The sequence below is a fragment of the Electrophorus electricus genome, chromosome 1 (genome assembly GCF_041902795.1).
Source record: "Electrophorus electricus isolate QZ-2024a chromosome 1, ASM4190279v1, whole genome shotgun sequence".
NCBI classification, from domain to species: Eukaryota; Metazoa; Chordata; class Actinopteri; order Gymnotiformes; family Gymnotidae; genus Electrophorus; species Electrophorus electricus.
In genome coordinates, this window is record NC_137497.1 from 30339334 (window position 1) to 30480924 (window position 141591).

Consider the following 141591-nt stretch of genomic DNA (forward strand, 5'->3'; position numbering starts at 1 on the left):
AGGACTTATTGAGGATTCGCCACAGAGACCCGGACATGTAGTATGGTCTCAGCATGGTGCCCTCATTACGCTCCAGATCCTCCACTAGAGGAGACAAAAACATTACAGTGGAAGTGAAAACAATGTAGTCCTGTTGATTGGAATATATAGTAGCTTAAGACTGAAATGTGAGCTAATAATGTTTTTTTTAATTCTACTCTCTCTGAAGTAAAGGGACTGGACCATGCAAGCTTTCAACTGTGTGTGCCCAGTGTCATGAACTGGTGGAATGAGTAGGTGTGTGTGTGTGTGTGTGTGTGTGTGTGTGTGTGTGTAGCTTACAGAAGCAGAGAAAAAGGGTGTCCACACACATGCTGTACACACTGAAGAAGCCCTGAGCGACCAAGTAAGCTCTCGCCATCACCGTCTAAAAAAACAGCAGTAGTAGATTTACACGCTGGGCCGTCAGTACTATAACAGGCACTGCTCTACAGAATAAATGTGTAAATCCTGGTTATTTACAAAGTGACTTTACAATTGCTGTCATTAAACCCTTTGGTATCTAAAGAAAGAACCATTTATTCAGTGTACTGAATATGCTGATGTTTTGATCTCACACAGAAGCAAGTGTCAGCACTTGAGTTTGTTCTGAGGTTATCCGACAGTGGAGGCAATACATACGATAACGGGCAACCAGTAGTAATGCAGCAGCTGAATCTGGAAATTGTCATCTGGCAGCCTGATCCTCCCAGAGAAGAAGAAGAAAGCCAGCAGACCTTACAGGGAATGTAGAAAACCCCCAGAGTCACCTTTCAAAGTGTGTTGTACCTTTTAAATGTGATGAAGTGTAGTATGGGTAACATACACATGACTTCACACTGTATTTCTCACCCACGAATCTGACCACCAGCACCATGCTGAAAAACAGCAGTGTGTCTGTAACACATTCCAACACCACCACCCTGTGGACAGAGGGGCATGGTCAAGGACAGTGTGCTAAACTTGAGCTAGAACAATGAAACACATAAAAATGACTGATCAAAGTAGCCCTTTCTTGGCACTCATATTAAAAATATGTATACAAATTATTTTCACATAAGTATGTACTATTAAATTCCTCCATTTAATATTTTTTATATCAAAATATAATTAGTCAAAATATAACTAGTCAAAATATAATTAGAGATGTCTTGAATTAGCATTATGTCTACTCAAACTGTATTTAGAGATATCTTGAATTAGCATTATGTCAAATCACTTGAACCACTCTTCATGAAAAACATCAAATATAAAAGAAAAATGCTCAGTTCTGTCCAGACCCAACAAGTGCCTCACATATTCATTACTTAAAAATCCAGTGGACAAGCAAAAAAATTAAAATGCCAAATCTGAAGTGCCAAAATGTGCCTCTTACCTGCTGTCACATACTGTCAGTATGTAATAGCACCAGAAATCTTGTATACTGTTTGCTTAAGATGCTTGGTAACTGAGGACATGCTATTCTCTTCTGCACATGCCAAGTAACTTATTGGTGTGGTAGTTAAGTAATTTAAAAATGTTTTAGCTTCAAACATGTAATGGAAAGTCTGCGCAGGCCTTTGACATGTTACACAGAGAAATGACAATGATTAATTTGGGAAAATATCAGGAAATATAATTAATATATTACAAAATATAGTCATTTCTATATCCTGAAGTGTGTGGTATCATCTAATTGAATCTAATGTGAAGTCCCTTGTAGCCAAACTAACATATTTGGACACAGCAAATTCAACACTAAGTGCCCTGATTCTTCAATACTTTTAGTTTTTTTATTATTATTATTTTTTTACATGTTTCAGTTAAAGACATGTTTCAGTGAAAGAAAAAAAAATAATGTAGAGAGCAACTACGTCAGAACTACATCTCAAGAATTCGAAGCTGTCTACACAAAGTCCTACTCAAATGCTTTACAGTGTTGCCAAATATACACTGCTTTGATTTTCACTGATATATTGAACATCAGTGACCAATGACATTTACTGTGGGACCAAAATCAGACTTTGTACTGTGTCATTTTATGTATGTTGTCCATAATCAGTATTTAATTTTGTTTTGGTGTCAGTTATGGCCAGAGAAATCCAAAACCCAGTTCCTTTCACTGACATCTGCAGAATACCTCTGTGTGTAAGTCTGGTGAAGAGATGTTGAAATGAGGTGTGGTGTGATCCAGATAGTAAATGGAGAATCTAGAAAAGCACAATAGTTGGTTAGGTAGCACATTTTAGCACATTTGGATTCTGTTCATTTTAGGTGAACTGATCAGAAGGGAAACACCTTTATGCTGGGTAAAATTTTAAAATTGTGTTACATGCTGGAAATTAAAGTTCACATCCATATCCAAGTTGTAAATACAATTCACAAGCTGAAGCTAACTATATCTTAGTGCACAGTACAACTAGCCACAGTGATATTAACTATTTGAATTCTTTCAAAACAGATGAATATATGGCTTTCTTCTTATAATTCAGTTTCTACCTTATTGTCATTTAAATTAGCCATTGATATTGCTGACAATTTGTTTTTTTTGCAGCATTGTAATTGTTTTATATATATAATGACTATCCATTACAGACCATAAGGTTCCTTTTTTTTGTAAGAAGATACAATTAACCACTGGTAGAGACTGAGGATCAAACTTGTCCAAACAGGATTGTAATATAAGCATTCACATGGGGTTTTGTCACAATGTCCTTCACCATAGTATTTTTGCATTTTTCTTATTGCTGTTTTATGTTACATTAATAAATTATACATATAGTTACATTTCTACTGTGAATCTCTTTAAAGGGGGGAATGCCCATTGTAATCTCTCATTTGTTTGGCCTAGGCCAAAAACTATTTTTCTGTTGGTTTTACTCTCATTTAACATTTTCAGCATTGGAAACAAAATGACTTTGTTGCATTTGGTGTTGATATCATTATGGTAGGCTTTAGTGGATGTACTAGTGTATATGTTAACAATTAGATGCACACCACCAGCTGTCCTAAATCTTTGTGTTAAATATTTTACAGTGATACAAATGACCTAGATCCCTTCTAAAGTTCCAGTTATTACTGGCAACTATACCTTTGTCTTTAATTGCAAACCTGTCTTAATTGATTGGTATTAATCCTTATGAGAGAAAATCCAACCAGAAATGAAATATATTGGTTTAAAGTGAAAGTAATGAATGATGTACTGTACATTTTTAGTGCTGAGAACCAGTCTGTATAAACCATTTGAACTGGACATTTTTTCAAGGCATTGTCTTCTGTAAAAATTGCATTGTGTGAAAATCAAAATTACTCTAAGCCTGTTCAGAATGGTGCTTGTATTGGTCATAACGGGCCATGTGGATAAGCTTATGACTTCATACGTGTGAAAAAAGAAAGGAAAATAGATTTCTGGGATTTTATATTCTTATTGTTTTTTTATCAACTGTTGTATCACATCATAAATGTATTCTATATGTTGTAAACGTTCACATATTTCATATATAAAATAGTATTCAGTTAATAAAGTAAGAAAATTTGCAATTAGCTCAGTCATTCTTACTAGTTTGTATACTCTCTATTATACGCAGAAATAAAAAAATAATATCGTAGCATACCATGGAATGTGATCTTTTATGCATAATCAGGAGTTGGCAAAGAACTAAAACTTCTCATATACCCCACATTTAGGCACAAGCGTACTCCTACTCAATGTTTGCCAGAACATCCAGTGTGTGTCTGCTGTTTGGTCAAAACCAAATCAGTCCTGAAAGAGGCCCCGTCAGCTGTCTTCTGAACATTACAGCAGCGATCAGAATGCTGAGCAGTTTTACAGTAACAAAGAAAAAAATACTAACATAAATGCTTGTTTGGTTTATTTATGAAAAGTTTGGAAAAGGATGTGGTCGAAAGCTGTTTTTTTTAAGGCTCTTTAGGACTTATTGAGGATTCGCCACAGAGACCCGGACATGTAGTATGGTCTCAGCATGGTGCCCTCATTACGCTCCAGATCCTCCACTAGAGGAGACAAAAACATTACAGTGGAAGTGAAAACAATGTAGTCCTGTTGATTGGAATATATAGTAGCTTAAGACTGAAATGTGAGCTAATAATGTTTTTTTTAATTCTACTCTCTCTGAAGTAAAGGGACTGGACCATGCAAGCTTTCAACTGTGTGTGCCCAGTGTCATGAACTGGTGGAATGAGTAGGTGTGTGTGTGTGTGTGTGTGTGTGTGTGTGTGTGTGTAGCTTACAGAAGCAGAGAAAAAGGGTGTCCACACACATGCTGTACACACTGAAGAAGCCCTGAGCGACCAAGTAAGCTCCCGCCATCACCGTCTAAAAAAACAGCAGTAGTAGATTTACACGCTGGGCCGTCAGTACTATAACAGGCACTGCTCTACAGAATAAATGTGTAAATCCTGGTTATTTACAAAGTGACTTTACAATTGCTGTCATTAAACCCTTTGGTATCTAAAGAAAGAACCATTTATTCAGTGTACTGAATATGCTGATGTTTTGATCTCACACAGAAGCAAGTGTCAGCACTTGAGTTTGTTCTGAGGTTATCCGACAGTGGAGGCAATACATACGATAACGGGCAACCAGTAGTAATGCAGCAGCTGAATCTGGAAATTGTCATCTGGCAGCCTGATCCTCCCAGAGAAGAAGAAGAAAGCCAGCAGACCTTACAGGGAATGTAGAAAACCCCCAGAGTCACCTTTCAAAGTGTGTTGTACCTTTTAAATGTGATGAAGTGTAGTATGGGTAACATACACATGACTTCACACTGTATTTCTCACCCACGAATCTGACCACCAGCACCATGCTGAAAAACAGCAGTGTGTCTGTAACACATTCCAACACCACCACCCTGTGGACAGAGGGGCATGGTCAAGGACAGTGTGCTAAACTTGAGCTAGAACAATGAAACACATAAAAATGACTGATCAAAGTAGCCCTTTCTTGGCACTCATATTAAAAATATGTATACAAATTATTTTCACATAAGTATGTACTATTAAATTCCTCCATTTAATATTTTTTATATCAAAATATAATTAGTCAAAATATAACTAGTCAAAATATAATTAGAGATGTCTTGAATTAGCATTATGTCTACTCAAACTGTATTTAGAGATATCTTGAATTAGCATTATGTCAAATCACTTGAACCACTCTTCATGAAAAACATCAAATATAAAAGAAAAATGCTCAGTTCTGTCCAGACCCAACAAGTGCCTCACATATTCATTACTTAAAAATCCAGTGGACAAGCAAAAAAATTAAAATGCCAAATCTGAAGTGCCAAAATGTGCCTCTTACCTGCTGTCACATACTGTCAGTATGTAATAGCACCAGAAATCTTGTATACTGTTTGCTTAAGATGCTTGGTAACTGAGGACATGCTATTCTCTTCTGCACATGCCAAGTAACTTATTGGTGTGGTAGTTAAGTAATTTAAAAATGTTTTAGCTTCAAACATGTAATGGAAAGTCTGCGCAGGCCTTTGACATGTTACACAGAGAAATGACAATGATTAATTTGGGAAAATATCAGGAAATATAATTAATATATTACAAAATATAGTCATTTCTATATCCTGAAGTGTGTGGTATCATCTAATTGAATCTAATGTGAAGTCCCTTGTAGCCAAACTAACATATTTGGACACAGCAAATTCAACACTAAGTGCCCTGATTCTTCAATACTTTTAGTTTTTTTATTATTATTATTTTTTTACATGTTTCAGTTAAAGACATGTTTCAGTGAAAGAAAAAAAAATAATGTAGAGAGCAACTACGTCAGAACTACATCTCAAGAATTCGAAGCTGTCTACACAAAGTCCTACTCAAATGCTTTACAGTGTTGCCAAATATACACTGCTTTGATTTTCACTGATATATTGAACATCAGTGACCAATGACATTTACTGTGGGACCAAAATCAGACTTTGTACTGTGTCATTTTATGTATGTTGTCCATAATCAGTATTTAATTTTGTTTTGGTGTCAGTTATGGCCAGAGAAATCCAAAACCCAGTTCCTTTCACTGACATCTGCAGAATACCTCTGTGTGTAAGTCTGGTGAAGAGATGTTGAAATGAGGTGTGGTGTGATCCAGATAGTAAATGGAGAATCTAGAAAAGCACAATAGTTGGTTAGGTAGCACATTTTAGCACATTTGGATTCTGTTCATTTTAGGTGAACTGATCAGAAGGGAAACACCTTTATGCTGGGTAAAATTTTAAAATTGTGTTACATGCTGGAAATTAAAGTTCACATCCATATCCAAGTTGTAAATACAATTCACAAGCTGAAGCTAACTATATCTTAGTGCACAGTACAACTAGCCACAGTGATATTAACTATTTGAATTCTTTCAAAACAGATGAATATATGGCTTTCTTCTTATAATTCAGTTTCTACCTTATTGTCATTTAAATTAGCCATTGATATTGCTGACAATTTGTTTTTTTTGCAGCATTGTAATTGTTTTATATATATAATGACTATCCATTACAGACCATAAGGTTCCTTTTTTTTGTAAGAAGATACAATTAACCACTGGTAGAGACTGAGGATCAAACTTGTCCAAACAGGATTGTAATATAAGCATTCACATGGGGTTTTGTCACAATGTCCTTCACCATAGTATTTTTGCATTTTTCTTATTGCTGTTTTATGTTACATTAATAAATTATACATATAGTTACATTTCTACTGTGAATCTCTTTAAAGGGGGGAATGCCCATTGTAATCTCTCATTTGTTTGGCCTAGGCCAAAAACTATTTTTCTGTTGGTTTTACTCTCATTTAACATTTTCAGCATTGGAAACAAAATGACTTTGTTGCATTTGGTGTTGATATCATTATGGTAGGCTTTAGTGGATGTACTAGTGTATATGTTAACAATTAGATGCACACCACCAGCTGTCCTAAATCTTTGTGTTAAATATTTTACAGTGATACAAATGACCTAGATCCCTTCTAAAGTTCCAGTTATTACTGGCAACTATACCTTTGTCTTTAATTGCAAACCTGTCTTAATTGATTGGTATTAATCCTTATGAGAGAAAATCCAACCAGAAATGAAATATATTGGTTTAAAGTGAAAGTAATGAATGATGTACTGTACATTTTTAGTGCTGAGAACCAGTCTGTATAAACCATTTGAACTGGACATTTTTTCAAGGCATTGTCTTCTGTAAAAATTGCATTGTGTGAAAATCAAAATTACTCTAAGCCTGTTCAGAATGGTGCTTGTATTGGTCATAACGGGCCATGTGGATAAGCTTATGACTTCATACGTGTGAAAAAAGAAAGGAAAATAGATTTCTGGGATTTTATATTCTTATTGTTTTTTTATCAACTGTTGTATCACATCATAAATGTATTCTATATGTTGTAAACGTTCACATATTTCATATATAAAATAGTATTCAGTTAATAAAGTAAGAAAATTTGCAATTAGCTCAGTCATTCTTACTAGTTTGTATACTCTCTATTATACGCAGAAATAAAAAAATAATATCGTAGCATACCATGGAATGTGATCTTTTATGCATAATCAGGAGTTGGCAAAGAACTAAAACTTCTCATATACCCCACATTTAGGCACAAGCGTACTCCTACTCAATGTTTGCCAGAACATCCAGTGTGTGTCTGCTGTTTGGTCAAAACCAAATCAGTCCTGAAAGAGGCCCCGTCAGCTGTCTTCTGAACATTACAGCAGCGATCAGAATGCTGAGCAGTTTTACAGTAACAAAGAAAAAAATACTAACATAAATGCTTGTTTGGTTTATTTATGAAAAGTTTGGAAAAGGATGTGGTCGAAAGCTGTTTTTTTTAAGGCTCTTTAGGACTTATTGAGGATTCGCCACAGAGACCCGGACATGTAGTATGGTCTCAGCATGGTGCCCTCATTACGCTCCAGATCCTCCACTAGAGGAGACAAAAACATTACAGTGGAAGTGAAAACAATGTAGTCCTGTTGATTGGAATATATAGTAGCTTAAGACTGAAATGTGAGCTAATAATGTTTTTTTTAATTCTACTCTCTCTGAAGTAAAGGGACTGGACCATGCAAGCTTTCAACTGTGTGTGCCCAGTGTCATGAACTGGTGGAATGAGTAGGTGTGTGTGTGTGTGTGTGTGTGTGTGTGTGTGTGTGTAGCTTACAGAAGCAGAGAAAAAGGGTGTCCACACACATGCTGTACACACTGAAGAAGCCCTGAGCGACCAAGTAAGCTCCCGCCATCACCGTCTAAAAAAACAGCAGTAGTAGATTTACACGCTGGGCCGTCAGTACTATAACAGGCACTGCTCTACAGAATAAATGTGTAAATCCTGGTTATTTACAAAGTGACTTTACAATTGCTGTCATTAAACCCTTTGGTATCTAAAGAAAGAACCATTTATTCAGTGTACTGAATATGCTGATGTTTTGATCTCACACAGAAGCAAGTGTCAGCACTTGAGTTTGTTCTGAGGTTATCCGACAGTGGAGGCAATACATACGATAACGGGCAACCAGTAGTAATGCAGCAGCTGAATCTGGAAATTGTCATCTGGCAGCCTGATCCTCCCAGAGAAGAAGAAGAAAGCCAGCAGACCTTACAGGGAATGTAGAAAACCCCCAGAGTCACCTTTCAAAGTGTGTTGTACCTTTTAAATGTGATGAAGTGTAGTATGGGTAACATACACATGACTTCACACTGTATTTCTCACCCACGAATCTGACCACCAGCACCATGCTGAAAAACAGCAGTGTGTCTGTAACACATTCCAACACCACCACCCTGTGGACAGAGGGGCATGGTCAAGGACAGTGTGCTAAACTTGAGCTAGAACAATGAAACACATAAAAATGACTGATCAAAGTAGCCCTTTCTTGGCACTCATATTAAAAATATGTATACAAATTATTTTCACATAAGTATGTACTATTAAATTCCTCCATTTAATATTTTTTATATCAAAATATAATTAGTCAAAATATAACTAGTCAAAATATAATTAGAGATGTCTTGAATTAGCATTATGTCTACTCAAACTGTATTTAGAGATATCTTGAATTAGCATTATGTCAAATCACTTGAACCACTCTTCATGAAAAACATCAAATATAAAAGAAAAATGCTCAGTTCTGTCCAGACCCAACAAGTGCCTCACATATTCATTACTTAAAAATCCAGTGGACAAGCAAAAAAATTAAAATGCCAAATCTGAAGTGCCAAAATGTGCCTCTTACCTGCTGTCACATACTGTCAGTATGCAATAGCACCAGAAATCTTGTATACTGTTTGCTTAAGATGCTTGGTAACTGAGGACATGCTATTCTCTTCTGCACATGCCAAGTAACTTATTGGTGTGGTAGTTAAGTAATTTAAAAATGTTTTAGCTTCAAACATGTAATGGAAAGTCTGCGCAGGCCTTTGACATGTTACACAGAGAAATGACAATGATTAATTTGGGAAAATATCAGGAAATATAATTAATATATTACAAAATATAGTCATTTCTATATCCTGAAGTGTGTGGTATCATCTAATTGAATCTAATGTGAAGTCCCTTGTAGCCAAACTAACATATTTGGACACAGCAAATTCAACACTAAGTGCCCTGATTCTTCAATACTTTTAGTTTTTTTATTATTATTATTTTTTTACATGTTTCAGTTAAAGACATGTTTCAGTGAAAGAAAAAAAAATAATGTAGAGAGCAACTACGTCAGAACTACATCTCAAGAATTCGAAGCTGTCTACACAAAGTCCTACTCAAATGCTTTACAGTGTTGCCAAATATACACTGCTTTGATTTTCACTGATATATTGAACATCAGTGACCAATGACATTTACTGTGGGACCAAAATCAGACTTTGTACTGTGTCATTTTATGTATGTTGTCCATAATCAGTATTTAATTTTGTTTTGGTGTCAGTTATGGCCAGAGAAATCCAAAACCCAGTTCCTTTCACTGACATCTGCAGAATACCTCTGTGTGTAAGTCTGGTGAAGAGATGTTGAAATGAGGTGTGGTGTGATCCAGATAGTAAATGGAGAATCTAGAAAAGCACAATAGTTGGTTAGGTAGCACATTTTAGCACATTTGGATTCTGTTCATTTTAGGTGAACTGATCAGAAGGGAAACACCTTTATGCTGGGTAAAATTTTAAAATTGTGTTACATGCTGGAAATTAAAGTTCACATCCATATCCAAGTTGTAAATACAATTCACAAGCTGAAGCTAACTATATCTTAGTGCACAGTACAACTAGCCACAGTGATATTAACTATTTGAATTCTTTCAAAACAGATGAATATATGGCTTTCTTCTTATAATTCAGTTTCTACCTTATTGTCATTTAAATTAGCCATTGATATTGCTGACAATTTGTTTTTTTTGCAGCATTGTAATTGTTTTATATATATAATGACTATCCATTACAGACCATAAGGTTCCTTTTTTTTGTAAGAAGATACAATTAACCACTGGTAGAGACTGAGGATCAAACTTGTCCAAACAGGATTGTAATATAAGCATTCACATGGGGTTTTGTCACAATGTCCTTCACCATAGTATTTTTGCATTTTTCTTATTGCTGTTTTATGTTACATTAATAAATTATACATATAGTTACATTTCTACTGTGAATCTCTTTAAAGGGGGGAATGCCCATTGTAATCTCTCATTTGTTTGGCCTAGGCCAAAAACTATTTTTCTGTTGGTTTTACTCTCATTTAACATTTTCAGCATTGGAAACAAAATGACTTTGTTGCATTTGGTGTTGATATCATTATGGTAGGCTTTAGTGGATGTACTAGTGTATATGTTAACAATTAGATGCACACCACCAGCTGTCCTAAATCTTTGTGTTAAATATTTTACAGTGATACAAATGACCTAGATCCCTTCTAAAGTTCCAGTTATTACTGGCAACTATACCTTTGTCTTTAATTGCAAACCTGTCTTAATTGATTGGTATTAATCCTTATGAGAGAAAATCCAACCAGAAATGAAATATATTGGTTTAAAGTGAAAGTAATGAATGATGTACTGTACATTTTTAGTGCTGAGAACCAGTCTGTATAAACCATTTGAACTGGACATTTTTTCAAGGCATTGTCTTCTGTAAAAATTGCATTGTGTGAAAATCAAAATTACTCTAAGCCTGTTCAGAATGGTGCTTGTATTGGTCATAACGGGCCATGTGGATAAGCTTATGACTTCATACGTGTGAAAAAAGAAAGGAAAATAGATTTCTGGGATTTTATATTCTTATTGTTTTTTTATCAACTGTTGTATCACATCATAAATGTATTCTATATGTTGTAAACGTTCACATATTTCATATATAAAATAGTATTCAGTTAATAAAGTAAGAAAATTTGCAATTAGCTCAGTCATTCTTACTAGTTTGTATACTCTCTATTATACGCAGAAATAAAAAAATAATATCGTAGCATACCATGGAATGTGATCTTTTATGCATAATCAGGAGTTGGCAAAGAACTAAAACTTCTCATATACCCCACATTTAGGCACAAGCGTACTCCTACTCAATGTTTGCCAGAACATCCAGTGTGTGTCTGCTGTTTGGTCAAAACCAAATCAGTCCTGAAAGAGGCCCCGTCAGCTGTCTTCTGAACATTACAGCAGCGATCAGAATGCTGAGCAGTTTTACAGTAACAAAGAAAAAAATACTAACATAAATGCTTGTTTGGTTTATTTATGAAAAGTTTGGAAAAGGATGTGGTCGAAAGCTGTTTTTTTTAAGGCTCTTTAGGACTTATTGAGGATTCGCCACAGAGACCCGGACATGTAGTATGGTCTCAGCATGGTGCCCTCATTACGCTCCAGATCCTCCACTAGAGGAGACAAAAACATTACAGTGGAAGTGAAAACAATGTAGTCCTGTTGATTGGAATATATAGTAGCTTAAGACTGAAATGTGAGCTAATAATGTTTTTTATAATTCTACTCTCTCTGAAGTAAAGGGACTGGACCATGCAAGCTTTCAACTGTGTGTGCCCAGTGTCATGAACTGGTGGAATGAGTGTGTGTGTGTGTGTGTGTGTGTGTGTGTGTGTGTGTGTGTGTGTGTGTGTGTGTAGCTTACAGAAGCAGAGAAAAAGGCTGTCCACACACATGCTGTACACACTGAAGAAGCCCTGAGCGATCAAGTAAGCTCCCGCCATCACCGTCTAAAAAACAGCAGTAGTAGATATACACAGTACTATAACAGGCACTGCTCTACAGAATAAATGTGTAAATCCTGGTTATTTACAAAGTGACTTTACAGTTGCTGTCATTAAACCCATTTATACAGTGTACTGAATATGCTGATGTTTTGATCTCACACAGAAGCAAGTGTCAGCACTTGAGTTTGTTCTGAGGTTATCCGACAGTGGAGGCAATACATACGATAACGGGCAACCAGTAGTAATGCAGCAGCTGAATCTGGAAATTGTCATCTGGCAGCCTGATTCTCCCAGAGAAGAAGAAGAAAGCCAGCAGACCTTACAGGGAATGTAGAAAACCCCCAGAGTTACCTTTTAAAGTGTGTTGTACCTTTTAAATGTGATGAAGTGTAGTATGGGTAACATACACATGACTTCACACTGTATTTCTCACCCACTAATCCGACCACCAGCACCTTGCCGGAAAACAGCAGTGTGTCTGTAACACAGTCCAACACCACCACCCTGTGGACAGAGGGACATGGTCAAGGACAGCGTGCTAAACTTGAGCTAGAACAATTGGTACTCATATTAAAAATATGTATACAAATTATTTTCACATGAGTATGTACTGATAAATTCCTCCATTTAATATTTTTGCCTTCAAAACAAGGAAATGGAAGTAATTTGTTCCACAACAGCAACATTAAATAATTCATATTCACACACAACCCCATACGTTCAATAATATGTACGAAACATCTCCTCTGTCTGAGGACTTACCGGTTAATATTTCTCCTCAAGAGCATATAAGCATTCTTGCCAGACACATGGAAATTGTTTCCATGTATAGCAATCTGTATATTATCAACCACAAACAGCATGTTGAGTCAGATTGTACACTCAGTAAATTTCACTAGTCATATGGACACAATTACATACTTTGATGCTATTACCACAAAGTGAAAAAAACCCATATCATACTAATATACACCATACAGTTTTTCATTTAGTTTTTATCTAATACTCATACTAACGCTAGACAACCGATCACTGAAGACACATAAAAACAGTTATTTCAGCATCGATCATTTTTTTGTGTGCAGCTGGATATGAGACACACCATGATATAGGTGTTTCTGTGGAAGAACTTGAGGAATTTATCCAGGAACCAAAAGCAGCATTTGAGGGACATCATCACAAACTGACAACAGAAATTCCGGCAGTCTGTGGAGTAGACAATTGTGTCACACTACAGTTACAGACAGGAGAAAGCAGGACTAAGGTCATGAAGGTTTTATATATATTGTTACCTCTGAACCTATAGTCAAGATATTCCAGAAACATCCGAGGGACCTGGAATATGGTAAGGATGACAGCACCCAATGCTAAAGAGCCGACATGACACCTTGAAAAAAAAGCAGTTTAGTAGACTTTAGAGGTGGGGAGCAGTTAGGACTCTGTACTAGGTTAGTAGTCACCAAACCAAGGGAATGTACTTTCGGGTGTGGCTGATATCAAAGCAATCGGAGCGGAGCAGGGATGAAACACGAGTGCTATGTACCCTAGTGTCCGGATGAAGGCTTGTAAGAGAGGGTACGGGGGAATGTCTGCTGGTTTACTGAAGGCCCAGTAGAAGGATGCGAAGGTACCGGCTAGTGTACACTGGCCCAGGGCGATCATGAAGTTCACGCACCAGAGGAAAGCCAGCAACTTATAGATCTGCAGGTAGGGTGCGATCCTTGAGAACAAGTCCGTGTCATCGTATTTAAAAAACACACAGCGCACAGATGGACAATCAGGATGGAGAGAAGCACTGAATTCCTGAAAAGAAACAAGAAGAAGACAACAACAACAGTATAAATAAAAGGAAAGAGATGTGAAATGAATCATTACCACATAAGGCTATTAGAACATGTCAGTAATCTGAATGCGTCTAAAATAAGTCATTGTGACGTATGAATATCATATGAAAATCATATACATTCACCATATTATGTCTGTATGAAGCTGCAAATAGCAATATGTGAATGTTATACTATATATTTGAAAGGGAACAATATTACAGCTTGGATATATAGTGTGTGGGTGTATGTAGGCGACTGACCTTGGGAATGCAAATCTCAGAGCCTGTGATAGAACTACAGTTGGCTATGGAGGAGTTGAGAGCAGCGACATGGTATACAGGAGCACCTGATGTGGCCAAATACCTGAGGGCAGTAATGGTCAAGGACACAGCCTAACACACACACTCTACACACAAAATACTGACACAAGCACATTTTCAACAACAAACTACCAATACAATCCAAGCTACAGCACTAATTCAGTGGCGAGGACAGATATACAGTTACTGCCTTGATTTGTTAGCAGGAAGTGAAGGTAGGTGAGAAGAGGAAGTGGCAGAGGATACAGGCTAGTGATTCCCCAGTAGGCCATGCTTATCACCACCAGCAGGAACGTCACCAAGGGGTAAGCCAGTGTGGTCGTCACACAACTCACCGCCCTACACACAGCACAGAGCACAAAAGGCCTCGTGTAGCCTTAAGAGCACAAGAGAGCCTTTATACAGGCTGCCCCCGCGAAGTGGCTTTATATGAGTAATAATGTAGGAATGCCGAGACTGCACTGATTTGAAGAAAAATGTTAATGGGTTTCTTGTATCCAAGGTGATTTTCTGTTTATAAACAACAGCAACAACAACAAAAACAAGAAGGACATAGCAGATGGTTGACATTTGTTTAAAGAAATGCTGGCAATGGATATATTTACTACCGCCTATGTGTCTCAAGGCCTAAAAAGCTCTACCTGTTGGACTCTTTGATCAGTGCCAATGCAACAGATATTCTCCTCCCCCGATGTGTCAGGAAGAGTAAAATTACGAATTCCAAAAGACACAGGCTCACCACTGCCACATAAACACAAACACACAAAAATCATTCACATACAGCAACAGTATAAACCAAAGCCAGGCGTCCATTCTTAGAAAAATTCCTTTCTTTACAACATGTTTGTTTCTACTTTATATACTGTCAATACATGTCTTGTGAGAAAATCTGATAGCCCTTACAGAAGAACAGCCAAGTCTCTTTCACTTGAAGGTAGACAGAGAATTCTGAATTATAAGTAATGTCACCGAGGGTGAGTTTGGAGTGTCTGTAGTGGTTATATTCCCGGTAACAGTAGTAGATACCTGAGAAAGACAGAGTAGACAGCTTACATCCTCATTCACTAATCTAACCCCCTGCAATTTGTCTTTAAAATTAAGGGTCCCATGCAGAGTTCATACACTATAGGGCAGCAAATCAGTGCCAGTCATAGAACCATCCACAGTAATTTGGTATTTTCCTTGTTTCAGTGCAGCAGGAGACCATTCATGAAGGGCTTAATTATTACCCAGTGAGCTGGTCGCTAATGGCAGGTATGTTAAAACATGTATTGTACAGGCTTACCATACGCTCCAGCTACGAGCACTCCCACGATGAGAGCCAACAGTAGCACGAACATTAGATATCTCATAAGCAGGAGGAACATGAGGCTAACAACCATAGCAACCACCAGAGCTCTGAGAGAGAGAGAGAGAGAGAGAGAGAGAGAGAGAGAGAGAGAGAGAGAGAGAGAGAGAAAAATATTTACTTAAAATGCATACAGAAAGTTTCAAATTTGTTGTGTATTACTCATCTTAAAATTGATTTAACTATTTTTCCTCATCAATCTAGATAAAATACTCCTCAACAAGAAAACAAACATTGGTTTTTATAATGTTTTGTACATTTATTTAAAATAAAAGTCTGAAATACTGCATTAACATACATATTGAGGTCTGTTGTTAAGACACTTTTTATTGAGCTCTGTTGAATCCTACTTCTATCAATGGTCCCTGTAATTTTTTTTTAACTTCATTAGGGTTCACCTGTGCTTCACTGAATTGACTGAACATAATCAGGGAAGGCAGAAATCTGTCTGTTTATGGACTCACAGTTCATAGTGTCTGAGTGAAAGCCAAGCCATGAAGTTCAGAGAATTGTGTCAAGAATTGTGTCAAGACACAGATCAGGGGAAGGTTACAAGAAATATTCTGCAGCTTGGAAACTGCCCAAGATCACAGTAGCTTCCATCATTCTCCAATAGAAGAAGTTTGAAACCACAAACAGTCTCCCTAGATCTCGCTGGCCAGTATTATATGTAGTATTGTATTGCATATAGTATTGTATTCTATGCAGATTGATGAAGGAAAAATACTGAAATCTTTCTGTATATATATATATATACACACACACACACACACACACACACACACACACAGAGACACACACACACACACACACACACACACACTATACAATGTCTGGGTGTGATACAATCTTGTATAAAACTAACTTACATTAATATCCAATACCATGATGTAGCAAAATCCTCAAAAATCCGTAACCCCACTGACTTAAAGTTGAATCCTGAAACAAGAGAGCTGCAAGCAAAAAATACTGGTCAGCAAAAGCAGCTTATAGATCAACACCAACCATCCATGCATATGTGTGTGTGAGTGTGTGTGAAGGATTACTCCATAGCACTCTTTATGTGCTTGACTGTTTCATCTACGGAAGCGAATCCAGGGAGAGAGAAGTCTGGAGGAACGTCCTGTAGTTCAAAGCTAGGCAGGCATTTCCCTAGTGCTGAGGGGAGAGAGACACAGAGAAACAGAAAAATAATATGACTGTAAAAATGAAACCTACTGACTTATGATGGCGGTAAATGCACAGTCCTGGTGGTTTGGTTATGTTTTAGTGCATAGCATAGTCAAACTGTTACAAAACAGGATGGACAAATAGACAGGTAGTTGTAAAGGTAATCCTGCTGTCTGTACCTGGTTTACTTGGGGTGTAGAAATACGGACAAAGCTCTTGATTGAGGATGTCTTGAACACTCTGTAGTAGAAATGCATGTGAAAATCTCATTAACATACTGAATCCTATGTATGTGTGATTGGCTTAACCAATGAATTAATTCCATCTACTTGGAACAAAGGGTTGCATATTGCAAAGACTTCTGATATGACAGATTCTGTTCTGTCAAGAGGGTGGTGAGGATTTATTTGCCAGCGATAAAGTTGGTTACATTGCTCATTTGCAGTGTGAGGTTTTACCATTGTGGTTTGGGCAAGGTCAAGTCTAGGATCACAATACTGCTGCTGAAAGAAGTCTTTAGGTAGGGCATCTGGGGCATACGCCTCTGCGGGCAACTTCCAGAACTCCGAAGGGCATTTTTTAACACAGACCTGCAAGCCAATGCACAAACACACAGAGTGAAGGAGATCTTATTTGAGCAGCTAAACACAGTGTTGCTTTTCATATTTATATCTACACTTCATTGTTCATTGCATGATACAGAAAAAGGCTCCTAAGCCAAGCAACAAAAAGATACCCAAGCCCCCAGACTTACAAACTTGCATTCACATACTACATAATAAACTGTTTTGTAATAAATGAGTCTCATGTGCAGATTTCTAATAGGCTACATTCAAACGTGTTCAGCCTCTGTACAATTTCAACAGGAAATCTTTGTGGAAATCTCACTTGAGTGGTTGGACACTGGAGACCCTCTAGAGTGGCATCCATTTCTGTGGTTGCTCTGACACACTTCAGAACGTCAAAGTAGAGGACATTTGGTTTGTCACTGAAACACAAGAGGATGCTGGAAACAAATGCAGCTTGACACATGAATATTAGCCAATTAAAGAAACAATTTTTATTCAGTTTTTTGAGCATGTGTATCAGGCTTCAGTGGTGTAGTCACACCATTACTCCCCTAAATGTTCTTTCTTCTAGGGTGAGTATGATTGGGGTAAACAATAAACTCCGTAGTGTTGTGACACTCCTAGACCTGAGTTTGGACCCTTTGTTTTAGAGGCAATCATTAAACATGTGTGATTTGATTGGGTCCACTTGTTGCTGTGAATTGCCAATCATGAAAATATTTAACCTAAAATCTAATCCATCTTGCACTGTTGCTCTTTAATGTATCCACATGATTTGAACCTGCACAGCTCCACTGTAATGCTAGTTCTACTCATTTGAGAGAATATTGACAGTGTTCCTTACATACTGAGTGTGCTGTTTTGGTATTCCTGTGAAGACATAAATACTAATCCAGTATGTGAGGGACTTACAAATTGACTCCAGATCCACAGAACATCCCAGTGGAATTCCGGGGCAACAGGACATGACGAGGGTCTCCATACAACAAAGCTGTGTTAGAACCTCTGTTAGAAGGATATCTCACAAGCCATACATGTGTAAAAGACCTTTCTTATAAGCCCAGAATAATCATTTTTCCATGAAAGTGTAGTTGGAAATGTTTCTTACCCAGGATGCCAATAAGCATATAGCTGACAATGGCAGCCACAAAAGCCATACAGCAGATAATGTCTGTACAACTCCTGAAGAAAAACAAGAAGTATTGCTACACACTTGTATCATTTCAATTATGTAATAAAGTTATTTAGCTAAGTCAAATGACTTTCAAATAAGTTTTAGTAGATCTATGGCCTTCATATATTTCTTGTATAGAGCTAATAACAGACATTCTGTGATCCATGATGTGTGTGCTTTAAATAGTTTACTAAAGTCAACTGATATGAAGGAGTAAATGGGAGGAACATTGAGAGATTTAAGGACTCACCTCTTGCTAACTGGTCCCCTGAAAAAAGGCTCATATGGGAAAGGTTCCCCTGAGAACATAGAATATAATAAGTTTAAACCTATGAAAAACATACATTCAGTCAGGTGTGTCTGAACTTTTGACTGGTACTCTATATTTTGTCTAACACATTTTATATACAGTTACATATTTTTATGACACCTTCTGTACACATATGCTTTTGATCTGATACATAGTTACAGATCGTACACTACATGAATGTTTTTAATATGAAATAGACCTAGCAAGTATGTAAGAGCTATTATAATTTTAACATGAAATGTACATGATAGTTTTGTACAATGTTTATTTGTTAACCATTGCATTTGGCGTATGGGATTCTCATAAAATCTTTGGCATATGGATGGATATATCTGAAAAAACAAACAAACAAACAAAAAAAAAACACCTCACCATTATAATCCGGTTTCCTGACCATCGTACTCTTCCTCCTTGCACTTTCGATCACACAGAGTCCGCAATGTGTAATGTTACAGTAAAAAATATTCTTACATATGATACTCTGTTCTTATGACGCACACATTCCAGGTTATGGACACATTGTGACATGTGAAGTCACAGCACGTTCTCATTCTCAGCTCATCAACAAAGGCATCTTGGTCGCGAGCACCTGCCTTCCATGCTGTGCGATGCTCACACTCTGCTTGCTATGTCCTGCGTCGGATATTTAGGCCTATACGCTTAAACTGTCCAAGGTTACTGTGCTTTTAACGTACTAAAAAAAGCTAAACAAATAATAAAATCATCTTTACATAATAATGTAACCTTAGGCTTGTCACCAAGATATAACCTGAGGCTAAATGACACGCACCCCGTCCTCTCCCAAAACTACGTCTATGCGACTGACAAATAATTTTTTGACAATTCTGAAAAAAACTTTAAAGTCTGTAATGTATGCCAGAATAAATGAATGCTCCCAACTCCAATTTTTATCAGGAAGGACATGGACCCTGATTGATTGTTTATTTGAGATAAATAAAAGTCTGCAGTCAGTCTGCGCTTAAAAGAAGACTCTCCCGCCCCCAATCGAGTAACACTTTTAGTACATTTTACCGTCATTCATCGTCGAATCACAGGACGATCGCCGTGTGATTCGTCTGTTCCTCTGTCACTCAGAGCTGATCCATTTCTACGTGTGTTATTGATGAATTTGTGTGTCAATCTGTGTGAAACTAAACAATAAACAATCATGAAATCATTACGGCGTTCCCTTCACGTCGGATACATTTCCAAAAATGTTGTAAAACAAGTTTACAGCTGCTGAAGTTGCAGCAGTTTTGGAAAATAGCGGCGAAGGTAACGGAGCTTTAGAGCCTGAGGGTTTGATTCCTTTGATGAAGAAGAATACAAAAATAAAAGATATCGATGGCTAAATTTATATGATTTTACAATGTTGCTAATGAAACAACAGTGGATTAAGATAGCTACTATATATACTGCTTCTGTGAAAAATTAATGAAATTGATTTCTGATACACTTAGCACAGTAAAAATAATACAGTAAAGTACAGTGGGAAAACAAATCACACACACGCACACACACACACACACACACACACACACACACATATATATATATATATATATGTATATATATATATATAATTATTGTCAAAGGTTTGTTTTTAAGCATGACAACAAAGAACGTAATGCTTTCTGAAATTAACTTAAATTTCTTCTTTCATTCCAACAGATGAGAGGTTATTTTAGTCTTTGACTGAAGATAAGGCACATGCACTACACAAATTTTACTTCCTCAGCTCTAGTATATTTGTAGAGAAAGACAAAGAGAGAGTGTGTGTTTGTGTGTATGCATGTGTGTATCTGTCTCACATCTGTGGCCCTTTCATGCTCGGCAATCGGGCCTTCTACCAGAGGTCTGGAAGTTTTAGCTTTGCTGCTCCCAGGTTTGCACTCTTGTGGACTGAGATTGACAATGTCATTCTTGAGATCTGTTGAAGCTACTCCTCGAGCTTAGGAGTCACTGCCCCCAGGTTCCCCTATCACCACTGGGACAACCTTGATGCTAACCCTCCACATTCTCTCTTCTTTCAGTCCCTGGTATTTTTGCAATTTCTCATATTGCTTCCTTTAGATGTTTCTATCACCACTACTGTTTTCTCTATCTTGTCCACTGTCTCAAGCATGACTACTGCAACAGCATATACCAGTTTCTTGGTTCCAGTTACACTGGTTACTGGTAATGTGCATATTGCAGCTTCATATCTGTTAGCACACTGTCTGATGACAACCAGTGACATCACTCGTCAACTTTCTGGAATTTCCAGAGCGACATTTTTTGTTTTTTTCCTTCAATTTACTACATTTTCCTTCAATTTACTACATTCCCCTTACAGGGAATGTAGAAAACCCCCAGAGTTACCTTTTAAAGTGTGTTGTACCTTTTAAATGTGATGAAGTGTAGTATGGGTAACATACACATGACTTCACACTGTATTTCTCACCCACTAATCCGACCACCAGCACCTTGCCGGAAAACAGCAGTGTGTCTGTAACACAGTCCAACACCACCACCCTGTGGACAGAGGGACATGGTCAAGGACAGCGTGCTAAACTTGAGCTAGAACAATTGGTACTCATATTAAAAATATGTATACAAATTATTTTCACATGAGTATGTACTGATAAATTCCTCCATTTAATATTTTTGCCTTCAAAACAAGGAAATGGAAGTAATTTGTTCCACAACAGCAACAGCAAATCATTCATATTCACACACAACCCCATACGTTCAATAATATGTACGAAACATCTCCTCTGTCTGAGGACTTACCGGTTAATATTTCTCCTCAAGAGCATATAAGCATTCTTGCCAGACACATGGAAATTGTTTCCATGTATAGCAATCTGTATATTATCAACCACAAACAGCATGTTGAGTCAGATTGTACACTCAGTAAATTTCACTAGTCATATGGACACAATTACATACTTTGATGCTATTACCACAAAGTGAAAAAAAAACATATCATACTAATATACACCATACAGTTTTTCATTTAGTTTTTATCTAATACTCATACTAACGCTAGACAACCGATCACTGAAGACACATAAAAACAGTTATTTCAGCATCGATCATTTTTTTGTGTGCAGCTGGATATGAGACACACCATGATATAGGTGTTTCTGTGGAAGAACTTGAGGAATTTATCCAGGAACCAAAAGCAGCATTTGAGGGACATCATCACAAACTGACAACAGAAATTCCGGCAGTCTGTGGAGTAGACAATTGTTTCACACTACAGTTACAGACAGGAGAAAGCAGGACTAAGGTCATGAAGGTTTTATATATATTGTTACCTCTGAACCTATGGTCAAGATATTCCAGAAACATCCGAGGGACCTGGAATATGGTAAGGATGACAGCACCCAATGCTAAAGAGCCGACATGACACCTTGAAAAAAAGCAGTTTAGTAGACTTTAGAGGTGGGGAGCAGTTAGGACTCTGTACTAGGTTAGTAGTCACCAAACCAAGGGAATGTACTTTCGGGTGTGGCTGATATCAAAGCAATCGGAGCGGAGCAGGGATGAAACACGAGTGCTATGTACCCTAGTGTCCGGATGAAGGCTTGTAAGAGAGGGTACGGGGGAATGTCTGCTGGTTTACTGAAGGCCCAGTAGAAGGATGCGAAGGTACCGGCTAGTGTACACTGGCCCAGGGCGATGATGAAGTTCACGCACCAGAGGAAAGCCAGCAAATTGTAGATCTGCAGGTAGGGTGCGATCCTTGAGAACAAGTCCGTGTCATCGTATTTAAAAAACACACAGCGCACAGATGGACAATCAGGATGGAGAGAAGCACTGAATTCCTGAAAAGAAACAAGAAGAAGACAACAACAACAGTATAAATAAAAGGAAAGAGATGTGAAATGAATCATTACCAGGCTATTGGAACATGTCAGTAATCTGAATGCGTCTAAAATAAGTCATTGTGAACTATGAATATCATATGAATATCATATACATTCACCATATTATGTCTGTATGAAGCTGCAAATAGCGATATGTGAATGTTATACTATATATTTGAAAGGGAACAATATTACAGCTTGGATATATCGTGTGTGGGTGTGTGTAGGCGACTGACCTTGGGAATGCAAATCTCTGAGCCTGTGATAGAACTACAGTTGGCTATGGAGGAGTTGAGAGCAGGGACATGGTATACAGGAGCACCTGAAGTGGCCAAATACCTGAGGGCAGTAATGGTCAAGGACACAGCCTAACACACACTCTACACACACAAACACACACACACACACACACACACACACACACACACACACACACACACCCTCAAGCAAACAATATCCTGTAACAAATTGCATACACATGTACTTTAATAACAATATCAATGACTGCTGATTGACAACAAAATACTGACACAAACACATTTTCAAACACAAACTACCAATACAATCCAAGCTACAGCACTAATTCAGTGGCGAGGACAGATACACAGCTACTGCCTTGTTTTGTTATCAGGAAGTGAAGGTAGGTGAGAAGAGGAAGTGACAGAGGATACAGGCTAGTGATTCCCCAGTAGGACACGCATATCACCACCAGCAGGAACGTCACCAAGGGGTAAGCCAGTGTGGTCGTCACACAACTCACCGCCCTACACACAGCACAGAGCACAAAAGGCCTCATGTAGCCTTAAGAGCACAAGAGAGCCTTTATACAGGCTGCCCCCGCGACGTGGCTTTATATGAGTAATAATGTAGGAATGCCGAGACTGCACTGATTTGAAGAAAAATGTTAATGGGTTTCTTGTATCCAAGGTGATTTTCTGTTTATAAACAACAGCAACAACAACAAAAACAAGAAGGACATAGCAGATGGTTGACATTTGTTTAAAGAAATGCTGGCAATGGATATATTTACTACCGCCTATGTGTCTCAAGGCCTAAAAAGCTCTACCTGTTGGACTCTTCGATCAGTGCCACTGCAACAGATATTCTCCTCCCCCGATGTGTCAGGAAGAGTAAAATTACGAATTCCAAAAGACACAGGCTCACCACTGCCACATAAACACAAACACACAAAAATCATTCACATACAGCAACAGTATAAACCAAAGCCATGCATCCATTCTTAGAAAAATTCCTTTCTTTACAACATGTTTGTTTCTACTTTATATACTGTCAATACATGTCTGAAAGCCCTTACAGAAAATCTGATAGCCCTTACAGAAGAACAGCCAAGTCTCTTTCACTTGAAGGTAGACAGAGAATTCTGAATTATAATAATGTCACCGAGGGTGAGTTTGGAGCATCTGTAGTGGTCATATTCCCGGTAACAGTAGTAGATACCTGAGAAAGACAGAGTAGACAGCTTACATCCTCATTCACTAATCTAACCCCCTGCAATTTTTCTTTAAAATTAAGAGTCCCATGCAAAGTTCATACACTATAGGGCAGCAAATCAGTGCCAGTCATAGAACCATCCACAGTAATTTGGTATTTTCCTTGTTTCAGTGCAGCAGGAGGTAATTCATGAAGGGCTTAATAATTACCCAGTGAGGCAGGTATGTTAAAACATGTATTGTAGAGGGGCGATATACGCGCCGGTAGTTTTATCGATGCTGTAGTCTAGTTGGTATTTATACCCCTTTCACCAAAGTGGCCGGTGTTCACTCCCCACCTTTGGTTGTTTACTTTTTCAACTGTTTCACACACAGGCCCACCATGGTTAGAGCATGATTGCTCAGCCAGTAAGCTGTTGGTGCCATCACCTGTCTGACCAAGGTGTGAGCCCATGTTACAGTTGTGGTGCATAGCATAGTCAAAATGTTACAGAACAGACATGTAGCTGTGGAGGTAATCCTGCTGTCTGTACCTGGTTTACTTGGGGTCTAGAAATATGGACAAAGGTCTTGATTGAGAAAGTCTTGAACACTCTGTAGTAGAAATGCATGTGAAAATCTCATTAACATACTGAATGCTATATATGTGTGATTGGCTTAGCCAATGAATTAATTCCATCTACTTGGAACAAAGGGTTGCATATTGCAAAGACTTCTGATACGACAGATTCTGTTCTGTCAAGAGGGTGGTGAGGATTTATTTGCCAGCGATAAAGTTGGTTACATTGCTCATTTGCAGTGTGAGGTTTTACCAATGTGGTTTGGGCAAGGTCAAGTCTAGGATCACAATACTGCTGCTGAAAGAAGTCTTTAGGTAGGGCATCTGGGGCATACGCCTCTGGGGGCAAGTTCCAAAACTCCGAAGGGCATTTTTTAACACAGACCTGCAAGCCAATGCACAAACACACAGAGTGAAGGAGATCTTATTTGAGCAGCTAAACACAGTGTTGCTTTTCATATTTATATCTACACTTCATTGTTCATTGCATGATACAGCAAAAGGCTCCTAAACCATGCAGGAAAAAGAGACCCAAGTCCCCAGACTTACAAACTTGCATTCACATACTACATAATAAACTGTTTTGTAATAAATGAGTCTCATGTGCAGATTTCTAATAGGCTACAGACAAACGTGTTCAGTCTTTATACAATTTCAATAGGAAATCTTTGTGGAAATCTCACTTGAGTGGTTGGACACTGGAGACCCTCTAGAGTGCCGTCCATTTCAGTGGTTGCTCTGGTGCACTTCAGAACGTCAAAGTAGAGGACATTTGGTTTGTCACTGAAACACAAGAGGATGCTGGAAACAAATGCAGCTTAAAACATGAATATTAGCCAATTATATAAACTATTTTTATTCAGTTTTTTGAGCATGTGTATCAGGCTTCAGTGCTGTAGAGTCACACCACTACCCGGCTAAGTGTTCTTAAGTGAATATTGACAGTGTTCCTTACATACTGGGTGTGCTGTTTTGGTATTCCTATGAAGATATAAATACTAATCCAGTATGTGAGGGACTTACAAATTGACTCCAGATCCACAGAACATCCCAGTGGAATTCCGGGCCAACAGGACATGACGAGGGTCTCCAAGCAACCAAGCTGTGTCAGAAGAATATCTCACAAACCATACATGGGTGAAAGACCTTTCTTATAAGCCCAGAATAATCATTTTTCCATTAAAGTGTAGTTGGAAATGTTTCTTACCCAGGGAGCCAATACGCATATAGCTGACAATGGCAGCCACAAAAGTCATACAGCAGATAATGTCTGTACAACTCCTGAAGAAAAACAAGAAGTATTGCTACACACTTGTATCATTTCAATTATGTAATAAAGTTATTTATCTAAGTCAAATGAGTTTCAAATAAGTCTTAGTAGATCTATGGCCTTCATATATTTCTTGTATAGAGCTAATAACAGACATTCTGTGATCCATGATGTGTGTGCTTTAAATAGTTTACTAAAGTCAACTGATATGAAGGAGTAAATGGGAGGAACATTGAGAGATTTAAGGACTCACCTCTTGCTAACTGGTCCCCTGAAAAAAGGCTCATATGGGAGAGGTTCCCCTGAGAACATAGAATTGAAGAATATATATATATATATATATATATATATATATATATATATATATATATATATATATATATATATATATATATATATATAATCTTCGGCATATGGGTGGGTATATCTGAAAAAAAAAAAAAAAAAACCTCAGCTACACAGAGTCCACAAAGTATTATGGAAAAATTTTAGATTAAAAATATTCTTACATATGATACTCTATTCTTATGACACACACAATCCAGGTTATTGACACATTGTGACGTGTGAAGTCTGCTGTGTTTACTGATCTGTCAACACGTTTTCATTATCAGCTCATCAGCAAAGGCAGCTTGGTCACAAGCACCTACTTTCCATGCTGTGGGATGCTCACACTCTGCTTGCTATATCCTGTGTCGGATATTTAGGCCTATATGATTAAACTGTCCAAGGTTACTGTGCTTTTATTGTACTAAAAAATGCTAAATATATAATAAAATAATCTTTGCATAATTAATATGTTGCTTTGAAATTAAACATTAAGCTATATTCTATGGGTAGTACACCTAAAATGTAACAAGTAACAAAGACATCATAGATGGTGATTTTATTTGTTAGTCAGTCAGTCTTGGACTAATCATCTCTATTGTGTGTCATTTGGGGACACCTCTTGCAGATCTACTGCAGTCAGAATATTTTTGTGAAAGCGATCATGAAACATCAGTTTTTAAAAAAGAGTAAATAGCCGATTTTTCTATTCCAGTCCTCTATATCTGAGTTGCATTGATATTTATTTGTTTGTATGTTTATTTGGATAAGTTATTTGGTGTCTTGGTTGGTCATCTGTGATATATCCTGTTTCCCCATAATCAGGAAGTGGCCACTTAACAGTCATATAAAGAACAGGTCTGAGCAGCCAGACAATTACAAAATAGTATCATTTCAGTGATTGATAGGCTCTGAGGAAGGAAAATCATCATAGTATCTACAGACCAGGATGGGAACAATGTCACACTTTTGGTCTACATGCTACATGATAGTATTTCTCCTAATGGTTGTCCCAACAGAATGTGCAGGTGAGCTTCTTTTAACATTTCACCGCTATTTTGTAGACTTTTGCCCACATCACTGCTAGCTATTTGACAGCAGGACACCCAACAGGTAAATGTTGCATGGAACGTTTTTGTATTTTAAAATTAAACTACTTTTGTTTTTGTGCATTTACTGCCACAGTGAGATTTCTGGACCTGTGTATTACCGCTTTGCCTTCTTCTTTTTCAGCTCCGTTTCATCTCTTTAGGGAGAAACGTAAATGCAGAACACACCATAATGAGAAATGTTTAAGTCTTATTTTAGCTAGTAAACAATTGACAGAACATTTTCTTTTCTATTCTGAATGCCCATACCAGCTTTAGTAACATTTTAAACCTTAATTAGCTTAACCCCCTGGTGTTTTATGTTTCTTGTCTAAATGCAATGCAACATTGAATAAATATATGAAATATGTTTCACAAAACAGCAACACATTACAGTGGTACTATGGTCCATAGTTTATAAGAATAATGTACATTTTTGTGGTACTATGGTCCATAGTTTATAAGAATAATGTAAATTTTTTGTGTCTACCTTTTAGTGTAGAAGAGGACATATCGATAAGACTAAAAGCAGTATAGGTTTCTCCTACATAAATGAGCGAGAGTGCACTCATGAATAGGAATACAAAATGTTAGAGAAGAGGAAAAGCTGCATAAAATAAAGATGGAAGATTGAACCTACTTTGTAAAGTTCAGTTATTTTTTGTAATTGCCCGAACTTCTGTTTTCTAAGGTTTCCATCCTTATAACATGACTTCCTGCTTCTTCTCACATCCTGTTAGCTGTGACCCAGAAGCCATGTGAGGAAGCTTCAACTGAAATTTATGGCGTGAGAGGACAAGAAATATTATTTCCTTGCCTGACTGCAGACCATGAACTGGCCTCTCTCAAATTTACTCTTCTCAAACTTGCAGAGGGCAATGAAACAAAAAAGCTGGTTTATCACACCAACAATCTCATAACAGAGGACCAAAGATGGTCTTTTGATAGTGGCTCAGCCAGACTGACATTTATTTTGCACAATGGGAGCATCTCAGATGGTGGTTGGTATAAATGTGAAGTCCACAGGGGTCAGGAATGCCTTAAAGTCACAAGAATGTTAGTGAAGATAAGAGGTAAGATGCCTCACACTGGGTTATAGATTATTTCCAAATATATCACTGTCTCTCTACCAAAGTAATGACAAGAGACCGATCTGCAGATAATTTGTGGGTTACTAATGTAGATTCATATAATTGTTTGTTTTCAAAAATGAAGATTAATATTTGTATGTGCTTTCTTTGTTGTTTGCATGACTCATCCTCACTTAAATGCACCTGCTGCCTCTATCTCCTCTCTCCTGTACTTAGAGTGTGAAACTTTGGAAAAACTTGAAGCAGTGCTGAATTCAGTAGTTACATTCACATGCCCCAGATCCACTCCACAACTGGGACATACCCAGGTCACCTGGGAGGTTGTTCAGGGAGACAACTCATGGTCTATACAGCGCTGCCCCTCTTCATGCACGTTAGCAGGCGATAACAGAACAAACCCAAGACATCTGTGTGAGAGAGTGAGAACAGTGCAGGATCCTGTAACAGGAAGACAATCACTGATCATTAGGCCTGTGGAGGTGACAGATTCTTCTTGGTATCGGTGTAAAGTGGAGGCCATGCAGTACTGTGCTGAAGTTAGAATTATTGTCAAAGGTTTGTTTTTAAGCACGACCACAAAGAATCTAATGCTTTCTGAAATTAACTTCAATTTCTTTTTTTCTTTCCAACTGAATAAATTCTTTTGTGCTGTTCCATTTCTCTGTTCCTTCAGATGAGAGGTTATTTCAGCCTATGACTGAAGGTAAGGCACATGCACTACACAATTTTTCATCAGAGAGAGAGAGAGGGAGAGAGAGAGCGAGAGAGAGAGAGAGAGAGAGAGAGAGAGAGAGAGAGAGAGAGAGAGAGAGTGAGGTTTGGAAGTTTTAGTTTTGCTGCTCCCAGGGTTGCACTCTTGTGGACTGATATTGACAATGTCATTCTTGAGATCTGTTGAAGCTACTCCTCGAGCTTAGGAGTCACTGCCCCAGGTTCCCCTATCACCACTGGAACAACCTTGATGCTTACCCTCCACATTCTCTCTTCTTTCAGTCCCTGGTATTTTTGCAACTTCTCATATTGCTTCCTTTAGATGTTTCTATCACCACTGCTGTTTTCTCTATCTTGTCCACTGTCTCAAGCATGACTACTGCAACAGCATATACCAGTTTCTTGGTTCCAGTTACACTGGTTGCTGGTATTGTGCATATTGCTGCATTCATATCTGTTAGCACACTGTCTGATGGCAGCTTGCCATGTTGCGGTAGCCTGAAGCAGTGGCTGAGCCGGCCTGATGACTAAACAGTCAGATAGAATTACATTTTTGGGGGGGTTGTCTGAAATTAAGGTAAAAAATGTAATCCTAATATTTGATTAAATGTCCTTTTTGTAGCCATCAGCAAGCGTCTGGCAGAATTCTGGTTGAATATTTGACCAGAGTTCATTTGTTGGTTTCCTAGCATGGACCTGACCTTTAAGCAGAGTCTACACATTTTCGATAGGGTTGCAGTTTGGGTCTTTTTCCAGACCTTGCCAAATTCGCTTCACTTTACAGTTACGTGTACCTATGTACAATTGATTGAACTTGAATGTTGGACTCTGCAGTTGTTCAGGAATGGCTCCAAAATGAATTTCTGAGATGCATCTATGATCATCTTCCTCAGAAATGCACTGAGATCATTGGACTTTCTCTTAGTACTGTGTGTTGGACAATTCAATGAGTGCTCTCTCTCTCTCTCTCTCTCTCTCTCTCTCTCTCTCTCTCTCTCTCTCTCTCTCTCTCTCTCTCTCTCTCTCTATATATATATATATATATATATATATATATATATATATATATTTTATTTTATTTTTTTTTTATTTTATTTTTTTTTATATATGTGTGTGTGTGTGTGTGTGTGTGTATGTGTGGTATAAAAATTGTTCAGCATTCTTCAGTTCTTCAGCCATAATATGTCAGTTCAGTTTAACAAATATTAAAGAAACAACCATTAGAGCAAGTATGTCAGAAGTTAGGTACCTTTATCAGTCTGCCAGTAGTTTGCTACCGTTAGCAGTCTGCCACAGGAAATGAGAAACTGCCTGAGAAAGCTACTGAGCCAGGACCCTCAGCTTTTCAAAGAATTAATGGTGTGTGATCATCTGACTCTCTTAAAATATGTTCAAAACTTGAGTAAAATCCTTAGCTGCTGTCTCTGTCTTCTCCATCCTCTTTGCAGGGTGTGAAGTCTTTGGCCCTTTCAGTGCAGTGGTGAATTCAGCAGTGACATTTTCTTGCCCTTCCCAGTCCTTACACCCTGGAGCCAAACAGGTCACCTGGAGAACCATTCAAGGACAGGAAACCTTTCCTACAACCCACTGCCCCTCACTGTGCAACTCCAGCTCAGCCCAGAGACCCCTTTGTGAGAGGGCAAGAGTATTGAAGAATGGATCCTTGACCATTAGTCCTGTGGACTTCCAAGACGCTCTGTGGTATTGGTGTGCGGGGAACGCCTCCGCATGTTCTAGATTTAAACTGAATGTCACAGGTTTGTGTCTGAGAAACTTAAGACCCTGAAAAGCTTTGACTTATTTAGCAGAAATGATGTCACAGCTCTGTTACACAGGCTTTATCACCCTTCTTGTTCAGCATAATGTGCAGTTTCGGTGGCTTTTGATTTCTCACTTAGAACAAAAGTTATGTGTGACGTCTTAGTATAACGTGGCATTGTTGAGTGTTGAGTGTTGCTTTATTAGCGTATTATTTAATTTTATTTTCTAAGGACAGCAATATTTGACCTTTTTGACTTTTGCTCTTGCAGAAAAACATTTTACAAGTTTGACCAAGATTATTTCGGTGTCCAATAAAGGTAAGGCTTATTTTGGGACTTTATGTTTTTGATTACATCTTGGGCCAGATTGTGTTTTGACAATGATTTAATGGGGCTGAGCAAAATAGTTAAATGATACATATTTATATTAAACCTGTCCAGAAGACCTTCAGAATGTTTTGTGTTATTTCTTATATTTATTATACCTTTGACTTACCACTGCTACTGTGGGAATGTTGGAGGCATTAATGTGCACTAATTTTAAATATATAGTACCAACTATACTGCGGCACAGTTATGCAATTAAAGCACAGCTTGCTTTTGCCTGAAGTTTCCAAAACATTTGCAGAATTGATCATTCTACAATTTGTCTCTAAACCACAGAACAGTGTCTTGTCTAAAATGTATATGCCTCACTATGAAACCAGGCATGCAATCAGTGCCTGACTAAGTAGCTGACAAAATAGCGGCTTGGTGGTTGGCATGTTTGCCTTTCAGTGCTATAGGGTCTTGGGTTTGTTCCCACAGTCCAAAAACATGGAGGTTAGGTTGATTGGATATTCTAAATTGTCCTGTGTGAATGTGTGCATGCATGTCCAGTGATGGTTGGTGTGCTATCCTGGTCTTAACCTCCTGCAAAGTTCCCCAGGGCGCTGTGGATTTTGATAGGCTGTGTGCAAATAGCAAAGATGCTGCTGCTGCTGCTTCTCATTGGTGTATGAGTGTTTGCAAAAGCTGATATCTGTCTGTAAAGTGTCCTTGAGTCTGAGAAAGGTGTTATATAAAGGATAATTGATTCTGCTTTTGAGTATTGGTTTTAGTCATGGTTTCTTTCTTGTATTCCAGCAGTTTTCTTTTCCATTTTGAGTGAGCGGACCCTGAAACTTAAAATGAATTAGTATCTGTTGTATACTAAATCTGTTGTTCTCATGCTTCTAGTCACAAGCAAGTCACAGACAACGCAATACCTGTCAGAAACAGCAGGGAGCAGCAGAGAGGAGACCGTGGATGTCAGCTCCAATGTAACTGTGGTCGTGACTGCTTCAACAGTCTCTGTGCTCATCATAATGGCCCTACTGTTAGCAGTGGGCTTCAGTTTGAAAAAACACAAGAGGAAAGGTGTAAGCAAAAGTAGGTTCAAGTATGCACATGTTTATTGTTCACTATGGCTATGAATGTATTATCTGGTTCGTACCAGCTTACAATTGGAAATATTTGAAATCAAAGCACAGTGGCCAAATAGCAATGTAAGATAAACTTACCAGCCACTTCAATAGAAACACCTGTAGATGTGTAGTTAGTCTATAGCTGTTCTCTTACCATATTTGTGTCTAGCCCTTCGTTGGTGGTCAGGTTTTGATCACAGGACTGTTGTTGGCTGAATATATTTGGGTGGTAGACCAACCGCACTGCTGTGCCTGCTATGCTTGGACCAGCTCAATAGCAGCAACCTTACCACTACCAAATTGGTGTACTGAGAACGGGCCACAAGTATTCAGAAGGATCCACCATCCAAATAATATAAGGTGGCTCTGTGATCAGAAACTGACCAATAATGAATGAGGTAGTGGTCCAATTTATTAGTGACCAAACATCACAAAACAGAAACCAAAATTAAAAATGCAGATGTGGTCATACTGTATTAACGATTAATAATGCTAATGGCAAAGCAACTCTTTCCCCACAGTTGAACTCGAGAATCAGTTTGCAGCATATGAAGATATTGTTGCGAATGGTGAGTGTATTTGCATGACTTTGCCCTTCATGAATATGCCATGACTATGAATACACTTCTCCATTAATGGTAAAGAAACGTGTTCACAAAACCAGAGTTGCTAAACTCTCTAAACTTATTACATGTATTAAAGTATTTTTCTTTACAGCACTGTTTTGTTACTGCAATGTTAATGGAAAATCAAGCTTTTTCTCTCCTTGTTTGCAGATAATTTCGTATATTCATATATAAACGAACCTGCAAAAATGTGCACCTGTAAGTCTCTGCTGTGCTGAAAAGTTATTTGTGATCTGTAGATAAACTGGATTTGTGAGTAGGGCAATAACCTTTTCCTTCCAAAGCAATTTAATCATTATCTATAATACAATGATATCTATTAATAAGTTAAGTACTGCTAGTGTGTGAACTTAGTAAACACTGTGCTTGACATGCAGATCAAGAGCAATTCTGATTTTCTGGTAACTACATTGGGTATAACATAAATATGTTAAGATGTGGTTTATTTTGCTAAACAATCAAAACCACTTCATTTGACTGAGTTCAGCTCTAACTAATTACATTCTTCTCTTAACAGTTACTTAAGGACCAGTGAGGAATGACACAGGGACAGATGGACATACCAGTCCACTCACCATGGCGTGAGCATGTCTGTGGAGTTTAAGTCCTGGTTTTTTGATGCAATGTGATCATCCTTCTCACTTAGCTTCTTTATATGATCAAAAACCTTGACAGTAATATGACTCTATAAATCGCTTTTAAAATAACAGTACAATTACTTGACAATACTTGTATTATGCATTACTCTTTTAAATATTGAAGATGAATGTTCGGTATGTGTTTTATTTTAAAAGAAAAAAACATTTTGATTTTATTTTTAATTTTATTTTCTGCAGTCTGCATTGTGTACATGTTATATATCTCCAGCAGCAAAATATAAACATAATTTGTACTTTTGCAATAATCACATGCAGAAAAAATATCTCTAAACATTGTTGTATCGACAGCTTGGAAACGGAACAAACAAGTCATTTTTTTAAACTAGTGATTCATGTAAATTCAGGTTTGTCATTATAATTATATATATATATATATATATATATATATATATATATATATATATATATATACAAGCATACACTATAATGCAGGGGTTGTCTCAAACACAAAGCAAAAGAAAAACATACAAAATGAAATAAATACAACAAACAGCTAAACAGAACTGCAGGTACATTTGTAACGTTTCTGAGCTTGAGGGCGAACACAATACAATACAATACAGTACAATCGCCTCGCAAAGGAAGTCAGAGTCCGACATGGGAGATAAAGTCATGACTAATGACAGTAGGGGTGGAATGACGAGGAGTGCGTTTAATAACAAACGGAAAACACAAAACAGATGAGAATAACGGTGGGCCGGACAACATAAATTAAACAAACCAAACGGGGGGGGGGGAGTGAATCAAACATCACATAAAGACGGGAGAAAAGCAAGGGGTTTAAATAGGAAGACTAATTGGACAAATTAGAAACAGCTGGAAATAACAGAACCCAAACGAGAACGGGAAAACTAGTTTCCATGGAGACAGGGGACGCTCAGGGAGACGTTAGATGAACAACTGGCTACATATAACTGCCGAAGAGGCGGGTAGGGTATCTAGGCATACCTGCAAACAGTGTTGTTTTTAACCAGTAGATTTATGTATGTTAACCAGACACTAGGCCTTATATCCAGATGACATCTTAAACTATTCAGCCTTTTTGCATAAAGACCAATTCCATGGAATCACAGGTTACCTAGTCTCAACTGATTTTTTTTTTACCACAAGTAAAAAAAACCAACCAACCAAACAAACAAACAAAAAACACTTTCACTGAGTCAGCCCCCTTTATCACTTAATAAGCACCCTGAACTTCGTTCCTTAGGTACTTATTAATTACAACTACCTATATGACAACAGGACATATCTTGACACAACCTTGAATGTGCTGTAAATGTAGCACACCCACTTCCCCTCTTCAGAAGGTGCACTTCAGTTCCTCAGTCCTTTGACTGGTGTAGGCTAGAAGCCCAGGTGCTGCAAGATGCTTTGGTGTGTCCATCTGTCCTAAAATAACAATCAGTCTGTACTACTGATCACCTGTAATACTTGTTACAAAGAGAAACAGACGGAACGAGGTGGTGGAGGAATCGATATCTGGTGTTGGGTGGGATAAATATCAGGATCACGTGTTGCATCTGCTTTGAAGGTCAAGGCTGGTTGAAAGAAGAATGGAGGTAGAATGTGGTGGACTGGAGTCTGTGGAGGTGGAGAAGGTGGAGGCCAAAGTCAGTGACCAGGAAGTCGGTCATGCACCGCAGTGGGTTCCGATTGGCCGTAGACTCATCTCTGGGCTCTTGGGGCTGAACGTGGTGCTGCTCGGCGCTGCCCTGGTGGCTGAGGAGGCATTTACCCCTCTGTGGCTCCAGCAGCAGGAGCCTGAGGTGTTCGTAATGGTTCTGATGGGGCTCAGTTTGGTGTGGATGGTCTGGTATCTGCTGTGGGGTCAAAAACAGCCTGGCCCCCCACCTCACACTGACCATCATGCAGGGAGTGCTACTATCAAGGGTAACCAGCAATGTTTCTCTGCATCTTTCTAGAAGAGCCTTTGTTTCTGTTTACTGCAGACTAGCTTCTTTGTAAAATAATTGCAAATTTGATGTAGCTTTGAAAGAGTAACTACATTTTGTCAATCCTCTTCAATCTTAAACCAGTATTCCAGCGGTGAATGTAGATAACATTGTATTCTATTACCTGTGTGCATATGTATATGTGTGTGTGTGTGTGTGTGTGTGTGTGTGTGTGTGTGTGTGTGTGTGTGTGTGTGTGTGTGTGTGTGTGTGTGTGTGTGTGTGTGTGCCAGCGGTGTTGATGCTATTTGCAGTACTCAGTCTTTTGCTGTGTGTGTTTTCGATGGGCTACTACCTGTTGCTGCGAGAGTGCCAGCCACTTTCTAAAGTCGTCTCACCCTTTATGCAGGCTCCATTCTTCATCCTGCAGGTAATGCAGTTACCTACAATCTAACCACAATCATAACTTAGTGCAAACAAACAAACAAACAAAAAACCCCACAATCTAACCACAATCATAACTTAGTGCAAACAAACAAACAAACAAACAAACAAAAACACAATCTAACCACAATCATAAACTAGTACAAACAAACAAACAAAGAAACAAAAACCCACAATATAAGCACAATCATAACCTGATGCAAACAAACAAACAATCAAACAAATTAAAAAACCCACAATATAACCACAATCATAACCTAGCGCAAAAAACACGGCACAACCAAATCAGAATCTAATCTCATATCACCTCACACTAGGGCATTTCTCTCATCACTCTCTGAAAGAAGTGAGCTTTCTCAAGAAACTACACCCACTTCCTGTCCTCAAAGGAAGTAGGCTCTAGGATCTACTACAAGGGCCAGTGAGTGTCATTACTGGTATGCTCTTTCCCTGTCCCTCAGACCTATCTACTATGGGCTCACTCCAAAGACTGCATTCACAAACACAAGGTTCTTACCAGGTACGTGTCTCGTTTTGTCCACACTTTCTGTAGTTAAAATAAATGATTTATTTTCAAACAACGCGCATGTGTATGTGTACACATTTGAGTATGCGCGCGTGTGTGTGTGTGTGTGTGTGTGTGTGTGTGTGTGTGTGTGTGTGTGTGTGTGTGTGTGTGTGTGTGTTTCTCTGGCTAGGTGTGGGTTGATGGTGACTCTGTGTGCAGATGGACTGCTGTGGTTGTGTGCAGTAACAGCTGATTCTATCCACATGGTGATAGAGCTGGAGTGGCAGGGAGAAGACTGCAGCAACATTACTCTCTCCCTGCCTGCACCAGGTTGGGCTCTCCCTGCAGAATGGGGCTGGAACATCCAGATTGGATGACTTTGAACTTTCAGCTAATGGTGGAAGTTGATATTGCCATTATCTGACATCTGGGTTACAGTTTGTCTGTAATAGTAAGGGCACCAGTTCCACAGTGCAGTAAAATGGCTTCTGCTTCGAAAGTAGGTTAATAATGTCACCTGTTGACTGAGGCTTTAAATGATAAGTTATGTAATTATTATGTAATTAACACTGAACCAAGCTGTGATGCTTTCTATACGGATAGGCATGCGAGCGCATCAAGAATGAAATGTACCCAAAACAGTATTGTATTGTAATGCATTTACTTGTTTTTAGGTGGGTGGAATGGCCTTGGTTGCTGTTGCTATGGTGATACTTTGTGTGCAAGTTTCCAGAAAGGCTACGAGATCCTGTACCCCTTTAACATGGAGTTCACTTTACTGGCTGCCTGCATGCTCTATGTCATGTGGAAAAACGTGGGGCGTCACACGAGCAGCGTCCATACCGAACATGTCCAGGAGACCCTGTTACGTTCGGTATGGCGTGAGGGGGTTCAGTACAGCTCACTTGTGGGTCTGCTAGTGTTGCTGAGTGGGGTGACTATGTTCGTGCTCTACCACATGTGGATAGACCAGAAGGCCAAGCGCCTCCAAGCTTTGATGCTGTTCTACAGCTTCCACCTGGGCCTGCTCCCCATCATGGCTCTGAGTTCGCTGATCGGCACACTGGTGCAGAAGCAGAAAGGGAAGGAACGGGGCAGACACCTGGGGGTTTCTGACCAGCGCAAGGGGCAGACAGGGGAGCAGAGGCCGGCATCGAGGTTGGAAGAGCATGGAGGGAGCAAAAACCCCACGCAGAGCCTGGATGTGACACTACTACTGGGCACCGCCATTGGCCAACTTGGACTGTCGTATCTCACCCTCGTAGCCTCCCTGGCACTGGGGCCCAGTGGCATTCTGGGAAGCCTGGACTTGTCGTACTCACTGCTCAGCCTGGTGGAGCTGGTGTTGCAGAATGTTTTCATCGTCAAGGCACTGCACCTCCACACACAGCTACATATAAAGCCCCACAGGCTCGTGCATTCAGATGGATATCTGCGCACACACTCCAGCCTAAAGGCAAAAGAAGACCAAGAGGAAAACTTGGTCAGTTTCTTTTTATAGCGGCTACATTCAAATGTTTTCATACAGCAGGCCTCTTATTGTACAGTGTGGCTAAGGCATCAGTGTCCACCTTCTGTTGTACAGCAGGCTGAGAAGAAAGTGGATGAGGCACAGAAGCACGAGTTAGAGGGCAAAAATGACACATCAATGACCCCTACAGGCAGAGGAAAGTACAGTACCAATCACTTGAAAAGAAGAGTGACTAAAGAGATCTGCGCTTTTCTCATCTTGTCCAATATCACGGTGAGTGGAAGAGGGCCTTGAAAATCACGATGTTTTCTTCTAATAATTTTGGTCTCCACCTCTGCTCCAAGATCTTGCTGAGTTTTGTTCCAGCACACTTGATCAACCTTGAACCTGATCTACACCTATCAGGACAACATGACTCGTGGAGCAGACTAGAGACCTCTGCTCGCTTTGCCTGTAAATGTGCATCAGTATTCTGAGAGTGCATCTAACTCTGAGCAGCGCTGTGTGTGTGTTTCTTGTGAAGCAGCTGTGGGTGATCTCTGCGTTCGGTGCCCACCCCGAGCTCAAGAGCGGCATGGGGAAGCAGTTCTTCGGGTACTCGGTGTGGTTTGTGCTGGTGAACCTGAGCCAGCCCCTCACTGTGTTCTACAGGATGCACTCTGTAGGAGCATTGATGGAGCTGCTCATCTCGGCGTGAGCCACTCACAAACGTTCCCACACACCACAAATCTATTATTCAACACTCATATACCAGATCAGCTATTCAACACACGCCCACACACACGCTCTCACTTAGTTAGCCAACGCTTGTTGTCTACAGACCATCTCAACAATGGTGTGACTTATATTTATTTTTTATAGTGCCTTAAATTTGATATTACAGTAGCAAACTTTACTCTTTTTCCTGAATCTTTAATAACATTTAAATATGAATGGATCGCTAGCTTTTGCTTTCAAGTTGCATACGTATGCTGCAGTGGAGCAGAGGTTCTGTTATGCCCTGGTTCCAGCTTTTACTGCCCACCTGATCCAGCTTAGTCACCAAAACAGAAACCTCTGCAGTACAGTGGGCCCCCAGGCGTATGCAGCGCGCAGGCCACTGTAGCAGCCTGAGCTGTAGTACTGTCTTTTGTCCAGGAGGTGAAGCTGTGCTGATTATATTTCTAGTTGTACAATGAGTTTGCAGGAAGAATGGGCAGTTCATTAGATAAACTATTAAAGAATGTATAAGGTCATTGTTTCCGGATATTTAATGCGTATTTAATTTAAACATTTCAAAATAAAGCATTGTAATGTGTCCAGACTTTGTGCACTAATAGCAAATGTGTATTTAGTTTATAATATACTGATAACATTTCAGCATTCTATCCGTATTCAGCAACAAAGGATGGGTCTTCTGGCTGATTGAGGCTTGATGTATAAAATAAAAATGTTAATCTTATACAGATATGTATATAAGCCTGGGATATACATATAAAAGATAAAACCATTTTTACATCACTAATTTGCAATTACCTCATTTTCAGTTACATTTTCAAGTTTCTATGAGGGAGCGAGGTTAAATCTACAAGCAATTTGGTGATACTTTTCTTAAACAAACGAACAGGGATTTAGTTCAGAATGAATGCAATTTCTGTGTTAAAAGGACATGGAGACAAGCACTGACCTGCACAGGAATCTGAGTGGTGTTTACTGTATGAGTAGTCCCCCTTTTAGGTGCCAGGTTGTGAAATGTGTGGGTATGTGTGTGCACTTAAAACTGTACAGAGGGAATCTTATTTAGTGTACTGAAATATGTATTGAACAATAACTATTTATTCAGACAGATTTGACAGTCGTCAGTGTTGGTAATTTACTCCGGCGTCGCAGAACACAGATGAAGTTTGACTGACATCACTCCAAAAGCATTTTAAATGGAGTAAAGGAAAATCAAAAGACATGGTGGTTGTGCTCTTTATCCCTCACCTTCCTCTCTCTGCTTGAACAGGAAGTTGGACACAAACATGGAGGAAGTGGGATTTTGCTTGTTATGTCTTTGTAGTATGTCCTCCTCTTCAGAAAAATTCCCCAGTGGTATCAAAAGTGGGGACTTCTGTTTACACAAATCAAGTAGCCTCACTAAAATGACAGACAGTTTAGTGGATTTCTCCCAGCAGGTTCTCTTTAATAGTGCATTTCTGCTAATGTGCACAATTCTTTTTTTTTTTTTTTTTAACAAACACCCACAAACAACATTGCTTTGAATTGTCCTCTCTTATGGTACATGCATACACCCACCATTCCAACATACAGTATACCATTTTGATCAAGAATACAGGGCACCTCTTTTATTAGGTATTTTGGACCACGGTCAACACTAAACTACAATGAAATGCACAGAATTTTTCCTACTACAATCACAAAGCACACAGCATTAGTGAGCTTGTACAGTTATGTATAACTGCTGAAAATGCACAAATGAACACACATGCACACACCCACATCAAAACTACAACACTGGTATATGGATCTTCTTCTAGCTGTCTGTCAAAGATTTTGAGATGCTGTTTGTTAAACCTGCCACCAGATTATTGAAACACTAGTGATTATGTGGTGTTAATCTGGTGGCATGAGAGGTAGCAGCACACAAGAACTTTAATGGTTTCACAAATCTGGCCATTATCTGGTATGGCAGTTCATGTTACCACTCCCATCAAAGCCATGCTACGTTAATGCAAACTGTGTCGTATTCTCAGAAAGCTTGGACCAGACTTGAAGAAAGCTCAGAATGGTCAGCTCACATCCTTTCCAAAGGAAACATCTGTTTCTGCTTCCTCCCTTCAACAGTCAAACGCCCGCATCACGAGCACTGTGATCAGAGGGACCAGTAACAATGTGACGAGCCTTTTCTACAGTGGCATGGAGATCCTCTATGCTTTCCTGGAACGTCTTTGATCAGTGAGGTTTTCTTATGTCTAAAGAACGCAACAACATCCAATGTTCAGGGAATTATGTGAAGTAGACTTTATGAACTCTTTGACTTAACCCTTGAATACATCAGTTTTCAATACATTATCACCATATATATCTGTTACATTCAGGTTTATCATATTCTTATCTGTGTACTTTGCTGACCAATTCACTTGGCATTATCCACCAAGCTGTCACCTTGTCTTAGTTCTAATTTATGGGTAATCTGAACCCAGTTTTTATCTCGGTGTACAGTTTCTAATAGTAAATCCATGTACTTTCTTTAGGCATAAAAAAAGAATGAAGATATCATTACACATCAGTATCACGATAACAGTAATGGTTAAAGAATAGTACAGTCATACAAAATACATGCATACAGCCAAAAACAAAAACAAAAAAAAACAAAAAAAATACAGCATTTTTGGGGGGGAGGGGGTTGACACCAAACAAACAAAATGGCTTCCTGATGCACATTTTGGAGGTCAAAGATTACAGCTTACAGACACTTCACAAGAGCAGCTCTACCAGCACAGGAAGAAAGGATATGGATGAGCTCCATGCAGAGAGGTGGTGTGGGAAAATCTTAGGATCTGAGAAAACCTGGCTGCTGGGAGAAGTGCCGGGTGATTTTACTCATCCAAGCGGCCGTCCAGGATGCTCTCGAAGGAGAAGGGCACAAACTTGAAGCCCTGGCCTGTGTAGAACTTGTTCTGGAACTCCACCCTGGGTGGCAGACAAAAGACAGAGGCCACTTTGGAACACAGTCATCTGTAGCGGTTATTGCACAGGACTTCCACATTTGTTCTGAAAAGCAGTTAGGTTTGCGCTGAATAATACAAAACTGAGAGACGGATACACGCTAGCTAGGAGTCGTAACTGCATTCTGCCTCCCTCTCTGCATAGTCTGAGCTAAATGCAGTTCTAAAAAGCATTCTCAGATCATTATATACAAATATTCAATAAAGAGCAGTGTGTGGTCGGTTTGTTCTTCTGGTGCAACACTCTGATTTCCTTATTTAGAAATGAAGTTCATGGTACTGTTGTCCAGCTTTTACAAGCAGCATAATGTACACTGAAACGGGATGGTGCGTGCTAATAAAACACTACTTACACACACACCATTACACATACATGAATGCACAAATGCATGCCTCTAACCCTTAGAACAGCTCTGTATGGTATTTTTAAACCCTTTGAAGGGTAGGAGAACAGCACCTACAGATCACCTAAAGACTAGACATTTGGCTTAGTGCTGCAGCAAATCCAAAGCGAAGAAAGATGCAAGAAGTGTAGGAGAGGGGGAGAAAAGGAGGTGCACTCCATATTCCCACTCTTAGTGGAATGATGTTAATGTCCACTGTCCTGTGTGTTCCCCTTTCGCTATGTGAGTTTCACTGTTAGCCTTTCCTGTAACACTGAGGTGGACTCTCTTTTTTCCAGTGTGAATGTTTCTAGTTTTTCCACAGGCATTCTCTTAATTGTTCGGTTCATGGCAAGTTCATGACCTGCGATGTGGGTCATGGAATGTGGTGTGACTGTTCTTCTGCTTGAGATAGAAAACATTCGGTCATACTTTGCGGGAAACCTCCAATCAGCTACTACCGAGAGAGTCTTTATATTCATGGAATGATTTTGGTTGTAGTACATGGATTACAGTATAACAGAAGGGCTAATGAAAGCAACTTCGTTCCTGGCAGGTGCACCCCAGTAAACACTGGGAATGAGATCATCACAAATTCCTCTGAAGTTGATGCACTGTCACCCACCAACTCTCACGTTAATTTCAGAAGCCATAGCAATTTATCATCAAGCCTGTCTTAGAAAGTGAACTGGGTTGTCTTAATTTTGGTGAGTTTGACAACCATTGCACTCTCACACCATTAGAGCACAGCATAACGTATTTTTAAAGGATGTAGGTGTGTGTGAATGTGAGAGAGAGAGAGAGACTTACCAGTGCAATCGCAGAGCATGTAAGAATGCTGAAAGCCCCTCCATGACAAGCAGGATGCACACTGTTAGTGTAGCAAAGATGGGGAAAATGATAGATAGGCCGAAGAATCCGGCACCACTCCGAGATGCCAGACCCAGGTGCATAACCATTCCCCATAGCACCTCAGACAGCTCTGTGTGTGAGAGAGAGAGCAAGCAAGAAAGCAAGCAAGCTTGATTGTTTAAGAAACGAAGCAAAGACAACTTGTAGAGGAAACGCTAATATTTTCAAAAGCACACTTTCAAAAAGTGGTAGGGACAAAATCAGCCATGCCAGGTAGTGGTGGGGAAGTGTCCCCAGCGTAAATCTCGCCTGTGCCCACAAGCAGTTAACAGCGTGACACCACAAGCAGTAAAGAAGTGAAAGCTTAGACATACGCACCACTCAGGGGCTTGTTGTTCTAGACTCTACTCATACATGAGCTGTTATAACAGGACAAGTGAATCTGAAGAAACTACAAGCAGGACTATATTGCTTAAATCTTTCTCCTGTATGCCATTTGTTGAGCTTTTTCAACAAATGCCATCACTCCTTCCTCAGATTAGTTTAGCCACCTTGGATTTGTTTGCTCAACCATTGCTAACATTACAAAAAAAATGTGCCTTAATTTTTAAGGCCCACAGATATAATAAGTAGATTAAAAACAGAAGAACAGCAGTAAGTCGTAACATTAATTCTAGGTACGGGTGGAACATGGTATTGGTTGATACTCGAGAGCAGTATTGGTATTGGATCAGTCACAAAATGAATGGTATGGGTGCAACTCTAGGCTGTGAATGTGGAGTACTCACGTGCATGGGCCAGACTCAGGGCCCAGAGTCGCAGGTAGGAGGCAGTGTTGGAGATGCAGCCCAGACAGTACTCAATTGTGTGGATGGCCTGGTGAACTGCTACGTCTCCAAAGTTAAACTACAGGCACAGAAGGCGCAAGCATCGATCAATCTGTCTACACTTAAATATACACACACACACACGAACACACGCACACTTACACGTACAGAATCCAATTTATGGCTCTAGATTTTGTAATCAGTGGTAGTTCATTGTGTATTCTATGCAGACACATTTAACTTATTTTAGCTGTGTATTGTGTGTATTGTCAGATTTTCGCCATGTTGATGTATGACTCAAGAAGTTGTAGATAACCACAATCATCAATACTGAAGACTGAAAGGATCTTAAAGGTAGAAGAGAGCCATTTTGTTCCTCAGGATAATTTTATATCAGTAAGATTTACTCTGATATTCTGAATAGTTTATGTAAAAGATTAGGCTGATAAAACAACATTTTTGCCTAAAACATTTTTGCTCATGTTTATGGAGTATCACTAATTCTGGAGGATATTGTATGGTCTATTACAATGACTACCAACAATTACAAAATCCAGGACTGTACTTTGGATTTCAAGATCCAGAATGGAAGACCTCTGTTACAGGTTTTCTTTACTGGTGTATTATAGACCATATGCCATCTTTTACCAAGCATATTTTGTCAATCACCCTTTACTCTGTTCAGCAATGGTCCATGTCTGAGAACCAGATGACTCTTGACCCATTCTCAACAGCAGCATTCACATGATGGCATAGCAGTTGGTGTTGTGCAGACAGAAGTTTATAAAGCACCGCACCATTGCTGGCACTTTACGCATGACACCGTCATGACAGGGTTGACATATCCAGTCAGTAGTGGTCCTATACACCAACCAGCTGTTCATGGCAACAGATGGAATATGTAGGTCTTTAACTGGACTTTAGGGACTTGGGCGGGGGAGAAAGCAACACTAGCATATAATAATCAGAGTTTTTGGACACGCAACAACTTATTCCACATTATCAAACCCCCATTTATCCTCCCTGCATTATAAGAATAATAAAAAAAACAGAATAATGATCTTTTCTTTCATGAAGCGATAAACATGCAGTTCCTGAAAGTGCTATTTTCCATCATGATATCCTCTCATTGAGTCTGCTACAGTGAGTCATTTCTGCTGAAAACAATGGTGCGGTGGTGGACAGACTAACCCTTTTTCCCAACCTTCATCTGACCTGTGTAGCCCTCTTTCGAACAAAACAATCTCCCCTTTCTAATTCTGATGACCCATCTGGGTACCTTCTTCTCAAAGGAGATTTGACATCTTACGCACAGAGATAAAGTGCACATTTTTCCTATAATCATCTGTGAACGTACGACTTGTGACGCATCCCCAGGCAGAAAGCCATTTCCCTCTTCCCACCTGACTGTCTTTGTTCAGGACGCCTGTATGACTTCATCAGCCTCAGGAAAAACTGCGCTAACGCGCTCATTGTTTTCAGACCACTGAGGGAACAGTAACGTGTGTGCTAGTGGAATTACTTTATGACCCGAACCTGAACTAAACTCTCACAGTGCAAGGCCTTCTACAATGGGTTCCAAGAGTTATTTTGCTTTATTTCTTTAAAAAAAAAAAAAAAAAAAAAAAAAAAAATATATATATATCATGTTTGTTCACTACAAGACAGATTTGTTAAAATGTGGTTATTTATGCACATGGAATCTCAACTGCGTAAGGGTGACAAGCATAGAAATTTGCTTTTACTGTCATATATAAATTGTACACATTTTACTGTCTAATAACTTGTTGGTATTCTAGTTATTCTGATCTTAAGATGAAATCAAGGAAAATATCCATTACACTTATTTCGGGTTGACCTCTGGTACAAGTAGATCAAATGCATGTGTATGAAGGACGCATAAAAGACACGCACACACGCACACTCACATACACACATGCACACATCTCTTACCGGTTCTTCGTCTGAGTGCTTGAACAGAAACAGAAAGTGGAGTTAGTCATGTGGTTTATGTAGAATGTAGAACATGGACTTAGAACATGGATCAAGATGAAACCGTTATGAGGAACAATCACTCATAACTGTGGTAAACAAGGCAAGCCATACATTATACAAAACCAACAGCAAACAACTTCAGAAGATCACACATATACTAACACTCTAATGTACTAACAGCTACTATTTCCTCTTTCACATCTTCCTGAGGCTAGCTTTTGTCAGCAGAACACGAGCAGCATCTGTGGTGCTCAGAGCTAATGGTGAAAATATTTTTCCACACTCCAGTAGCTGGAATGCATGGAGTTGGTGAAGTTCCCCACTAGGGAAGAACAAATCCCTTCGTTTACATTTTTCAAATGGCGGAAAACTCCTCCTTCTAATCTTCTCCTCTCCCATCCCTAATTCTTCTCATCCATCCCTCCTCTCTGCCTTTCTCCAAGCAGCTATATGGCCAGAAGGGAACACAACGCAGCATATTTATATGGCCAAGTTTGATAAGAGTAGTAATATACATCACAGTATGAGATCTTACTCTGGCATATCTCTTGTTATCACTTTAACTCTACAGTACAGGAGGGAGTCTTGGGCTCACATGAGGGTGAAGACTTCCTTTACTTAAACTCTAATCTGTTTGTGCACACATGACAAATGTACAGGACACATTAAAATGTCTGCATGAAAAATCACAGGAAAAAGTCAATTATGATTGTTCCTCACATAACCAGGGTCCATCTAAACCTAAAGTTTGTATGAAATAAATATGGATTAAATGAAATAAAATCCAAAACATTAGGTGTGTGGAGTAAAATAATCCCAAATCTCATTGCACATAATGCATCAACAAATGTCTCCCCCCCCCCCAATCTCTCTCTCTCTTGCACATTATCTGCTTCACAAGAAACGTCATTACCATATTGCCGCCTCCTCAGTAACAGCTGCAGCCACTAGCTCCACCTACCTCGTCTCCATCCTCGGAATGCTGGGATAGCTGGTCATGCTCGATGATCTCAGCTTCATCCTCGGTGGGCCCGTTCCCAACCCGGACGCCCCCGAACTTCTGCGTGCCCTGTTGAGTGAGTCCGGTGGGTGAGCTGGTGCCTGCCTGCTCTAAAGATTCTAGTTTCTCAGCAGGGGTTTCCTCCCTCATCTGGGACTAAATACAAAACCCAACAAAGTCTGAATGGTTCACAGCATGCCACAGGCTCTTCGTGGTGGGTGCGTGGGTGTGCCTGTGTGCGCACAGCATGGCTTCTTGGGGCACCTACCAAACACTTGGTGAATTTATTTTATGTGTTATTTCATTTATCTGTGTAGCATGTTTTATAAGACTCAGTCAGTATTAATAGTTGGATTGTGCTTCTTTTATTTCATTTTCCCCTCTTTTTTATGAGTTATGAGCACCGAACAAAGAATAACCGCTGCAAAGATCCTGACCGGATAAAATGAACCAAGTCGGAGAGTTTTCACGTAAACTGCACATTTTATACACATGATGCTGACATTGGTTCAGCACTGCCAATGTAAGATTATGCCACTTCAGCTTGCTGTTTAATTAGAAAGGTCTTTGAGGATTAGCCACAGATATGACTACAGCTTTTTATCATCCTTGCCACACTTACACCATTGTAGTACTGAGGAAATTAAACCCTCTTTAAAACCACCATGCACTCAATGCACTTATCCATTAAGTCAACCTACTTATTTGCTCTAGCGGATCTCAAGAAACAATACGCACACTCTGTGAAGAGTGGATAGGAAACTGGAATGAAGAAAAATCTACTGTGTGATTTAAAACTAAACAGCTCGGTAGGTGCCCCATTGCCAAAACCAGTACTAGCCCTTTTACTGAGGAACAGTATAAACAGTATAAAGCTTTTCATGTATCTAATCTATTGTACGCGATATGTATGCAATAATGTAGGAGAGTCCAAAACCAGCCCTGGTGTAGGGCCCCACAGCTCTTAACAGTTCAGAGGTTTCTCTTCACCAACATGAGCAGTTCAGCTCTGGACAGCCCAATCATCAGATGAGTTAGAGTGGAGAAAACCGGCACACGCTCCGGCTGGATTTGGACGCCTCAATGACAATGGCACAACCGAGTTCCATAAAAATAGAACACGGTCTTTTCGCTTTGCAAAAACCTGTGGCATACTCTAAGTGGCATGTGAAAGTCAAAATGGCACCAACGCAAAGTTTACAGTTCGCAACAGAACAAATCCGGTTCTCCTAAACCGAACCTAGAGGACCAACTAAACATACTCAAGATATATGTTTAATCAATTTGATTAAAATTCACAGCATCAAAATGATTTCCCCAAGATGAGCAGGAAACAAAATGCTGCAATAATAATAATAACAAAGCCTGGTAAGAAAAAATAAGGTCTCTGGTGCAGGATTGGGAGAAATGGACAGAAGAAGAGAAAGCAAGGGAGAAAGTCAGCTCAGGTAGTATGGGAACATACCAGGTGCTTCTTCCAGAGGTACTGGCGACGAAGCACCATGGTCTTAACCACCAGCATACAGGGCACACAGGCCAATGCGATTACAACCAATAGAGACTGGATCCCCACCTGCAGGGAGAGAGACAAGTCATCTCAGTGTGCTCATTAAAGGTGTAAACATGAGCACATGTCAAAATCAGAATAATGCACAAGTTTTCCAGAGTAAGTTTATAGTTCTAAGGGAGATATCAATATTTTGCCGGTTTGAAATGAATATCCTTTATATAGCGTTGAAAGACTCCAACAACATATTGACCTCTTGCAATCTCTTAAGTGTGTCCAGGTGCTTAGATCAGCTACAAATGTTCTGGCAGCACAACTGTAACTATTGCAGGGTCATGCCTTTAGAGCAGTGGTCACCAACCACTCGATCGCAACGGACAGGCTGATCTCCCACATCTCCCGTGTCCCATCTCATCAGCCATATGAGTAATATGACGGTTGTAGTTATCACATTTACCATAGCTCTTTCCCTCTGCAGCATGCTTATTAGCTAGCTGGTAAAGCAAGTTTATTACAACTAGAGGATGTTTTGCCTCTTTCTCCCCTTGGCTTAGAAAAAAAAAAAAAAAAAAAACAGTTGAGGAGAGGCTATCAAAAAAGAGAGAGTAGAAGGTACAACTTTTCACCTGGAGCAGGAGAATGAGGTTTATTTATTGCGGTTAAGGACTATGTGCATGAAAGCCTCTGTCAGCAGTGTAGCTTTGCCCAGAAGACGTAGCTTAACTCAACAACGCATCTGGCGTTCAAGGACACCTATCTTCCGAGAAGTTAAATTCGATCAAAAAAAAAAAAAAAAAAAAGGGTGAGAGATGAAAGCTTCGCTAATGGGCACAAAAATAAGTTTTACCAGATCACTAGAAAATGGAGAAAAATATACTGAATCTTATTTGTGTGTTAGCCACCCAAAGCATGCACACACACTAAAACGTTCACAGATGCAGAAGAGGTGATGGCAACTGTACCAGCTGTATGATTTACATAAATGAAGACTATTGGGACATGGACAGTTTATTTTAATGTAGCCTAAGTCTACCATTTAAGATGGTAAATCTTTAATTTGTTCAGATTTCAAAAGGTAATCTTCTAAAAAAAGGTTGGTGGCCACTGCTTAAGAGATAATATAATGTGTTCTCATATGATACATGTAAAGAAGTTTACACTTGTTGGGGGGGTCAGTATGTTGTTTGGTTGTGTGAATGTATTTTTTACTTGTCCTCTGTATAAAGGTTTGTTGGTCGGATCGCTGTAGTTAAAGAGAAACATGTTGATGAAGGCGATGAGGATGCTGGGAGCATCTTTGGAAGTGGCTGCATCATAGGCTGTCCACTTATAGAAGACCAGCAGGATGAGATAACCAAAGAGGCTGCTCATGAACACGATCTCAGGGATGAACCCCAGGAAGATGTTCAGGGGCTTCTTAAAGTATCTGAGGACACCCAGATTGAGGAACATACTCAGGAGCTGAAGAACTCTAGCACGTTCTTAAAGCAAGAGCTATAGACAATTCCTATAGACAAATAAATCAGAACTTCTGTTTTCTACATTTATATCACTTATATTGTGTACAATTTATTTTTAGGTTTTATATTGTGACTTGAGAGGGAACATTGAATTGAGCTGTGCATCTGTGTGGTGTTCAAGTGGCTTTAGGTCACCAGGAGTCAAGCAGTATCTATCGTTATCGTTATGATGAAATAAGGTAAACACAGTCCAATACCCAAGAGGAAGCCAGAAAGACTTTATAATAGATTTAGCTCATAATAGGCCATACTGAACTTACAGTACTATCTAGTACCAATAGCCATGTGTCTAAATTCTGACAAGGGACGGAAGTGGAGACATCTCCAAAGTTAGTCTATCTGTCATAGCTGCATTCTTTTTGCATTAGTAGGACAACTAGCTGACTCTATACTATATTATTGAGTTCCTTCAAGGGCAAATGGGTTATACAAAGGGATAGGGGGATACCTAGTGGCAAATAAAACAGAATTAAAGTGAGTTAGGAAACTTTGTGGAAGACAGAGAAAAGAAGGATAGCCTCCTGTAGGTTATAAGAATGATGCACCATCAGCAGCTAGTCAGTATTCACTCTCGAGACCAACATCCTTTATTGCTCAGATTGGTTTACAATAAAGTTCATTTTGAATATTTGTTGTTTTGCCTATCCTCCGATCTACGTGGGAGACAGAAGAGTCTTCCATGACAAATCCCAATTACATTTGGATTTCAAGCAGATTTTAAAATGACAATGAATATAACCTCTTAACTGAGAAAACATGGTCACTCAATGATTATCATTTTAAAAAGTAGTGCATTGGCAATTATACGAATGAAGTAACATACACACATACACTTGTACTCACAGATGATTGAAGAGTGAGAGAATGATTCCAAACAGCATGTGAATCACACCCAGAATCACTGACATCTTCATTTTAAAGGAGTTCAGGAAGGTCAGCTTGTTTGTGGCAATGTTCCAGATCTAACCGATAGGACAAAATCTGATAAGTTCAAAGTCCTTTCCTTATGTGGGTTGGATGTGTGTATGTGTGTGTCTTACTGGGTCGATGCCCAGAGGATATGGTCCGCCAAATACTCCAGGAACAACAGGGTCAAGCTGCAGAACTGCATTTTCATTGAGAGTCTCAAACCTATTCACACACAGACATAGACACAGACACAGACATTACTCTTATGGATAGACTGAAGCACCTTCTACCTTTCAGTTTTTTTAATTACTTTAAAGTGAAGGTGGCACACTAATTACTTCATAGAAATTACAAAGCTCGTCTTTTAGCATAATGCCCGCAATCACCATCACACACGTCCACTCTACCATACTCATGCCTGTCATGCCTTGTTTAGCGACAGCCCACAAAATGTAGACCTCAAGCTAAATCAGATCTCATATGACCCTCAAAACAGCCACTCACTGAGGCCTACATTGCCCAGGCCTGACGGACTGATTATCAGGTTAATAGATTATGAACTGCCTTAACATTGGCCAAGATGAAGCAGCCATCCATGAGCCTAAGCTTACCGATATACTCTTTGACTAGCTGAAATACTTACGACCAGTTGCCTCCTTTGGCACCAAACATAGGCTTGACGCTCCAGCCTGAGCCGAACATGTTGAGGGATTTAGAGAAGCAGTCGTTGTAGATCAGGCCAGTGTAGACGGAAAAGATTCCCATAAGTAGGATTATATATCGGCCTGCGAACACCATGTTAAACATCTGCATCAGCAGTCCAAGACAGAGATGGAGACATAGAAAGAGACAAAGAACCAACTGTTAGAGGAAACTTATTTTAGCCTCTCAAAAACTGCTTTTTAGTAGAACCAGAGAAGCACTTTTACAGTCCAAGTGTGGCTTATATTCAGTGACATATTAAGATAGTTACTTTAGCTTAACATGTTATGTGGTTTTACAATATAACTATGCCAATTATCCATGCAAAGACAAATAAATGATAATAATCATAATAATAATGCGTTATGAGCTCAGACCTCATTGTCGCTCTTCTGAGCAAGCAGACGGCTCTCTCTGATGACGAGGTAGAGGGCAGCACAGGTCATCAGCACGCCATGACCCATGTCCCCGAACATCACGGCAAACAGGAAGGGGAACGTAATAATGGTGTAGGGCGCTGCAGGAAGCCGGGACAAAAAGACAACAAAACAGAAGAACTGAGGAAAATGCAGCAAGAGATCATGGAAAAGACAAAAACTTTTCAGGTTTATGTTTTTAGACAGAGTCACCTAGAATATCATTGAAGCTGTACTTCAATGTTACAAAGTCCAACTGGAAAAAAAGGTAACTAGCTGAGAGTGTCTGACCAACATTTCACTTAGTGTAGTTTTAATGCAAGCGTGACATTAATGTTTCCATGATACCTGGGTTGATCTCTCTGTAGGTACCGATTCCATAAGCATCCACAATGTTCTGGAAGCCAGAGGTAAATTTGTTCGTCTTGTTGTAGGTGGGCGGAGTCTGTTTGGTCTGCATTCTGTTCAAGATAGAGGGAACCGTGGAGCCACTCCTTTCCTGCAATTAAAGCAAACAATTAAAACAGACAATGCCAACAAGGTCTGTACCTAGTGCTTCAATCATTTAGGAATCTTTCATTCTTTTGCTGGGTGTATTTACATTAAAATGGTTACATTTATGTTATAATCATCATCTTTAGCCAAAAACAAAGTTCCCCATTCATGTCCTCATTGTTTACCATAGGCTGACAAATCACATGATTGGCTGAAATAAGTGCAGAAGAACCATAAGCGATTGGTTGAAATCAGCCATAGAACAGCAGTGAAAGTGATTGGCTGCCTCACCGTGCCTCTTCGTAGCGCAAACTGGATGGAGTCCAGGTCAGAGACGGGGCACCACACTTCAGCAATCAAACATTTCTGGGTGACATCAATGTTGCAGAGGTTCAATGTGTGGTAAATTGCCTTCATCTTCCTCACTTTGATGAACCATACGCGCATGGTTTTGGCGGCAGCCTGAAGGACCCTCTGTCGGTGGTCCTCTGTTTGGTTCAGCACCTGCATTATAAAACATGGAAGTGGCAAAAAATCCAATAATGCAACAGCATGAATGCAGTATCTTGAATGGGAGCGCAATCCTGTTACCTAGCTCTCCAATCGAGTAATATAAGCAGAGTTCTAAAACTATTGTACAACTGTTTGCTATTGGATTTTGGATCGGTTTCCTGCCATTTAAAAAATGTCAATTTTAGAGGACAAAATAAAAAAAGTAATGTGCATCTTGTGCTAGCATAAGCCATACTCCACTGCAGTGGATGTGGGACTGCCATTTTTAACATTTAATCATTTAGCATTGAAGACTGTGCCCAATCCTCCCTCCATCTGAAAGAAGGTAATACTCTACCATTCTAGCTTGGTTGAAGTTACACTATATTTTTAAACAAAGGACCTCAGGGGACAGAAATCATATTCATGCATATCATATATATGCATCATATACCAAAACAGAAGACCACACTACATGGACTACATCTGATTTATAGATTACTGCATAACAGGCCATCTGTTAGGTTTCAAAAAGCAAGATGAAATCACATACTGTATGCAAATGTGCAGATGTATGCAAGACTTCGATGATGCGGTTCATTAAAACAGTTAGGACTAGGGCATGACACAGGCATACCATCTGCAGGTCGTCTATGCGCGTGTTGACCCCAGCAGCCATTTCCTTCCGCTCCTGTGGGGTCTCAGGGCAGGGGTAGAGAGACGCACGGAATCTGGGACACAGAGTCGTGGTTAAGACAGGTGAACAATGGTAAGGAACTGAGGAATGTGTTGAAATTGTAATGACTATGGGAGATTCAGTATAAATAAGATCTGGAAAGCTGCTCCTAGTTCTAAGATCTTATATCATAAATATAAAACATTATGGGTGAATTTCAGTGTCTCCTTCAATCCTACAGAATCTGAACCCTATGATCTAAATTTACATTATGATTCTAGGTTGATTAAGAAAAGTTGAGTAAAACCCAGCCAAAACCTTTTCATGTATGATATGGGAAGCCCAAGTCTGATCTCTGGCCATTGTAACAGTGTATCCCTGATATTTTATTTTTATAGCATTTTTTAAATAGTAGCTTAGGGATCCCTGCATACCCTTACATAAAATATATACGGCAAGGCAAAATGAATGTCAACAGAAGCAAAATGTTATTTTGGCTTCCCTGGTTAAAGATCCCCTACCCTTCACAGATCTTCTTCACTCTGTTCTTCAACTGGTCTCCTTGGAAAAAGATGATGAACACTGACTTGTGTACCTGATCACCCTGCAAGGATCAAAAAGCAAGCATAACCTTTACATCAGATTATACAACTATTACATTTCAACACAAGTGATAACCAGGTTTGTCCAAAACAGATAGTGCTATATAAATCTATATATAATCAGTGAATGAAGTAATGTTTTACACGCAACCTTGACATATTAAGATATAGACAGTATAAATGAATGGAAAGGTAGCACTCACTGTTGTGGGGTCCTCGAGGGGGTCCTCAATCTCAGCCTGTCGTAGAAACACATTGCCACGGCAAACTCTCCACAGCATGCGCTCAAAGGTGGGGATCCGCTCGCGGTTTATCACCCCAGCAACAAACCTGCAGAGCCAATCACTGCTGGCTGAACTCTCTCTATCAGTCAAACTACTATTGGTTGACTACGAGAATTGGACAGCTGGGAGGGATGAGACTGCGACAGTGGCCCCTGATCAAACGACTCACCCAAGCCGCAGTGGTGTCCCTCTCCCAGCCTCACTGGGGTCCAGCAGAGAGGAAGACTCCTCCAGCAGGTTGGGATCCTCCATCTGGTAATGATAAACACTAACTTCGCAACTGCATATCACGATCAGTGTCAATAAATCACGTTGCTAGAAACCTACAAAATCATGCCTGCGAAACATGTTGCTGGACACCAGTAGCATCCTACTGTCATGGGTTCTCACACTATTGCACATAGCAAAAATAGAAGACAAAGGACACAAATACTCCTTTGTTCCTTGTTTTAGATGCAAACTTTAGATGCTGAAAGATCTAACTGTACTCTATACAAACACTCCAAGTTTGCCGATCCCCACTGGCAGGAATGTGTCAAGACTAAGCTTGTGTGCTTAGGTTCAACCTCAGGGTGTTGTGAATTGTATAAAGTACTAACTATATTCAGAAAAGGGGAAAAAGTGGTTGTTTTGGGGCCCTTTGATCGGAGAGGAAGATCTGACCTCATCAAAGAACTGCTGGGTACGTCTCAGAATGTGCTTAAGCTCAGTCAGTTCAAGAAAGTTCTTCTTCAGGGCCTCCTGGTTGGTGTTGATCTCCTTGAGCTCATTCTCCAGCTTCTCAAATGTTGCCTAGAAATCCCAAATGAAGTCCCAAATAAAAATGCAGCACGAGTCTAAACCACAGTACGTGTGTAATGATACAGTGAACATACCTCAAGGTCAATCATGTCTCGTGGAAAAGGAACCTCTGGATTCTCACCGGTGTCCACCGTAGGGATGTTTGCTTTTTTAATCTCCTTCTCCACAAACCCTGTGGAATACAGCAGCAGTATGATGTGTGACTTCTTGAAGGACACACGCTACATTTCTTAAAAACATACAAAAACAGGACATAAATGAAGGGGATCAACTTTGTTTCTTTGCCAAAAACCTACAAGTAGCGTTTTACTTAGAGCAAGAGTGAAATTGGCTAATATTTAGGTTTTAGTTTGATATTATGTTAGAAACGTGAAAACTCAAGGAGCCCTTGATCTCAAAATATCTATACACAGTGAGCCTTATGGAACAATTTCTTTTGGATGTATTCAGTAAAATGGTTGGGTTTGTGACTCACTTAGCTTTCTATCCATCTCTTCACATCGCCTCACTTCATTCACAAACTTCCTCTGGAAAACGTTTACATCAGGATTGAGCTGCACATCACACAGACAATGATACATGGTTACATTTCAGCATACTGTTGGAGAACACAGTGTGACAGGACTCCAAATAAACTGATTAAACTGTGTAAAACAAGACTGATATTTTGCTACCACAGTAATACCCAAGAAGGAAGAAGGGTAGAGAAGAAGAGACAGATACACAGATAGATCCCATTTCATAAAGAACATTACCACAGAACAGTAATGAAAATCTTCAGCCACATGATCTACTCACATCTCTAAACTGCACCATACCCAGTTCTCCCAGTTCACTGACACAGCAGTATGCTGCTTCTGACTGCAGGAACAGCTGGGCCAGAGTCATCTCCTCACTACGGAACAGCTCTCCCATGATGCCCGGTTGCGCACGCGTTTATCCAGCACAACGAAAGACTTAAACAGAATATTAAAAATGCATGTTTTAAGCTCAGTGCGGCCAAATTACAGAATGCAACGTCAACATGTGGATTCATTCATTTAATACACTTCAAGTAACCCTCAAGCCCCCACATATATGTTAAAATCATTCCTTGTTAGCGGTTAAATATCAGGCAGATCAGTCATATAACCTGTCCTCGGCACAGCGTCTAAACCCGTTGGGGGGTACATAATTGTTCTACTGACAAAAGTCGAGAACAATCTATCAAGACGGCACTGTTTACTGGGCTCTCACAAGGTTTCCCGTGCTTTCATGAGGAGGAAATAAATTAACCTTGATCTCTAGTGAAACCTTATGCTCCCTTACTATCGGATTTACTTTGCCTCGCTCTCCGAGTATATGAGCAACGGCGCTGGGTTACGGACTTGACCAGTGAAATTGTTACTGCTCTGTCTCCTTACTTTCTCACTGGCAGCAGAAACTTAAGCCTGGTGGAGCCGTAATGTATATCGGATTTCCAAATAAAAACTGACCAAACGGTACACGAACCCTACATCCTAATGACTCAGTGGCGTAGCTAGGAAAAGCCGCTTAATTTAACGAGCCTAGAAAAAATGGACGTGCCCCATGTACACCAATCGCCCCAATAGCCTACAACTCAAACATCAAACCGTCGTTATGCACAAGGGTTTCAATGTTTAGCTACCAGCCTAGCATGTGATCTACTCAAAAGATGTAGCCTGCAGCTACAAAACATTTAGCATCCAAACAATAACAGCAACCGGTATGTCAGCGTTAAATAATCGGGTCAGCACAGCTCCCGTTATCGGATATCACTCAAAGAGAACAACACTGCCACTCGTACAGATAGCTACCTATATAGAGAAGGAGTGGGTTGAATGCTCGCGTATGTAGTGTTACACAGAGAGAGGGTAGCAGTTATAAAAATTATCCTTTAATTTTCTCTTGAAATATTCCTGTAGTTTACTTGGCTGACCACACATCGAACCGTATGCTATCTATTGCAGTATTTAATTTAGTGCCTAGAATAAGTTAGATATCGTAGGCCGGTCTATCATAGTAATGATTTATTTTGCCAAAAATAATAATTAAAACACCCCCTTCCAAAGTAATGCCACTTTATACTGTAGTTTCTATATGCGTGGTACATGAACCTTTCCTCATTCAATTTTCATTGGAAACTCAATCCCCTCTATCAATCATCCACCTCCCCATGATCACTGGTTAAAATCTATTGTTTAATTGGTGAATAAACAGAAATGGAGAGAATATGTAAGATAGGGTCCCTGTGTAAAAGATAGGGATACAATGTAAGAGATAGGGGCACTTGAGGCTGTGATCCAATAAGATGTAGACTCCAACAGATTCCAGGAATAACAATATTGACCTCAGTCTAAACCTAGGAACACACAAACATACTCTACTGCACCCTCAAACTCCCAGACCTCTGGTATGAAATACTATGTATACACACTATATGTAGTATAGTAGGTTATAATGGTGTACAATAGCAAAGGCAAAATTAAATAATTACACGAAATGACGAAAACACGACAAGCAGACCGACAGCTACAAGATCTATCAGTGGTTGCTTTCTGTCCTAATTCAGGGCTGTACAGCAAGCTCGAGCATAGGCTCGGTGCAGCAGCATCCCTCATCTCTGCTGCATCACCCTTTAAGCTTCAAGGACGCCATTACGAAGCTTCCGCATCAAGCCGCAGCTATGGTGACTGCGCACGGGATGAGACTGTGAAAATGAATGATGAGTGAAGGTCAGTACGACATGCGGTATCATTTATGCACATATTTATCTGATAATTCCATTGTTTTATGTCGAGGCATTATTCATATTTAAGCGAAAAAACAAACAAACAAAAAAAAACACTTCACGAAAAATAGCATTTTTAAAAACGACGAACTGGATACCAAACAGATAAGAACGTTATGCAGGTACTGCAAACCGTGACGAGGTTTGTCAAGACCAAAAAGAAAAAAAAGAGACTGACCACCTAGTTACTTTAATCATTTGTTTATGCAGATCCAATTACGGTTCAGGTGTCATGACGTTGCAGTCCTCTCTGACAGGGGTGAATGCTCAAGCGTTTTATCACAACCTCCACGGACGTATTTGTAGCTAACCTAGGCTACCAACGCACGGCTGACAGCTTACATCATACGCCAAGATAGCTTGACAGGCACTGATCACACGTTTATGCGTATTTCCTGAGTCAAAAGATGTTAAATTTTTAAGTCACAATGCAAAATTTAAATATGCCTACCCTGTCGGACGGCTTGTCTCACGGAGCACTACTGATGCGCTCAGCTGTCCTCCTCTCCTTACCCGGGTGGGTGGCTGTGACGTCATTAAGTCGGCGAGTATTCGGCACGTGATAAGATTATTCCAGGCAGCCTCCGGAACCCCGTGAGGCAAAGTCTGCCATGCATTGCATGCAACGCGCTTGCCTAAAGTTGTTCATATCTCTTTAAATTCTGGGGTTATGTTCGCCTGTTTGCCTAAAAAGATGCGCAGACATCTTACCTGAACATAGCCTGCTGGAACCCTTGATTTATGGATAGTCTAACAAAAAAAGAGACAGACGGAAATTAGTAATTGCAATAAATGGTGCTGAAATTTCTAAAACCTCAGGGTGTAGTTTAAACGTTATCCTGAAATTCTATATACGTTGCGAAAGATATACGTCAACAAATAAAAGTGCCCACTTAGGAAAAATATTAATAGCACTGCTCAACAGGCTGTAAAAGCGTTCTTTGCACTGGCGCAGTATCTATCCTGACCCTACCACGTAAGGTGTACTGAGGTTTGAAACAATTCAGTGGTGACCGCGGAGTTAATGTTAAACTCCAATTCAGGTGCAATTCAGTTTACTTAATGTTAAACTACAAGTGGACGAACTTGAAGTGCAAAAGTGCACAAGAGTCATATTGCAATGCTTAGCTTAGCTACAGAAATCTTAGAAAATGTAGCGGTTTTTAAAAATAGAGTCAATACATGTAGCCACAGGCAACTTCCTGAGGATTACATTGCTCCAGTACAGTAGGTGGTGTGACAGCATAAGTGCACGTCAGTAGCTGTGTAAGTCAGTATGAAGACATAGCACTTGCAGTGAGGCTGATGGTCTGAGTTTGTTATGCTGAGAACCGGGAGCCTTGCGGAAAGATTTGACCCCAGTGAGACATTGTGTCTGTTTTGGACACCGCACAGAATCGATTTCTTCAGAATGTTCTGTGCTGTTTCTTTAAGACCATTGGTACTAGTGAAAGTCTTGTACTCCAATTGCCACTTCTTTTACCATTTCATAAGAAACCCATAGAGATCATTCCAGTGTTCGGTAGCCTCATGAGTTGTAGGTGAAATAAGGCATTAATAATTCATATACTGTGGTGATTCGCAGGGTTAAGAAGTATAAAAAAGGACTGCTTTATCTGTGCAAGTATTTGGAAACATGACATTTTCTCAAAGTAACTCCAAACTCTCATAGGTGATATGCTTGTACTCAGCTGTACTAAGGGCTCCGTTGTACATGTGGAACATGTGAACTGTATTTGTATATAAACTGTATTTTGAATGAGAAAATTAGTATTATCTTAGTTTTCTTGATAATCTGTACTTTTATATTGCTGACTGTAGTAAATCTAGGTACAACCACTGTGATAAAAGGCAAAACTCATTCATAGGCCAGTAAACAGTACAATGTTGAGCTGTAAAGCTTGTAAAGAGAATAAATTATTCTTGTGACTCACATGATGTAACAATAATGGCACAAGGAGGCGTTCTAAAAGATGACCTTTATCACCATGGACATTTGTTTGTACACTAACAATTTTCACATGCTGTTTCAAATCATGGCACACCTCAGAATTGCTAGGATAACTCTCTTGAAGCCTGTCTAGTGGAATGTATTTGACCATGTTATGCCAAGTAGAAAGATCGTGTCCCAAATGTCAGTCTGTTCATAGATTGTGATGTTTTTTGCATTATATCTCTCTCCCCCCGTCTGTCATTGCGACATTAAAAAAAAAGCATACTTTGTGTGTGACTGGCTCAACTGTGCACTGAGCAAATGTCAGAGGCACAAAGGTCAAAGGAGTTGCACAAATGGAAGTTCCAGTTGGGACTGAGCGGTGAGACCTCGGCTTCTGTGCAGGGGACCAGGGGTAGACTGCAGTGGGTCGGAGCACAGCGGCAAGGTGAGATGCTGGGGAGAAAAATGTGACACAGGCCCTGTAATTAGCTGAGTGTATATTTAGCGTCGGTTATGACTCAGGGTATATATTTCTCTCTTTCTTTCCCTCTTTCTCCCTCTCTCCTACTCTCCTTGCTGAACTGCTTCTCACAGCCTCCCCACGCACACATACAAGCGAAATTAAATGGGCTAGAGGCTGCTGTTTGGAAAGCTGGTGATGATATCTGTTGCGTTCACAGCTCACTCTAGAGGTAAGTGAAATGCCAGCTGCTTGGTAAAAATGGTCACTGAGCAGAAATAAACTGCAAACTTCACCGTTTGTCTGACTATCAGTTCGTTGTGACAAGCAACACATTTTATACTGGAAACACTGGGTAGTACTAATGGAATTGTCTTCATGAACTGTTTTTCAGATTCATATCCACTAATGAAACTAAATAGTTCAAGCACACAAAGACATACTCACACACACTGCTCTCAAACACTCAGCTGTCAGCTTCCGAATCCTCTCTCTGTAGCTGTTCTCTCATTGTGTACTATGGAAAAAGTCATGGGAAGGAAGGACTTCTGGGATTTCATAAACTCTGGCGCTCTGGATCCACATTCCAGCCCCGGTTGTGTCTGCGCCTGCCTAGCACTGCTGCTCCGTCCACATCCTCGTGTTAAGTATTCCAAAAATCCCTATATAAGGCTTCCCCCGTACCACTGGGTGGAGTAGTGCGCGCGCGCGCACACACACACACACGAGGGGGAGAGATAGAAATAGGCAGAGAGCTAGAACAAGAGAGAGAGAGACAGAGAGGAGGGGTGCCAGAGAGCGAAAGTGGGAGGGGGAAAAAGGAAAAGCTGGCCAGTAGCTGATTTGTCAGGAGGGTTTCCCAAAGTGTGCTGCCATTCGTGTCTCAGTGCTCATACTGCACAGAGCTTCCACAGGCGCCTGCCCCCCCTGACCTGGCCCGCATCCAGCCTAGTCCACGCTCCGAGCTGAGAGAGAAAGAGACAGAGCCAGAGAGCAGGCGTGCATGGTGCATTTCTGACTGGGCAGAGAGCGAAAGTGGTTGACCGACAGCAGCGAACGGCAAGGTGAACCACAGGGTTAGGGTCAGCTCCGCCACTCTCCTGGCTTCATCCCCGTACCTGCAGCCTAAAGCTCTGTAGACATGGAGGTGCTGGAAATCGCCAGCCTGCAACCCGATGCTCCTGAGCAGCGCAAGTCCCTCACTGAGATCTCTGACGACGAGGTCAACCTTCCTCCCTCGGACGACGAGGAGGAGGCCGGTGTGGACATCAAAGTCGAGAGGGACATGGAGAAAGACCAGGCAGAGGAGGATGCTAAGGGTGACGGGCAGATGAACGGCGTGATGGTGCTGACACTGCTGGATAAAATCATTGGGGCGGTAGACCAGATCCGCCAGACGCAGGCCGGACTGGAGGCTCGGCAGCAGGAGATGGAGCGCTCGGTGTCGGGCATCCAGGGCGAGCTCACCAAGCTGTCCAAGAGTCACACCACCACGGCCAACTCTGTGAACAAGATGCTGGAGAAGGTGAGGAAGGTGAGCGTGAACGTGAAGACGGTGCGAAGCAACCTGGAGAAGCAGGGCAGTCAGATCAAACGCCTGGAGAGCAACGAGAACGAACTCCTCAAGCGCAAGAACTTCAAAGTCATGATCTACCAGGTAGACTGTGCGTGCTTGCGTGTGTGTGTGTATGAGTGCATGCATGAGTGAGTGCATGCGTGTGTGTGTGGATGCGTGTGCATATTTCATTTTGGGTGTGGCTTTGCATGAAGGTATAAAAGAAGGAATGTGATTTAACTGAATAAAAACTTTAAAGAACCTTTTTATGCAATCACATCAGAACTTCCCTCCTTTGTCTGATTGTGTTTTGTATTAGGCTATTACACGGTGTTGGCAGTGTTTACCGATTAGCTAGTGACCATAACAATGAGATTTTTACAAAAAAATTTCCCCTTGCAAGAATTTCTGGAGAATATAAGAATATTTCTTGAAATATATTGAAATGTTTGTATTGTAAATCCTCAGAGGGAGGGATGTGCTACCGAGATGTGCCTCTGAGTCTCCTGCTGTTGATCAATCCTTGCACCACACCCTGGTTCAGGAAAAACCTCAAATACACCCTTTCAGTGAACAAAGTATTCCTTTACTCACCTCACACGCACAGTGCTCGCATGCAGAGATCAGCTCAGGCAGTTGTGCAGTTGTTAAATAGGAACACTCCAACCCAATGGTCTCCTTAGTAAGAGAAGAGGGTGATGCTACCAAATAGGGTCTAATGCGTTTGAACCGCTTTTCATTTTCACACAAAGTTAGTTTCTTATGGGATTAGAAAATAGCAAGGCTGACATGAAAGGGGGAGAGGTGGTATGGGGGAATAAACAAGAAAGAAATACATAGTTGGGAAAAAGGACAAAAGGAGAAGTATACAGACAGAAAGAAGATAAATATAGATAGAGAGAGAGAGAGAGAGGAGTTTGCATTTGTGTGGTAGCTGGATGTTTTTTGCCTAGGCTGTGCCTCTGTAGTTAAGGCTTTTCTGAGTTCTGAGTCTGGATGCCGTAATGTGTAATAGCTTGCAGCTTTGCAGTGGTGCAAGAATATTCAGAGTTTCCACATACTGAGTCAGATGGGCTAGAGGAGTCCACTTATTACACACACTCACACACACACGCACACACACATTCATGCAAGTATGCAAACGCACATATGCACATGCACACACACACACACACACACAAATGCAAGTACGCACATACATACGTACAAACACACACACAGACACACATAAGAGAACTTTTCTACTCAACACACACATACACAAATGCACGTACACAAGCACACACACACACACAAACAAAAATACAAAACATGCTGTGGAATGGAGTGGAGAAAGCAGTTTTCTAGAATTAGAATGAATAGAGCAGATGCTAATTTTTCACGCAACACTGGTGAGGGGATTGGCATAGGACTTCCATTGGCTACCACTTTTAACAACAGCCTGTCTATAGACTGTCTTTAGCTAATATAGACATAGACATAAGCTTTAAATGCATGGCAGATATGATCATTTAGATAAGCAGAGAGGATATTCTGAAGAGAACAGGAACTAAACTGCTGGCAAAATCAAGGGATGCACTCCGATCTTTCCCCATCACAAATGTTTCTAATTTGACAGCAGTATTGCTGTTACTTTTAGACAAGTAAAATGTCTGCTGGCTGTATAAGAGCTGTTACTGTTGCATTTAACAGCAGTGTCCCCTTAACACCGTACTATGTACGTTATGGATACAGACGCAGCTCCCTCACTGATTTCTCGCCCTCGATGGTAAAAATTAACAATTCAATCCTGTCCATCAAATAGCAGCACATCTGTTCATACACTGGATAACTCATTCTGATTCTTATTTACAGTGATAAAACATCATAGAAGCCATGTGTAGGCACAGGAACTGGCAATGAGAGTATGACTACCCAGCAGAGAAAGACAGAGTGCTCCAGTGAGCTATAGATCAATATTAGTCATGACAGTTGAAGGGGGAGGGATAGAATGGAAAAGGTGTAACATCGCTTCATTTAAGGCAGGCAAAACCCAGATTGAGGGACATACATCTGCCAACGCAAAGTTTCTGACACAATTTTGCAAGCATTTTTTTTCCCCTCTGTGTTCTCCAAGGATAATTTCCTGTCTCTCCGACATTTCTCTCTCCTGTCTGTGTGTGTGCGTGTCTGTGCGTGTCTGTGTGTGTCTGTGTGTTTGTGTGCATGCACATATGTGAGAGATGCGTACATATGTGAGAGAGACTCCTACTTTGTGATAAAACCGTCGAGCGGTTAGGATTTTGAAGCTGCTGCAGGCCCATATAGACAAGTTTCTCCTCTCATGTTTTTGCTCTCCTCCCCTCTCCTTCCTGAATCCACACACCAGAAACACATAAACTGAGGTCACTCTCCTCCAGTTATTATCAGTCAACCGTAAAGCTGCCCTCCAGTATACTTCAGGGACAACGTTGCACAATTTTAGTCAAACAGATTGTGGGTAAATGGGTGCGTGTGCACCCTGACTTGTTTTGGGGTTTTTAGGTTATTATTACATGTGGGGAGGAGATGGGGAGAGAGAGAGAGAGAGAGAGAGAGAGAGAGAGAGAGAGAGAGAGAGAGAGAGAGAGAGAGAATTAGGGTGTGGCCTCTTAATGAAGCGCATATTTACCAGGTTGATTTATCCCACAGGCATCCTATCTCCTCCACTCCCCTCCCTCACTACCATTCTCCCTCTGTTCTTCATTCCACTCCTACAAATCTTTTCCAGTTCCGCCTCCCCCTAAGTTCTCCCTCGTCTCTCTCTTCCACTCTCTCTCCCTCTCATTTTCTCTCTCTTTCTCTGTCTCTCTCTCGTGCCCTATTTCTCTCTCTCTCTATCGCTCTCTCTCCTACTATGCATTATCTAGCCGCTCCAGTATCTCAAATTCATAAATTCAATATTTATTTATACAGCGCTTTCTACAACAGATGTTGTCACAAAGCAGCTTCACAAATGTTCACATCCAAGCCCTCAGTGAGCATGCCAAGGACAGCAAGTATCTGACTTGTTCCCTTTTCACTCATCTATACCCACACATTGCCACAAATCCATTTCCACTTCATAGTCCACCCCTGTCTTTATGCATGATCCTACTACTACTACCGTACTACTACAGTACTTATTTCTCTTCCCAAGTGTGATTATGGACTAATCCTCCCCTCCAAACATAGTCTGACTCAGTACAGTGCAAAACAAATGTTGCTGAAATCTGGTTCAGCTGTTTATATCTGTACTATCCCATGATATTCCACTGCTGGATCAGTTGAGGCCCATTCCTAGTTGTAGATCTATTTGCAAGCAATTCAGACTCATCTTCATTTTTCTAAATCAGTCATGGCAAGCTAACTTTGAGACTCTGCTTCATTTAAAGATTCAAACTTTTCAGTTTATCTGCAGAGAAACGGCTTAAGATCCAGTCAGAGAAATTTGTCACGGGTCTCTGTTGTCAAATACCCAGTCTGTAATATATTCGAGAAATTTCTTATGTAAGCTGTCTGCTGTTAGATGATAATTAGTGGATTTTATCTGTCCTTTTCAAACCAAACAGCCTTATATGGCAAAGTTACAAAAATACCTCAGTTATATACGTCATTTAGACTAGTTTGTCTTGCATCTATTTGGCATGCATTTGAAGGGCAAGAGCCCTCTCTCTGCTGCCAGGAGAGAGACTGCAGGAGAGAAAGACAGACAGAGAGAGAGAGAGAGAGAGAGAGAGAGAGAGACTGAGAGAAAGACAAAAGTCTATCCTCAAACTACATCATGTGATTAGTAGGAAGCGTGCAACGTGAAATAAAATGAGGTGTCGGACATCTGCGGCCAAAAATGCTCAGTTACTACATGTACACGCTTATGAGAGGCAGGAGAGAGGGTGCCTGGAATGGCTATAAATAGATGCCATTGCATACTTGTTTGATTGTTAGGGGAAGAGGGCTAGGCGTCCTGTTTTCCTGTGTGGCTTATTCTCGGCGGTTGATCCAGGGATCTCCCCGATTAGCTGAGCCTGAAAGTCCATGAAACAGCCGAGCTCAGGGAAACCTCTCTGCTGTGTTAAACTTGGCCTATGGGCCTCTCTACAGCTTTATTCGCGCTTGGCACCGGCCTCTCTGGGGTTATTTTTCCATCCCAGGTCATGTATTTCCTCCCAGTTCTTTGCAGTTAATCTTCACTCCTGACCGAAACATGGAGATAGCCCAGAGGTCTCTGGCCTACTCCTGCTACATTCTCGTTCTCTCTCTCTCTCTCTCTCTCTCTCTCTCTCTCTCTCTCTCTCTCTCTCCCTCTCCCTCTCTCTCTCGCTCTTTCTCTCTCTCAGTTGTTGCATGTCTTTGATGATTTATCATAGAAATTTCTCCAATGTTTATAGTTTCCCTTTCATGTTCACGTTTGCTTTCACCAACTTTAACATGGCAAAGACCCTTAAGCTAAAGGTGTGCTCTTTCACAAAGCTGCAAGAGAGCTTCTCAGATAGCATTTTACATTCTTTTTAAATACTACCTTAGTAGCAATTCCCCTTTTCCCTCTAATTCCCTTTCTATTGAGTGGAGGTTACATGACTACATGTACAATTCTATGGTGTTCCATGAACTTTGGACCAATTGGCAAGAAATTGAAATGTAGCTCTAGAATGTCTTACCCAATCAAATATAATTAAAACCCAATTAAAGGTCTCATACCATGTCCATGAGCAAATCTGGAATCTGTGTCATTGCCTCTACCTTTTGATGTCCATAGTGTGAGCTAGATGTCCAGCATAAGCAGGCGAACAAGTAGACAACTGTAAAAAATTAAAATTTCTCTCTCTAGGAAGGATAAATGAGCATGAAATGGATAGTCACTAAATTTTACTCCTTGATCCTCCTTGCACTGACATACTTAACACTTTCTTTATTTCTGTTAAAAAGACACGAGTTCTCCAGTATGACAATATAACCATCGAGAGATACATCTACCTATAGATTTCATAATTCCAGGATTTTTCAATGTAAAGAATTTTTAATGAAACGTTTTCATGTATTGGACTAAAGTCCAGTCGCGTAGACCTATCGACAGTGGGTGTATCCTGAGGGCAAGCTGGCGTTCCACACAGGGATAAATCTCTCCGTAAACACAGCCCTCTCTCCTCTCCCATTGTTATTGGAAAGAGTAACTCAGCTTTGCCATGGCAACAGCGACTGTGGTTGGAGGCCGAGTTCTAGAAATCCTGGGGCAGGACAGGTCGAAGCCACAGCACTTTGGCACCATTATGGGTTCCGGTAGAGTAATTCTTTTGTAACATAATGAGCACAAGACACTGGATAATGACAGCTTTATGTAGGATAGCTGAACAACCTTAGGACAAGTATCGGATCAGCTGATCAGCAGATCTAGTGCTCCCCAGAGAAAGAGAAAGACGTGCTTTATTGTTCTAAAGAACATGATGACATGGATTCATATTGCAATGAAAATATGTAAGTGTCCCTGTTGTGTGCGATTTTGACATAGAAGTATTTGGAAATCCCCCTGTTTAAACAGAGCTAGGGGTGTTTTTCAGACCCAAGGTAAGTGCATACTTTCTTACTATGGCATGCTGAGCCATGCCAGATCAGATACAGAAAGGAAAAGATGAATCGCTTCATTCAGTAGTAGTTAAGGATAGATTCTACAAAATGCTTAGCAGTAGTTATGGTCACTGTGGCTACCTCTGTTGTCCCGTTACTATGGTTTCTGGTATTTGTGGATGGTGACACGATGGTGAGGTTTTGTTGAGGTTGATGAGAACACCTCTAAGCCTCCAAGGCTCTGAATCACAGCAGCAACCATTTGATTAATCAAACTCTCCTGCAGGGAGAGCCTACATACCATACCTTTATACAATAATTACACCCACTCTGACACGCTACCCTGTTTAAGACTGTCTCCCCTATGTGCTATCTCTTGACTTTCTTATTCTGTCTGCTCATGTAGCCAGCCTCTTTTTTTTTTTACCTGTTGTCTATGTCACTCATGTTTAACTGAGCAAAAATCTTTCTGGATGACAGCCCATCTTAAATGATGACTAATAGTCATTTCCCTCCAGAGAAAAATAGCTGTTTTGAAAGAGCTCATTCTTCTGTTTAACACCATGGTGTCACCACTCCCTCTCTTTCTGGCCTTCTGGCATTTTGCTTTTTGTGTTTTACATGCTTTAAAAATCCATTTGGACCCATGCTTTCAATGGGATGTCATTATGCTAAATTATGAATTCATATTAACTAATTAATTTTTATTATTATATGGAATAATTAGAGTAAATAGATTAGGTAGATTCATTCATAATGAATAAATATATCGATAGTGGTCATATTTATACTAAGTGGCATTAGTAGAAAAGAACTGTTTGTGAGTGGGTTTGTTATTCTGCTGTATGTGGACACTGAATATCTGAAGCCCAAACCCAGTTTATGTCTCTCTTTTTCTCATGCTCTTTCCTGCATGACTCATATTTTCTTTTCCCAGCTCAGTTGTGCTGCATAATCAGTGAGAAGGATTCCCTGCCACATCGTATATGAATTGCTATATAGTCGGGAAACCCCACCACTATAACTCACTGTGTTTCCTCTCCTCTGGCTGTGAGGTCATCTCGAGGGTGGGGCCCTGAGGTGGGGCCAGAATACACTATGAAGGGGGAGGGATTCCCCCATTGCCGTGACAGCATGGCTGGTTGCAGTCAAAAAGATGTAAAAGAACTCTTCATATGTGGCTAAAGAGAGGGGCCTCTGTTAGTCAGTGGAAACCTTCCACTGTCCACACACACACACACACACACACACACAGGCACATGTACACACACTCATCTACACTTCCCTACATTCTACGTGCAAAGTAGAGAAATAGGGTCAATTATTTAAAATTAAATTCACATTTTTCATATTTATTTACGAGGCACACTCATGTTTTGAACAAACTGCATGTGTGTAACAAAATGCTCATAGACTTTGAAGTGTTCAGCTTATTTCCCTGTATTGCTGCACGTGGCACAGTTATTCTTACCCTAACAAATAGCCAAGTGACAAAGAAAGGGAGTATAGTGAGGTAAATAAAAGAGAGGATGGTTCTGCTGAGTGTTAGCTGATCTCAGTATATGATTGCACACACTCGTGCACACAGAGAAAGAAGCAGTCACACCTTCTGAAAGTGACAGAACCAAACAAGACCCCCATATCTTACTGGCACAATTACTCACACTACAAACTTATATATAGTATGAACTCAAATTCAGCCAAACGCATATATTCTTCCTGCTCATATAGTCACTAATCATGTCAACTATCTCTCTCTCTCTCTCTCTCTCTCTCTCTCTCTCTCTCTCTCTCTCTCTCTCTCTCTCTCTCTCTCTCTCTCTCTCTCTGTGTGTGTGTGTGTGTGTGTGTGTGTGTGTGTGTGTGTGTGTATGCATTCTGACTCATGGCTCATGGAAAAGTAAAGTTGTCTGCTCTGTTTATATCACAGCTACTCTGGACTCTCCAAGCAATCTGGTGTGTGTGTGTGTGTGTGTGTGTGTGTGTGTGTGTGTGTGTGTGTGTGTGTGTGTGAATGTGTGTGTGAGGGGTGGGGGTGGGGGTGGGGGTGTGTGTCTAAGTACGTGCGTGCATGCACATATATTTTCACATGTAAGTATGTAAGTTGAGTCAGGTCAAGAAGAGAGCATTTTAAGGCAAGGGTAAGTGTGAATTGCTGATTGCCTTCGCTAGTCTGACTGTGTAAGGGTTTCAGGTACAGCACTGTGGAGCATATCCAGGAGTTCCTGCATGCTGATAAAGCCCTTATCAAAAAGGCCACAAGAGTGTTATATTCAACTAGTTTCAAATATTCCAGTTCATTTTATCATGAAGCACACACCATTAAACATACTCACATTTGACCACTCTCATACTCATTTGATATCTGCGAAACATTCCTAATATATAAATCTTTCATCACCATCCACTATCGACTATGCCAAGATGAACTGTCAAAGGAATGCAGCAATCTGGGCTTTGTGATACATTACAAAACTACATCACAAAACTACATAAAGTATCAATACTTGTTTTGGCGTGTGTATGCACAAATGAAATCTTTTCCAGCTGTCAGACTAAGTGTAAAGAGTGGCATGGCCTTCTATGGTAAGACACATGCAGAACTTCGGTCTGTTTTGGGAGAGAAGTGCTATGCTTGAATCAGTCGCATTATAGGCTGAGGAGAACAAGACCTTAAGAGTTTCCTTTCTTTAGGAAACTGAGCCTTCCCCCTACACACAAACACACACATGCACATACATCCACACCAACACAGATTTCTCAGGGCCAAGTGTGTTTCTCTTCCTGTCTGAAGAGCAGAACAATACTTTAATGAGAAGGGCGGGACTTCTAGCTGGGCAAGGTGATTGCCTGGCTTCCTGTTACATGTTTCCATGTTCCTGTCCTTCCATTCCAGATGTTCTGAAAGAATGCTGTTTATGTAGAAACAGTTCTCACTGACCTCACGCTGTTTATTATACCATGAGGTTAGACCTATGGAAATTATTGAAAAACAGGCAGGCAGTTCAGTGCTTTCTAATGACATGCATTTATCTGCAGAACCACATACCAGTACCTTGCATTACAATTATTTGTTTGGTATTTGCCTATTAAATGTTGATTCTTTGTGACCTCACACTGTCTCACAGGAGAGAAAACATTTAGTAGAATTTCATTTTTGAATGCGGGAGTACATGCAGAAGCAAGTGTGCTGAGTGAAGGCTGAGATCATCAGAAATGTTATCATATTTCAAACAGACACATTCCCCCCTCCCTCCAAATACACACACAAGCTTACACAGGCTCCTAAGAACAGTGTCTCTGATGATGAGGTCTGATTTTGAGTCTTTTTTTGGCGATGGGAGGGAAACACATGAATTTCCACTCATGTAAAATCTCCACAAAGGCTGTGCGGTTTAGTCTCATGAGGCCCTCTAAGACACACATCCCTTTCATCTCCTCTTTTCTAACACAGCAGTGGGCCATAATGAAAGACTATATCCACACGCTCTTGCTGCTATGGCGACGCTTTGTTTGCGAAGCGGAGGGGTTTTGGTGCATCACGCCGGTGGAAAAAGACGCCTCCTTCAGCAGCGGGCCGGAACCTTGTCCTATGCACAGGAACCCAGGGCTTCCGTGAATGGAATGCGGAGAATGAGAGAAGGGAGATAGCTTGGGGTGGGTCGGAGGTGCGATGGGAACGGGCTGGGAAAGAATGAAGGAAAGGTCAGCAAAGGAGAGGAGCTGCTCTCTGTGTGTGTGTGTGTGTGGGGGGGTGTATTTGTGTGGTTGGTTGGGTGTGGATAGAGGCTTTTATCTTACATAAGTTCAGAAAACATGGACTTCTTCTCTGATATGAAACCCCTGTATGATGTCAACCTTAGTCTAGCCTTAATCATAGTCCTCAGTGGGCACATCTGTACTTCTCACACCTTGTCTCAAGTAATCAATAAGATTTAATTCAGCAACATACAAATTATAAGTAGCAGTCTAGCAGATTAAATTAATTACCCATTAATCGTCCCCAGTCTCTGGCTTTTGTACACTTTGCATAAGTGTGTGCGGTTGCATTTGTTAATGTGTGCCTGAGCATATATGTGTAACTGTGTGTGCGATGTGTAACTGTGTGTGCGTGTCTCAATGTGGCTGTGTGTGTTTGTGTGTGTACATAAGAGTCACATGTAGTGCAGATCTTGAACAATGGGTCCATTAAGTGGAATAACTAAAGACAGGACATGGGTTGGTTTTGGCAGAGCTGGCTCATGGGGAGATCTGTTACATGCTTTTGGCAAAGGACAATAATGAATTTTCCTGATGGAAATCCATCAAAGTGATGGATTGGTGGAAAAGTGGAAAAAAAGAGAAAGAGTGCAGGGCGATAAGGCATAGTTGATATAGAGCATTATGACATCCTAGCAGTTAAAAGAGTTCCTCCTGATAAATTCCCGCTGACATGCACACCCCCGGCCCCCCAACCCAATGCACTGGGTATCCATACCTGACTTCATTTGTTTAGACTTGACTTAGCAGCTCTGCTCTGGGATATTTCAGTGGCAAAAAGCTTCAGTGTTAAAAGCTTCAAGCATCTGCTATGTCCATAAATCCAGTAAACAATTTGGAGCAGTGTTTATGAGTATGAACAAATGGAGTATAAGAAATTGTACACATAGAGCCCATCTGACCTGCCCGTGTCTGTATGTGTGTTCATTTTTTGATGCTATGAGGATTTTATTAGTCTATAATTCTGTTTTTTACATTTCAGAACACAAAAGAGTTAGAAGTACTCCTATTCCTGTTTAACTGAGCTAAGGTCAGATTTAGATGTAAGCATCTCAAAATGTTTTGCAGTAATACATATATTAATGGAAAACTCTTTAAAGATAGTAATAGAAGTATCTGTAGGTGTGTCTGTGTGTGTGTGTGTGAGAGAGGGAAAGACAGAGAGAGAGGTGGGTGGTGGGTGCACTGTGACAGGTCTTTCCATCCTCCTCCAGCTCAAAGCGTGGTCTGCATCGACATTCATACAAGAATGTGTGGCCAAGTATGTGTGTGGCAATAGTCTCCGGTTTGTGTACTAGCCATTAAAGGGTCCACAGATTCCACTTATAAATCTCTCTTTGTCTCTATGCAGGATGAAGTAAAACTTCCCTCCAAACTATCAGTGTCCAAGTCCCTGAAAGCGGCCCAACCAGGAGAGGGCGAGAGCGAGCTAGAGCTCAAACAGGCCGCCGACGAGGCAGGAGAGGATGGAGGAGAGAAGGCCCATCTGGACCTGTCCTCGGACGAGGAAGCGGTTGAGATCGAGGAAACCATCGAAGAGACTAGGGCAGAACGCATCAAGCGGAGCAGCCTGCAACGGGTCCAGAACATCAAAACGGTCTTCTCCAAGGAAAAGATGGAAAAGACCAAGCAAAAGACGAAGGAGAACCTAGAGAAAACCAGGCTGAGGACCAAAGAGAACCTGGAGAAGACACGTATGAAGACCAAAGAAAACCTGGAAAAGACCAAGCAAAAGACCAAAGAGAACCTAGAGAAGACCAAGCTGAAGACACGGGAGAACCTGGAGAAGACACGGCAAAACATTGAGAAGAAAATGGGCAAGCTCAGCAGCCGCATGTCTGTCAACCCTGAACGGAAAGAGAAGCTGAAGAGCTCGCAGAAGAAGGTGGTGAAGTCCTTCACGCCCGACCACACCATTTACGCTCGGTCCAAAACGGCTGTGTACAAGGTGCCACCGTTCACCTTCCACGTGAAGAAGATCCGTGAAGGAGAGGTGGAGATCCAGGGCACAGAGATGATTGAAGTAGGTGGGGAGATGGAGGAGGTAGACAATGAAGTGGTGGAGGGAGAAGAAGAGGAGGAAGAGGAGATGGAGATGGGGGGAGGAGATATGGGAGAAGTGGAAGAGACAGGGGAGATGCTGGAGAGAGTGGGGGATGCAGAATTGGTGCTCGTGGAACAGGATGAGGACAGAGACAGTGACTAGTTTGTGTTGTGGGTTTGCATGTTGGTGTGTGGGTGTGTTTGTGAGTTAGGCCCATAAGTCTGGAGGATATTTTACACTGCAGGTGCTGGAGATTGCTGGGGAAGTGTGTGTGTGTGTGTGTGTGTGTGTGCGCGTGCATGCGTGTGCATGTGTGCAAGCATGCATGCACATGCGTTTGCATTTCATGATGAAAAACTTTGAAAATAAAGTCTCTTTATAATGTAATGGTCATCAAAAGTTAAAAGTTGACCTACTTTAAGTAAAGTGACCTACTCTAAGTAGAGTAAGTATAAGTCAACTGATTACTCAAAGAATCAGGAGACCTAACCAATGAAACAGCAGCCAGAGGTGATGTGGATCATTACTGTCATTTAGTAAAGATGAGTTAGATGGAAGGATTAAGAGAATTGTGGGAAAGTAACAGATAAAAGAAGGACTGTTGTTTCTGGTGAAGTAGAACATCTTACTTTTTCTTTCTTTTCTTTAATGTACTACTATCACATTTATTTAGAGCTCATCAATAAGATTGAAAACCAGAAACACATACAACACACACACACACACACACACACACACACACACACACACACACACGCACACACACACACACACACACACACATGCAATGACACTTCTGAGTCATAATTGTTTTATATATATACTTTAATCTTGCAAAGTGTATGTGTAATATTTCCATTCCGTAGGAGGCTAGTTACTCTATTCTGTTGGGACACTGAAATTTGATCATTTTTGATGAAGGTCTTTGATTCAGTATAGCAAAGCATCATCCACATACACTATTTTTCATTAGTGATTCTAAAGAAATTAAGAGCATTGTGAGCCTCAGTGCACCAATAAGTAACTTCTGCAGCTGGCTAGCATTTCTCCGCTACTGCAAGAAACGGACTTTCCCACACAAGGTCATACCCTTCAATACACAGCTTTAATAATGTTTTCTCTTAGTACTTCTGAAGAGACAGTCATGGTGCTCTTTAACCTATTCTTCCTTGAGGCTGGAACAAGGACTGGCACAAATATGAAAATTCACAATGTTTTAAAGGGAACCTTTCCTAAGGAAAATGGAGCTGATTCATCAAAAGAAATGTAAGCGTCACAACATTGCGACCGAGCGTCATTCATCAGTTGAATTCTTCATTAGTGCAAAACGGCAGAGGATGCCAGCATTTTGTAAAACTATAGTGCCTTCTACTGGTCATATTTTATAGAGGCGCTCCAATTAAACGCCAATTGAAGAATCACACTGAGGAGCTACACCATTATCTATAGATATTAAGAGCACAGATCATGTATTACGAAACACTAAAAATCGATGTAACCGTATACATACCTAAAATTATGTAGCAATGAATGTTGTTTGCAGGCATTGGTTTGTCAAAATAGCGATAAATATGCCACTTCCTGGCCTGCGCCAAATAAAACATAAAATGTGAAGCGCTTCCAATATACCAGAGAATCTCAGTCCTGATCCCGAGGACCTCATGCAGATCAGGCGTCGTTGTTCAGCCCGCTTCTGTAATTAGTTAACCCTTTATGAGCCGAATCCTTCTGTTAAGAGTTCATGGAAGACGCTTTCATCGGAATGCGCCGGATCCGGTCTCAGAAGAACCGCCTTACAAAGATCACATGCTGCCTTTAGCTCGAAAAACTGCCTTTTTTAAAACCGTAATTTCATTGCTCAAATGTAAGTGAATGTATTTTTCTTCACTCCAAATTTGATATTTACCTTTCCAACTTGTTAATTTTAAATATATATTTTGCTTGTGCAACTGATTATGTGTATGTATTCCATATGATATATTGTCACACTGCGTACTAATATGTTAATAAAAGCAGTCTTATACACATTCAGTACTGCGTTGTTTCGTTAGTTAAAAGAGAAAACATTAAAGGGGGTAGACAATTAGCGAAGCTCCTTTGACAACCATGGGGCTATCTCACTTAGAGTTGCTACTCTATACAGCACATCCGCAAAATTATTTATTATGTAAGCTATTTTACGACTTCGCTAGAAATAAGTCTTTGATTTCAACTTATCTATCAACAGAATAAATTATATTTATTTGTAAATACATTCCTGATGATCTGTTATTGAAAATTAAATGAGAGTAAATCTTTTTTAAAAACCCAATAATCATGTAAATTATATGCAGTTAAAATTATTGCTTTGGAAATTAATAGGCAATACTAAACTATGCACAGTATACTAGGAGTGCTAATTTAAAATAGCTGGGAAATTCGGACACAGGGTAGCTTCAAAACCATGGTTACTGACTGGTGGCCGCTTAATGCTCTTAAATGATTTTTAGTGAAAAGAACATTAGCTGTGTTTGTGAAGTAAATAAGTTTAGGTTCCATTTGAACTCCACAGGGAAGATAAACATGACAAACAGTATCATGTTTTAATTTATGCTGTTACAATGAGGCCTACTCATCACCATTCCGCATACACCTTGTGCCATGTGCTCCAGGCATGCCTAACAGCCTGCTGTACTACTCTGTTGAGCTGTACATGAGCTCCTGGCACCCTCGGAATCAGGCCCGCGATGCCTGAGTATGACTCCAGTGTGAATTCCCAGCGTTGGATCCCTGTCGCTGCCTTAAAAACACCTCCGGACCATACCTGCTTTGTCGCTTGTCCTCACCTCCCTGCTGCGATAATTACATCTCCCGTCTACTGGAAACGATCCAAGCTTTTTTAATCGATAGTCTCACAACCGTCATGAAGTCCTGATCCTGATGGTGTCTAATTAGTCTCGTATGCAGATTTTGCCTTCTGTTCACATTAAATGTCATTACGGGCAACATAATCAATATTCCCCCTCAAAACCCTTCAGTCCCACTCAATCAGCGAGACTTTTAACACCAGGCATAGGCCTATTTAATGGATCGTTCTTCTGCATAATCTCACTCATGTAAGATTCTCTGCTTACAACTTCGCAGTGAAAGAGTTTCCCCTTTTGACTCTTTTTATCGTTTCCATTTTTTTTCTACCGTCCGAGGCAATTGTTCCATGCTGGTGATAATCGTGGCTTACTCATTAAGGGTCTGGACCTGGATTTCTCCAAATTGTTGTGACAGTGTCTTTTATAAAAAAAGACTGTACAAATGAATTGAATTGCTTTATTTGTATCTTTCATGCAGCATGCAGACACACACACAAAATAAACTAAAAACTAGAGAATATTAAAAGAGAAACCAAGATGTCACTTTCTAGTTTTTGATCAATAGTGTTTCGAGAGATTATTGTAGGCATTTCACCATGTTAACACTCTAGTTAACAATAAAGGCATTCAAACAGAAGAGCATAAATTTGGGAGCTCTGTGAGATAATTTATGAGCTTTTATAAACCAAATATTTTTTTACAAAATCAAATATAGTCAGTTTTGAATACAGAGCTTTTAGTTGCACTTTCAATCTAAATATTTATTGTTTTAGTATACACTGATTCAGCACATAGCATCCACTTTGAAGAAAACAAATCTAGGATGGTTGGCTATGAACTGTCACTTCTATAGACACTAAACTAAGAAAATTTCCAGCGATCCATCTGTTACATCTTTAAGACATCTACAGCTTCAATTAATCATTTAGAACACCACACAGGGTCAGCGTCTGACGTACACACGGAATGTCATCATGACAAAAAATTAACTGACATCACACTTTACTGTCATATAAAACAACTCAATACAACCAATACATAACAGAAAAACTCACATAAATGTAGAGCTTCAAGAGTGGAAGAAATACCAATGGGTTTTTTTTTTTAATTCTAAAAAAGGAGAAATTAGATGACCGAAGTTTAATATCATAGTGTGTCATTAGCCAGTATAATTGAGATTCATAGCTTTATACCTCAGGATATTAACAAATATTCACCACTGGCCACATGCTGGGCTGAATGTTAGGGTTGATAAGCAAGCTATGGGTCAAGACACAATTACTATTTGCTGGTTTACATAGTGATGGTTATTTTTAGTGATGGGGTGCATTGAGGACAGCTTCCACTTCCTCCTCAGGCTGGAGGGTGTGCCACTGGGCCACAGGACGCCTCGGATTGGCCAGCATGTCTGACCAATGACGTAGGCCAACACCAGTTGCTCTGTAGCCAATGAAGGTCTTGCCGATGGGGTCGTTACTCCCCAGTTTGTCATAATCATAAACAGTGATGAGGAGCTGGACTTTCTGGATTGGGAGAGAACAGACAGGTTTTAAATTTGTTAGTAGGAATATAAAAAATATTATAAAATCACCTGTTCCTCAGTTCCTCAGATCTTAATTAATTTTCAGTCTGTACATTTTAATTTTTATCAGAAGTTCATTTAATCAACCAAATATTAAATACAACTGCCAGTATTCATTACCTTATTTGTTCTTGCTCTCCAACTACAATTTAAAGTCACTGATTTAAATCACTGATGCTGAGAAGTGGGTGGTGCTGCACCCCAAAGACCTTTGAACCACAGTGCTACTACACACAGTAAAATACAGAAATATATAAGCCCTGTGCCTGCTGAGCTTCCTTTTATACACTAAGGTGACCAAGGCAATGGCTTGCGATGAATCATACTGATATCACATCCAAATGCCATTTTAATGTGCTGTATTGCCTAAATGCTTCCAGACCCTTTGTAGACAGAAGCACTGTTCTCTCATGGAGCTTATTGAATACATAATGATTGAACAGTTACTGGACAGTGGCAGATGAACCATTAAAGCTACCTGTATCTGTTCGAATGGGATCTCAAAACTGAAGCTCTCATTGAAATATGGATTCAGCGTATTTTTCTTAACCGTCGTTCTTTTCTTCTTCAGGCGCTTGCCATTATGCAGCAACACAATCTTCACAAAAGGATCTGAAATGCAAAAAATCAGAGGAAGCATTTTAGCCTATAGTTTATAACATCACAATATCTGGTAATATGATATTATAAAAGGACTTTTTTTGAGAATATAAAGAAAGCTCAGATTAATGGAGTTTATGTGAGGAAGGTTACCTGATAAACCACCCACATCCATCTTTTTTAGGTTTTTGGCCTCCATAATGTTGACAGTAAGTTTACCAGCAGTGGGAACATAACGCAGAGAGATACAGATATCACCCAACTTCTCTTGCTGAGAGGCAAAAGGAGGTAATGAAATTGAGAGAGAGAGAGAGAGAGAGAGAGAGAGAGAGAGAGAGAGAGAGAGAGAGAGAGAATTTGAAATGAATTACATTTCAATATGTTATCTTGGTGGGCCTAGAGGGAAAGAGCACAAGATCAAACTAAAGAGTACAACAGACAATTGCAGATGCGTATTTATGTCTGTCAACTTTTAATCCAAAGATGTGTTGACAACCACAATAGTTCACATCTTGAATCACATAGCCATGGTGTGCTGATTAAGAAGTGTTTTACAGTCCAGCAGAGCTGCTGAATGAGATCAAGGGCTCTGTAGTCAAGAACAAAGACACAAACACTCTTAGCTATGTGTAAACGGCTAGTCTGCTGGTTACTTAGCAACGGGACATAGCAAAAGGTTTGCCGGGCCGTCTGCTTTTCTGAATGTCTTGCACAGTTTAATTTTCATAACACTGCTGGAGGGCGATGATTTAAAAATAAGACAAAATTGGAATTTAATACTTTGGCAATTGCCTATGCACTCTCTACTATGTTTCATTATGAAATACACTACAGAGAACTGCAAATGTACCTCTTCCTTCTCTGCATTCTCCAGGTCTCTCCACTGGTGCAGGGGCTGCCCTAGATCCACACTACTCATAGGGATCTTTATCTGGCCAATCACGTCATGTTTACCAAAACGGTCAAAGTCAAAGACTTGAAGAACCAGGGTCTTACCACCCAATTCGGCATAGGGGATCTGAGAGACAGCATACAAAGAGAGAGGGAGAGAGAGGTTTTTTTGTGTGTGTGAGAGAGAGAGAGAATGAGAGAGAGAGAGAGAGAGAGAGAGAGAGAGAGAGAGAGAGAGAGAACGAGAGAGAGAGAGAGAGAGAGAGAGAGAGAGAGAGAGAGAGATCCAACATGTAAGTACAAAATTATTCTTTAAGATGTTGGATGATGTGATGATGAACACCATAATCCAAAGGATTGTTTGCACATTTAGTGATACCTGTCGTGCTGTCAATCACAGAATGAAAGACAAAACTACTGTGGGGGAGCAGAGGGCTTCTGGGAGCTCTGGATGCTATTCATGACACAAGAGTCTGGGACAGCATCACATGCTGTTACAGAGACACACACAAAGAAAGTGAACTACTGAGACCCACATTTATCTACATCCAAGTGTATGACTCGCAACCATACTCAGATATAGTCATCAAAACAAACACATCAAAAGATGACATTAACAGGGAAGCAAACATCTAAACACTCACAATTCAAAACTGGAACCAGATATGGTAATGAATGCCTGCATTGTTACAATGAGTTTCAAAACACTTAAAATGAACGCAGACACCTCCATACACACATTAACACAGTCTGGGGTACATGCCCATTGTTTTGCTTGCGCTAATGTACATGACTAACTCAATGGGAAGAGATCAGAGCCCTTATGAGCTGTCTCAGGTTTTGAGATTTTGAGATTGGGACATCTGGACGGTTAAAGAGAGACCTTAAAGGTGAAGGTCTCGTTGAACACAGGGCAAAGGTTTTTGCGCTGGACTTTGGTCTCGAACTTCTTCTTCTTGTCTGGAAGCAAGTAGACCTTCACATATGGGTCAGAGGTGCCACCGATGTCCATAGCAGCCAGGTCCTGAGCCTTCAGCACGCTTACTATCAGCTAGAACAGGAAAATAAGAAAATAAAAGTGATTTTTTACGTCCTCAGAGTTTTCATTTATTTTTTCATTCAATAAAATAATGCTACACTAAAAAGCTATAATAATATGCTTAGAAGCACATCAGTGTTTAAAGCTTCTGCTCAAACAAATTCCCAACAAAGCCGTAGATTAACAAAGCCTGTTATGCTGCACGTTGACGTTAACTAATGGCGAGACCTGAGCTTCAGTGAAGTCGTAGTCCAGAGCAAACTCCAGTCTTCCCAGGTGTTCGTGTTCTTCTTTCTCCTCCTCTCCTTCCTTGGTCTCACTTTCTTCTTGCTAACAATGATGAGAGGAAACCTATGTTTTATGTTTGGCTCTGGAGCATAAAGAGTACGCTTTAAACTGCATACACAGCATGGACCAGTGTCTTCTTCTCATCATCTGGCTCTTCTTGGTCTTAATAATTATCAAGTTGTATGGGAAACTGCCTCATGTGTGTATGTTTTTAAATCCACAACCATAAGGCAGATGTTTACACTTTACCCTTTTTGGAACAGCTAACCATAATATGAACATGTAATGTTGTGTTATGTTTATCTGTATACAGTGAAGATTGGTAATAAGGAGAAAAACCAGTTGCAAACTCTCTGTACAGCACTTTGGGTAATACTCACATACTCTTTGTACAGCACCTTGGTTAACACTTGTTTTCAACCTGATTTTTAAATGAAAATTTACTCACGTTTTACTTCATTAAAAGTTTACCTTACCTTCGACACTCCCTCCAACTCCCCTTCCTCTCCGTTCTTGCGGTGGCGTGCTAAACCCTTGCGCTCCCTGGCTTTCTTGGACTTCCTCTTTTTGCCGAAACACTTCTTGAAGGCGCAGAACAAGAAGCAGACCACAAGGGCCAGGAGTACCACCACGATGGCCCCCACCGCCCACATAGGGACTGCACAGACAAGGGGAGCAGGTCAGTCACCATGGTAACAGGTAAAGGATGACAGCAGGGCAGGTTTCTGTGATTGGGTCTGGGTGGTGGGCGGGGGCCGGGGGGTGGGGCTAGAGCGGTGCCTTATCATTCATGTGTTTAGAGTGATGTTATCGTTCATGTCATTTAGAGTGGTTATTGTTAAAAGTAATACATTCTGTCTTTCACTCCAAGGCAGCTCTGTCTCCTATAAGGGGAGCCATTTTATCCTATGCAAATGCAAAGACAAGAGTCATTTATTAATATTTGATAACAATGAATAATATTTTTCATCCTATACAAGCCATTTTAACAAGTTTGAAAAGTACTTCCCAGGACCTTGTACTAATGTTAGAACTCTGCTCTAATAACACAGATGAAACTTTTGGTAGTTTCTTCCTGACAAAGTCTCAATTTGTAGTGTTCACCTGATCATATTCACCTGTGCCTTGATTAACCTTTGTTTGTTTCTCCCATTTGAAGTCCACAGACACTCTTCTCCATCGCTGTGCATTACTCACCTGCTGCGATATGAGACTTCCTGTTGCCCTGCAGTGTCTCAGCGCTCTCAGTTACACTGCCAGCGGTTTCTATTGCTATTGTTTTAACGGCCAGCTAGCTGCTGTGCTTTTATTTTTGCTTTCTTTACTACAGTGGAGAAGAAAGAAACTCCTTATTTGCACGTGTGTCTCTGTCCCTCTCTTCTGGTTTCATGCTAGCATGCACTGGTAATTCAACCAACTCTCGTTTCTAGTACAAGTAAATAATTATGCCTGGAAAATTTCAACACGTTTTGTAGTAAATCAATTAAATGTGGCGACATGCCACATGTTCATGACAAAAATGTATCAGACGTCTTTTATTTTATATGTGGAGCAATCAGCCTGGTTTTCAGGATCAGAAAAAGCACTGCCCATCAGCACAGATACTATGATGCAGCATTCTGGGAACATACGGTCCAAAAGGTCATTCCAGTTAGACTCAAGAACTTTCAGTTCTAAGCATGCACATTAGCAATAATGCAACCTCTTTTGGATAGGAAGAAAGGGAGAAGCTGACGAACCTTTTATATATAGATATATGTAGAATTATCAGTCTCCTTAATAATATTGGAGGTGAGTGTAAATTAAACAGTCTTTGTACCATCTGTACCATCTTTGTAATGTTTCTCATTCATTACACACTTACTAACCTTTTTCTCCTTGTTTCTACCATCCTCTACACATTAAAGCAGACACTCCCAAAGACAGTCACACAGTGGGATGTTGTGTGCGTGTCCACATTTTCTAGGGAAAATGCAAAAGTGTTTACCTCCGTTGTGATGTAGTAAAGCGGATTGGATTCCCCAGCACAGATTTAAAGCTTAGCGCACAGATATCCTCTCTGACTCATCACATGAGCAGCATTCATGCTGAGGTTCACATACTCGTACTCACAAGACAGGAGAAATATCAACTAGTCCCGTGGGCATCCCAGTCTGTTACATCCTTCTCAAATGATTTCTTCAGCCTTTTGGTAGTACAGCAATAATTTAACTATTTATTGAAATATGCTCAGTCCAGGAGTCCATCAAATATATGGGACCATGGGACCAGCAGCCATGAGCTAGGAATTTTAGGTGATGCAAGATACAGTACACAGATCTCCACACTGGACTTCATCTAGTATCCAAATCCATCTAGTGTCAAAGATACTTTAGAATAAATGCCTTTTGCTTCACAGGGAATACTGTCATGCTGATAAATTGTCTGTCGTTCTGGATTACAGCTTCTGCCAAATGCTCACATGTAAAAATGTAAATGCTTCTTTGTCACTGCTAAAGGCTTAGCTGGCTGTAACTAACACTTCTTGCTTGGCTGATGTCAATCAGCTCAAAATATCTGCACACTATTTAGCAAAAAGAGGGCATCAATCTGAGCATGTCGGTCTTTGATGACGATAAGACCATTACAAGCTAGTTATTTTCTGGAGTATGTAAATGACTGCACTCAAGCCGACTTTAATGCATGAATCAATTTTGACTGTGCTCCTGTTCAGTCTCCTTCATGCTTTAGAGAAACATAAATTTCACAGCACAGAATGTGAAAGAATGTGTTTTGTTTCAGCTGTCCTCTTGCAGACATACCTCCCTCCCCCCCTAGGGGGAAAGTAGGATGCGAGTACTCACGTGGCAGGTGCTCCAGTTCATTCATGAACTTGCTCTTCATGTTGTCATAGTTGTGGTGTGTGGGAGGGGTCATGGGAGGAGCCTGGGAAGCTGAATGGAGTTTGGGTTTTGGTTCTGGTTCCGGTTCCGGCTTTGGTTCCGGCTCGGCTTGTTCAGCGGTCCGGCGAATGCGAACTGCCATACTGGCAAATCTCATGAGGGCTGCTAACCATGCACACTAGATTAGAGTCACAATGCATGACACCCAGAAACACAGCATCAGAATGACAACAGACAACACCCACAGAGTCAGAATGAGTCAGAAAATTAGAGCATGCAACCTTCCTACAATAGGCCTATCTAAGGCAAACCATTGTTTTTGAGTAATATTCAAAAATGCAGACTGATATTATAGAATGATTAACAGCCATAATAACATTAACGACCATATGTAAAGACTGCTAAATGAATGCAAAAAGGCCATTTTGGAGAATCACAGTCAGAATCACAAGTAATCAAACTAAAAATAATAAATAGAACCATTCTTGGATAGGTGTGATGAAAACATTCTGTTCATATGAGAGCTAATGAATCAGTTGAGACACACAGGTTTTGTAAACACCTAAATTAACAACATCATGCTACTGACACATATCTCTCTGTGTCTTTAGATTGTGATTTAAAACTGAGCTGGTATTGTGTGGGTATAGTTATATGTGGATAAACATGTTTATACATCCTTATGTATGTTAGACAGATGGCTAATATGGCTGACTCTAATCCTTTATCTTTCCCTCTTTCTCTTTCATTCCAAACAGGGATCCACCATATTTTCTCCACCCCCATTCTAATTCAGAATGAGATTATCAAAATTAATCCAGTAGGCCAGAGCCAATGCTTCACTAAATGAGTCACTCCTCCAAGATTCCGCCTCTTGCCCACGAAACCCAATCTGTCTTATTCTGTTGTCCCATATCAGCAGACAACATCTTGCACAGATAAATACAGATGCTGCTAAACTAGTCATTCTTTACTAGATTGGATGGGTTCTTTTCTTTTATAGTCATCTTCAAACCATTAGCCTGATATTTCACATGGTAAACTCAAGATGATATGCAGACCTGTTGCTTTGTTCAGTGCCTTCTGTCAGTGTAAACAGTATTAGTGAGTTTTATCTTTTGTAGAGTCATGTTTCTCTTGGCGTCTAGTTAGACTGACTACCGCTGCTCTGATTAAAGAAACCCTTCCAGCGTGCATCCCTGATCAACATTCATCACTGACCAGACTTCGCAGAATTGTTTCTTAATGAAGTGCCCTGTTTAGGTGACGCGGGGAAAATATGGTGGTTGCAGAGAAGAGACAACTTGATAAATCTGAAAAGGTTCGAATTACTATTAGACAAAGTAACAGTAATCATTTAATGATCCAATAGCGTAGTCTAAGGGGAAAACGATAAATTGTATCTTACAAACACCTTCACACCAATACTTCAACTTTAGGTTTAAATGTAATTTTCAACTTTTCTCTATTATATATCGCTTGACAGTCACAAACTGTTATTTATGTGCAGAATCCTGAGCGGGTCCATTCACTGCCGCGAGACAATGAAAAACATCATGCAACGGAATGCACGCGAAGCCGACTTTGTAGCTAGCAACAGGTAGAGACGTCCGGATTTTTCAATTACTCAGAGAAAAGGTTTATTTGTTTTCCCCTCCTGTTTCCTCTAGAATTTCACAAAAAATCGTACAGCCTCTAAAATATGTCAGTTATATTACACTGCACAGCGAATCCCATTTAAACTCCCCTACATCATAACATTTCGCACATACTCAAAGTAAGCAGCAGTCTTACCAGAAATAGACTCTTTTTGTTCGGAATCGTGGGATAAATATGCATCAGATACAAGCTGTCCAAAGTTAATTGCTGAGACCTCGATTCCGCCTCAGTCAAAACTATATACTGCTATTTCTCGGCAAGCTCTCACAATCATTTCGCAACCTCCTGAAGACTGTTATCCTACCACCATCACCCCCCCCCCAACAAACACCACCCCTCCTCCGCCCACCGCTACCCCTCCCGCTCATCTTTTTAAATCAAATCGCTGTCAAATCACTAAATCGCTGCTTGCTGCTCTAATCTTTTTGACCCCCATCACCACATCTGTTCCTGTATAAAACATCAATACATGAATTGAAAGTCTTCTGATTTATTTTGGCCAGTGTGGTAATGTCTGTACTTCCCTTTTTTTATCACAGTAACATTAATTGCGCTTATGTTTCCCCCCAGAACATTCGAAATGTTGGGTTTCTACGGCCTTTCGCCTCTCACTAATCCGCAAAATATAAAACGTTGCTGCCGACATTAGTGTTCAAGCTGGAAAGGGTTTATAATGTAGACAACGATAGGATTCCTCTACACTATCTGATCACCCGTTCATAGGTCGCACTTGCGGTTTTTTTACTCCAGTAAATGAGCAACTAACAGTCATTGTAGGCTGCACATGGCAAGACATCCCGGAGTTTCCTGTTCTTTGATACTCGTTATCATCCGTATTTGATTTTCATGAACAGTCCACAGAAAATTTCAACACAGTTAGCATATAGCTGTTTTTCGAAGGTTAAGGCTACACTCTCTTCTATAGTTGTAGGCAGAATTGATAAATTAACCGAGTGTGCTTTGGTCTGCGTCCACGCTTTATCGAGTTCACTTAATGCATAGCTACCATATGGTGAGGGGCTTTACAGCTAAAATCAGACAAGTCCTACACCAAGGATAGATAGTTCAAAACTCACGAAGAGCCGCTTATAAACAAAACAGGCCAAGAGGATTTTCCATCAAAGCTATTGGTGTCCTATTTAGTCTGCCCAAGTTCCTCAGAACACAGATACACGTTATCCATTCTTGGTGCCTGGCATTTTTCGCAATTTGCCTCATCCAAAAGCCTTCTTGGATAATGTGAAATAATCATAAAAATACACCATTTTAGTTCATTATACCAGAAAGGACCTCCTTTTTTAAATGCATTAGTGTATTTATTAATTAACACATATTATTAGTTAATACCTGATGTTACTATCTTTAGTGCTTTTTGTTTGTTTGTTTGTTTGTTTGTTTTTTGCTGTAAAGGGTTAAGGTGGTAGGTTTGGGGTAGGGGTGGGGTGGCTTTGCATAGGAGGCGGAGAGAAGGAAGAACGTTATCTAACAACCAATCAGGTGTGAAGCTTGCTAACCGCGGCTTGCTGTTCCACAGCACCTGCTGATGCCTGCACGCTCCTGAACTAAGGTAAGAACTCCATTATAGTTATCACAGGCTTCTGCAATGTGTAAAAGTATTCTCATGCACAGGGAAAACATATACAGTCTATATACTAAACCTAACTGATCTCTAATGTGTTGGCACGCCACCTTAGTACGTATGTACACGTATGTCTCCTGTTGCACTTCGTCCTCTTGTAAATTTTATTAGTGTTTTGTTTTTTTTTGTTTTTTTTACAAGTTGAGATAAGGCAGGCAGTGTGAAACAACCAAAGTTTGCCCGGAGTCCCACACTATCAGTGGGTCCTGAAATTGTCTTGTAGATATTTTGCATTTTGCTCATTAATCATGTTTATAAAGACCATGAATCACAAGGAATATAACGTTAGAACCTCTTTGTGACACTCATTGGAGATATAACTGAGCTGCGAGATTTAGTCATTTTAGTCTTCACATGTTCTAACTACAACTCTTTTTGACTGGAATAAAAATATTTAACTCGCCAAAGGATCTTTAAAGGCAAATGCATTTGGAAACGGTCATTTTGTCTCCTGCGTGCAAAAGTTTTATTGTGTTTTCTAAAACCCTGGTCAGTGTGTTCACATTCTTCCACATAAAAAAAAACGTTTATCTGTCTGCCCTCAGCCATGTCATCGCCGGTTTCTCTGCTATCTGAGCAGCTGTTCCAGTGTCCGGTATGTCTGGATATTTTCACTCAGCCGGTCTCCCTCCCCTGTGGACACACCTTCTGCCTCTCCTGCATCCAAACCCAGTGGATAACAACCGGTTCCCCTCACTGCCCCAAATGCTCAGCGGTCTTCCGCGCGCCGCCGGAACTTTGTGAGAACTCCTTTGCTGGTGAGATGGTCCGGAAGATTCGGGAGCAGAGGAGGAAAATCCCAGCGTCGGCTTGTGATCTGTGCCCTGCGGTGAAGCCGTCGCCTGCCGTAAAGTCCTGCTTGGTGTGTTTGATGTCGTACTGCGAGGAGCATGTTATTTCTCACGCCGCGCGCTTCAGCAAGCACACGCTGGTGCAGCCTTGGCGCCCTCTGGAGGAGAGGATGTGCAGGACGCACGAAAGGCCGCTGGAGCTCTTCTGTAGATACGATCAGACCTTTGTGTGTGTGTTGTGCATGGATACAGAACATTACTCACATCACGCCATTACAGTGGAGAGAGAGTGGGCAGACAGGAAAGTGAGGGCAATAACCATAATTCTTATGTATATTTATGTCATATATCAAGCGCTTGCATAAGCACTATGCATTTGTACTTAGGAAATCTTTAGTACCGTAAGTTTAAAATATATTTTCCCATCTAGTGCTATGTTTCAGTAATGCTTTCACAATCCTCTGTTGTCCTCTTTTAGACCAAACTGTTGAAAACCCAGTCAGATATCCAGCAGATGATTCAAGAGAGGATGCAGAAGACCAATGAAATTAAACACTCTGTACAGATACGAAGAGTATGAACTGTTCTCCAAATTCACCAGTATTGCTATTTATTATTCATATCAACTACATCAATTGATATAATTTGATGTCAGTTTTGAGCTAAAATGCAATTCCAATATTTTAAAACAATAACTGTGGCTCATTGCAGTTCACCTGCATAGGTGAGGTGTACATAAAAGTTATTCTTCCTACATCCTCCATTAGGAAAACACAGACAGAGAGATTGCAGCCAGTAAGGAGGTCTTCAGTGCTCTGGTGTGCTGCATTGAGAGGAGCCAGACTGAGGTGCTGAAGGTGATGGAAGAGAAGCAGAAAGCAGCAGAGAGGCAGGCCGAGGTGCTCATCAGACAGCTGGAGATGGAGGTCACGAAGCTAAAGGCTAAAGAGTCAGAGCTGAAACAGCTCACTTGCTCAGAGGACTACTTCCATCTCCTACAGGTCACTGTCCCCTTCACTGAATAAATGTAAAAAAAGTATTTTTTAAAGTCATTTGTCGATTGACTTGGATGTAAACTGAGATTGTCAATGCACTGATAAGGTGATGGCTGTCCAAATAGGTAGTGTTGATCTGCATTTGTTTCCTGCAGGTGGTTCCTTCTCTGAGTCTTGCTCCCTGTGTTAATGACTGGAGTCAGACCACGATTAGCACCAGGCAAGGCTTGGACCTGCTGAGAAGAGCTGTATTGCAATTAAAAGAAGTATTGAAGACTCAAATACAAAATATCACTGCCAGAGGTCAGTGCTGCATTATATATTCAGATACATAGTTTTCATAGTGGTATTCAAATGTGTAGTACACAGTTCTGCTTTTTGGGATATTATTCAAAAATATATGCCATTAATCTATGTTTTATTTGTACAATTTCAACAACCACAACAACAAAAAACCTTCTTTAACATTGTCTAAAAAATGGAAGTCTTTTTGGACATTGAAATCTATACTGTCTCTTTCTTTCACAGAGCTTGAGTCAGTCACTCAATATGCAGGTATTGGTACAACGTTTGAATCTTCAGTGAACCCTGAGTCCTTTAAGTAGCCTTATCCTTACCTTAAAATGACTTGCTTCAATTTACTTTCTACATATGTCAGAATATAAACTGTAGATTCAGGCTAAATTGTAACCAGCCTTTTATGCAGAAAACGCAGTACTTTATTTATTCTAAAGTACAGATTAAATTATAGGTTTGCATGCATGGGCTTTTTGCATCTTTTATCCAGCTAAAAATAGTTTATCAAAACTTTGTCCCTTTTAGACTGTTGTTAATGCAACAAGCATTTATCTTTTTATCATATGAAGTCATTTTAAGGTAACTCTAAACAAATTCATTGAAATGAAAAATGTCCTGATAATGTTGGCCTCACTGGTGTTCATTGCTTTCTCAGCCACATTATTGTTTCATTTAGCCCAGTATAATCGATGAGTTCAAGCATCAACTTTCTAAAATTTAAAGGTGATGCAATCTTTGTTCTAATGTCTTTACATCCTACTTTCTGAAAGATGATGTAACCTTTGTTCTAAATTCTTTACATCCTACTTTGATCAGGAATCTTCTCTAAAAATGGAGGTCCTACCTATGTGTCTGTTATTTTGGCTGTGTACAGGCAGCTCAGGGAGGAGCTTTGGACAGATGTTTGAATGTAGGGTTGATGTGGGCTTGAATGTAGCCAGCAGAATCATTTGGTGGCTGGTGACTGGCAGGAGTTACCAAAAACAGTGAACATCCTTTGCCTTGACTTTACATGCCAAATTTCCAACTTTGCAGTGGATTTGACCCTTGACCCCAGCACAGCAAACCCTTGGCTGGTGGTGTCACCAGATGGGAAGCATGTGAAAGATGGGAACGTGGAGCAAGATGTTCCCAACATTCCCCAACGTTTCGACACGGCACCATGTGTCCTCGCGCGAGAACCTCTCTCCGGGGGGTGCAGCTACTGGGAAGTGGAAGTGGCCAATAAGACGGCTTGGGATCTAGGAGTAGCCAAGGAATCAGTCGGCAGAAAGGGCCTGGTCACTCTGAGCCCGCAGGATGGCTATTGGGCTATTTGTCTGAGAAGGGGGCGGGAATACCGAGCATGTGACCGCGAATCAGTGCTGCTCTCACTGTGTCCACAGCCACAGAGGATTAGTGTGTTCGTGAATTACGAGGAAGGCCAAGTGTCATTTTATGACCCATTATCTGGTGTGCATATCTACTCCTTTACAGGGCAGTGCTTCAGTGAAAAACTGCTGGCTTTTTTCAACCCTGACATGAATGAATCAGGAAATAACAAAGCTCCTCTGGTCATACGATCCGTTAGTCGCCAGGCCCCTACTGCTTATGATGGTGTAATGATATGAAGCCTGGCTGTTTATATCTGTTTCAACAAATGAGCTGTGTCGTATTGTTAAGATCACCATTAGTATCACTGCTGATTGCCATATTACAGTCAGAAAACACATTTGGTATTGAAATACAAAAGAAATAAGATAAATAAAATATTCAATCAAGTATTTAATATATTTAGTTTCATGACTGAGTAATTAATCTGCATCTGTTGGAAGGTTGCAAATAAAAATATTAATAGAAATACCTGCTTAAATTAAATGCATACTTTAAACCCACATCCCCTGCAAGTGCACACACTATTTAGTTTTCTCTCTCTCTCTTAAGCGCACACACATTTTAATCCTACCTTTTATCTCTGTAATCTGATTATCTTCATAGACCTTCTGTTCTTTTCTGAATAAGCGCAAAGAACAAAGTTTGTATATTACTAGTAAATTATTTTGCAATAAGTAAAAGAATAGTGACAATTCATTCACTGTATAAGAAGATACTGCATTGCATTCTCATAAATTGCTTTGTGCTTTATCACAAGTCTTATTCTGTATCAAACATGGATAAAATTTCACTGGTTAGAGAAGAATGAAAAATTGTGGCGAGACAGATGGAGGAGGAAGAGAGAGAGAGAGAGAGAGAGAGAGAGAGAGAGAGAGAGATTATTAAGTAGATTAGAATGGGGTCAATGAAAGCATCTTCCAAGGAGATTTACTACTCTGCTTTAAACTGAGAGAAGACTAGAAGACTCACGTACAATGAACTGAAAATGCAGCAAACAGAGAGGAAGACAAAAAGGAGCAGGTTTGACCAAGGGAGAGACACAGATTGATGGAACTGATGGAAGGGACCAGGCAAGTGACTAAAAAGCAAGCGGACAGATGACACCACCACCCCATTAACATCCATCTTATCATTCTCTTTTTTAAACGACAGGAGCACTTTCTTCAAGGGTAAGAATAAAATAAAAAATTATCCTTTTCCCTCCTTGTCCCTACTCCAGTCTTCCATGTTTGACATCCCTACCTGCTTTGTTCAATAAATTGGAGCAAATAAAGCTTAAATGGATAGAATGGTTTAAATGTGGCAATGGTTCATAAAGAGAAACCAGGTCAATGTTTTACCTCTAGATATAGGAAAAATGGAAATGGAAACCATGCTGAACAAGGTTTAGTGAAACGTTTAGCTGAAAGTGCTTCTGTGAGTTACTGATGCACTATTCACTCTAAGGATTTGTCTTATTCCTAGTCTCCCTGTGAAGACTCTTTTAAAAAGAACCTCTTATCATATGAGATACTAGTTTATCTGCATTCTGACAAACAGTCAAAATGTCGCTGAATGTGGATGAGACAGCTGGGGACCTTCCAGTGAGGGATGTGGGCCCAAGAGGAGGATCCATGCTTGTCACACAAGGTGTGTGTGTGTGTGTGTGTGTGTGTTTCTCCAGACACTCATGCATACATTTGCGCTCTGTATTTACACTGAAGTAAATGCATGTAAGTCTCTGAATATGTGACTTTGTCCCAAATCTCAGAACAAAACATTAGATCCTGGAGAAGACAGCCACAGGTGCTGAAAATTAAAGGTAAATAACTCAGTACAAAATCTGAATGAGAAGGAAAGAAAAAGGGTTTTGTAATTCAGAATTTATTATAAGGTGAATTCCCACTGATATGCTTCCCCATATCTTTCTCCCTCTCTCACTCTCACTCTCTCTCACCCTATCCCTCTCTCTCACCTTCCCTCTCTCTATCCCTCCCTACCTCTCCCTTTCATCCCTTTCTCTCACTTTCTCTCTCCTCTTTCTCAGATCGGCAGCTTGTGTTCAGGATCCCAAGGGAGCAGCTTGAGGAGCAGTGTCTCCGTCTGCAGGAGGAGAACATGCTCCTCAAACAACACACTCGTACACAAGAACAGAAACTGCGCAGGTAAAACACACTCAGGCACTCTAGCATGTTAGGACAGAACACATGTTCAGATACCTCATATCTCAGAGAACAAAGACACACACACATGCATACATACACACAAAATCCTTCAACCAAACACGAAATCGGGAACCCAGAAACCCTTCTCTCCACACTGGTGTGCAAGGCTGTCCACTAGGCTCCTGAAGCTGAGGTATGGGCAGCCTGGCTCAGCACGACGCGGTGCTGACACAGATGAAGCAATTGAGGAGCTAGAGGCTCGTGTAGCTACTCTGGAGTGCCAGAAGGAGATGCTGCACGGCAAGCTCTGTGCAGCCAGACAGCAGATCCTGAGCCTGTGTGGACAAGCCCCCCACAGACCGCGCACTGGTGAGAAAGACCATTCCACTGAATTAACCCTGCTGTACTTTGTCTGAAACTTGCCTCTCTCTGTGTTTCTACAGTACTCTCTGGGTCTGCTGCCAATTATTTATGTTTCTCATGGATGCATCACTGTCAGTCTTTCTTTACTACTGTGGTCTCTTATTTGATTTCTGTTGATTTTGTTGTCATTCCTGTTTTAAAAACACTAATCACTAACTAAACAATGGGTAGTTCCTGATTTAATTCAATCCAATTCAATTTAATTCAATATAATTCAATTCTAGTCAATATACATATAACAGAATGCACTTAGCTAACCTCAGATATAAACATATACTGTGCAAGACTCATTATATTCAAGATAAATAATAAAGTCATCAGTATATATATTACATGGTACAGTATATACAAAACACAGAGGGCATCCAGTACACTGTTTAGAAAACCCAAGCAGGTTCTCAAAATCCCAAACCAGATTCACAGTGATCAGGTATGTGAGAGATGATATAATACAGGTGTCTACATTGTGCTTCTCATGATAAATACCTTGAGAAGAAGCGATTTTGCCAAATGTAAACCTGGTAGACAAGTATTCCTGATTGGGGTCAAGACAAGCTAACCTGGAAGTACAAAAGAATGTGAAAACTCAGAATGGTTTTACCAGGATAGAGCTTGACCTGGTGTCTTCCCCCATTGCCTTTTAGGGCGGGGTCTAGAGGGAGAGGGCGGGGCCAGACGCCTGGCCCAGACTGCACCTGCTTGCTGCACCCACAGCTCCCTGGAAGACAGCCGAGGGATTGAGAAACTGTAAGTGTGTCTAGCTTTCTACATTTGTTAATGGCTAGGTACAGATGACAGGCAGCATTTCAAAATCTGCAACTGTATTGTTTTAACTTATTTTATGTACAAGTTACCTACATATTTACAGTAATATCTTCTCGCCCACCCAACCTCCTTTTGTTTCTCCTCTCTGTTATTCTTTTCTGTGTATACAGGCATACACTCCTCAAGCTTGTAGCAAACAGTACTTTTGGTAGTTTATTTAACCCTTCAATGCTCTTTACTAATGAAACTGATGAAATGTAATTACTATTAAATTAGCAGTATCATTTAATTATTCTTGATTTCCAAACACTATATCCCATGTACCATTTCCACAAGGCCCCATATAGACTCAAGTATAACTCATCACTATTACAGACAGAACAATCAGTATAATATCAGTATATTATATAGAGATGATAAATGATTTAATAAGAAGGGAACATCATTGTGGTCCATGTTATTTGCTAAGTGAAGTAAAATGACCACCAATTTTTAAATTTTTTAAATTGCCATCAACCTGATTTTCACCTTTGATTTGGTTAGAGCAAACATGACTTTAGAATAGGTATATTTCATTCAGGTCTTGGTTTTGATCTCCAGTCTCACTCATGAAAATATTATTAGCATGCATAAAAGGTTTTTCTATCAGTTCATATTGTTATGTTATGATTTCTGGAGCAATGGCACCAAATGGAGTGTAATCAGGTTGAACCTTTGAGAAGCAGTGCTATCCTCTAAAGTCTGGCTTTTGCCTATAACTTTGGTGATATACATTTATGTAATGTGCTAGCATGCCGTAATAAACTGTACTCTCTCACCTTACTCAAAAGACAAAAATGAGTGTAAGATAGTCTGTTTATTTTCACTTTTAACGTTCAAAATGTATTATAATGTTAAATCTTATAGTCCTTACTGGCTGTTCAGTTTCAGGTTGAAATGTAGCTTTTTCTATTGCTTTTATCTCTTGTATATTTACAGTGTCTCTCCACTCCTCTCCTCTCCTCTCCTTTCCAATCCTCTCCTCTCCTCTCCTTTCCACTCCTCTCCTCCCCTCTCCTCTCCTCTCCTTTCCAATCCTCTCCTCTCCTCTCCTTTCCAATCCTCTCCTCTCCTCTCCTTTCCACTCCTCTCCTCTCCTTTCCACTCCTCTCCTCCCCTCTCCTTTCCACTCCTCTCCTCTCCTTTCCAATCCTCTCCTCTCCTCTCCTTTCCACTCCTCTCCTCTCCTTTCCACTCCTCTCCTCCCCTCTCCTCTCCTCTCCTTTCCAATCCTCTCCTCTCCTCTCCTCTCCTCTCCTCTCCTCTCCTCCCCTCTCCTCTCCTCTCCTCCCCTCTCCTCTCCTCTCTGTTAGCAGGTCTAGCATTTCAGAAACACAGCACATGAGGGTCCAAGAGCTTGAGCATGCCAATCAGTCCCTCAGAGAAACCCTTAAAGAGAAAGAGAAAGAGCTAGAACACACCATTAAAGAACTGCATAGACAGCAAGCCAATGGACACAGGTATAGAGAAGGCTGTACATGTTCAGGCGCTTTTAATCTTTGCCACTGAAACAAATTAAAATTAAGGGGAAATAGTGCAGGATCATGACCTAGATCAAGAAAACTAATTATAATTTGCTTTTATACAGCTCTTTTATACAAAGAGTTTTTTTTTAATTCTAGTGCTGTGAATTCAGGCTTAAAAAAAAAAAATGTAAGCAAAAAAAAAGCTAAATGTTTGACACAAATTCATCCAAATGCAGCTATCTAGAGCAGTAATCATATATGATTACATGCACATATGAGTAACTGCTCTCCTGTATATTGTTTACAGGCTTACCATAAAGGACAATATAGATCTGATCAGACTGCAGAAACAGCTATCTGAAAAGAGCACCGCCCTTGTGGTTGTTCAGGAGAAGTTCACCATTCTACAAGAGTTAAGTTGCATGACAATTTAGAAATCACATGGTCAAAAACAAACTTTGGATTTATTTTTAGCTTCTTTATTCACTACTTTATCTCTCTATTATATCATAATTATTATTACATTATATTATACATTAAAAGAATATACTATATATTTGTTATCATCTAAATTCTAAGAAAAAGAACCAGTTCAAAGCTCATAGTAACATGAGTCAGTACAGGACATTTTTAACTCATGTTCCCCTGTTTTTCCCTTGCTGTTCTTTTCCATTAGGCATATGAGACCCAGCTGGAGGAGGTGTGTTTAATAACCTACATTCTTCACGCACTTATGCAGACACAACAGTTGCACATGCACAACCCCTGGCTCTAATTTGTGCCATTAACTCTAGTGATTCATCCACTTTCTAGCAGTATAACACCACACTCTGCTTATGTACTGTAACTCCAAGTGCCCTGAAGAATTAAGCAGAGTTGCTCATATGAACCCTGTTTCAGTCAGCAGTACTCATTTTTAAGGCCTAAAGAGCACTACACTTGCACTGAAACTAGTGAAACTCTGATTTTACTACTGAACTCTTATTTTGTGCCATAGGGTCAGAAGTCTCTTCGAGAGAGCCAAGAGGCTTTGCTGGGAAAGGTGGAGGAGCTGAGCGAGCAGCTGAAACAGGAGAAGTACAGAGTGCTGACACTCGAGGGTCAACTCAGTACTACCACTCTCTCACTTCAAGAACTAGAGGAGGTGCTACAGTTATGTCACTTTTACATTAGAAAGTTCTGGGTTTCTTCTCAAATAAACTATGCGCAGCATTTGAGCCTCTAAATGCATGCTTGTCACATGAAGTTTATTATAATAATGTAATAAAAAAAATTTCAATAATTTATAATATCGTAGCCATTTCTGGCCTTTTCTCTGTCTTAGTTTCAGGAGAGGGTCTCACATCTTGAAGGGGAGAAAAATCTCCTGAAGAAAAGCTATGATGCTCTTCTGCAGAGGTGGGTTATGCTGGAGCATCCCACACTTACCAAATTCCAGCTCTTTCCTGAGCTTTCTGACAGGCTGAGTAAGCCAATTTGACTCCAACAGATCTATGCACTTCCTCCATGTTTTGCAGTAGTAAGCAGCATATTGAAGTAAATCTATGGACTATGTAGTTTGAAATTTATAAACATGTCGTTGTCTTCAGTGGTAGCTTTTCTGGGCAGGTCAAAATGCAACCAGATGATGTACTCATCTGATTTCCACCACAGCACTCTGTCTGCTCGGTGCCATCAGGAAGACCATGAACATGACAGAAATGTGAGTGAGTCACTGAGAGAAGAGAAGCTGAGAGCTGGCATACAAAGGCTCGAGGAGCACTTGCAGGGGGAGAGGCGAGAGAGAGAGAAGTTGGAGCAGGAGAAAGAGAGGTTAAAACAGGAGTATGAAGAAGTTCAAGAGGAGAGAGCAGGGGACAGGGGTAAGACATGAGAATATAGCTTAGGATGTTAGATAATGGATAGACTTTGTTGTAATACTGTTAATGGTTTAACTGTTTTCTCATATAGCCATGACTACTGCTCTCAGAGAAACACATGACCACCTGGAAAAGGAAGTGCTTCATTATAGACAGGAAGTGGCATCTCTGAAAGACAGACTGGACAGTGTGACAAAAGTAAAAGTTGGACTGATGTGATTTATAAATTAGAGTTAAAATGGTGTGCTTTGTTTAATAGCCTAACATTAACCTTTATTTTCACTTCCTCACTCCCATATCTTACAGGAATTTGATATGAGTGCAGAAGACCTCAGTGAAACTCTGATGCAAATTAAGGTTAGTTGTAAGATTAGTATGCCAGAGAATAAAGGTATAAAGAATAAACCTGCCTGCACAGAAACTTTTACATCTCTCTCTCTCTCTCTCTCTCTCTCTCTCTCTCTCTCTCTCTCCCTCCTTCTCTTTATTTCAGGCTTTCAGACTGAGGCAGGAGAGTTGTGAGGTGCTATGTTTTCTGGGGGTTGATGGGAAAGTGGAGGACTCACATCGCGAGCTGGTTGCTCTACAGGCCGCACAGGCAGAAACAGTACTTGAGCTGCAGAAAACTCGAGACTTGCTGCAAATACAATATCATCTCAGTGGTGATCTGCAGGTAACCTCCAAACAATCATAATTAACAGTCACTACTATTCTACCTACTATATAAACAGTAATATTAACACAGAAGGCAATTCCATTATTAACAGGCTGAGCTGAAAACTGTATTGGAGAGAACTGAAAGGGAAAGAGCACAGAACAAAAAGTGGGCCACTGAAAAAGACAAATTGTTAAAAAGCAGGGCTCTTCAAATCAACAACTTACAAGGTAATAGCCACAATAAGCAGATCGGCAGCCATTGAATTATTTCTCAAATCAGTCCGTGCAAATCCTTAGATGATCCAGATTTTTTGCTCCGTCCCAGATCCCAATGCACCTCAATTAAGCAATCAAGAGCTCTAAACACCCAGTATACTTGTGCAGGGAGCTGCCATAGAGTAAAAATGTGGATTGCCTGAGAGTCTGTGAGGACTGGACCGTAGACGAATGTGACATTTATATTAAGAGTCTGTTTTTCTCAGTGGTGTACCTTTCCCTATATTGTATTATATCAGCTCAACTAAAAGACATTGCCTACAAGCCTGGAGGTTATAAGTGGACCATACCACAGCAGTACACATGGACAGGGATGGATGAGGAGTTAGTCCAGAAGACAGAGGAGGAGAACATCTTCAGCAATCTGCAAGAGGGAGAATTCTTGCTTGAAATCCATCTAATAGGAGTCACCTTCACCCCTACTGGACTGAGATTCATGGCTCAGACAGATTCTGGGGATTGCCACGAGCTTGTGACGTTTTGCACCTATGCATGCCTTGACTTTGAGGTGCACTCAACACCTCTGGCTTCAGGGACACAGCCAAATTATGGCTTTACATCTTGTTATGCCCTAACTGGTCATGACCTCACCAAGCTTGGGCACCACGGGGCTTCTGTACATGCTGAACTCCATCAGGCTCTAGGAGGGGTGCGATTTATAACCTGGGGCAGAGCAAGAATCTCCCTGATGGGGGCACTACAGCGGAGAGGAGAACAAGTGAAAGGCACAGCCAACATCACAGGTTAGTGAAACACTGGGGCAATGGGAGTAACCCTTCCAAAACGCTGGTAAGCATTAGAGCAGTCCTTCATGGGGGGTACAGTTCTGTACAGTTCAGTAGGTGTCTAAGCTCCTTGTCTAAGCTCCTTTTGGTAATTAACTGATGGGTTAAGTGATATGCATTATAGAAGGGAAAACACTAAACTGTGCATTGCAGAATTGCTGAAGACCAATGCATAAGAGCACAGTGGAGCATGCTGGAAGTGTTGCTAAATACTTCTGTTGGCTCTTTCTATTAGGAAACCAGCTGTGGTATAGCTCTGCACTGATTTGGTCATTTTTACTGCACAGGATCTGAGGAAGTGATAATAGGGGCCCTGGAGTTCAGGGTTTGTCTGTACCCTCAGGTGGAACCAAGAGACAGAGGCAAAGATGGAATGACTGAAAAATGGCCCATACAAAAAGCTCTGGACTGGAGTCACATACAGTCAAAAGTAAAGACTCACAGCAGTGTAACATTTACTCTATGTGTGTAGACATTGTAGCTGTTATGGAAATCCCAGTATTTTTATCATAGCAAAAAATGCAATGATTCAGTTTGTTCACATGTTTATGAAAAACAGTTTTCATGGAAACCAATGGCTTTGGTAAAAACACACTGTTAAACTAGTTTGTCAAGTAAATATTGAATATGTTGGTCAGTAATCTAACTAAATAAAATACATTTCCATCAGTTCTTGCTTTTTTTTTCAGACTCAGGAGTTATATGACTTTGGTGGAAGGATACCAAATGAGCTGGTGGTGGTATTGGAACGCTGCATAGGCCTCAGTGCACGCTGGCCAGGACTTCTTCCTGATGCTTATTTAACCTATCACCTGTATGATCTACCTCCTCACTCCACTCCTATAGTGCCATGCTGTGCAGACCCTGTGTTTGCAGACTCGGCCACCTACCCGTTAGCAGCTACAGCAGATCTGATGGAATACCTGAAGAGGGGCAGCCTATGGCTGTATGTGTTTGATGACAGTGAAGGCCAGACTCCTCCTACTTACCTGGCCAAGACACCAATCCCACTCCGAGCTCTAGCAGCTGGCAGACCAATCAAAGGTAAGAGGAAGCACAACTAAAGCTGCAATAATACAATTATACACCCACCACACACATTATTAGAAACTCGTAATTGATAAATACACTCTTTGGTGACTTCATTAGGTATTAGGTGCCTTTTTTGGGTCTAAACATATGCATGTAGATTGCAGGATGCTTGTTGCTGTGGTCAGCCATCCTTTCCTTTCTTCCTTACTGGTTAGTTGCTGACATTATTTGTTTGGTTGACAATTCTTGATGCAACAGTGCGACAGATTCTAACATCATAGTAGCATGATTAAGAATGTCGCACTGGCATGACTGTAACAGCAATGTTGCTGGTGTTTTTTACTTCAGTTGCTGTAATGTCACTGCTGGGTTGACAGGGCTCTGCCACTCCAAAATATCCAGCCAACAGTAGATATGCAGTCAAAGGGTGGCTAACACAAAGTGTACATGGCAACTATAATTTCTACACCTACAAAATGTATAATTAAAAACAAATTAGTAATTCCAAATGAACTCAGAGCTTTTCAATATATTTATATATATGCTTGCATTAATTATTGAGCTAAAGGAAACTTTTGTCTAATCAGGTGATTATGTCCTAAGGGACCCTGCAGGGAGCCCTAGAGGCATGGTGAGGGTGCAGCTCCATTGGAGATATCCTTTCCAGTCCCCTGGTTTTAACCAGATGCCTTCCAGACCAGCTGAAATGGAGAGAGCCATCAGGAATAGACAGAGGCTAGACAAGAGAGCTGATGAAACAGAAGAGTCACAGAGGCCGACTGCTAAGCCCAGGGTGGGTTTGTATGTTTGGATGTGTGTCTGCCTATCTGTTTGTTGATTGGCCTACCTGGAAGGTTACAGACAAGCAACACTTGCGAAGCATAACTTGTGCCATAATGCATTAGGGAAGAAGGCTCAATTATTTTGCTCTTGTGATAAAAATGAGATGGAACCCTGTTCAGATTTTTTTCTTTCTTATTCTGTCATTCTTTACTGCATATTGGTTTGGTTTCAGCTGAAGTTGGGTCCTTTCAAAAATGGCAAAGACCAGGTAAAGATAATGTATATTTTGTCATGCAAATATTTAACATTGATCCCATCATACACATCACATAATTTAGCAAAATGTCTTATTTTAGACACAGCCCTCCCCTCCACCAATCAAAATCCATAGACCTGAAAGATCACCAAAACCTCAGGTTTCTACGCCCAAGTCGATCCAGCTGAGAGCACCACGAAATGGTTTGGCAAACGTTTCTAACTTGTTACCAAACCATTTAGATTAAGTTATTTAATCAGGTACTGGCCATGCTTACCAGATCATCTGACTGTGTTTCAGTCTTTCAACTGCCAGTATCAAAAAGCAGACAGCAAAGGAGTACCAGAAACCTTTCAAGAGTACAAGTAAGAGAAAGAGGCAGCAGTGCTTCTGACAAAAACAGTTTGGACTGAATACTATTCCATAAATGAATTCAATTTCCCACAAAATGTCCCATTTGAAGGATGTAAAGCCAGTGGAACATGGGGATGAGGAAGAGGAGGAGGAAGAGGAGGAAAAAAAGCTTCAGTCTAACGGTGAGAGGTGTGCTAAAGGTTGCTTTTATACATGGATTAGTTCACTAATTGCAGAATGTTTAACAATGAGGTATATGTACTGATCCTATTTTTGTGTCTTCATCTAAGGAACTGGAAATGACAGTGATATGTCTGAGTCAGCAGAATCAGGAACTTCAAGTGGGAGTGATATTATAATCCCCCCATCACTAAAACCTGCCAATAAGGTACAGAAAAGCCTTGGAGGGGGATTTAAATGTCACTGTATTAAATGTTCAAGTAAACCTCCCCCAATTCTTTTCAGATAGATCCCCACTTTTCTAGTATTCCTGAACATTTTTGTTTTGCACAATTTGCCAGTAAGAAAATTTCATTTTATTATATTAAAATACTTATGAATCACAATCTGTAATTTGTAATCTATTAGATAAGTGAAAATACCAAATAACAAAATACTTTTGACTTTACTATATTGTTAGTATTAGTAAAATGTTTTAACATTTATGTAAAATACACTTTTCATTAACTAAAGTTAACACAAGCTGGATTCAGTGACTATCATTGTGAGGCTAATAATTTGTATTTTATTGTGTCTTTCAGGAGGACAGACTTAGAGTGGAGATTTTGTCCCTTTTGTTTGACCCATCGTCCAGTGTTGCTTTGGATCCATCAGTGCAGCAAGTCTATGTAGAATACCGACTTTTGGGTGTTCCTATGGAAACCACTGAGACCCCCATGTCTCTACGGAAACCAACCAAGGGGGAGGAAATACATTATAACTTTACTAAAGGTAGCTGTTCTATTACAGTGAAAATGTATTCACTGATTCTCTTCTTCAGGGAACAGCTATTGCATTTCCTGATTCTTTCCCATTTTTCTTTCATGGACTTTCATGGACTACTAGTAACCCATACAACTGGTTGCTTTGTTTAGCATATACTTTGGGGGGACATAACAGATGCTTTCAGTATGGCGCATATATCATTACTCCACCATAGCCACCATCGGGCTAAAGCTGTTATGAAATGGGTCCTGTGCATGAGCCTCAGCACAGACAGCACACTTCTCTACTGACTGCTCTTCTACTGAAGAACCACAAGAAGACTCAAGGCTGAACCCTGTAAATAGTGGTGCAGATATGTGCTCGACAGCTGGTATTCAGGTTCAAGTCTGAGCTGTGCCATTCCAAGCTACTTGTTTTCTGAAGATGCTTCCGACTTTGTTCTCAGTAAAGAGGAAGACATTGAAGGGTCCCTCTCCCTTCCATCACTATCAAACATGAAATTAGTCCGTTAGGTTAACAATCAGTTTGGTGCACATGGCTATGTAACAAATCTCAAAGATATGCTGGCAGACTTCATACACACTCAACGAGCTACCCACTTCATCCTCCCAAACTGGTAAAGTTGTTGTTGAGAGAAACATAAAGAAAGCTAACCGAATTAATTAAAGATGTGATTTCATAAATTTTTACAAAAAACACACCACTCAGTCACATCTTGGTCTGTCCCAGCTCTAAGCCCCTCTGAACTATCTATCAATGTCCCAGGAACCTTGATTACCATAGACACCTTTGTTTGTGAATGTACAAACGTTAGGCAGCCTGATGTGTGCACTATGAGTCTAGAGGAAAAAATCCTGTCCATTTTACAGCAATAATCTGGCGTTCTGGTATGAACACATCTTTTACTTTCTTCATTGACAAAGCACAAACAAAACATTGAATGTAGAAGCAACAGGTACCCCTCTGCAGGTGATGGCTAGTTTAGCCTTCACATACACTAAGTAGAGGCCTGCAGGTCAAGGCCACTGACCGTGCAGTGCAACGCCACTGACCCTGAGATACCTGCTACGGATGCAGAAGCGTTCCCAACAGCAACTCTTCCTCACTAAAAGGAGTACGATCTGCAGCCCAAGCAATCTCTGAATGCGGCAAAGCATTGTCTGATGTTTCTGATATTCTGATGTGTTGTCCCTGTCTTTCAGTTATACATGTGGACACCATGGAGGCAATTCCTTTGAGGCATTACCTCTATACTATGCTGGAAGGGACTGACCCCAATCAGGGCAGGTAGGAAGAGACTGGTTCTACATTGATTCTACTATGTGTGATGGGGTCTGATATACAAAAAAAACAAAAAAGGTTGTAAAGACGTCATTTGTGTGTACAGAAGTAGGCAATAACAAATAATCCAGAATATATCAGTAGAAGAGATTTGTGCTTTCTTGCAAATCACTCAGGTTAAAGTTCACTGTGGTCAGTGAGCCACTGAATGAAGAAGATGAATGTGAGGATGTTGGCCACGCCTACCTGGACTTGCAGGAACTTCTTCTTACGGGAAATGATGTAATCGAACGGCAAATTGACAGTAGGTTTGCAATGACTTTTTAGAGATAACACTTTATTGATCATGAAGGAAACTGCAAATCATAAAGCAACATTAAACCCTCAAAGGTCAACTTTATTAGGAATCCTAATAATAATACCAATACTGGGTAGGACCCCCATTTAAAGTCAGAACAACCTTAGTTCTTCATGGCATAGGTTCCACAAAGTGTTGGAAACATTTTTTGAAATTTTTAGCCATGTTAAAATTATTTCATTATGTAATTTGTCTGATACATGTTCATGTGGTGATTCTCAACTAGTCTATCTGAAAGCACTCTGTTGTATTCACATCTGGTGATTAAGGTTGCCATTGAAGGACACTGAACTTAATGTCATATTCTTGGAACCATCTTGAGATTAATTGTTATTTGTGACATGGCACATTATTATTATTATTATTATTATTATTATTTAAAGAGTGGTTATTTGTGTTATAATCTTACTGTCATTTTGGACCAATCTGGCAATTTTCATTTCCTCCCACAGAACTGAATCACTGGATGTGATTTTGTTTATGTTTTTCAGTCTATTCTGTCTAAACATTAGAGCAGCCTACACACAAACACAACAGTTTTTCAAACACTCAAGCCAGCCCTTTAGGATTAACATCCATGCTACAGTCAAAGCCGTTCAGATCATATCCCCACTCTACGGCATTCCAGTGCTTGTTGTAAACATTCAGCTGTTTGTATGTTTTTATGCCTTGTACTGCTGCCACGTGATTGGCTGACTGCGCAGGTGTACGGGTGTTCCTAATAAAGTTACTGATAAGTGCAGATGATGGTATTTACCACAACAAAATGTCACATTAACCATCATGAACTCTTTCTCTCTTTCTCTCTCGTAGTTATCAGTATGGATGATGATCAGAATGTGGTGGGGAAGCTGAAAATGTCTCTAGAGGCTGCTGAGGCTTTAACAGGAATTTACGGGGAGTACCACAAGAAAGAGAAGAAAGGGATAGTGACAGAGAATAAAGAGGAAGAAGAAGAAGAAGAAGAGAGACATGGAGATACAGAGAAATGAAGAGATGTAAATGATTGATTTTCATGATGTTCACTAATTTTGATGTTGAGGATCACACTGTAAACTTTAAATAGGAATTATTCGACACTGACACAAAGGAGAAAGAGTTTACATTGTTTTACATTGTATGTCTTTATGCTAACATGAACATTTGATAAGTACACTGCAGGGTTTGGAATTCAAATAAATTGATACCCAGACAAGAATCTTACAAGCCTTCACTGGTATGCTTCCATCTGACTCAAGGAGCCTGGTGTTGGCTTAGATGCAGACAGGCATCTTATTGGACAATCTGCTCCCTGATCACTTGTGTGGAACAACCTTTATAAATATTTATTAATCAATATCACATATGTTTTTTTAGTTTGTCTCTCTTCTTTGATAATCCAAATCTAAATTACCAGTTATGCTTTTCAAGAGTTGGCTATTAGGTGTTTCCAGTAAGACATATTTAAGGTTCATGTCAGCTATGCATGTTTGTGTGGGATTATAGGGGTGTGCAAGTTTAAATATAGCATTGGGTGTTTTACAAGGTCTGTAAACATATATTTGAACAAATTATGGGAAATGGACTATATTTAAATGTAGATTACTGATAAGAGCAGGCTCCCACATTGTTTGTTAAAATTCCTCATTAAACCCAATGCAACTACATCCTTTAAAATAAATGGAACAAAATAGAATGGTGATATTGTATCAGATTCCACTGATATGTAGATTTTTGCAACAAAAAAAGTGGTAAAACAATGCCAAAAGAAGTGCTTCCAGATTAAATATTTCAACAATTTGCAGTCCAGCACTGTTTTGTAACCACTGGTTAACTTCACTACAGAGGCCTAAAACGTTGGTGTGTCCTCCTGTTGTTCATTATTCCCAAACGGTCATGGTCTGTCTTCCATGGTCTGTCTGCACCTCTGTTGCACAAGCACAACGCCACTGGAGGTCTACAGTAGAGACCGTGTTTTATTCCAGGATGATTAAAGTCTTGGAGGGCCTTCTCTGACTATCAACTCATGAAGACTAATAATGGAAAAGTCTAATCTAAATAAAGCAATAGAGTGCTTCAACTTTCCAAAGATTTTGTAACTGTTAGCTTCAAATATTGCCAGTAAGGCACATATTTAGGAATATACTGATGTGTAATATCCTCCATGCATTCAATTCTACTGTAGATTCTTGCATGGAAAAAACCTTTTCTGTTATATGGTCTTTGAAGGCTATATATAATTCAAAGATCATACAATGGCTGCCCAATTAGATATTCAGTAATACAACTTACATTTCTACAGTTCAGACAATGACTCAGCATTTGCTGTAGTGGCCCAAAGTTCTAATCTTATCTCCACTGTCTTTAGAGGACACTTAAGGACTGGTGCTATGAGCTCTGATATTATTGGCACAACTTGACAAACATAACATCATGGAAAATACTTTTTAAATCTTTTTTTTCTTTTTTAATTAACCAATGGCCACAAGTAACGACATTCATTATTTTACATAATTACATTTTTTAATAATTCTTTATTAGCCTAGAATAGGCTAGAGTAATAGAAACCTGAAAGGTAGATACATTCCTGATCCTCAATGTCCCATAGCCATAATCACCCAGTGATGTTAATTGGCATTTATTGTAATCCAGTTAAGAATAGAATCTGTAGTACCCTAAATCATAAGATTTTTCTTTTATAGTTTTAGAATAGATTACATTTAATAATATCTTTTAAAACATGGACTAAGACTAATCTTGGACTAAATACCAATGTTGACTCACCATTTGAAATTTGCTTTAATCTCAAACTTAATCTGAGTCTTCAAAACTGAGCCATAAAATGTATATAAATGTGGATTGAGAGTATTAATGCACCAGTCTCCTATATTTTTAAATAACATACATAGGAAATATAGCTAAAACTAATTTGCAGCTCCTGTTTTCCATTAGTTTTCTGACAGTCAGTCAGTCATTTTATAGTCAGGTGCCTCCATGCAGAAATTATCCATTTCACTTGCCCTGCCTTATTTGTTCATTTAGTTATATCACAAACTATTATTTACACTTATAGAGAACCTCTCATCACAGGATGCTTTATAGTGAACATATTGACCAGTGAGAAACAGAAACTAATCGTACAAAGCATACGGTCAACATGAAGTTTTTGATCCACAAACTTAATTAACCTACATTTGGCAGTCGATGGACTTGCGTTTAACTGTAAATCAGCACTTAATGAAAGTAAAAACAGCAATATTTCTGGATCCATTTACCTTCCTTGCATTTCTTCTTCCCAAAACACAAAGCAAATGATTGACAAATACACAAACACACACAATTACACCCCCCCCCCAAAAAATGGACAGGAGCGGTCAAAACATACAAACAGCCAATCATGTGCAAATCTACTGTTTATCTCTGTGACTGCAGTTGAAAGTTTTAGTCTGGTCATAATTTTTACAACAAAATGCAAAGATGACACCGTGAAAATTGGAGTAGAGCCTAAGCAAAGCTCCCTCTCTGCTCCAAGATGACATCCTAGCACAAAATGGAAACAAACAAACAAAAAAGACATTTTCCTTCAGATAAGTGGGAGATGCAACTGTTAAAGAGACGTTTCTCTGGATAAAGTGTTGAGTTAGGTAAGGTCTGGGTAACTTGTGGGGTGAAAAAACAAAAAGGTTGTGCAGGGAAGAAAATTAAGCATTGCAAATCAAGTTTACAAAATGTTCCACATTAAAAACCACCACATACTGTAAATTTGACTATTATTTTATTTTATTTCACATCTTCAACCACAACAAACAATACCAATGTTCAATTTGAAATGAGCAGATACAATTTTTGAAAACAAGTTTTTCAATAAAAATAAAATGGCAGTCAAACAACAAATGACAAGTTGTTCCTGTTCCTGACCTGTCATACTAACTCCTAGCACCACTGTTTGAAACTCCATTGCCATAGGAATTTGAGGTATCTGAGAAACGATTAAGGGATGATCCTGTTCTTATTCTACCCCACATGATTGTATTTCACTTGTAAGGGAGGATAAGGATTTGATGCCTTCATCTTGCCTTTAAGGTGAGTCTCTTAATTCCAGGATTATACTGATGTGCTACTCGAGTTTCAGATTGAGAGAGAGATCTGGAAAACCAAAAGGTCATGTTTTGTTTACCAAGGAATGCTGGTAGCAGATGTCCCATCAACTGAAGTAATTGAATGTTTGCGGAGGAAGGCGGTGACCTGTTCACAGTGTGTGTCTGTCAAACAGGTATTCTCCCATTTGGCCATTGGGTTCGCTGGATCTGAGGCGCATTAAGATGCTAATGTGGTCCCCAAGTTTCTTAATGGTCTCATGGCTGTCCAGCAGGAAGTGGCTCTACAAGAAGTCACACAGCTAGAAGGGGAGGTGATCAAAAGTTCTCATTAGTGTTCTCAAAACCAACAAGGTCCATCTAGAACCCATAACTCCTCGGAATCACTGCAGTATCTAATAACACCTTAACCTATTTTGGAACCTACTTTGTGTTTTAACCTATGAATTTATCCACACGTGAAAAAATAAAAACTCACATGGGGGTCGGTGTGTGTACTTGCTATGTGGTGAACATCCTGCAGAGAGTTGTTGAGAGATTTTTGGTATTCTAAAGAGAAAGAAAACGCGTCCAGACCGCCTTTCCAATCCTCACGGCTTGGTTTCTAAAAGAGAGAAATTAACTGATATTTCTGATCATCACTCTAAAGAATGCAAATTATGTGGCAGCATAATAGAACCACAATGTTGTCAAACTGCATATTTTAGTTATCCATATTAGAGCATGTCGGAGGCATACTGAACATCAGTAATCACCACTGAACACCATGCAAAGGATCCTCAAAACACATCATTCTTGGAGGATGATTGGGGAAAATAAAGCTGTTGTGGTAGCAGTAGAGTTGTGGGGGTTTTTTTTGTTTGTTTTTTTTAATTTATGATAAATTTAGAAGAAACAATTCCAATATCACAAGGATGCTGCAGCAAAGAGTTTCTGCTGAAGGCAGGTCACCAACATTAGCTACCTAGCTGATAGTTCAGCAGAGATCTAGGGCAATCTGTGGCACCTAACTTACAGCCAACAAGGTCCATTTATAAAGCAAACAAAAACAAAAACAAAAACAAACAAAAAAAGGTTTTAGTTTGAAAGTCTGAAACGTTCCTGATTTTACATCTGCACACGAGTCGTAAAGGTTTAGCAATAGTAACCGGGCTGCAGTCAACCACATTATTGCCAAGACAATAATCAATATAGTAGTCAATGTTAATTAATTACTCTTCTGTTGTTAGCTAAACTAAAACATATTTACCAACACATTTACCTCATCCATTTACCTCATCAAAATCCAAGGCAGCCCAGTGCTTGTTTCAAGAAGGAAGCTCAAGGCAACACAAGGAAGGGGAGGGCACTGAGTAAGCGTCAAATCGCATTGGAGAGTTCAAAACCACTAAGCTACTGTCGATCATTTCAGATTAATGCCTCCATTGTCTTATCAGATGTCATATCAGGGGAAAGAAAAGAAGCCTGCTCTTTGGCATATTTTTGAATGCTAAATTGTAGTTGCGTAGTCCAAACTATAGAGTAATCCTTTCTATACTGTCACATGGGTAATGGAGGGGGCCATTTTTTTAGATTAATTGTGCATATAACTGCAGCTGCTGCCTTCCCTAGAGCAAGTAGTAGACGCACTTGTGTGCGTGCACACACACGCACATGCTCGCGCACACGCACGCAAAGTCAAAAGCTGACTGACTGCGATGTTCTGAAGAAGGACTCTTCCACCCCTCAAGTTTTGATACTCCAGCAGACTCTCCGCTTGCTCCCTCTCCTTCTCTGACAGCTCCAGAAAAAAGCGAGAGAAGTTGGGTAAAGCCACGTCATGCCTGTCGGAATACATGCCCTGATAGAGACAGGGAAAGAGAGAATGACAATGACATGTTTACACACCATCTATAAAGAGATTGTTCATGACTTTACACCTTAGCAAAACAGAGCTGCTCCTGATAAGTAGTAGGCAGTAAATAACACTGGTGTCAGTACTGAGAGGCATGAGAGATGGGATACGTGGAACACACACCAGAGAGACGTGGGCGTAGAAGGGGACGCATGGAACACACCAGAGAGACGTGGGTGTAGGATGCAGTTAGCTTGATGTTGATTAGCTTATTGATGGCTGCTTCACTCTCAGAGTGGAGACTGTGTTTGACTGCCGACTGCATTTCTACAAAGAGAAAACAAAAACAAAGATCCTCATTGTTAATAGCTATAGACATATGACTGTTTAGACAAGCCTTCTATTGCTACTGCTGCCACTGATATTAAGATTTTAAAAAGTCTTTAGTGAACTTTGACCTAGTCCCACCACAGTTAGTAGACTGTCCTCTCTTGCACTTCCTGAACTCCTAAGGCTACGATAGCTCATGGCAGTTGCCCTTATCCAAAGTGACTATCCAAATTGCTTTGTAATTTCTACCAAATCATATCCTCATTCCAGCATAAAAGTCAACATCAAGAGTATGTGACACTTACATATGTGATAAGTGTGATATGACTTTTTGGTAAATTGCTATAAGGTGCTCAGAGACCTCATGTGATTATCATGGACAGCATGTGGCTATATTAACTGTATTTGCTAACTATGTGCTAAAACCTCAGCCCTGTTGCTCATGTAAAGAGTAACAGGAATGAGTTGCTTTCTGCCTTATTGATCTACTAGTGTTAATATTACTCAATATAACACTATACACCTAATATTTTTGACATATGAAATGACTGAAGTTGTTGATGTTTAAGATTAGTTTTATAAATGTGAATACATGGAGCCATGCAGAGAAACAGTGGCACTATAGCTCTTTATATGATACTGACCCAGAGAGGAGAGAGAATTGTTTAGAGAAGGAACATAAATACAGGAAGAACCTAGAGTCAGGCAGGAAGAAAAGTACAATCACCCATCATATCCTTTCAATACAGAGATTTCTCTCTCTCTCTCTCACACACACACACACACACACACACACACACACACACACACACACACACACACACACACACACACACACGCGCATGCGTTAGTGTTCATTCCTGTTACTAAATAGTGTTATGCTAAAAAAAATAAAGGTAAACCACCTTTTTTAAAATTATGTTTGTCCATCATTTAGCCAATTGTTTTAATACATAACATGATAAACATTTTATAAATGTGCAGTTTATGTCTCATTTAAAAGGAAACTGGTTAGAAAAATATTACTTATTTATTGTGTGTTTAAAGTCATTTTTAGTCACAAATGTCATTTATTTAAATATGTAAGCAATAATTTCTTCAAAATACACTTTCTGGAGGAGAAGAAAAAGGAAATAGTTGACATACTTTTAAACAAGATTTTAAATGACAGGTCAGAAACAAGACAGGACTGCCAAAAATTCAACCATCTTCCACTTAAAAAAGCTTGTAAAAACTGAAATAAAAATGCCTGAGATTTACCAAAACACATTTTGAATGTGTAAACATGTGTTATTAGAGTCAGTGTTAGAACAACAACAACAACAACAACAACAACAACAACAACAACAACAACAAACCTAAAATAAAATTTAGTTTGGAAGAGTTCAACATGAAAATGTCACCCATTCGGTGGAATGGCCCTTGTAATGTAAACATGAACTATCCTTTACCTACGAACTGATGAAAACGAATTTAGACTGCACAGCCTAACACAATAATAGGTAGCTTTAATGTTAACAACCTAATTTATCGAGTTGGGTAGAATAACGAGCCTATTAGCTTTACAAGCGATGTTATCAATCGAGCAGGGGCTTGTAAACAAAAAAAAAAACAGCTACAATTTCCAAACATAAATGATAACATTATGATATACCGATGGTATAAAAACAGTTCGGAAATAGCAAACTTTAGGAAATGGTAAATTGTAACTTACTTGCCCCACTCTTTCCGTAGGGTATTTCGCGATGCTTCTACTAACCGCTGACCCGCGTTTGTTTGGTTAGCTGAACGGCTTCTTCGTTTGTCTCCGTTTATTATAGCTGAATAGCAGAAGGTGTTCTTCTGCCGCCTACCGGAAAACGCTTGTAGCACCACATGCAAAATCATTTCACAGCGTTTCAGCCAGCAACAATCTGCACAGAAAACATGCAAGTCAAAATTTAAGTCGTTTACGTAAACCAGCAAGTAATGTACCTTTCTGAGAGTGCTGTAATTTAACGAGAGACTTTCACCCTCGTTTCAGCCTTGATATCATGAAACCTAAACCTCCAGCTGATCCTCTCTGTGATTTCAGACTCTTTCAACCTGACTTGGGCCTGTCTCATAGTCATCAGATCTTGCTTTAAAAAAATTAGGTCGCGAGGAAATAACAAGGGCAATGTAAAAATTTTTACATTAAAAAAATGTAAAAAGTTAGCAACAACAACAAAAATTTACTACTACTGAAAAGGTCCTGTGAATTTTGACCTTACCCACACCTCCAGTCCCGGAATCCAACTCTTATTTTGCATTTATCACTTCAGGCAATTGCAAAACTATCATCTTTACTGGTTTATGCTAGTAGACATGATTACCCCTTTAAAACAATAAAGCCAGAAATATGTCTGTTTGATACATGAGGGAACTATGTTGACATTTGCATTGAACATAGCCTGGGAGTAGAATTTAAGTCTACTGACACTGTTTGCTTTGGGGAAAAATGCTCTCATTATTAATTTTTTTCTTTGGTTTAATTTTGCTGTTTTGTTGTGGTAGTGCCTCTGAGCTACAGATGTAATCATTTTAAAAATAATCTGACCACGTGAGCATACGAGTATTGTTTGTAACAGGTTTAACTGAAGCAGCTTAATTTCAAGATGGTTTTAGGATCTCAGAAAACTATAAGAAAATACATATCAGAGCTCATGTCAGGACATATTCAGGAAGGAATTTTGAGTCTATTTGACATTAACTGTTTATAAGGTAAAATCGGTGTATGGGTTATCATTAATTGTATAATTAGGTAATTGTAACATTAAATAGTGAAAAAAGTTGAAGGTCAATAGCAGTGCAAACTCTACAATGTCTTAAAAAACTTGCGAATGGCAAACACAAAAAATGTGTTTTTGAGTGGACTGTAGAAATCATGAACTAGTAGCCTAGTTCACCATGGTTGTCATGGTAGGCTAAGAGAGGTCAAACATTTAGATGTGATATATAACTGTAACTAGGGAGAGGGCTGGTGTTGGCGTGGATCAGGCTCCCTGTGGCGCTTGCATGTGGGGCACAGAAGATGGCCAAAGTCATGGGACACATGCCCCACTAATGGTTCACTGTAATCATGATCATTGTGTTTCCCTGGAAACATGTTTACGTTTTGACCTGGATTGTTGAGTAGAACACAAACAATAGCACCACGTGAATGCGCTACAGGTACTACGATTCCGATGACTCAGCATCTTTCCACACGGTTGAGCGATTAACACTTTGTGAGTTGGTTTCAGTTGCTGTTCAAGGTAGTACAGGTTATGTTAGCAAAAGGGTGTACTGCTAGAGAACAAGCTTCTAAAATGAGAACTATAACCAGTAAACTGTTCATTTTGCAAGCCTGTGTTATCTAGCTTGCGTGCAGTGATGTCAAAACAAAATCACATAATTCACATGTAGTTTAAAGTCTCAAATTATTTCACCTTACATGTAACAATATTCAAATGAAATGCAAGTTATAACACAACAAAAATGAACTTCTTCTTGTGGCAGAAGTGAGAGCACTTGGAAAAGGAGCAGGGAAGGCAATATGAGTGAAAAAGAAGAGAGAAAGTGTGAAAGCAGATGCAGACCAGGCAGAAGCCATGAGCGAGAAACACAGAAGTTGAAGGAGCAACATAGAGTGGACACTTTGAAACGTTACGACCTTGTCTAGGCTGGGAGGCTGTAACATAGGCATTGAGTGTAACAGCAGTAATAATGGAATGCAAACAGGACAAACAGGTTGGCAGCAAATGACAAGTGTATTTACAAGTTTTGGTTTACAAGAAACTAGTGCAATAATGTCAGGAGTGGCCCAGGCCAGCACGACAAACAAAACCACACTACAAACAAAAAGACAACTGACTAAGCTGCAAAAAGAAATGTACAATGACTACACTGACTATACTGGTATAAACAGAAATCAATCCACACCCAAACAAAACAGCAGCCACTCCCCATCACCAGTGTGTAACTACCATATACAGGACAATATATACAAGAGATAAGAGACATATATTACAAACAAGCCAATAAGGGACAACGTGAACCGTAAATCAAAGGGAGAAGCCAAAGTAATACGCACAAATCCAAGCAATAGCAAAATTCAGAAACAAGTCAAAACACTAACAATGGCAATATCTGCTTTAATGAGCCCTAAGATGAGCCCTTCCTCCCCTTTTCTTCATTTTATTTGGTCCTCTGCTCACTGGAACACCTGGTATGGATCAAGATGGGGAAGACTAGAGAGTCAGAAGCAAAACCTGGAACACAGGGAAGACAGACACACACAATTCTGCCCCTATGAATGACTGGCAAACAGTAGTTGGACTGTGCCCACTTAATTCTGTGTGTGCACACCAGTACTACAGCTGGTCTAGAAATGCCCATGTTTGCATGTCTTGTTTGTATTTAGATTTAGAGACTTTTCATTTCACGGTTACTCAAGTGTTCTCAATTGAAAAGATAATTCATGCTTTAGAATTTTTAACTGATATACTAAAAAACAACAGACATAAAAAACAAAAGTAAACATGGATCCCATACCTCTTTAAATCTGTTAAGACTGTTACATTTAGCAGATACAGGCATCTAATATATAATCTTTAAATGGTTAATGCAGCTGACACCAGTAGACCAGTCTGTAGTATTTTCTTAGGATTTGTGTTGCAGAGGAGAACAGCCACCATGTTGTAGTTTCAACTTTTTTAACACAGTTAGCTGGTGCAACACACTGCTGATTAAGTGGTATATCCAACACACTGTATCTGTTTATATTTACATATTCTTTCACAGCTGTGCATTCAACCTTGAATCTGTTTCCCTCTTTTGTTTCACTCATACCTCCTGTTGGATTAATCATTTTATGTTAAAAATTATATTGCTGCACAAAGTCATACTTACTTTTAGCCATGATAAGTGCAATCTGGTCAGCTGGAGGGAAGAGTTTCAAACATTGTTTGCCTAAAAGGACAATAAAAAATTGAGGAAAAGGAATTGGGAAAAAGAACCCTTAGAAAAGAGAAACTAGACTCTGAGCATTAAGACACATGAGAAATCTAACGTGACAATACAAGGGTGGAGTTTCATAAAGGGGAAGTATAATAGAGTCAGGGCAAAGGTTGAAGTGCTTGGATATTCCCAGCAGCAGAAAAAAAGAAGTGTCATTAAAACAGGTTGTAATAAGTTATCAGAGAAGGAACAAAGACAGAGAGCACGGTAAGCACAGCCGTATGGGACTGTGGTAGAGCTTTTAGCAGAGAGCTCCATCAAATCTTCTGCTTTCTGCTTTTTACTGACTGGATCATGGGAGGATTTGCACTCTTGGTGTCTCTGTGTCACTGTGTGGTTCTTGTGTGGGTAAGTCAATCTCAGTCTGTATTAGACTGCATTGCTGTCTAGGAGACACACTAAGAACTGTAAGATTATGGATTCACTGGGATTTTACAGAAAAATCATGTTGCATAATAGTTTTAAGCAGAATAAGAAGGGGAAAACTCCCTAAGCTGTTCTTTAAGGGTGACATAATATCGTAGTAGCAATAAGCAGTTAACCATTAAACTGAATCATTTTTATATTCTTCCTTCACATAATCAGCCATGAAATGGCTCTAATGTAAAGCCCTTGCACTTCAATATTCTACTAACAGATATGCTAGTTATATAGCTTCAAACCTTTAAAGATGAAAGTATAATAAATGGGCCCTGAAAATCTGAGTGCTAGTTGTAATCATTAAAGGTCTTGGTTTGGCAGAAAGCAGACGGTTCAACAGACCAGATTAATCAGGAAATAAGGCAAAGGTTTCCATATAGTTTTATTAGACTAGTTGGCAGATAGTTTTATTAGAAAATACATAGCCCGAACCCTCCATGGAAACAGCATATCTTGCCTTATGACCCTAAATTGTAGGTATTGACTCACAACCCTCAACTTGGGCTATCTACTTTTAGGCTTTTTTGCTTTGATTACATGAATAGTGACAAAACAGCACTGGGATCATTTCCTTACAGATTTAATGATAAGTAAGTTATAGAATATATTGTCATCTCAGTTTGACAGCAGTGGTGTTTATTTATTTATTAAATGAAATGTGCTTGCTTGTAAATAATCAGATTATAATTCTGAATCATACAATAGCATTATGTAGATACTAACAGACACTAGATAAGCACTCATATGCTACAAGTTAAATTAAATATTGCATTTTGAACATCGAGTGAACATTTTTGCTGATTGCCATAACACTTATTAAGTGCATGAAATGTCCTATAAATACTGCTTCAGTTTTTTTTCCATTCAGCAATATGTGCTTACTTATCTTATGTTATGGAGTGGAGTTATACTAATACTAAAAATCAAACTTAAAGCATTTTATTTTTGCGTTTTAGTTCAAGGGACAGTAGTCAGATCATCAGAATTTGTTTTGATTGGGGCATACAGTTCTCTTTGGGTGACCTATGTTGAATGAATGACTTATTTAAAGCGTGCATATTGTAACGCGTGTCGGCCCGAGTGTCGCAGGGCGTGGAGCAGGACGCGCACACTTCCTCGACAGGGACGAACATTTATTACATAAATGACAGCGGCACTCACACGTATTACAAATGATAAACATGAACATGAAACGATTTGACATTTAAACAAACACGATGCACACGGACGAAGGAACATTAACACGTTACATCAACACGTTACATCGACAATGACCAACAACGCAGCACACCCTGACGTGAGTTTAAATACACACAGACGAAACGAAGTACAGGTGTGCAGGCGTGGCCACAAATAAAAGTCCTCCCACTGCACGTGGCTGGCCAAACCATGTGCCTCGCGGGAGGCGAGCGTTCCGTGACGCATATGATGGTGCATATGTAAATGTCTGTTCCCCTTCTACCTTTTGCACAATATTCTTTACATGTTTTTATGTACATGTACATAGTATTTTAGCATATATTTTGTATCGGCACTTCCAGAATGTAATGACTAAGCCCTTTCACATGCGCGACATGACAATATAATTGATATGATTTGATTCTACCGCTTTTATACGTTTAACCTTCTCCCGTTTGTCACATCAACAAATCAGAACCATGATCTTCACCAACATTTCAATACATTTAGGTGAAATATCTTTTTTATTAAACTTTTAGTATTTTTCCAATTAATTTTAACAAATGTTACAGCAACATGCAAATTTTGACAACCTAAAACTATTAGCATATACCAGTAGCAGCCAAAATTGATTTTTTTTTTGTTATAGGCTATCTACTGCTCTGTATTAAGATACATTTGCAAAAACCATTTTCACGAATATATAGAAGACAAGTAAAATATTTGCATTACTCCCCATAGGACTGAGAGAAGGAGGGATTTAAGTTGATAAAAATACAGGAAAATTGAAAACTCTTCACTGAAGCAACACTATTTGTATTGTCTTAATAATAGTTGTGTAGGTAAACTAGATAACTAACACATAGCAGCTAAATGTGTAGGTAAACTACAAAAAAGGTGTTAAAAAAGCAACTGAACAGGTGAAAGCCATGTATTAAAAACCTAGTATAGGAAAGCCCCAAGCATATCTGGAGAGGAATATGTTCTAGCTTTACATGTTCTAAAATCAAAGACGAAAATCACTGAGATCCCAAAGACCAATAAGGGGGCCAACTTTGTGACTTAAATGAGAAATATTCTATTTTGTTTGATTAATCCTGCTACCTTTACCGATCCTCAGATCAAAGGCATCCTATAACAAGCATATGGTTTGGTACACGTAGTTTTAGTTCAGCAGGAAAACAAAAAAGCCCAGGACAAAGCCTAGCCGCCATGCTTGTAGCAGACATGGTTACAGTGGCTCTATAGGCAAGCATTGAGGCTACAAGCGGAGAAAGATCCAGTGGTGTACCAAAGGCTGCAGCCTGCCTCAGACAACTCATAGAAGCCAAAGCTATCTGTTCACTGAACCAAGTTAACATTCATGCATTTGGATTAAGGCAAAACTCCATGGAATATTTGTATATAGGGCATTTCCTCTTAATTTCTCCATTTGAATGATTTGAGTATATAATCATTGCATTTGAATCTAAAATCAAGGAAAAATATGCATATGAAATATTTTCTTAAATGTAAAAAACAAAGAAAAAGCAAGTATCCATATTGCTCTCAGTCATCAATGAGTTATTTGTTGGTATGTATTAAATAAAGAGGCTGTTTATATAATCAAACACTACCTGCTTTGCTACACGGGTTAGTTTGCCTACCAAATCTTACTGCTAAAGGCAAACAGAAATAAATAACAAGCATCTTACATATTTTCATTGCTAGTGTTCAAACATAGGCAGCAATGGAAATCTTGCGGATGATTCCACAGTAATCATGGCCTGATTGAGGAGCGTTGAACAACGGGCCAGTAAACTGAAAGTGGTAAAAGGGGGCAATCTAAATTTTGATCATTTTAGGACCCATACCTACTGATTGTCAACAAAGCATATTATCCGCGTCTGCAACATATTATCTGATCTTTGTGGTTGATGGTGGTAAATGTAAGCAATGGGTATTTGTCTATGCTGAGGGAAGGATCTGTAATGACGCACTTTCGTGAGACAGAACTTTAACTGACTTACGGAAAGCTAGGCCAAAGCATTCTGTATAAAGTGTACTTAGTCTGGTTTGGTTCCTGTATAAATTACAGAGTACAGAAATTTACAAAGGTACCTTTAGTCAAAATCAAATTCAAATTTATGAGTGCTTTTTACAGCAGCTGTTGTCACAAAGCAGCTTTGCACATGTCCGAGTTCAAAGCCCAAGTAAATAAGCCGAAGGTGACAGTGGCAAGGAAAAACTCCCTAAGAGCACGAGGAAGAAACCTTGAGAGGAACCAAGACTCCTGGCACTTTGAGAGGAACCAAAGGGGCAGCCCAGCCTCTTCTGGTCGATACTGAGCAATACAATGACAACAACATAAACAATAAAGAACAAAATAAAAGAACAGATTACAATGAGTTTATTTTAGGTTTCTATGAGACCTAGGCTGGGTTTGATGAGTGTAGGTATGTCCAAACCCATATGGTGAAGTCAAATTTATTTATACAGAGCTTTCTATAACAGTTGTTGTCACAAAGCAGCTTTACAAATGTTCGAGTCCAAGGCCCCTGTGAGCAAGCCAAGGGTGACATTTTCAAGGAAATACTCCCTAGAACATGAGGAAGAAACCTTGAGAGGAACCAAACTCAAAGGGGGGGGGTCCCCATCCTCCTCTGGCTGAATGTGGACACTACAATAGTAGCAGCACACGAATGTCTGCCCAAGGCGATGGAGAAGTGTGTGGCGGGTGCAGGGGCAGCAGAGTTGCATCAGGGGGTGGCAGGAGGAGCCATAGCAGCTGAGACTGGTTGAAGCTCAGCAACAGCATTACACCTGGAGTGGATGTACCTCAGAAGAAAGAGAGGACAGTTTATTGGGCATGTCCAAATACTAAAGTGTGTAATTTAGGGATCTATAGTGTGCAAGGATGGATTCCAGCAGATCTAACAATGGCAGCACATCTTAAAATATAGAACCAGAAGAAAACACAGACATGACGGCATCCTGGAACATCAGCACTCCACCGCTCTCAGTTAACAAACTTGAGTTACAAATATGAGGTGAAAACTCTCAAGGCCCCTGAACCCCCAGATCTACACCTTTACCTAAGGTGATATGCAAATAGGTTTTCAGCTAAGCCTTAAATACTGAGGCTGTGTCTGAGTGTTTATAGAAAAGCGTGGGAGCTTTATATGAAAAGACCTCTATAGATTTAGTTATACAAGGTATTAATAAAGAGTTTTGCACATGTCCGAGTCCAAGGCCCAAGTAAATAAGCCGAAGGTGACAGTAGCAAGGAAAAACTCCCTAAGAGCACGAGGAAGAAACCTTGAGAGGAACCAAGACTCCTGGCACTTTGAGAGGAACCAAAGGGGCAGCCCAGCCTCTTCTGGTCGATACTGAGCAATAGAATAACAACAACATAAACAATAAAGAACAAAATAACAGAACAGATTACAATGAGTTTATTTTAGGTTTCTATGAGACCTAGGCTGGGTTTGATGAGTGTAGGTATGTCCAAACCCATATGGTGAAGTCAAATTTATTTATACAGAGCTTTCTATAACAGTTGTTGTCACAAAGCAGCTTTACAAATGTTCGAGTCCAAGGCCCCTGTGAGCAAGCCAAGGGTGACATTGTCAAGGAAATACTCCCTAGAACATGAGGAAGAAACCTTGAGAGGAACCAAACTCAAAGGGGGGGTCCCCATCCTCCTCTGGCTGAATGTGGACACTACAATAGTAGCAGCACACGAATGTCTGCCCAAGGCGATGGAGAAATGTGTGGCGGGTGCAGGGGCAGCAGAGTTGCATCAGGGGGTGGCAGGAGGAGCCATAGCAGCTGAGACTGGTTGAAGCTCAGCAACAGCATTACACCTGGAGTGGATGTACCTCGGAAGAAAGAGAGGACAGTTTATTGGGCATGTCCAAATACTAAAGTGTGTAATTTAGGGATCTATAGTGTGCAAGGATGGATTCCAGCAGATCTAACAATGGCAGCACATTGTAAAATATAGAACCAGAAGAAAACACAGACATGACGGCATCCTGGAACATCAGCACTCCACCGCTCTCAGTTAACAAACTTGAGTTACAAATATGAGGTGAAAACTCTCAAGGCCCCTGAACCCCCAGATCTACACCTTTACCTAAGGTGATATGCAAATAGGTTTTCAGCTAAGCCTTAAATATTGAGTCTGAGTCTTTATAGAAAAGCGTGGGAACTTTATATGAAAAGACCTCCATAGATTTAGTTATACAAGGTAATAAAGAGCCAGTACCTTTTGATCTAAGCAGATATGGCAGGTCGTAGTGTACTAGGAGTTTGCTTAGGAACTATGGGGCAAGACCATTCACTACATTTTATGTCATTAGAAGAATTTTATAACCAATATAAAATTTTACTAGGAGTCAATGTAAGGTAGCTAAGATAGGAGTATGATCAAACTTTCTAGTTCTATTAAGAACTCTGGGGGCTGCATTTTGAACTAACTGGAGCTTGTTTATGCTTACTTTTTGCACTTAGTGGTACAACTTGATAGTAAAATACAACCAGACAGAAAGATACTTTATGGAAACAATAGACTAGGTATTCGTTATTGTGATCATTCATGTTGCTTTGTACCTAAACAGAAAATCATGCAGGCATATCTTATTTTGTTCCACGCTTAATTTTAGTTAATTACTAAAAATTGTTGCTGGGGCATGCGTGACTGTTTACCTGGACATTTAGTACCAGAGACTGTGTCCTTTAGCATTGGCTCCACCCACACGACTGGGCTGGGGTACAGCTGATTCATCTAATCTGTGATGCTCATGCACACACATACACAGTAACAGTGTTTGCTACCAAACCACCTGGTGGACAGAAGGGTCTCACAGCACTCAGACTGAACACAATGCAAACCTGAGCTCCAGTCCTGGACTGTCTGGGAGTTGTTTTTCCCTTAAGCTTGTTATTTCAGCTTTTCTGGCTTAGAAGACAATCTAAAGAATCTAAAAATGTGATTATCTGATTTCACATATGTGCACATGCAGTATGTTCAAATGTGCAATGATTTAGAAATGGGCATGAAGTACTCTCTTATGTTTTGATTCTTTAACCAAACGTCTATTGCGTTTATTAGATTTTAGATTAGATTTTATTATTTTATTTATTAGAAATTAAAGAGTTACAGACATTTTAGCCAGTGGTTAAAGAGTCCAATGATTTCAAATTTTTGATACAATGAAAATTGTTTTCTCTTGAAAACATTCTAATTAAAGAATGTTTTGGGCTGTTTAATTTCCTGGTCAGTTCAATCTGCAATGCAAATGAGTTCACTTTTGCTAACCCACCACCATTAAACCTAAAGTAAATCTGACTGACATGTTGCAATTTTGACAGAGGGTCTTTGATCTATTAACATTTCTGATTTTTCCAGTATTCAGAACAGGTTTCAGCTAACTGAAACTTTGAGTTTTGGGTTATTATTTTTGCCCTGATCCTGAAATTTTCCTGCATGTGTTATGACTGCACCACACACACACACACACATACACACACACACACACAGACACACACACACACACACAAAAGGAAGAGGATCTAATCGCCAGAGGTTTTATTAGGGAAATCAAATAGATCATAGGGGTCAGGCAGGTATTCGTAGTCAGGTTGGTTCAAGGTCGAAAACACGCAGCAGAGTCTGGGGGGTGTCCAGGGGTCAGGCTGGAGACGAGGTCTGAAATACAGGCAGGAGTCGAAAACCAGGAAGACAAAATGTGACATAAGGTTGGCAATACTTCATGACATGAGTGTGAAGGAGGGGAGGATAAATAAGGGAACAGTGATGAAGGAAATAATGATCAGGTGTGTGCTAGTATTCCGGCAAACCAAATCGGCAGCGTTTGTGGGAAGAGGTAGGCATGGCAGCGTCGGGTTGAGTGGGATTCCTGGCATTCGTAACAGCATGGTCCATTTTGGTACCATCACATCACTAACACCCCTTCTGTATACCAGTGGTGGGCTTGTTAACTAACTAAGAAATAAAGTAGTTAAGGTGTTGGATGTGTTGGAAGAGAAGAAAAACACTTGCCTTGTAGTAATCCTTAAACGCACTGGCTATGAAAATCTGTTTTAGGTTTTTCATCTACTTCATTATGATTTAATGTGGGAAGTAAACAGATATGAAACTTCTATTCTATTCTATTCCATTCTATTCTATTCTATTCTATTCTATTTAATGTCCATTCTAATCTTTTCACAGGGACAATCCATTTCAAGTCAAATATCTCAAGTTACATCTACCACAACTATTGTAACAACAGCAACAACTGCTCAAGAAGGTAATCTTTGTTCTTTTAGCTCAACTCATCCAATAGAAATCTAGTCCTTGTGTTGACGTGAATCATTGAACCCTTGTCATATCACCACATGAAACAATGAAATAAGTTCACTTAGAACTGTATGATTTGTACAGTTGTTATACATCAGAGTTGTAATGTAATGTCACACTCAAAAATTTAACCATTCTAAGTCTGTATGGTCTTTAATTTGTAATCAGATTTGTGTGATGGAGGGCCATACTCTAATTTTGATTAAATATTTTTAATTTTGTCATAGAAAAAATTATACCACAGCAACAGTCATGGTCACAGATATGTGTAGAAATAATACTTGTTCATTTTCAGCATTCCTTGTCTGTACTGATGCACAGCATAGCTATAAAAAATGACATTTAATTCACAGAAATTTCATTGTCATTAGAATGGAACAAAGTTCGAACACAGCACAGTATGGAATTCTACATGAATTCTCTATATATTATACATCATTCCATATTTCACGGATACTCCTTTCTAGATCAATTTCTTTGCATAATTAGCTTAATTTTTTAAACTTAAATTTTGTTTTCAATTGTTTTGTTGTTGTTTATTTTTCATTTCTATCTTTAATTTTCTCTCTCTCAGCTCCACCCAATGTTAAAAGGGTGTCTGTGACTAACCGTAATGAGACTACCTTAACATTAGAATGGGACAAAGTAAACAACGACAGCAAATACAGTTACAACCTGTCCTACAATGGAGGAGAAGAACACATTGTTGCCTCCCAGGAGGGTTTGTTAGTGACACACACAGTCTACTCTCTTTCTCCTGGGACTGAATACACATTCATTCTCTACACTTTATCTGGAGGATTAAACAGCAGTGGATTCATCATTACCAATTTCACCAGTAAGAGTGATTTGTTAAAGTAAATGATTTTTTAAAATTCTATATAAGATGAAATAAATTGATTCACTAAACAGAAATATTCACTAAACAGATCAACAAAGTTATTCTCAAGCATTTCTAGACATTTTCATTTTAACATTAATGAACAATAGAGTTCACTTATTTTGTTAATTTTAAGGAATGAACAAATAAAAGTGAATGAATGAATGCATAGCTGCAAGAAAACGTATTATACAATTCAGCACTACACTGGGTTTCACCCTAAACTAGAACTTTTAATCACTTCTGCAGCGTAATCCCTTTGCCTTCTCGTCCCTCTCTTTTCCAGCGCCGTCTAGTGTTACTAATGTCTCTGTAACGGATCGTAATGAGACGGCGTTAACATTGCAATGGAACAAAGTGAACAACAACAATAATTACAGTTACACACTGAGCTACAGTGGAAGCACCACCTACATCAATGGATCAGAAGATGATATAGTGACACACACGGTCTCCTCTCTTTCTCCTGGGACGGAATACACTTTCACTCTCTACACTGTGTTTAAAGGGGTGGAGAGTAGAGGATTCAGCTTTACCAATGTCACAAGTAAGTTTGTCTGCTTTGCTACTGCACATGCACAAAAAAAAAAGACCATAGATTAAGTAAAGCTGTCCGCTAGAAAAAAACAAAGATATTTTTACAATTTTGAGAGCTGTTCTTTCCAGTTTTATATTGATGACTCTTATTGCTAAATTCAAGAAATGGATGGCTGTGCGGAAAGTTCAGAACTTTGGGTTTCACCTAGAAATCTTTAACAACAATCAGTTAAGTACTATTTACTGTTTGATCCTTACATCTGTCTCTTCATTTTTCTCGTTCTCTTTTCCAGCTCCGTCTAGTGTTACTAATGTCTCTGTAACGGATCGTAATGAGACGGCGTTAACATTACAATGGAACAAAGTGAACAACAACAATAATTACAGTTACACACTGAGCTACAGTGGAAGCACCACCTACATCAATGGATCAGAAGATGATATAGTGACACACACGGTCTCCTCTCTTTCTCCTGGGACGGAATACACTTTCACTCTCTACACTGTGTTTAAAGGGGTGGAGAGTAGAGGATTCACTGTTACCAATGTCACAAGTAAATTGGGCTAAAAACAATGAATTATAATTCAAATTCTTAAAGTCCTAAACCATAAATAAGTAAAACTTTTTTATTTTATTAAAATAACTGAATAAAAGTTTACTCAAAATTTACACACTATTTTTGTTACATTTAAGGAGTAACAAAGAATGAATGAGTAAATAGAAAAATTATAAATAACTGGATGTTACTGTAGACAATTGAGAACTATACTGGGTTTTACCTGTAAATCCGAATATACATCAGTTGGTTTCATTCAATCACTTCCAGCACCTGCTTCTCTTTTTCAGCTCCATCTATTGTTAGCAGTGTCTCTTTAAGGGATCGTAATGAGACGGCGTTAACATTGCAATGGAACAAAGTGAACAACAACAATAATTACAGTTACACACTGACCTACAGTGGAAGCACCACATACATCAATGGATCAGGAGGAGGTGTTATAGTGACACACACGGTCTCCTCCCTTACTCCTGGGACGGAATACACTTTCACTCTCTACACTGTGTTTAAAGGGGTGGAGAGTAGAGGATTCACTGTTACCAATGTCACAAGTAAGTAAGTTTCATTGAACTGGGCATAAATGATTTTGCTTAATACATAAATCCAAAGTCCCTCTCAACAAAGCTAACCATTCTTCTATTCATGAACTTAGATGGTCTGTGTAAACCTATAAAGTCATATAATTTCAAGGTTACCACTAGAAAGTTGGCTGACAAATGGCAGAATCCTCACAGAATCCTGTATGATGACAAAAGCCTTTTTGTTGTTTTACTTAGGGCATCCGTTTTAATTATTTTAATGAATACTGGTGACAATAAAACTGGTATGTTTCACAGAATTTGAAAAATTTCATTGACTTGACAGTTGAAAGGGTTTCAGATGTTAGAAAAGAATAAATTCACTGTTATTAAAATAACTTATTACATTTATGATCAAACCAATTATACTTTCATTACATACACACACAAAACTGAAATAATGAACAGTACCAGCCATACCAATAAAAGTAACACCCACTAACCTTTTGGTGTTTGGCATTTACTATCCCAGATCAGTAGCGTCAACTTCCAAGTTAACTCTAATATGTTGGGAACTAGCAAAAATGTCTAAAAATAAATTGTCTGTATTATTGTAAAAGCTGAACTACCGTATAGTCAGTGTGGCTATTCTCTGTTTCTCCATAGTTCCAGCTAAAGTAACTGGTCTTCATTGTGAATATGCATCGGGAGGCTATGGTCTAACGCTGTTTTGGGATCCTCCAGTTGGAGTAAGGACAGCCGTGTATGTCATTATAAGTGGCAAACACTTTAATCAGTCTGAGGAAAGCTTGTTTATAGGTGAACTACAACCTACACAGTGGTACACCATGACTGTGATTGCAATCTCTGGGTCTGCGCAGTCCCCCCCAGTCTCAGTCACCTGTCAGACTGATCCAAGAGGTGAGACAGGATACATACATACATGTATAAGTAGTAAAAGTACAGATTTTCAAAGCAACAGGACAGTTCAGACAGAAGTCCTTCATCAGCTCTGTAAACAAAATGCTTCTGACAGTATAGGAAGTGAAATCAGTTTATGAAGGACCTCTGTCCAAAGTGTTCTGGTTGTCTGGAAACCTTGTATGTACTACACTAAACATTTTACAACCTCTATATAAATATAAACAAACATGAACTCAATATTTTTTCCAGGCGTTATAGCAGGTGTTGTGGTGTTTCTACTCATCCTCATCCTTTGTATTGGTATATTTATATGGCATCGCAAGTCAAAGCATCCAGGGTAGGTGATGTGAATATTTATAACAGAGAAAGCGTATATTGCAATGTCATATGCATAAATTAGAAATGTTAAATATTGTCTCAAGGAAAGGGGTTTTTCATTTTAATAACACATTATTTATTCTATTGCAAATTTCTGTGGGTCAGCTTGGTCAATCAGCACCTGTGACATTGTTTGTAGCCACTCCTTTACATATAACAAAACAGCAGCAAATTGGAATCCTACTAAATCCATCCTGAAAGTAAATACTTAATTAATTCTGTTACTATTACTTATGACATTAAGTCTGAAGCATTAGTCCTTCTAGCTACAATTTAATAAACAGTATATTTTTAAGCTATCAGAACCATTTGTAACTTCTGTTTTCTAGTGTCTTAAGCAAGCTTAAATCATCTACAGAAGACAAAGCATCCACTAATAAATACAGGTAAGTCTGATACTCTGCAGTGTTCAACACCCACTTCTTTCTTTAATGAATAAGACCGGCTTACTCACTAACTAATTGATATAATTGATGTTTTTTTCCCAGGCCAATTCCCCTGAAGAATTTTCCTGAATACTTCAGTTCCATGGGTCGTGATGAAAACCGTGGTTTTTATGAGGAATATGAGGTACAGAAACACTCTCTGTCTCTGTCTGTGTGTGTGTGTGTGTGTGTGTGTGTGTGTGTGTGTGTGTGTGTGTGCGCGCGCGTACGCTATGGTGAAATGTAACTCATACCATGGCCTGGTTAGTTCCAACTGTTGTTAATTTCTACATAGAAAAATTATTTATTGGTACTTGCACCTCTATATAGTTTTCTAAGAAAACTTTCCCTCCCTCACCTACTACTTCTGATTAGGCTTTTTTGTGTGAATGTGGATATGTGAAGAGTGCTATATAAGTCTGACATTATTATTATTATTATTATTATTATTATTATTATTATTATTATTATTATCATCATCATCACCATCATCATCATCTATTCTTGTTTACAGAATTTAAGTGCAGTAGGTACAGATCAGAGTCATACAGCTGCTGACCTCCCTGAAAACAAGAAAAAGAACCGATTTATCAACGTATTACCTTGTGAGTGTTAAACCTATAGACAAACAATATTTAACTATACAAAAAATATCAGGTAACTCTTTGATGTCTTTTTTTTGCTTCTGTTCATTTGTAAATATGTTGTTTCTCTGCCACTGTGTAAGATGATTGAGCAATAAACATGTTAGAATGTGCATGATCTCTCTCTCACCTTCATTCTTAATCTCTCTAGACGATTTATCTCGTGTGAAGCTCACTGTACAGACTGCTGCTGACTCTGACTACATCAATGCAAACTATATACCTGTAAGCCTTTCACCAAACTCAATGCGTCAGATCTGTGGCACTAAGGAAAGTGGATTCCCACTATGCTGGAGGGATAGAGGGAAGAGGGATGTTCCTGAGGTTAAATATAGGCACAAATCATACACTGTACATTTTAGGCGCATGTCTGTACACACTTTAAGTGAAATAACAGCATTATTTATGAATAGATAATATACAATTAAATTTAACTGCCCTGTTACTTAAAAACCATACATAAAAGAAAATGTCTACAAAGAGATTTGAATTCAGCAAAAAAAAGTACTACAAGATCTGCCTGTCTTAGTTTGGGAACCAAAAATTAAGTTCAAATTTTGTTGCAATAATATAAGTGTTTGTTGATAATGGAAAGCCCTGATAAATTCTGTCCATCCTTGACTGCTAAATACAACATTAAGAATGTTATGCTGTGCCGTGCAGTAAATGTTTTATGGTGTGTGTGTGTGTGTGTGTGTGTGTGTGTGTGTGTGTGTGTGTAAGGGTTATAACAGTATCTGCAAGCAGTACATAGCTACACAGGGTCCTCTCCCCTCCACCATCAGTGATTTTTGGAGAATGGTGTGGGAACAGAAGTCCCAGGTCATTGTCATGCTGACCAACTGTATCGAGGGTGGAAGGGTACGTTTGAGAGGATGCAGTCCAACTACAGAACACAGTAATACACTGTTCACTGTCCTTATTTTTTAGTTTAACACTTTTTAATGGAGTGATTGTGTTTTGCAATGGATATCAATTGTTTTGGACCATAAACTATTGTTTTGTCTACTATAGTAGTGGAGAAGAGACTTGTTGGCTTTCACTGCTTTTCTCTACAGATTAAGTGTGAACAGTATTGGCCACTGGACTACACGCCCTGTGTCTATGGAAACCTGCAGGTCACCGTCCAATCAGAGCACAAAGAGAAAAGCTGGACTCTCCGAAAATTTGTTGTCAGAAATGTGAGCTCAATGTCAAAACTCATTACACTGCAAAGTCTACAATAATATACACATTGTTTGAAACATCAATAAAATTTTTAAGAAACTCATTAAGACAACCAAGTCATTTTTACTTCAAAACATTTAAATACTGTTTGAAAACGTAACCTTTTTAACTATATGTGTGTGTGTGTGTGTGTGTAGAAGGCTACCTTTGAAGAGCAGAAAGTGACTCACTTCCATTTCACCGCATGGCCTGATCATGGAGTTCCCAGGGCAACAGAGGAGTTGATCCAGTTCCGCAGGATTATCCGCCAGCACATGGAGCAAATGGATTTTCCATTTATGGGTCCTACAGTGGTTCACTGCAGGTAAACATGTTTCAGTCTAGAGGCCATGGTGGGTAATCACCCTTCTCATACAGGATCTGCAGAAGTTCACTGCCAATAAATATATCACCACCACTGTAGCAGCACACCTGTTACAAACTACATAATTGTAATAAAAGTGGCCTGGAGCTGGACGCTGCTGTCAGTGGATAGAGTTCAAATCAGGGAGTTTCTGACATTTAATCACCCAGAGCCACAATACAGGGCAACTATAGTGTGTGACATATGTACTTGTGCATATGTTTGCTTAATAAAGATTGTAAAAGCCATTATACTGCCTGGTAACCTGATCATCTTCACTATGTGTGCAGTGCTGGAGTAGGCAGGACAGGCACTCTGATCGCCCTGGATACCTTACTACAACAGCTGGAAAAAGAGGAAGCAGTCAGCATTGCTGGCTGTGTACACTGCATGAGGCTCAGCCGGCCCCTTATGGTGCAAACCGAGGTACAGACCTGCACGTGGACAGAACAGCTCAGATATGTTTAAAAATTTGTCCCTCTCCAATAACCACCAGTTTTACCCATGCTACATTTAAAGGATTGTATTGTTCCGAGGAACAATGCTACCTTTAGAGGATTGTAATTTGTGTAGTGTTGGTGAAGTTAAGGTTTGCATTAAATAACACAGGCATAATGACCAACAATGACTGCAGTAGAATTAGCCCAGGTCATGAGCCTCTGACACTTCTGTCCATATCACTTTTCCTATCCCAGGCTCAGTACGTGTTCCTGTACCAGTGCATGATGAATTCTCTTCAACCCAATAAGGACTCCCAGCACATCGAAGAGTCTATCTATGAAAATTCAGATATGATTTACACTAATGCTATGGCTCTAAATCAGTTTAATCAAGGTAACACAGGAGTTTAAACAGGCATATGCATTCTATGGAGTGCCATCTGCAGCCATTTGAAAAACTCATAACAGTTTGCTACATAACGGCAAAAAAGAGAAAAAAAATAGTGCACATGATGTAAATAATTAATATTAGTAATTAGGATATTCCTTTAAGGAATACCTTGTAAGGTATACTTTACTTCTGAGTGTACTGCACATTGTACAGTGTACATTTTGTACTAAAAAATGAACACCTCCCCTCCCTTTTGTACACTGACCACAGACCACACATTTCTGGAACATATATATTATTTAAGGTCCAAGAGCTAAACTAGTTTTTTAGCCAGAGAAATTTTCCATTTTATTTAATGAACACATCCAAATTGCAGAATTATTACAAAAGATTGGCTTAATCTAAACTTGTAACATAAATTAGATTTGACTTTTGCAGCTTGTTTCCATGGACAACAAGCTGCAAAGTCCATGCAAGTAGTGAGTGCTTCAGACATCAGAAACCAAAGTTCATCATGGCAGGACTTGGCCATCTTGGCCCTTCTATAATTAAGAGGACATTATAACATTATGATGCTTTTGGCCAACTAAGCACAGAACTGAATGCAAAAAAAAACATTTTGGTTTTGACTGCTGTTTGACGTTTAAAGAATACACACTGTGTAAGGGGTTCAGTTCTTCATAGGAAAAAGATGGACAACACATTTAATTTTGGTGTCAATACCCAAGCCATTATAGGCTGAGAACACACACATGAAGCACCCTTTTTTGCTCTCAATCAGCTCAATCCATTAATTTATACACTTATAAAAATATTCTGCTCTGTTTCAAGGCTTTTTGTGAACAAAGTTTTTTATGAAAATTTTAATTTATTCAGTTATTTAATTTCTAATTAATGTCATTAATTTATTTTGAATTAATCCTAAAACAATAAAACCATACTTTTTTCTTTACTGACTGTCATGTTACAGAAACAGAAAGAGTTCTGACTCAAAAACATCAGTTATCAAAAAGGTACAAAGGAGAATAGTGGGGAAAGGAAGTAGTTCTGTGTCCTAGAACAGAGTGAAGCTTGTACATTAACTGTACAAGAGATGAATGTTGGTCATTGACTACAGGCCTGAGAGTTTAATAATTATTACTCTGCTTTCTAACTGTTTGACAAGTAAATTATGACAGGTAACAGTGAAAATAAGATGGAAAAAATTCCTCGCTGCCTAGATCATTTTTGGATGTTTCTGCACTGCATCTTCTTCAGTGCACCTGTTAGAGGGGCTGCACTTCCAATGTATAGTCCTCCTTCAGCTGTACAAGGATGAACAAACTTTTTGTGTCAGTTGTGAATCCCATTGTGTTTATGTCTATCCATGCCTACCCTTATGTCCATCCTTCTCGCCTTGCCCATCTTCCTCCCCAGCATTACCAAAGCACATTTCTATCATGTCTTCCCTTGTCTCCTCCATGTAGTAAAGTGGGTTTTTGACTCCTTCATCCCCCAACTCTGGAATGGGGTGTACGGGCTCCAGAACCAGCTCTCCAGGTAATGGCACAGAAAACTTCTTAGAGATGTTGTGCAGGACACAGCAAGCTGTGATGATTCGAGCGAGGGGCTCAAGGGCGCAGGCCTGCACAGCTCCGAGGTCACGCAGGCACCGAAAGCGAGTTTTCAGACAGCCGAAGACGCGCTGTGTGGAGTTGAGGACCTGAGATTGAGCTGTGTTAAAACGTCTGATGGCACTGGTTTTGATTTGAGAGCGTTCAACGGGAGTTAACACATACCTACTTTTAGACAGACCACTATTACCTGTCAATGTGTGTTGGGGACAAAAGAGAGAGAGAGAGAGAGAGAGAGAGAGAGAGAGAGAGAGAGAGAGAGAGACAGACAGACAGACTCATTTATTTATTTATTTGAGATATTTCATACATTTGGACATCCAATTTTTATTCATTCTGTTTTGGCGTTCTGACTACCTTGAAAATTGAGTGCATGGCTAAATGTAAATGTAGTTTACTCACCAACAACCCAGGTCTGACCATGCTGAAGTCTGCTAAACTCCTGGCAAATGTTGGAGCTTTCCCAAACAGCCTGTTCCATAGTTCCCCCAGGACAACACTGCTCAACACTCAGTAGATTTCCATCTACATCATTTATTATCTGCACCATAACTGAATGGTAACCGAGAGTGTTCAGAAACAGTCTCTCTTCGGCGGGTGGGGGAAACACTTGGACATGTAAACAACCCAACACCCCAACGACGTTTGGAATTCCACTTAAGTTTTTAAAACCATATGCAACACCCATGCGATCATTATAACTACCGGGAAACGTGATAAAATCCGGAGCCATGTCCGCCAAGACTTTAGAAACGACATTTACCGCATAGTTCGCGGATGTGTGGTCCAATCCCAACATGTCTGTGATTTTCCTTGGAAGAAAGCCCTGCGCATAAAAACAAAGTGTGGCTAATATCATCGCTTCGACCGAGGCAGCATCGTTACTGGGCCTAAAAATGTCCTTCATCATACGAGCTTTAACATAGTCGACAAGAAAGATCAGGCATTGCCGATTATAATGAAAACACTGCGACAAAAAGTTATCATCGAAACTGTCCAGGGGGTGTCTTGCTTGGTCACTATGACCGTTTGAGCTGCAGGAGTAGGTGCCGCTCTTGCGTCTTTGACGAGCTGGTCCGAGGAAGATACTTCTGTAAAGGTCCTCTTGAACAGCTAGCCATACTGCTCCGGCATAAGACATGCTGACAAAGAGAAAAGTTTTGCTTGCTAGCCTGCCTATAGCGAAACGCTGTCAAATTCCGAAGTTGCCAAAACGTCCAAAACACCAGCTCGTCGACAGATTTAAACTCCAGCTAGAAAGCTATTTAGTTAGCTAAGCTGTTTTTGTTAACTAGCTATGTTGGATACTAAGCTTTTAATTCATTTTTGTTATCAAGCAGTATCAGCTAGTTCTAGCATGAAATTTCTATTAAACGTCGGCGCACTAGCTAGCAAACCTAGCTAAACAAAAAACAAACAAAGCTGTGACCGAGCATTAACTGTTTAATTTCCGGGTAAAATGTACGCAAGCACCGCATTTAAATTAAAGGTCCGTGATCGCATCCGATTGATGTAGCTAGCTAGTCTAGGCACATCTATTACCATTGCTGTTTTCTGTATCTTGTATACTATCACGATGTGTGGTTGTATAGTTTCTACTTATTTAGTTGTCTGGAAAGTCCCACAGAAGCTTAGTCTTGGTGTTCATCACTCTCTGTGGTTCTTCCCATTTGTAATTTGGTACTTTATTACAGTGTGGGGGAATATTTCATTTAAAAGCACTTTTAAGAACAAACGTCTCACAGCACATTAATATAAACTCAGGTCTATACCCATAAATAGCAAGCAAGAAAAATCACAAAGGCGGAGGAAGAGGGACTTTTATTTTGACGTAAATGTAGGGGCCTCGTTTTCGTGGCTTCGTTTTTTCCCCTTTGCACAGTGGAACTTGTCTATTTACTGCAATTTGGAACCTTTTGAATTACTACTATAATTAGGAATCTTCAACAATTTTCATGCAATCATATGGGCTAGTGAAATTTCTGGCAGACACCTCTCATTCAACTCTTACAGCCTACAGCGTATTACGCATTTGACCTTTTTGAGTTTACAACATGGCTCTCGTGGCTTGCAGAAATGTTGGGAAAAGCAATCCCACTGTTACCGTCAGGAACCAAATTGCTTGTTATCAACGTTCGAGTTTTAATGTTGCAGGAAAAATGCACTACAGCTCTGGATCTGCGTCTGATCAAAGACCGAGAGGTAATGTGTGGCGAAATCTGTCAGCAGGGGGCAGCACGGCTGTTTAAAATAGGTTCAGCGTCTTTGCGTTAACGCGTATAAATTAAAATATCGATCACGGGTGTTGTATAGGCTACAAACTTTTATTAATCTCTAGTTTATTTAGGTATCCTCTGTGAATATGCTGACGTTACTGAAAATATAACTATTATAATATAATAATATTAATAATATAGCTATTATTCTGTAATAAAGTAATACAACAGTATTGGTGGATATTCAGGGCTAAATCAAGAGGGTTAAATCTTCCCTCAGAGATCAGGCTACTCTAGTCTATTTCGGAAAACGACTAACGCAGCGCAACACAATTGTCATGTGCTCAGCCGCAGAACTAAATCATGTGATGGTATAAGTATAAAAAATCTAAACCACATTTTGATATGTTTGGGAAATTTCAAGTTATCGAGTTTTAATTTTTTCCTTAGTATAATGAAACATTGTGCGAGCATCGACCAACTAATCTAATATTTAGTTAGCTTACTTATTATGATTAACTATCGGTCTCTCTGGGTCAGATTTCTAACTGATGTGGTTTATTCTTTTTCATCTCTGTCATTGCAGGTCAGACAGTGGTTACTGAGAAGATAGGTCCAGTGATTACTGTGGGGATAAACCGGCCAGAGGTACGCAATGCCATGAACCAAGAGACCGCTCAGAGGTTAACCGAGGAGCTTTCAGCCTTCGACCAGGATGACACCCTCAGTGTAGCAGTGCTCCACGGAATAGGTAACTGATGCAGCACCCTATCGTTTACCTTGTATGTGTTGATTACACACAGGAGTAGAACTATTTATAAAAGCAAGTGCACTCTTTAAATTTTGTTGGCTCGGACAATGTTGTTTCTTTTTTCGGTTCTTTCTCGTTTTTTTTTTTTCCTGTCCACGTAAATTGCAATTTTAGGCCATGCTAACCATAAGAGGAAATAACTCATTTAAGTATTACTATATTTCAATTATGACACACTTTGCTTAATGTTGCTTGTGAATGGTTGGAAAGCAAGAAAAAAAAATCCTCTTTAGGCATTCATCACTACAATTTATATGTTTTAGTGCTGATTCCTCCTATATGCCTTAGTCCAGATGCAGTCTGTCTGCCTAAGTCCTCATACTTCTCTTTAAAATAATTATCCCTCCCCTTCAAATCAATGAATTTGAAGGGTCAATATAAGTCAAGGTTTGAAGAGTCAGCTCTACAGACTCCCTGTCTATGAATAAGTCACAAAAGAAATATGTGCAAAAAGCAAAAGTGCTATTCTTTTTATACATTAGTGACTGACTGAATGAATAAATAAATAACCACAGCTGTTCCAAAAGATCCCTGGAGAGCTAAGTGTTTACTGTTAAAGAAGGGACTAGAGTAAAGGACTAATGAAGATCACAAGCTTGTCAATGCACATTAAAGATAAAATCCACCACCTAAGACTCCACTCTAGTTAAAGTCATCACACAAATGTCAAGCACAGTAGGTGACCTATCTGCTCAGACATACCTGATTCAGCTCACCAGTCAATAGCTGGGTTTAGCAGGTGTAACGTGCATAAATCACCAAAGTACATGCTTCCTTTACAATGCATATAGCTCATCGTCATGACCTATTAAGCTGCTATGGAAACATCAAAGGATAGTTCATTGCACTTCGACAGAAGATCGCTAACTGATCATGTCTGTATATATGATGTAAGAGATGCCCAAGATGAGCTATTAGACAGAGAAATTAAGCTATCCTTCCCACTCAGTGAAAAGTGACAGTTGTGTTGTTTTGATAATTATAGCAAGTGTGCAATAATAATAATAATAATAATAATAATAATAATAATAATGTTTCCTAATGTTGTGCATGATTCATATATGTTTGCTTTTTCTAAATTTGTTGGTAATTTACTAACATCACACTGTTTGTCCTATTATGGCGTAATGGTTTAGATCTTCTCCCTTGCGTCTTTATTGTATATTTTGGGCATCATTTTCTATTCTGTGTGTTTTTGTGGTCTTGTTTAAGGAGGCAATTTCTGTGCTGGTTATGATCTTAAGGAACTTTCCCAGGGCTCCGCCTCCCTCATGCTGGAGTGGCATTACCCAAGGTCCTGCTCCGATGGTAAGAGGAGGTGCTTAACCTTGGACTGCTTACAGGTGAACCCAGTATCCACCAATGCAGCAACTTTCCAGTCTAGTAGCTGGGCTTATTAGAACATTATATGCACTCCTCATTAGTGCATATTTTGTTGTTATTCCAACAAGACATTAAGTGTGGATTGATCTTTTATTTATTAGTGAATAAATCATTTATCTTGCTCCAGTGGTTGTCTCAGTAGTAGCCAAGCTCAGAAGTGATGGAAAGCTCAAACGATATAATTGGAAGTGGCTATTGACACCAACAAGATGGCAAAGTTTGCTTAAAAGAGAACTGGGTATTCATGGTTTATTGAATTCACTTGCTCAGCATGACAGTGTAATCAGGTGAAAAGGCATGTTTTCAGATCTTTCACCTTTTGCTGATACAAACACGGAGTGCCTTCCATTTTAACTTCTAATTTTGTGATCCATGTGGTTAAGGATTGTTTTAAAAGCTTGTCTGATGGCCATCTCTGCCTTGTCTGCTCACAGGGTCCCTCTCGTATGATTGCAGCAGTGAGTGGCTATGCTGTGGCAGGGGGACTAGAGTTGGCTCTGCTGGCTGATCTCAGGGTACTGGAAGAGAGTGCTATTATGGGGGTATTCTGCCACAGATTTGGTAAATTTTGCAACCTTTAAATCTACTGTATTATGTAAAGGAGTGTTTGGTTTTCACAATACAAAGTATATCAAGATTTTGCAAGCACCTTATAGCATACAGGAAGGGATGTTTTCCCAGTAACATTTTATTAGTAATAGCAATTCATGGTCCATCAAAGTATGTTTGAAAAATCAAAAAATATCCTGTTCTGGGTGTAGGCACTACTTGAGTGGGTGCAATGTACTGACTTCTCATACAGGATAGATTTTGGTGTGTGAGTGTGTGTGTGGGTGTGTGTGTGTGTGTGGGGGGGGATTTTCTCAATGAGACCCTGACAAATGTGTAGAAAAAATTCACTGAAATCTTTTCAGCTCATCCTCATTCCAATTTCTTCCAGGACACAATTGCTGTAATCATAGAAACTGTATATCCAGTAAATCATTGCTACTCAGTTTTGAAAACTGTCATCGACTAGCTTAACTATTCCATACAGGATGTTGGTGGAGGTCGTTCAAGCATCCACATTCTCTTCTTCCCTTATTACCACCCCTACCCAGCATTGTAAAGGAAACTCACCACCACTGCCACTCTGGCTCCTCTTTTCCCAAACACTTGTATGGTGACATGCGTAGGTACCATCGTGCTGTTGCGTATTGTATTCATTCTACAGTGTTGTTGGGGAAAAATCTTTGAAATCACAAGAAGTGCCCGCTTTTTTCGAGTTTAGCTCCATTCTCAGGCACCAGGCACAGTTTCCTGTGTCTCCAGCACCAGTGAGCTATGTCCCATTCTGCCAGGTGTGCCTCTGATCGATGGGGGTACTGTGCGACTGCCGCAGCTGATTGGATTGTCTCGAGCCCTGGACCTCATTTTGACTGGCAGGCCTATAGGTGCTCAGGAAGCACTGGCATTTGGAGTGGCAAACAGAGTAGTGCCTACTGGGCAAGGTACACAGAAACACAGTTAACCTCTAACACTGGTAATACAGTTAACCTCTAACACTGGTAATACAATTCACCTCTGACACTGGTAATACAGTTAACCTCTAACACTGGTAATACAGTTAACCTCTAACACTGGTAATACAGTTAACCTCTGACACTGGTAATACAGTTAACCTCTGACACTGGTAATGCAGTTAACCTCTAACACTGGTAATACAGTTAACCTCTGACACTGGTAATACAGTTAACCTCTGACACTGGTAATACAGTTAACCTCTGACACTGGTAATGCAGTTAACCTCTAACACTGGTAATACAGTTAACCTCTGACACTGGTAATACAGTTAACCTCTGACACTGGTAATACAGTTAACCTCTAACACTGGTAATACAGTTAACCTCTAACACTGGTAACACAGTTAACCTCTAACACTGGTAACACAGTTAACCTCTGACACTGGTAATACAGTTAACCTCTGACACTGGTAATACAGTTAACCTCTGACACTGGTAATACAGTTAACCTCTAATACTGGTAATACAGTTAACCTCTGACACTGGTTTAGCACTGGTGGTCTACTGGGAATTAACTAAACCTTTATAGTTCTGCTAGTACTGGATGTATGTTCAGGAAAATGGGTTCAGTGAAGGTATAAAAAATGTTCTTTGATGCTTTAAATGCCATTTAAAAGTAGTCTGGCTTACTGATAAAACCCAATTTAGGATTGTATTTATGTCTTTTACATAGAGCACCTTTATGGAATTTGCACTTAAAAAATCACAGTATAAATTCAAGTGAAAATGTAATGTTTTGACAAGAAAAATGTTATGCGTTCACATTTAATTAATAAGATGAGGTGTATTTCTAACTCTGTGTGTTTGTTAGCCTTACAGAGAGCTATTGAACTTGCTGAGCAGATCAGCTCCTTTCCTCAGCTCTGTCTCCGTGCTGACCGCAACTCCGCCTACAATGCTACCTTTGACTCCACCTCCTTTAACCAGGCCATGCAATATGAGACAGACCATGGCCTGCCAATCATCCCGACTGAATCTGTTACTCAGCGAACAAGTTTAGCTGTGGTGCTGGTAGAGGCGGGAAGTTTTTTTAAATAACATCGAAAAAAAAACGTTCATATCAAATTAAACTTTTTTTTTTTTTTTACTATATGCATGTTAAAAGTGGAACACTGTCTGCCTTTTTGCTATTTTATTTAAAAAAAAACAATTTTAGATTTAGATTTGTTAAAGTGAACAGCACCTTAGCAAAAATTGAGACTTGATAATAAATTTTTGCTTCCTTTATAAGATTGTTGGTGATTATATGTGTTGTTAATAAACTGCTTCCTTTAAGCTCTTTTCTTGATTAATATAGAGCTAATTTTAAAAAGACAGTTGTGCAAGCATACCTTCACTGAACCGCCGTCCTTTGCTCAGTATTATTCAGTGAAGGGTCAACAATGCAACGACTGAAACACAATGAAATTTCAAAAGGAATCCTAGAACAGAGTTTTTTGAAAGAAGCTGAGATATACAAAAATAGCATTTAATTGTACTGTAAACAAATATATGCATACATGACAAAAGCATTCAATCTGGCCATGATCTGTTAAAGAATGTGAGTGACAAACTGCTGAGAAATACACCTTAGTTCCTGACATGCTACCTTGTACACTCTTCCTGACCTGTCACCTGGCAAAATATGACCGATCATTTATGATACTTACTACTTCCATGTCCTGGCATTCAGCGTGGCTATGTGCATCTTCGTGTATTCTGCATTGCTCCAGCTGCACTTGGAGTATAGTCACAACCTGATGAAACATTTTCTCATCAGAGGTTGGGAGCTTTATAAAATTGAGTTTCTGGTACACAGTGTACAATCTACGCTCCAGATTACTGAAACTCTTATTTATTTTTCTTTTGTGATCTGGACAACTGGAGTGCATTCAGATTTAAAACTACATTCTGTGAAGAAGATGGGATGAAGCAGAACTTGCCACCTTGCTCAAAGGATAAAATCAGAACCTGTTCATAACAATGCAGAAGGAAAAACCAGCAGGAGAGATGCCACATTCTTATTGGAAGATGAGGAATGTTGTGAAGTTGTTATGTGATGGGTTGAGAGAAATAGAAAAGTTCTTTGCCAAATGTATAACAATCACAAGCCACTCTCCATGAAGCAATACAGATCCTTCTGGTTTGGGCTATTTAATTATATGAAAAGCATCACTACAATGAAATGGATCATTTGTAAGAAATTGAGAAGCGAGCCTTCAGACTGATTAAATCATGACATTATAAGAAAAAAGTTCAGGGATGACAGAGTATATATATTAAACTATATGAAACATTTTTATGTCTAAAGTGTATATTTATCAGCAACGCATGGGTTCACTTCTGAGTTGCAGAGTTACATTTTATTTAACCCTTTAAAATGTATGATATTTTTCCAGAGACAATTAATATTCCAACACCTCACAGGATAATGTAAATAATTCCAAATCAGTAAATCATCACATAACAGAAAGACGAACAACGCCATGGAAGTCTTTACCCTCTCCTGATTTCCACAATTGTCACAATTTTCCATCACATGGTACAAATTTAATCTAGAGTTCCTCCATCACTGGTACCAATCATAGTATGGATTTGCAAGTACAAATAATGAGTGTCTTATTTTCCATTATTTAAAGGCAACAAATAAGCACAGCATTGAGCTGACAAAAAAATAAAAGTTGAGCAATTACAATAGGGCCCAAAACACTACATGTTTGAGCCCTAAAAAACCAAATACACTGGCAGTAATGACTCAAAACACGGAGACACCGAAGAGCAGGTTATTAACTCAGCGCCTCCTGTTTGGTGCTGTACGGGTGAATAATCCGCAGCGTGCAGCAGAGTGCCTGTGGCCTTAAACAGAGTTGTATCACACATATAAATAAATTTCATAAGTCTGGTTTGTGAGTGCTGGACATTTTGTTGCCTATTTGTCCCTGTCACACCTGATTCTATTCATCAGCTAATTACCAAGCTGTTTATACACTGGATGATTGGAAATGGACAAATAGGCAAAACACTCTAAAGCTCTGAACTGAGAAATTAAGGTTCAACTGATGGCAGGCCTCTTAATATGTTTCATTATATGCATCATATTTCATCAACTGCTGTTGCTAGTTTAGTTATATGTTGATTAAAGAATCTACACTTAAAGACAATGTAGAAAAATGTGCATTCAGGTCATGCATTACACAATCATGAATGTAAAGCCTGAAATAAATAATGGTATTTTCTTTCATATTAGTAATATTTGTATTACACTTATATACGCTCATATACTGACCTATAGGTGGAAATTCTGGAGGGGGGGGGAGTTTTCTCCTCAGTATATTATTATAAACCTAACTATATCATTTAAACAATATAATAATACATTGAAAGAACCTGTGCAAAATGATTCAAAATATTACTTCACCACCCCTCACAGTGATTTGGTCTGCCGCCTAGCATCCCTGCACCCCCACACACATTAGCCAACACTACGAGTGTCTGTGTGGCAAAATAGGAAGTGTCAGTGGTGGCTGACCATAGTAATTAGTTATGTTCCAGTGGTAAACTTACAGCAATGTATTTTTCTTTACTTCTACAACTCAGTAGAATAAAATATATTTACAACTTTATCTACACTGCTTTTTCTTTGCTCCATAACCTCACGTTTGAATCTTGTGCCTCAGCACGACTGTCATATTTGTACAGGGCGGTCGTGTCTGCATGTATGTATAGTGAGGCAGGATATCCACAAGTAAAATCATCATAACTCACTGAATTTTCAACCAATGTTCATGAGGTTTAGTTTATTACAAATGCCAGATGGGTAGTTACATTACAGGATACTTGGTTCTCATAACAAAATACTTCATAACAAGATATTTCAATAGAGTAATATTTCAACAATATTTGA

At 39.7% G+C, this 141591-nt stretch overlaps 12 protein-coding genes and 1 long non-coding RNA gene across 29 annotated transcripts; 7 read left to right on the top strand and 6 right to left on the bottom strand.

Annotated features, from left to right (window-relative positions):
* Positions 1–7810: 7810 nt before the first annotated feature.
* Positions 7811–24674, bottom strand: LOC113569313 (choline transporter-like protein 4). The gene is made up of 27 exons (XM_081722475.1): positions 24602–24674; positions 24171–24227; positions 23836–23935; positions 23441–23533; positions 23006–23108; positions 22468–22727; positions 22218–22312; positions 18856–18904; positions 18540–18613; positions 18344–18422; positions 17751–17850; positions 17042–17102; positions 16739–16850; positions 16562–16645; positions 15630–15742; positions 15248–15370; positions 14986–15085; positions 14591–14683; positions 14285–14387; positions 13742–14001; positions 13491–13585; positions 13301–13404; positions 12961–13034; positions 12632–12702; positions 12422–12516; positions 8176–8260; positions 7811–7938 (listed from the first exon to the last, which is right to left on the bottom strand). The coding sequence occupies exons 1-27, from the start codon at positions 24672–24674 to the stop codon at positions 7853–7855; spliced, it is 2742 nt and encodes a 913-aa protein (XP_081578601.1). The 3' UTR covers positions 7811–7852.
* A 2588-nt stretch (positions 24675–27262) lies between these two features.
* Positions 27263–34453, top strand: LOC113571905 (uncharacterized). Of its 2 annotated transcripts, XM_035526594.2 has the most exons (10): positions 27263–27404; positions 28205–28537; positions 28772–29110; positions 29229–29258; positions 30715–31023; positions 31297–31344; positions 32245–32436; positions 32993–33040; positions 33248–33295; positions 33615–34453. In XM_035526594.2, exons 1-10 carry the CDS (start codon positions 27326–27328, stop codon positions 33620–33622), a joined length of 1434 nt encoding a protein of 477 aa, XP_035382487.2. In that variant the 5' UTR covers positions 27263–27325; the 3' UTR covers positions 33623–34453. The 2 variants fall into 2 exon arrangements, with proteins under 2 accessions (XP_035382487.2, XP_081581301.1); XM_081725175.1 differs by lacking the exon at positions 33615–34453 and having other exon boundaries at positions 33248–33596.
* A 75-nt stretch (positions 34454–34528) lies between these two features.
* Positions 34529–39678, top strand: LOC113571904 (proton channel OTOP2-like). Of its 2 annotated transcripts, none has more exons than XM_081714407.1 (7): positions 34529–35646; positions 35942–36078; positions 36554–36612; positions 36791–36930; positions 37275–38083; positions 38186–38344; positions 38598–39678. In XM_081714407.1, exons 1-7 carry the CDS (start codon positions 35310–35312, stop codon positions 38766–38768), a joined length of 1812 nt encoding a protein of 603 aa, XP_081570533.1. In that variant the 5' UTR covers positions 34529–35309; the 3' UTR covers positions 38769–39678. The 2 variants fall into 2 exon arrangements, with proteins under 2 accessions (XP_081570533.1, XP_081570536.1); XM_081714410.1 differs by having other exon boundaries at positions 38189–38344.
* Positions 39679–40214: 536 nt separating this feature from the next.
* Positions 40215–61134, bottom strand: atp6v0a1b (ATPase H+ transporting V0 subunit a1b). Of its 6 annotated transcripts, none has more exons than XM_081714376.1 (24): positions 60877–61134; positions 60253–60422; positions 58745–58783; positions 56041–56198; positions 55718–55796; positions 55317–55414; positions 55105–55233; positions 54611–54693; positions 54361–54487; positions 54077–54159; positions 53517–53610; positions 52679–52891; positions 52241–52391; positions 51854–51993; positions 51418–51581; positions 50906–50996; positions 50709–50827; positions 49555–49771; positions 48304–48411; positions 46800–46994; positions 45797–45814; positions 43805–43922; positions 42975–43146; positions 40215–41746 (listed from the first exon to the last, which is right to left on the bottom strand). In XM_081714376.1, the coding sequence occupies exons 4-24, from the start codon at positions 56155–56157 to the stop codon at positions 41653–41655; spliced, it is 2610 nt and encodes an 869-aa protein (XP_081570502.1). In that variant the 5' UTR covers positions 56158–56198; positions 58745–58783; positions 60253–60422; positions 60877–61134; the 3' UTR covers positions 40215–41652. The 6 variants fall into 6 exon arrangements, with proteins under 6 accessions (XP_081570502.1, XP_081570520.1, XP_081570499.1 ...); XM_081714394.1 differs by having other exon boundaries at positions 46800–46907; positions 59968–60422; XM_081714373.1 differs by having other exon boundaries at positions 59968–60422.
* Positions 61135–61303: 169 nt separating this feature from the next.
* cavin1b (caveolae associated protein 1b) lies at positions 61304–75377 on the top strand. Its single transcript, XM_027001158.3, has 2 exons — positions 61304–62086; positions 72654–75377. Exons 1-2 carry the CDS (start codon positions 61571–61573, stop codon positions 73506–73508), a joined length of 1371 nt encoding a protein of 456 aa, XP_026856959.1. The 5' UTR covers positions 61304–61570; the 3' UTR covers positions 73509–75377.
* A 1258-nt stretch (positions 75378–76635) lies between these two features.
* syt5b (synaptotagmin Vb) lies at positions 76636–85427 on the bottom strand. 3 transcript variants are annotated; one of them, XM_027001178.3, is made up of 9 exons: positions 85269–85427; positions 83436–83652; positions 81069–81250; positions 80533–80634; positions 80149–80316; positions 79225–79392; positions 78528–78645; positions 78253–78386; positions 76636–77715 (listed from the first exon to the last, which is right to left on the bottom strand). In XM_027001178.3, the coding sequence occupies exons 1-9, from the start codon at positions 85311–85313 to the stop codon at positions 77506–77508; spliced, it is 1344 nt and encodes a 447-aa protein (XP_026856979.2). In that variant the 5' UTR covers positions 85314–85427; the 3' UTR covers positions 76636–77505. The 3 variants fall into 3 exon arrangements, with proteins under 3 accessions (XP_026856979.2, XP_026856980.2, XP_026856981.2); XM_027001179.3 differs by having other exon boundaries at positions 83436–83639; positions 85269–85415; XM_027001180.3 differs by having other exon boundaries at positions 83436–83636; positions 85269–85411.
* A 1149-nt stretch (positions 85428–86576) lies between these two features.
* btr33 (bloodthirsty-related gene family, member 33) lies at positions 86577–91398 on the top strand. The gene is made up of 7 exons (XM_027001177.3): positions 86577–86700; positions 87318–87868; positions 88042–88137; positions 88331–88564; positions 88714–88861; positions 89087–89113; positions 89891–91398. The coding sequence occupies exons 2-7, from the start codon at positions 87320–87322 to the stop codon at positions 90463–90465; spliced, it is 1629 nt and encodes a 542-aa protein (XP_026856978.3). The 5' UTR covers positions 86577–86700; positions 87318–87319; the 3' UTR covers positions 90466–91398.
* rpgrip1 (RPGR interacting protein 1) lies at positions 91174–105602 on the top strand. Of its 6 annotated transcripts, none has more exons than XM_081714433.1 (29): positions 91176–91398; positions 91694–91858; positions 91980–92030; positions 92256–92373; positions 92540–92742; positions 93441–93543; positions 94914–95060; positions 95374–95477; positions 95741–95766; positions 96064–96210; positions 96391–96532; positions 96656–96928; positions 97017–97123; positions 97232–97282; positions 97419–97598; positions 97693–97810; positions 98098–98601; positions 98931–99073; positions 99333–99687; positions 100290–100468; positions 100691–100726; positions 100815–100917; positions 101015–101079; positions 101178–101250; positions 101359–101456; positions 101830–102019; positions 103216–103300; positions 103471–103598; positions 104466–105602. In XM_081714433.1, the coding sequence occupies exons 2-29, from the start codon at positions 91774–91776 to the stop codon at positions 104642–104644; spliced, it is 3993 nt and encodes a 1330-aa protein (XP_081570559.1). In that variant the 5' UTR covers positions 91176–91398; positions 91694–91773; the 3' UTR covers positions 104645–105602. The 6 variants fall into 6 exon arrangements, 5 of the variants coding, with proteins under 5 accessions (XP_081570559.1, XP_081570546.1, XP_081570551.1 ...); XM_081714420.1 differs by having other exon boundaries at positions 91177–91398; positions 100263–100468; positions 104466–105600; XM_081714425.1 differs by having other exon boundaries at positions 91177–91398; positions 91769–91858; positions 100263–100468; positions 104466–105600.
* Positions 105603–107393: 1791 nt separating this feature from the next.
* Positions 107394–111691, bottom strand: zgc:56095 (Ferritin, lower subunit-like). Its single transcript, XM_081714462.1, is given in 5 exon segments — positions 107394–108030; positions 108207–108332; positions 109422–109568; positions 109786–109889; positions 111607–111691. Coding segments are annotated over 4 exon segments (525 nt in total). The 5' UTR covers positions 109888–109889; positions 111607–111691; the 3' UTR covers positions 107394–107880.
* Positions 111692–115021: 3330 nt separating this feature from the next.
* On the top strand, positions 115022–130143 carry ptprh (protein tyrosine phosphatase receptor type H). 3 transcript variants are annotated; one of them, XM_081714474.1, is made up of 17 exons: positions 115022–115259; positions 122728–122806; positions 123431–123694; positions 124023–124283; positions 124567–124827; positions 125121–125384; positions 126018–126272; positions 126525–126612; positions 126983–127039; positions 127142–127223; positions 127593–127683; positions 127874–128046; positions 128446–128583; positions 128781–128903; positions 129087–129253; positions 129583–129718; positions 129988–130143. In XM_081714474.1, the coding sequence occupies exons 1-17, from the start codon at positions 115206–115208 to the stop codon at positions 130141–130143; spliced, it is 2649 nt and encodes an 882-aa protein (XP_081570600.1). In that variant the 5' UTR covers positions 115022–115205. The 3 variants fall into 3 exon arrangements, 2 of the variants coding, with proteins under 2 accessions (XP_081570600.1, XP_081570605.1); XM_081714479.1 differs by having other exon boundaries at positions 127874–127947; XR_014123826.1 differs by lacking the exons at positions 129583–129718; positions 129988–130143 and having other exon boundaries at positions 128446–128620; positions 129087–129101.
* Positions 123765–129139, bottom strand: LOC145657892 (uncharacterized). Its single transcript, XR_014123830.1, has 6 exons — positions 129095–129139; positions 125054–125144; positions 124695–124776; positions 124532–124590; positions 124151–124232; positions 123765–124046 (listed from the first exon to the last, which is right to left on the bottom strand). It is a non-coding gene; the product is annotated as an uncharacterized LOC145657892 (long non-coding RNA).
* Positions 130144–130859: 716 nt separating the features above from the next.
* On the bottom strand, positions 130860–133154 carry si:dkey-197c15.6 (putative nuclease HARBI1). Its single transcript, XM_027001087.3, has 2 exons — positions 132139–133154; positions 130860–131926 (listed from the first exon to the last, which is right to left on the bottom strand). The coding sequence occupies exons 1-2, from the start codon at positions 132875–132877 to the stop codon at positions 131484–131486; spliced, it is 1182 nt and encodes a 393-aa protein (XP_026856888.2). The 5' UTR covers positions 132878–133154; the 3' UTR covers positions 130860–131483.
* A 420-nt stretch (positions 133155–133574) lies between these two features.
* zgc:101569 (enoyl-CoA hydratase EchA19) lies at positions 133575–138983 on the top strand. The gene is given in 8 exon segments (XM_027001096.3): positions 133575–133938; positions 134539–134703; positions 135976–136042; positions 136044–136071; positions 136581–136707; positions 137487–137636; positions 138520–138687; positions 138690–138983. Coding segments are annotated over 8 exon segments (906 nt in total). The 5' UTR covers positions 133575–133790; the 3' UTR covers positions 138743–138983.
* The last annotated feature ends 2608 nt before the right edge of the window (positions 138984–141591 follow it).

Excerpts from the sequence above, each read along its gene's own strand:
- LOC113569313 (XM_081722475.1), bottom strand. The coding sequence starts at position 24,674 with ATGGGCTCACACCTTGGTCAGACAGGTGATGGCACCAACAGCTTACTG. Across the intron at positions 12,703-12,960 it reads TTGAGGAGAAATATTAACCG|GGTGGTGGTGTTGGACTGTG; the intron begins GTAAGTCCTCAG and ends CTCTGTCCACAG. Across the intron at positions 12,517-12,631 it reads GCTGGTGGTCGGATTAGTGG|GTCTGCTGGCTTTCTTCTTC; the intron begins GTGAGAAATACA and ends ATTCCCTGTAAG.
- LOC113571905 (XM_081725175.1), top strand. The coding sequence starts at position 27,326 with ATGGGAACAATGTCACACTTTTGGTCTACATGCTACATGATAGTATTT. Across the intron at positions 29,111-29,228 it reads AGTTAGAATTATTGTCAAAG|ATGAGAGGTTATTTCAGCCT; the intron begins GTTTGTTTTTAA and ends CTGTTCCTTCAG. Across the intron at positions 32,437-32,992 it reads GAGGAAAGGTGTAAGCAAAA|TTGAACTCGAGAATCAGTTT; the intron begins GTAGGTTCAAGT and ends CTTTCCCCACAG.
- LOC113571904 (XM_081714407.1), top strand. The coding sequence starts at position 35,310 with ATGGAGGTAGAATGTGGTGGACTGGAGTCTGTGGAGGTGGAGAAGGTG. Across the intron at positions 35,647-35,941 it reads AGGGAGTGCTACTATCAAGG|CGGTGTTGATGCTATTTGCA; the intron begins GTAACCAGCAAT and ends TGTGTGTGCCAG. Across the intron at positions 36,931-37,274 it reads TCTCTCCCTGCCTGCACCAG|GTGGGTGGAATGGCCTTGGT; the intron begins GTTGGGCTCTCC and ends ACTTGTTTTTAG.
- atp6v0a1b (XM_081714376.1), bottom strand. The coding sequence starts at position 56,157 with ATGGGAGAGCTGTTCCGTAGTGAGGAGATGACTCTGGCCCAGCTGTTC. Across the intron at positions 51,582-51,853 it reads CTCAGAAGAGCGACAATGAG|ATGTTTAACATGGTGTTCGC; the intron begins GTCTGAGCTCAT and ends CTGCTGATGCAG. Across the intron at positions 41,747-42,974 it reads CATGCTCTGCGATTGCACTG|GGTGGAGTTCCAGAACAAGT; the intron begins GTAAGTCTCTCT and ends TCTGCCACCCAG.
- cavin1b (XM_027001158.3), top strand. The coding sequence starts at position 61,571 with ATGGAGGTGCTGGAAATCGCCAGCCTGCAACCCGATGCTCCTGAGCAG. Across the intron at positions 62,087-72,653 it reads TCAAAGTCATGATCTACCAG|GATGAAGTAAAACTTCCCTC; the intron begins GTAGACTGTGCG and ends GTCTCTATGCAG.
- syt5b (XM_027001178.3), bottom strand. The coding sequence starts at position 85,313 with ATGCATATTTATCCCACGATTCCGAACAAAAAGAGTCTATTTCTG. Across the intron at positions 81,251-83,435 it reads TGAACTGGAGCACCTGCCAC|TCCCTATGTGGGCGGTGGGG; the intron begins GTGAGTACTCGC and ends TTGTCTGTGCAG. Across the intron at positions 78,387-78,527 it reads GGATGTGGGTGGTTTATCAG|ATCCTTTTGTGAAGATTGTG; the intron begins GTAACCTTCCTC and ends TTTGCATTTCAG.
- btr33 (XM_027001177.3), top strand. The coding sequence starts at position 87,320 with ATGTCATCGCCGGTTTCTCTGCTATCTGAGCAGCTGTTCCAGTGTCCG. Across the intron at positions 87,869-88,041 it reads GAGAGTGGGCAGACAGGAAA|ACCAAACTGTTGAAAACCCA; the intron begins GTGAGGGCAATA and ends GTCCTCTTTTAG. Across the intron at positions 88,862-89,086 it reads ACAAAATATCACTGCCAGAG|AGCTTGAGTCAGTCACTCAA; the intron begins GTCAGTGCTGCA and ends TTTCTTTCACAG.
- rpgrip1 (XM_081714420.1), top strand. The coding sequence starts at position 91,774 with ATGTCGCTGAATGTGGATGAGACAGCTGGGGACCTTCCAGTGAGGGAT. Across the intron at positions 96,211-96,390 it reads CACTTCAAGAACTAGAGGAG|TTTCAGGAGAGGGTCTCACA; the intron begins GTGCTACAGTTA and ends TCTCTGTCTTAG. Across the intron at positions 96,533-96,655 it reads TGAGCTTTCTGACAGGCTGA|TGGTAGCTTTTCTGGGCAGG; the intron begins GTAAGCCAATTT and ends CGTTGTCTTCAG.
- ptprh (XM_081714474.1), top strand. The coding sequence starts at position 115,206 with ATGGGAGGATTTGCACTCTTGGTGTCTCTGTGTCACTGTGTGGTTCTT. Across the intron at positions 127,224-127,592 it reads GTTTTTATGAGGAATATGAG|AATTTAAGTGCAGTAGGTAC; the intron begins GTACAGAAACAC and ends TCTTGTTTACAG. Across the intron at positions 129,254-129,582 it reads CCTACAGTGGTTCACTGCAG|TGCTGGAGTAGGCAGGACAG; the intron begins GTAAACATGTTT and ends CTATGTGTGCAG.
- si:dkey-197c15.6 (XM_027001087.3), bottom strand. The coding sequence starts at position 132,877 with ATGTCTTATGCCGGAGCAGTATGGCTAGCTGTTCAAGAGGACCTTTAC. Across the intron at positions 131,927-132,138 it reads TGGTCAGACCTGGGTTGTTG|GTAATAGTGGTCTGTCTAAA; the intron begins GTGAGTAAACTA and ends ACACATTGACAG.